The following is a 144,179-nucleotide window of genomic DNA, read 5'->3' as shown; positions in this document are numbered from 1 at the left end:
AGACATTCACACCTTCTTGCAGCTGAACACCTCCTCTCCCGCTTATGATCATGTGCAGTTTGATATTCGAAAATTTTCTTTCATGTTTTCTAGCAATTATTGATGGACATTCAGACCGTCTTGCAGCTGAACACCTCCGCTCCCACTTTTGATGGTGTATAGTCGGGCTTTCGAGCCTGTTCTTCCCTGGTTTTTACAAATTATGGTTGGACATTCAGACCTTCTTGCAGCCGAAAACCTCCACTCCCTCTTTTGATCATACATTGTCGGGCATTCGCACCTTTTCTTACCCGCTTTTTACAAACCATGGTCGGACTTTCACACCTTTTAGTAGCCGAACAACTCCGCTCCCGCTATTGATTGTGTACAGTCGGGTATTTTAACCTTTTCTTACCCGCTTTTTACCAACTATGGTTGGACATTCACACCTTCTTACAGCAGAACACCTCCGCTCCCTGTTTTGATTATGTATGGTTTGACATTCGCACCTTCTCTCACCCGCCTTTTACTATGGTCGGCCATTCACAGCTTCCTCTCCACCATACTTGTATGGTGGGATATTCACACCCACTTGCATCCGAAGACCTCCGCCCCCACTTTTGTTGATATTTAGTCGGTCATTCGCACCTTACCCGCTTTTGGCAAACTATGGCCTTCTTGCAGCCAAACACCTCTGATCTCGCTTTTGATGATGTAAGGTTGGGCATTCAGACCTTGCTTCACCTGCTTTTCACCAAATATAGTCGGACATTCACACCCACTTGCATCCGAAGACCTCCGCCCCAAATTTTGTTGATATTTAGTCGGACATTCGCACCTTACCCGCTTTTGGCAAACTATGGCCTTCTTGCAGCCAAACACCTCTGATCTCGCTTTTGATGATGTAAGGTTGGGCATTCAGACCTTGCTTCACCTGCTTTTCACCAAATATAGTCGGACATTCACACCTTCTTGCAGCCGAACACTTCCGCTCCACCTTTTAGTGTTCTATCACACCTTTTTTTCACCGCATTTTATACATTATGGTTGGAAATTTTCAACCACTCTCATCCGAAGACCTCTCCTCCCGCTTTTGTTAATATATTTGAACTTTAGTCGGACATTCAAACCTTCTTGCAGCTGAACCACCTCCGCTCCCTGTTTTGATCATATATGGTCTGGCAATACTACCTTTTCTTACCCGTTTGTGAGTAATTATGGCTGGACATTCACACCTACTTGCAGCCGAACACAACCTCTCTCGCATTTGATGATGTATGGACCGGCATTCTTACCTTTTCTAACACATTTTTCAGCAATTATGGTCGGAGATTCACACCTACTCACAGCCGAACAACTCCGCTCCCGCATTTGATGGTGTATAGTCGGGCATTCTTACCCTTTCTCATCAGCTTTTTGCAAATTATGATCTGACATTCACATCTACTTGCAGTCGAACAGCTCTGCTCCCGCTTTTGATTATGTATGGTTGGATATTCGAACCTTTTCTTAACTGCTTTTTACAAACTTTGGTTGGACGTTCACACCTTCTTGTAGCCGAACACATGCACTCCTTCTTTTGATGATGTATGGTTGGGCATTCGCACCTTTTTTTTACCCATTTTTCAGGTATTATGGGTGGACATTCACACCTTCTTGCAGCTGAACACCTCCTCTCCCACTTATGATCATGTGTGGTTTGATTTTCGAAAATTTTCTTTCATGTTTTCTAGCAATTATTGATGGACATTTAGACCTTCTTGCAGCTGAACACCACCTCTCCCGATTTTGATGATGTATGGACCGGCATTTTTACCTTTTCTAACACATTTTTCAGCAATTATGGTTGGAGATTCACACCTACTCACAGCCGAATAACTCCGCTACCGCATTTGATGGTGTATAGTCGGGCATTCTCACCCTTTCTCATCAGCTTTTTGCAAATTATGATCTGACATTCACACCTACTTCCAGTCGAACAGCTCTGCTCCCGCTTTTGATTATATTTGGTTAGATATTCGAACCTTTTCTTAACTGCTTTTTACAAACTTTGGTCGGACGTTCACAATATCTTGCAGCCGAACACCTCCGCTTCCGCTTTTGATGGTGTATATTCGGGCATACGAACCTTTTCTTACCCGCTTTTTACAAACCAAGGTCGGACTTTCACACCTTCTCTTAGCTGAACAACTCCGCTCCCTCTTTTGATTGTGTACAGTCGGGTAATTTAACCTTTTCTTACCCGCTTTTTACCATCTATGGTCGGACATTCACACCGTCTTACAGCGGAACACCTCCGCTCCCTCTTTTGATGATGTATGGTTAGACATTCGCACCTTTTCTTACCCATTTTTCAGTAATTATGGGTAGACATTCACACCTTCCAGCAGCTGAACACCTCCTCTCCCGCTTATGATCATGTGCAGTTTGATATTCGAAAATTTTCTTTCATGTTTTCTAGCAATTATTGATGGACATTCAGACCGTCTTGCAGCTGAACTCCTCCGCTCCCACTTTTGATGGTGTATAGTCGGGCTTTCGAGCCTTTTCTTCCCCGGTTTTTACAAATTATGGTTGGACATTCAGACCTTCTTGCAGCCGAAAACCTCCACTCCCTCTTTTGATCATACATTGTCGGGCATTCGCACCTTTTCTTACCCGCTTTTTACAAACCATGGTCGGACTTTCACACCTTTTAGTAGCCGAACAACTCCGCTCCCGCTATTGATTGTGTACAGTCGGGTATTTTAACCTTTTCTTACCCGCTTTTTACCAACTATGGTTGGACATTCACACCTTCTTACAGCAGAACACCTCCGCTCCCTGTTTTGATTATGTATGGTTTGACATTCGCACCTTCTCTCACCCGCCTTTTACTATGGTCGGCCATTCACAGCTTCCTCTCCACCATACTTGTATGGTGGGATATTCACACCCACTTGCATCCGAAGACCTCCGCCCCCACTTTTGTTGATATTTAGTCGGTCATTCGCACCTTACCCGCTTTTGGCAAACTATGGCCTTCTTGCTGCCAAACACCTCTGATCTCGCTTTTGATGATGTAAGGTTGGGCATTCAGACCTTGCTTCACCTGCTTTTCACCAAATATAGTCGGACATTCACACCTTCTTGCAGCCGAACACTTCCGCTTTTAGTGTTCTATGAGGCATTCACATATTTTTTTTCACCGTATTTTATAGATTATGGTTGGAAATTCTCACCCACTCTCATCCGAAGACCTCTCCTCCCGCTTTTGTTAATATATAGTCGGGCATTCGAACCTTTTCTTATCCGCTTTTTACAAATTATGGTCGAACATTCACACCTACTTGCAGCTGAATACTTCCGCTCCACCTTTTAGGTATGTATGGTTGGCATTTGCACCTCTTTTTATACTGATTGCTGAAGATTAAGTTGTTCTTTCTCAAACTACAAATTTTTTTTAATTGTTGAAACTTGATTTGAAGTGGATAAATAAGGAGGACAAACAGTTTTAAGTCAGGCTGATAGAAGGAATTAATTTTATAGCAAAATCTGTATTTCGTCATATGTCGAGAGATGCTTATTGCTGAAGAAGTTCTTTCTCATTCTACAAAGTACAACGTTGTTTATCGTTGAAACTTGATTAGACATGAATAAATATGAAGGACAAAGCAGTCTTAACTTGGTTTGAGTTAATGAATTCGTTTTATAGGAGAATCCGAATTCGTGCATAACTCATAAAATAGAGCTTATTTTCGGATTCCTGAAGAATGAGTCTGGTTATTTCTCATAATACAAAGTTTGTTGTTGAAACTTCATCAGAAGTGAAGAAATAAATGAATGCCTATCAACAAATGTGGGATCTAAACTCTAGTGCTTCCTCTAAAATAATTTCCTTTCTCAATTTAGAAATGTGTGTGTGTAAGTCACAACACCCGTGACACCAAAACGGCTTTCTTTTCTCTACACTCTGCACTATGAGCACACACACCAAATCAGAAAGGCTTTTTTCTCTCTTTTCTACATTATGAACTGTGGGGACACAAAACCGCTCTCTCTCTCTTTTTTTTTTTATCGTGTGCCAGGGCGTTGTCTCACGTATTAGATTATGCTTAAGATACGAATGGGTTTATCAGTCACATCAGAATCCATACATGCTGATCCTCCCGTAATAAAATGGTCGGATCTTATCAAACACACTTTGTTTCTTGTGACAATCAAGTCAGCGAAACAGCGTATACACGTCAAGACACTGAATCAAGTTTGCCACAAGAACTCATAAGTTTGGCAGTATTGCTCTGCCGTCAGCAATCATACACCCATTTTATTTTCGTGAGACATGTGCAAGCACCTGTTCATCTACTGTTCTATCACTATGAATTAGTGATCTATTATCAATAAGGATACTTCTACAACTACTATCAAAGTATGTCCGGACTTCTTATGTTGTCAGTTGCTATATATGAATAAGTGGGTAGCTACTGACAAGCATTAAGCATGTCACACAGCCCAAACATATAACATTTCAGGACACACCACACAGTTAACAACCACAGTGAAGCGTGTCAAAGCCCAAACATGTAACATTCAACAGGACACTTACACAACTCCCGGTAATATAATAGAAACAACTCATTAGTGCTGCTCTCCACGGAAGTCTTTAGTAAAAGGCGAAAGACTTGTATGTTATGAAGAGAAACCAGAGTACGATTATCCGTCACTGCGGGAGCAGGGCATCAGGCTAGTTGGTATAGCCACCTTCCCCATGGTGAGCTTTGCTTGGTTGAGACGCTTGCCCCCCCCCCCCCCTTGCTCCTCGGCTGACCAAGTAGGAACAATCGGGCCCTATTCGATGGCTGCCTTGTCTTTTACTCTATGCAAAAGACAAGGCAGCAACAAAAACACCACGAGAATCCCGTATTGAGGCTTTGTTCTGACCGCTCATTCGGTGTCGCGTTTCTTTCAAGCAATTCTCCCGGTTAGCCGACACTCGGCTCGCTCCCATAGCCGTGTTAAAGTCTACTTCGCATTCACTCTCTTTTCTCTGCAGACTCTTGGGATTTTATCTATAAAATGAATTCCTTCACTCAAACTATGTTAAAACTGCTTTGTCGTTCATATTTACCATGTCTAGAAAGATTTAAACAAAAAAAACAACGTTGTACTTTGCAGTAAAAGAAAGAGCAAATCTAAAGTTTCAGGAATCCGAGAATAAGCTTACTTTCATGAGTGCTTCACGATTTCGGATTTTGCTATAAAATGAATTCCTTCACTCAAACTAAATTAAAACTGCTAAACCGCTAATCTGTTACATGTAAGGCAGATGTCAAATTCACCGAAATAGGATCTAAGGGTATTCGGCCAATCGAGCTGTAGCAGCTTCGGTAAAAGAGTATAAGTTGAAGAGTTTGTGAATAAAGGTGTGCGCACACATAGTGAGCTGTAGGAAAATAGGCAGGGAGCAATGCCGGCTGGGGTATATGCTCTTGTATGTTGTCTGACTGTTTGATTTGAATGTGTTGTGTAAGTGTCCTGTTGAATGTTTGGGCTTTGACACTTCACTGTGGTTGTTAACTGTGTGGTGTGTCCTGAAATGTTATATGTTTGGGCTGTGTGACATGCTTAATGCTTGTCAGTAGCTACCCACTTATTCATATATAGCAACTGACAACATAAGAAGTCTGGACATACTTTGATAGTAGTTGTAGAAGTATCCTTATTGATAATAGATAAACTAATTCATAGTGATAGAACAGTAGATGAACAGGTGCCTGCACGTCTCACGAAAATAAAATGGGTGTATGATTGCTGACGGCAGAGCAATACTGCCAAACTTATGAGTTCTTGTGGCAAACTTGATTCAGTGTCTTGACGTGTATACGCTGTTTCGCTGACTTGATTGTCACAAGAAACAAAGTGTGTTTGATAAGATCCGACCATTTTATTACGGGAGGATCAGTATGTATGGATTCTGATGTGACTGATAAACCCATTCGTATCTTAAGCATAATCTAATACGTGAGACAACGCCCTGGCACACAATCAAAAAAAAAAAGAGAGAGCGGTTTTGTGTCCCCACAGTCCATAATGTAGAAAAGAGAGAAAAAAGCCTTTCTGATTTGGTGTGTGTGCTCATAGTGCAGAGTGTAGAGAAAAGAGAGAAAAGAAAGCCGTTTTGGTGTCACGGGTGTTGTGACTTACACACACACATTTCTGAATTGAGAAAAGAAATTATTTTAGAGGAAGCAGTAGAGTTTAGATCCCACATTTGTTGATAGGCATTCATTTATTTCTTCGCTTCTGATGAAGTTTCAACAATAAACAACAAACTTTGTATTATGAGAAAGAACCAGACTCATTCTTCAGGAATCCGAAAATAAGCACGAATTCGGATTCTCCTATAAAACGAATTAATTAACTCAAACCAAGTTAAGACTGCTTTGTCCTTCATATTTATTCATGTCTAATCAAGTTTCAACGATAAACAACGTTGTACTTTGTAGAATGTGAAAGAACTTCTTCAGCAATAAGCATCTCTCGACATATGACGAAATACAGATTTTGCTATAAAATTAATTTCTTCTATCAGCGTGACTTAAAACTGTTTGTCCTCCTTATTTATCCACTTCAAATCAAGTTTCAACAATTAAAAAAAAATTGTAGTTTGAGAAAGAACAACTTAATCTTCAGCAATCAGTATAAAAAGAGGGTAACAAAAGGTGCAAATGCCAACCATACATCATGTTGAGGTTAACCTGTACCTCTTTCCGAGTCCGTTGATGCAGTGAAGGAGGAAGACAGAGGAGACGATATAAGAATCATCACAGTTTTATTTACGCAGTTTGCAAAGTGCGGAGAGCAGTTCAGTACAATGCATGCGAACAGCACAAAGTACGGAAAAGCTCTGTCTTTGTCTAGGGGTGTGATGTTATATAGACTTGAGTTCAGTCTCCGCCTTATGAGATGTGTGTGCGTCAATATCTTATCTCTTCCTCTATGTGTGTGCGTGTGTGTACTGGTATAAGGCGTTACTTTCAGAAGACCGTTGTGGGTGCGGTCCTAGTTTTACAACCTGTTGTTCTCAGAGATATTTCCTTATCAGGCTGCTGTGCAAGCACAGAAATGAGCAAGTCAGTTATACAGGATATCACCTTATACAGCTATCCTCACTCACAATACCCCCTTTTGATCTCTATTAAGAGATCACACAAATGGCTGAGTAACAATACATGACTAAAAATAAATTGAAAAACTTCACGCCCCCTTTTGATCACTACAAGGTGATCACACAATCTCTGACATTCTGATGATATCATCTTCATCTGTATCAGGATCGGGAGGGTTCAGCAGTGGCATTACCAAAGGGGAGGGAGCCTTCCCCTCTATAGTGGTAGTTATAAGTCTAATGGCAAGTGAACGGATACATGGGATACAGCAACAACCACAAGTCACCAAAATAGCGACGAATATAGCAAGAGATACAAAAAGTGACATTATCAGAGTCTTCCATTTCCCAAACACCTTGGTCAGCCATTCATCCAGCGGATTGTCAATCCCCGAGTGTTCATGCATTGTTTTAGAGAGCGTGCGCAAACCTTGTAGGGCTTTCGATACCGAACCATCTGGAGCCGTATTATTGGGGATAAATGTGCAACACATATCACCAAACATGGCACAAACACCACCTTTTTCCGCTAACAACATGTCTAAGGCCATCCTATTTTGCACCGCCATGAGCGAGGTGGGAGCTGTCTGTTCTGCCAAACCTGCAACAGCATCCCTGGTCAAATTGGTCAGTCGCAACACGTTATAATGTACATAATTAATCCGATCCACATTTTTATTCGGAGTCACCGGAAAGAAGGCCGCTATAATAGGAATATTCTCGAATCCTGCCGCAACTTGATCCGCCAATTTAAATTCGTTAGGAACTCCACGTGGTACTCCTATAGCATCCATGTAGGTGGGGTTATCAACTGATAAATCAAAATTGTGTGTGCTGCGCCGTGTAAGAATATGGCGACGTCGTCGGCGAGTCAAAGCCGCACTGCTGTCCCGTTCCCCATGTAAATGTCTTAACCTATCTCCTAACAGGATAAGAGGAGTACGTAATCTGACCATCGCGCAAACCCCCCTGCTGTGAGGTGGGACCCTGACATGTAATTTAGGTTGACCACAATAGAAATACAATCCTGCTCTCGCCCACCCTCCTAATTCATTACCTGGCCTCATCCCCCGACACCATGAGGGATCTATAGCGCCTAACTGAACATCGGGTGATGGCTTGGTATGATTAACTCTGCATCGCGGGGTTGTAATGTTAAAGCACACATACGAACCATTACCCTTCTCTGGCGTAAATGGGCCAACTATAGTCTTGTTGCTAATTGGTGGGAAAAGACTGCCCAGAGTCTGGCAGTTTGTATCTCTGCCCCAAGTGAGATTCATCATACATTGATACCCTGATGTGTCATTAGTAATTAGAGGAGCTGGGACGGTAACCAGTTTAGGGCGCGCAGACGCACAGGCCACGCAATCTCCTTTACTATTTTCCTGAGCAGTTTGAGCTACCCAAGATAGCCATAAATTTTCCTCTGAGACGCCAGTGGCCATACGCACTATATCTGCGGGTTTCAGTTGAGCAAAGTCAATTACCTTAAACTTAGAATTGCTGTCTTGGATTACCGATTCGGCCAGTTTCTTATCCTGTCCAACTGGTGGGTTTACAGTTGTGTCTGGCGAAGGGGTGCTAGTTAAATTGACTGGTGGTGTGATGAAATTGACTTTTACAAAAGCCTGAGGGTCATTACCTGAGGTCTCCACCCCGAGAATGAAATACACTGTTTTGTCATGATTTTGCCCTTCCGGGTGAAATCCGCCTGTCATTTTATCAATTGATAACATGAGAGGGTTCAGACCTTGCTTATCATTAACCCATCCTTCTCTGGCTAAGGCGACTTTCGCAGCTTTGGTTGCATTCCCATACGTATAAGTGGGCGTCCATGGCCCTGTATAACCCACCGCCTGACCCCACGAGTGGCACAGACGCTTCCACCACGTGGAGCCACCTGGCGTTCGGCGCCTTGCGCAATCTTCACTTACAAAGGAGTCAGCACAGAGATAAACATCATATCCTCTCCAACCCGCTGCATTGCCTCCGCATTTAATAACGTCGCACAAATCGAATTGAAACGCTGTGGTGGAGCCTACTGTGTAATTCAACTCCAAGCCGCCATATTGATTCAAACAAAAATCTTGTTTTTGAGTTTGTCGTTTGGGTCGTTTGTGTGCAGGACTGGGTTCACATAACCAGAAGATCAGGGGGACAATCACGCACGTGATGGCTACACAACATGTGAGAATTTTCCAACTCCCAAACAATAACATTCTAATATGTTTCACTGTGTCTCAAGTATGATAAAAATAGCAAGCAAAACTTTCTTGGTAATTCAGACCTTATCTATCAGGGTGCTCTAGGCGGGGTTACCCCTAGAGGAGCTTTAAACCTTATAGTTTGTCAACATTACCCAACTCCTTAGCAAATAGCACACATTATTAAAAGATAACATAAGGGTGATACTGCAATGATTATAACTTGGTATGACCTGTAAGAGCAAGTTTAAGCAAAGCCCAAGCAAACACGATTATGAGTATAACAAATCCAAAAATAAAAGAATTCAACTGCGATGACGTCATCTGGTGCCGTTCTTCTGAGAAGCACAACTCCGGGTGCTCTTTAAGGAAAGTCAGTCGCTGGTAATATGAAGAAGGTGAGGGCTGACGTTTCCAGATGAGGGTTGAGTTGGAGCCCGGGTCTAACACCCTTCCTGCTCGTAAATGATGTCGTTGCAAGGAGGCAGAAGTGTACTACTTCTGCCTGCAAAATGCCACCAGGGGATTATTCTGCCCCTTGTTGGTTGGTGGTCTTTTCCTCTGTACCAGCCGGTACAGTGTGCAAATCTTTCAGCGCCTGGTGAGTCGCTGCTAGGGAGCGTTGAGGTTCCTCGGCTGCCGCACACTGGCTCCAATGGAACCACGTATCACCTTTCCCTTTGACTCGGACTGCGTGGGAGGTCCTCTCGGTCACCTGATAGGGCCCCGTCCACCTTGGCTCCGACCACTTTCGTTTGATGACCCTCAGCAATACCCACTCAGCCTCTGGAGCCGGCGCTGGTTGGCCCTCTCCTCTGCTACTCGCCACCTGCTTTGAAAATTCTGCAACGAGACTTTGGAGTTCATGGAAATACATTTTGTGGGTTAGGTGTTGTTCAATATGTCCTGTTCCTGGCAACTTAGATTGAGGTCCAGGAAAAGCTCTCCCTGTCTGGAGCTCATGTGGTGTAAACCTTGTGGACTGATTAACAGAGCTCCTGATGGACATTAATGCTAAGGGCAACGCATCTAGCCAATTCATTTTGGTCTGTGCACAGATTTTAGCCAATTTGCTCTTCACTGTCTGATTCATTCTCTCAACCTTACCCTGTGATTGTGGATGGTAGACAGTACCAAACTTGTGTTTTAGCCCTAGCATGGCCTCAACCTGTTGCAACTCTTGGTTTTTGAAGTGAGTGCCGTTGTCTGACCTGATCCTTTCTGGAAATCCATGCCTGGGGATATAATGGTTAATCAGAAATTTTATTACCGACTTACCATCCTCTTTCTTGGTAGGCCATGCTTCAGGCCATCCTGAATATGCGTCCACACACATCAGAATATACCTATACCCTTTCACCGGTGTGATCATGTCTGTGTAATCAATGATGATTTCTTTCCCTGGCTTTACCTCCAATGGATAACATCCAGGGTGTGGTTTCACTGTTGGTCTGACATTGTACTTTAGACACTCCTCGCATGACCCCACAAAATGTTTGGCCATGTCCTTTAGGTATGGATGCCACCAGTGCTCTAGATTTCTCATCATTTGAGCTACCCCCACATGTCCCACTCCATGTGCCTCCGCCAACGCTGTCTGTCTGATCCCTGGAGGTAGTATAGGTCGTCCATCTGGGCCCCTCCAGAGGCCGTGTACTTCTGTCGCCCCTCTCGCTTTCCATAATGTCTTTTCTTGTGGAGAGGCCGCAGCTTGCTCAGCTATCAGTGCGGTCATGTCTGTGTCTTTCTCTGTCTCAGCGTACATGAGGATCGCCTTCACCACATATCCTGCCGCGGTTTTAGCTGCCATATCTGCTGCGTCGTTTCCCTTTTTTGTAGGTGAGTCATTTTTCTCATGGCCCTTACATTTGATAACAGCTACTTTGCTCGGGAGTAGTAGGGCCTCCGCTAGCTCTTTCATTTCTGCCTCATGTCTGATGGGTTTATTTGTTGCGGTTAGAAATCCAGCCCTCAACCACTGTTTCAGTTCCACATGTACTGCTCCTGCTGCATAGGCTGAATCTGTGTAAATGTTTACTTCCTGCCCTTCCCCTAGCCTCAGTGCTGCTAATACTGCCAGTACTTCTGCTCTTTGTGCTGACTGCTGTCCTTCCAGTCTCTCTGTTTGTCGTGTGATCAGTTCCCCTTGCACGTCCTCTACAACTGCATATGCTGCTTTCAGTCCTTCTCGTTCATCCCTGAAGCAACAGCCGTCTGTGTATAGTTCTCTGGCCCCTGGTATCGGTTCTGTTTGTAGGTCCAGTCGTACTTTCTCCTCTTTCTGCACTCTGTCCGTACACTCATGTGGCTCACCTGTTCCTAGCTGATCTGCCATGTTTATGCCTTCATGAGTGAAAGTCAGGTTTGGTGCCTCGAGAATTTTGCTCAGTCGTCTTTGTCTCAGAGCAGTCAGCGTAAAAGTCTGTGAGTTCACATAGGCCACAACGCTATGTGTGGTCAGAATGTGCAGTTGATGTCCCATGACAATGTGTGCAGTTTTTTGAATGAGCTTTGCTATCCCTGCTGCCTGTTGTGTACACATAGGATGGCGCTTTTCCATATTGTCTAGCATCACACTGATATACATTAGTACTACTCTCTCACCCCCTTTTCTCTGGAACAGGACGCCATTAGTGCAAAGTTCTGTTCCAGAGACATCCAAGTAGAATGGTAAGCTATAATCGGGTATAGCTAGGTCTGCTGCTGTGGAGAGGGCCTGTTTTAGTGCAATAAAGGCTTCCTCCGCCTCCTGAGTCCAATTCAGGGTCGCTGACAGGTTGCGCATGCCTTGTTCTTTCACTAGGGCCCGCAGAGGTCTAGTTAAGCCGGTGTAATTGGCTATGTAAGTCCTACTATAGCCCGTCAACCCTAAGAAAGACAACATGTCCTTTACCTTCACTGGCTTAGAGTGATGGAGAATAGTAGACCTGTGCTGAGGGGAGAGCCCTGCTCCTTTTTGGGAAATTTGCCTGCCCAAAAACGCTACCTGCCGCCGTGCAACCTGAAGTTTGGCTTTGCTGACCTTGAACCCTGTTCTTGCAAGATGTAAAAGGACATTTTTAGTTGCTTCCAAACACAGAGCCGCAGTGGGCGCTGCCAACAACAAATCATCTACATACTGAACGAGAGTCACCTGCTCTGGTAGTGGGCAATCACTCAGGATATCTTTTAAAACCTGGTTAAAAATCCCTGGGGACAAAGCGAACCCTTGTGGCAGCCTGGTGTACTGTAGCTGCTTGTGCTGATACGAAAACGAGAAAATGTGCCTGCAGTCTTCCGCCAAGGGAAGACAAAAGAATGCATTAGCCAAGTCAATGCAGGTAAACCACTCATGTTTAGGATCCAAATTGGTTAGAGCCACATATGGATTCGGAACAGGAACTGTAGGAGTGAGGAGAATATCGTTGATTGCCCGTAGGTCATGTGCCATGCGATATTTACCTGTCCCTTTCTTTTCAATAGGTAAAATGGGTGTGTTCCACTCTGAGGACGAGGGTTCTAACACCCCCTTTTGTAACAGGCCATCAATAGTGTCCCTAAGTCCTTCTTCCGCCTGAGGTTTATGAGGATACTGCCTTATCCAAATAGGGGGACCCTCACGCACCTGGAATGTAATGGGCTTGTACTTAACTTGTCCAACATCTGTCGGACCCTGTGCCCATAGGTGTTCAGGGAGGCTGGCGAGTAGAGCTGCCGCCTCCACGTGATCTGTACGTTCACGGCCATGATGTCTAGAGATCTGTGCATGCTCTAATGTGACTGTATCTTCCCCTGAAACCTGAATGCGATATGTGCGAGCTTGCGCAGAATACTGAACTTGTGGAAGTTGTGTATTTACCCAATCGGATTGTAGGAGTGCCCGTTTAACAATACTCCCTAGCTCTTTTGCCTGATGCTGTGGGTGTAATGCCAATGATACATGTGGGGCCGCTTCTTCTGCCATCATATACCAGGGAAGTTGTGCAGAGGTCAGGGCAACACCTGCCGCCACGCCTTCAGGCGCCACATAAATATTATGTGTCTTAATTTGCCAATCTCGACCTTCAAGTTGGTCCTGAAAATTTTCCTGATACCAATCTGTCTGTAACCCATCATAGAATAGAGTAACATGGGGGGAATCTGGAGGTGAGACATAGGGTTCGAGTTGGGAAATCCAGGGTTTCCACTGGAGGTAAGCCGAGAGGATACCACGCCGCTCAGATGTTTCCGGCTGTAATAGACCCCAGTATATGTCCGCGTATTGTTCATTCACTGGCTGCACAAGATATTGACCAGTGATGTTCTCCATCGGTCCAGAGCACGGCAAATGAGATCCATCAGGCATGACAACAACCAGGCCATCGGCGCTGCAGAGTATCGTGGCCCCCAGTTTTATCAGGAGATCTCTTCCCAGCAAGTTCATCGGTACAGAAGGTGAATGTACAAATGGATGTGTCACAGTCTGTTTTCCCACCTGGGTGAGTAGCGGCTTAGTGAACGGCAGTGTCTTTTTCTCCCCAGAGAAGCCCATAAGCGTGATGGTATGCGATGACAGGGAACCAGCTGGTACAACTTTCAATGTGGAACATGTGGCTCCAGTGTCAACCAAGAAAGGCAGATCTTTTTTCTCAATCTGAACTGACAGCATCGGTTCTGCCGTAGTGATGCTGTCTGAGAGTCTCTGTGGGGTGTGTCAATACTGACCGGACTGGTCAGGGTTCTCCCCATTGTCCCACAATGGGAACTGACCAGCAGCAGCTGCTCCCCAAGGCTGTTGAGGATACATAGGTGCAGTAACAGGAGGTCCGGAGCCGCGACCCCTGCCTCTCCCAGGAGGACCACTATCCACACCTTTCTGTGCTCTTGGATTATGTGGGCAGCTTCTTATCCAATGATTAGGGTCTCCACAGAGATAACAACAACGAGTCTCCCCTGACTGTCCTCTTCCTGTACCGCCCCTTAGTCCCCGACCTCTTCCCCCAAAGCCTCCACCCCGCATTGGTCCTCCCCCATGTCTTCTCCCGCCTGATGGGGGCTGCGGTACCCATGGTGGGACCGGAAATAAATCAGGAACCTGTGGTGGCTCGGCAGCCAACATGACCTTCGCAGCTTCCCCTTTTTGTTTTTTATTTTTATCATTACATTTCTGTCTAGCTTCCGTTAACTGTAATTTTAACAGCTGAACCTGCAATTCTTTTAAGTCATCCTGTTCCTTCTGCGTATTATCTTGAGCACGGGTGAGGTGGAGTATTAAGTGTTTCTCCCAGACATGTGATTCAGCACCGAGCATGTCCGGGTTATTAACCATGGCTGTTTTGACATTCTCCGGCACTCCTTCCAGTATTGCCTGTCTAAACCACTCTCTCTGAGCTCCAGCTCTCCCTGGGTGGCATCCTGTGTGTTTCAACCATAAATCCTTGCTCTGATCCACATACTCCCTGGGATTTTGTTTGGGGTCCCATCTCATCTTTGGCATTACGGTGGCGTTAGGTAGTGGATATTTTTCTCTCATAGCTTTCCCTATTTCAGTGCTATGATGCGTGAAAGGGGTGTCATCTGTCACCCTGTCTGTATGAGCGATAGTCTCAATTTCTCTCATGTCCCCACCCGTCATGCATCGTCCTGCAATAGCTCTAAAGTCCCCCAATGCCAATTTCTGTCCTGCCGTCAGAGAATCCAATTTGCTGAGCCACAAATTTCCACCCTCGGCTACAGGTGGTAATTTCTCCACTATGGCCTGTATGTCCCCTATAGTAAATGGTCGGTACCGGTCACCTTGTCCTGGTACTGCTGTTAGTGGGTACATTGTGACCGGAAGGATTGTCCCACCACGTCGGCGCTGGCTAACTCTTCTGCCTATCGTATCTGTCAGTTCCTCTGCCATCTTCATTTCTTTCTCTACACTTCTCATCAGTCCGTCCCTTTTTTGACAGAGCTCTTCTATCTCTCTCCGACATAACTCATCTAGCTCTCTCTCTTTCCTGACGGCTGAATCTTCCTCCTCTTCCCTCCATGATCCTGCCAAGCTAAAACTTACTGGTACTTCTTGTCTTTCACCTTCCCACTGTCCCTTTCCTTGAAAAGAAGCTGTCCCTGCTGCTTCTGCTTCCTCCTCACAATCTGAAATCTCACTTCCCCTCATGACCTGCCTCCGTGGCTGTGGTGTGACTTTTCGTTTTACCGTGTGCTGTGGAGCCTGTTCTCTTGCCTGTCTCTGCGAGAATGGGTCTGGGGGCACCGAAAGGTTATCACCTGTGAAGGGGTTATAAGAGGATTTGGACGTCGTCCCTGTCCTTACTGAAGTCTCAGGGCTTGATGCTGTAGGAGTGGCTGCACCTGCTTCAGTCACCCTGTCACTTACAAGTGTCTCTTCTGAGGATCCAACCTGAAGTGTACCACTAGTCACATATAGTGTGGGATATAACCCTGGTGTCGGTGCAGCAGGCGGTGCATATGGAGGTGGCCATGTAGGAGTGTCAGGTGCAGTTACCATTTGTTTGCCTCCTGGTTTTCCTGCGTTCTCATGGAGATGTCTCACACTTTGCCAGAAGACCGCCAGCTCAGACCAGCCCCGTCGTCGCTCCTCCTGCTCTTTCGCCTCCTTTTTTAATTTCGAACGTTGCAGCACACCTGCCTTTTGTCCCTGCTCTGCCAGCTCTTCTTTCCTCACCTTACATTCTTTCTCCTTTTCCCACAACCAGGCCCCTAACGGACCGGGGTCTGACATTTTCTTGCCCTTATATCTCACCAATTGTTCCACTTGTCCCTTTATGTCGGCTAATTTCCTGTCCCTACCCTTTTTAGGTAACACTGCCCCTGCTGCTTTTAACGTATTCTCTAACTGCAGCTCGAGGGGCCTCCAGGCACCCGTACCTGGGCCCCATCCCCCATCATCTATTTCCCTGTCAAACTCTCCCTCCATTTTACTTCTCTTTTTCTAAATTCTGAGGCCAGCCGGTTTGTATGACGTACGTCCGAGCAACAGGCCTTGTAAGGTGATGATTTATTAACGGCCAGTCAGTTTGTATGGCATAACACCCGAGCAACTGACCCTTTTGACAAACCAAGCCACTTATGTTAGCACCGCTAGGTTTCGATGGCTCAGACAGATTACGTTATCACCGTTAGGTTTCCTCTGTCTGATTGTCGAGTTTGTCAAGACACCGTTTTATGTACCCATTCACCTTTAGACACCTCAGAATTTTATTTTTCCCACAGCCCGCTTCTCCTTATTTCTCTCAAACAAATACAAAAACACACAAAGCACGTTAAAATCTTCACAAACTTTTTCAAAATGCACTTATAGAAAAATACCTCAGGAACCCTGTTCCTGTACTCTAGTATAGGGGACTCTAGCCCCAAACAGACTTCAAGAATTTATGAGGAGTATAACCTCAAGGGACTCTAACCCAACTCCGTAGAGTATACTACTTTAGGGGACTCTAACCCCAAACAGACTTCAAGAATTTATGAGGAGTATAACCTCAAGGGACTCTAACCCAACTCCGTAGAGTATACTACTTTAGGGGACTCTAACCCCAGGGACTCAAACCCAGTAGAATTCGGGGTGTCTTCACCTCCCCGGGACTCTAACCCAGCAGCCTCTCAGGCTTCCGGTTCCTCGTCAGGCAACCGGTGGGGTCCGCCACGACCAAAGACAGTCTGTTTTATCCTCTTTTTATATTCACTTTTCTTTTATAGTTTTTTTTTTTTTTTTTTTTTTTTTTTTTTTTTTTTTTTTTTTTTTTTTTACGCAGTTCTCGACATTAATTCTTATCGTCTTTTGCTGATTCAACCACCAGTTTCAGGACAGGACACGTTGTTTTAAAATATTCAATGTGCAGAGTTTGATAAAACAGGTTCTGCTTACCTCTGTGTTAACGTGCCGGCTCGTGTCCCGTCTCTGTCACCGTGAAGGAATCTTTTATCCGAATGAACTCCGTCCTCTCCTCACCACATCCCGGACGAGCCCCCAAAATTGTTGAGGTTAACCTGTACCTCTTTCCGAGTCCGTTGATGCAGTGAAGGAGGAAGACAGAGGAGACGATATAAGAATCATCACAGTTTTATTTACGCAGTTTGCAAAGTGCGGAGAGCAGTTCAGTACAATGCATGCGAACAGCACAAAGTACGGAAAAGCTCTGTCTTTGTCTAGGGGTGTGATGTTATATAGACTTGAGTTCAGTCTCCGCCTTATGAGATGTGTGTGCGTCAATATCTTATCTCTTCCTCTATGTGTGTGCGTGTGTGTACTGGTATAAGGCGTTACTTTCAGAAGACCGTTGTGGGTGCGGTCCTAGTTTTACAACCTGTTGTTCTCAGAGATATTTCCTTATCAGGCTGCTGTGCAAGCACAGAAATGAGCAAGTCAGTTATACAGGATATCACCTTATACAGCTATCCTCACTCACAATCACTAAAAGGTGGAGCGGAAGTATTCAGCTGCAAGTAGGTGTGAATGTTCGACCATAATTTGTAAAAAGTGGGTAAGAAAAGGTTCGAATGCCCGACTAAATATTAACAAAAGCGGGAGGAGAGGTCTTCGGATGAGAGTGGGTGAGAATTTCCTACCATACAAGTATGGTGGAGAGGAAGCTGTGATTGGCCGACAATAGTAAAAAGCAGGTGAGAAAAGGTGCGAATGTCAAAACATACATGATCAAAACAGGGAGCGGAGGTGTTTGGCTGCGACAAGGTGTGAATGTCCACCCATAATTAATGAAAAACGGGCAAAAAGTAGGTTCGAATGCCCAACCATACATCATCAAAAGCAGGAGTGGATGTGTTCGGCTTCAAGAAGGTATGAATGTCCATCAATAATTGCTATAAAACATGAAAGAAAATTTTCGAATATCAAACCGCACATAATCATAAGCGGGAGAGGAGGTGTTCCGCTGCAAGAAGGTGTGAATATCCACCCATAATTACTGAAAAATGGGTAAGAAAAGGTGCGAATGCCCAACCATACATCATCAAAAGCAGGAGTGGATGTGTTCGGCTACAAGAAGGTTTGAATGTCCGACCATAGTTTGTAAAAAGCGGGTAAGAACAGGTTTGTATGCCCGACTGTACACCATCAAATGCGGGAGCGGAGGTGTTCGGCTGTGAGTAGGTGTGAATCTCCAACCATAATTGCTGAAAAATGTGTTAGAAAAGGTAAGAATGCCGGTCCATACATCATCAAAAGCAGGAGAGGTGGTGTTCGGCTGCAAGTAGGTGTGAATGTCCAGCCATAATTACTCACAAATGGGTAAGAAAAGGTAGTATTGCCAGACCATACATGATCAAAACAGGGAGCGGAGGTGGTTAAGCTGCAAGAAGGTGTTAATGTCCGACTAAAGTTCAAATATATTAACAAAAGCGGGAGGAGAGGTCTTCGGATGAGAGTGGTTGAAAATTTCCGACCATAATGTATAAAATGCGGTGAAAAAAAGGTGTGATAGAACACTAAAAGGTGGAGCGGAAGTGTTCGGCTGCAAGAAGGTGTGAATGTCCGACTATATTTGGTGAAAAGCAGGTGAAGCAAGGTCTGAATGCCCAACCTTACATCATCAAAAGCGAGATCAGAGGTGTTTGGCTGCAAGAAGGCCATAGTTTGCCAAAAGCGGGTAAGGTGCGAATGTCCGACTAAATATCAACAAAATTTGGGGCGGAGGTCTTCGGATGCAAGTGGGTGTGAATATCCCACCATACAAGTATGGTGGAGAGGAAGCTGTGAATAGCCGACCATAGTTTGGAAAAAGCGGGTAAGAAAAGGTTTGAATGCCCGAACATACACCATCAAAAGAGGGAGCGGAGGTGTTCCGCTGTACGAAGGTGTGAATGTCCGACCATACTTGGTAAAAAGCGGGTAAGAAAAGGTTAAAATACCCGACTGTACACAATCAATAGCGGGAGCGGATGTGTTCGGCTACAAGAAGATGTGACAGTCCGACCATGGTTTGTAAAAAGCGGGTAAGAAAAGGTGCGAATGTCCGACAATGTATGATCAAAAGAGAGAGCGGAGGTTTTCGGATACAAGAAGGTTTGAATGTCCCACCATAGTTTGTAAAAAGCGGGTAAGAAAAGGTTCGAATGCCCGACTATACACCATCAAAAGCGGGAGCAGAGGTGTTCCGCTGTAAGACGGTGTGAATGTCCGACCATAGTTGGTAAAAAGCGGGTAAGAAAAGGTTAAAATACCCGACTGTACACAATCAATAGCGGGAGCGGAGTTGTTCGGCTACAAGAAGGTGTGAAAGTCCCACCATGGTTTGTAAAAACCGGAAAGAAAAGGCTCGAAAGCCCGACTATACACCATCAAAAAGAAGGTTTGAATGTCCATCAATAATTGCTTTAAAACAAGAAAGTAAATTTTCGAATATCAAACCGCACATGATCATAAGCGGGAGAGGAGGTGTTCGGCTGCAAGAAGGTGTGAATGTCCACCCATAATTCATGAAAAATGGGTAAAAAAAAGGTGCGAATGCCTACCAATACATTATCAAAAGCAGGTGTGAATGTCAGATCATAATTTGTAAAAAGCTGATGAGATAGGGTGAGAATGCCCGACTATACACCATCAAATGCGGGAGCGGAGGTGTTCGGCTCTGAGTAGGTGTGAATGTCCGACCATAATTGCTGAAGAATGTGTTAGAAAAGGTAAGAATGCTGGACCATACATCATCAAAAGCGGGAGAGGTGGTGTTCGGCTGCAAAAAGGTGTGACTGTTCGACTAAAGTTTGTAAAAAGTGGGTAAGACAAGGTGCGAATGCCTGACAATGTATGATCAAAAGCGGGAGCGGAGGTGTTCAGCTGCAAGAAGGTCTACATGTCCATCAATAATTGCTAGAAAACATGAAAGAAACTTTTCGAAAATCAAACCGCACATGAGCATAAGTGGGATAGGAGGTGTTCAGCTGCAAGGTGTGAATGTCCACCCATAATTCCTGAAAAATGGGCAAAAAAAAGGTGTGAATGCCCAACCATACATCATCAAAAGCAGGAGCTGAAGTGTTCGGCTACAAGAAGGTGTGAACGTCCAACCAAAATATGTAAAAAGAAGTTAAGAAAAGGTTCGAATATCCAACCAAACATAATCAAAAGCGGGAGCAGAGCTGTTCGACTGCAAGTAGGTGTGAATGTCAGATCATAATTTGCAAAAAGCTGATGAGAAAGGGTGAGAATGCCCGACTATACATCATCAAATGCGAGAGAAATAAAAGGACACCTTTATTCAAACTCATTTTGACAGGTGACCTCTGACCTCTTATCGATCAATCAAATTAATATGACAGGTGACCTTTGTTTGACATCCGTTTGCTGACATCTGGGGATATGACTTTTGACCTCTTATCGATCGATCAAGCTATTTTGACGTGTGACCTCTGTTTGACATAGATTAGCCATCTGTTGAAGAGATCTAAGGAAGGAAGGGGGAGTTTATGGCTAGGGTTAAGAATGATTACAGCTAAAGTCAGGAGGTTGTGACAAATATATTAGTTGAATGTTTAAATAAGAGAAAGGGTTAGGGTTAATAGAAAAGGTTAAGTTGTAGAAGCGGTCAGCATTTTAACAGCTTCAAAGACCGGTCCCTGTAAGGTAAAGATGGGAAAATAATTAGATGTGTGGGGTGGGGTATTGTTCGACCCCCAGGTTTGAGGGCCAATGGGTGGACAGGGGAGGTGTTTCGAGTAAAGGATAAAAACCCTGAGACAGTCAGTGTGTAGAGAACGACTTTGGGGTGAAAGATAGCTGATTCAAGATGCCGAGGACAAGAAGCAGAGTGAGTGTAGAGGATAAATCTACGCAGGCCCCGGAGAGGACGTGTGCTCTGCGGTCTCTCATTTGTGAGACTCCGGTAACGATAATTGAAGATCAGCCCTTGGTACCTAATGCTCCCAAGAAAAGGATGGTGTTTCTGTGCAGAACGCAGCAACCGCCGCCCGTGTCTCTACGGGAAGAATGGTCACTGGAGCCTTATGGACTGCGGGGAAGATGGGGCTATGTGTTCATGTATGAAACAGGTGACCTCTGTCTGTATCAGCTTGACGAGGGTGGTGAGAAGCCGGGACCTCTGACCACTGTGGGTATGCTAACTTCCAACGACTGGGGAGTGTTGAAACTAGCGATACCGCGTCATAGAGAAGGAGGCATGGGCTCGGCTGAGGAGGTGTTAACAGTGAAAGAAGAACCCGAAGAAATCCCGGCAACGTCTGCAGCCAAACGGCCGAGACTGGAGAGTCCGAGACTGAGGAATCCTCTGGATGATGCTGAGCTGGCCAAAACAAGGATGGTTTTCACTGCTGTGTGGCAATCGAAAACAGGCGTTACAGGCCGTTGGTTCTTCCGTGCAAGCCACCGGAAATCTAATGAGAATGAAGACGGGGATCTTTTTGTTCTTGAGTGCTATAACTCTGACTGTGGTGTGTTTAGGACGCTGTTAGCAATACCTCATGCAGCCTGGGTGGAGAAGATGAATGATATAGCGGATCGAGTTTCCACGCTGTTCCGCAGTTGCCAGAACTGGGGTGAGATTCTAGCAGTCAAGAAAACCCTGGCTGTGTAGACCTCCCTCCGCTGAGAACCCTCCTCCTCAACCTCAATAACCACACCCCCTTCAGGTTTATAAGGACACACTCCAGCACAGGTCATACACCGATCAACACGAGGAACAGGATGAGAACTAGCGTCCAGAAGACATTGTGCGAGGAGATCGCTGACCGCGATCTGGAGAATGCTTCTCCGTCGCTATTGGTGCATACAGGGAGTCCTTCTTCAACATCCACATCACCGCAGTTTGGATCACCAGACAGCGACAGATACTACCTGGAGCCGTATCACCCTCCTTCACCAGCGACTTCGTCTGAGTCTTTCTTCTCCTCCAACTCCTCCTCTTCTCTCGAGATCGAGTTCTCAAACTCGGCGCCTGATGACCGCTGCTTAACGCTCTACCCGATAGGATCCACCGTGGCCGTAACAACGGAGGAAGCTAAATCTAACGAAATGGAGGACTCTCAGCTTCCACCAGGCCAGGGGTCCCCTGCACACACTCAGGATGCCGGAGGAGAGGGTGAGGACGAGTTTGATGGATGGGTCCCCTCAGGTTTCATCAAAGTTGTGAAAACTGCAGTGATACACCTCTTGAACGAGACCATCAAAAAATTTATGATTGAATCATGCTACGGGTGTAGTGTCGATCACCCTAGTTTACGCCAACATCAGTGCAAGGATGTCCTCGAGGACGACTTTTTTCATGACCATTACTACACTCTGATGCGGAGACTTTATAATCAACGATTCGTTGCTTCCATTCAACATCTTCTAACTGGGCGTAACATTTGTGAAGATGATGCCAGAGTCAGGGCTGTGGCAGAAGCTTACTTGTACAAACTAACTCTGGTGAAACAAATCAACACTTCTATACACGATATGTACGAGCAGTTGATTGGAGATGATGTAAAGAAATTGCAGCAGCTTCAAACCATGACAAAGTTCTGGGAGGGTTAAAAGAGGGGTGTTACATTCCTTCTTTCCATCAGCCGGATGTGTTTAGACTAATATTGTATTCGTGTGATGTTTTTATAACATTTAACTTTTCTTAAATCCTATATTACTAGCATTCCTGCTTTTTGTGATCATTTGTATGTGTGTGTGTGTGTGTGTGTATTATTACACATTAGAGAAAAAATAAAAGGTTGAAATATACTTGCGTTTTGTGTTTTCTGTCATTACAAGCCAGAGTTTGTATAAGGTGAGATGGCTGAAACGAGATTAATGAAAAAGGTTTTCTACGATCCTATCCACCCTGGTAGTTTTGGGGGAGTAGAGAGGTTGCGTAAAGCTGTACAGGACGAAACGGGTAAGAAAGTCGCGTGCGAAAAAGTGCAAGACTTCTTATCAGAGCAAGATGCATATACTCTACATAAACCTGCAAGAATACATTTTCCGAGAAACAGAGTTTTTGTCACCAGCCCCTTAAAACAATTCCAAGCAGATCTCTGCGACATGCAGGCCTTGGCTGAGTACAATGACGGGTATAATTATCTATTAACCGTCATTGACGTGTTTTCAAAAAAGGCTTACGTTCGCACTATGAAGAGAAAAACAGCCGCAGAGGTCGTAAAGGCTTTTGAATCTGTTTTTAGAGAAAGCGAGACCCCTAAAAAACTTCAAACTGATGCCGGGAAAGAATTTTTTAACAAAAAATTTAAGGCATTATTAGAGAACCACAGAGTTGTGCATTTTGCTACTCCGAGCGAGGTAAAGGCATCTGTGATTGAGAGGTTTAACCGCACGTTAAAAACCAGGATGTGGAGATATTTTACTGCTAATAACACACGTCGATACGTCGACGTCCTGCAGGATCTCGTGGAAAGTTACAACCACAGTTACCACACGAGCATCAAAATGAAGCCTGTAGAAGTGACTCTAGAAAACACCTTTAAAGTTTTTCAGAACCTGTACGGCTCTGCACGCGATCGATGCTGCAAGGACTCAAGGATAAAGTTTAAAAAAGGAGATCTTGTAAGAATATCTAAACTGCGAGGTGTGTTTGACAAGAAATATGAACAAAGTTTTACAGACGAAGTGTTTACAGTGACCGAGCAGCTTGCACGATCTCCCCCTGTGTACAAACTCAAAGATTTTGATGGAGAAGCTATTGAAGGTTCATTTTACGCGGAGGAGATTCAAAAAGTTAAACTGAATAAAGACAAGATGTATCAAGTGGAGAAGATATTAAAACGACGCAACATCAGGGGTGTAAAACAGGTTTTTGTCCTTTGGAAAAACTGGCCTGAGAAATTCAACAGCTGGGTCAGAGCCAGTGACCTTCACGAGGTATAAAGGGGGCCATCGCTACTCCTAGCCCGCTACATTACACCATGAACCGAACGGTGGAGGATGAGGGGTTTTATATCACCCTGCCCTCCAACGCTAGTCTCAACGTCTTTAAGAATAATACCAGTTCCAGTTTCCGCGTGGATTTAGCCCAGCATATCGATTTGGAAGGTTCGTGGCAGGTTGCCTTGACGGAGATTTCTTATCCGTACACATGGCATAACGCCCCCAAGGACCAGGCTTTTTTTGAATGGAGGAAAGCGGGGCTGGAAAATTTCTACCGCCACAATATAGGATGGGGACATTTCAAGGATTTGAATCAGCTCAAAGCCGAGATTGAGGGTCACCTTAGAAAAATAGGTTCTGATATTTATTTAGTCGTGAACACGGTGGAAAATAGACTCGTGTATCAGGCAGGTGGCCAGTACCACCTGCGTTTTTATCCACCACTGAGCTACATGCTAGGTGTGAAGCCTGGCAAATGGATCGTGTTTGATAAAAGGAGTGCCCCTTACCCGATGGATTTAAAAGCAGGTTTCTACCAGCTTTACTGTTACAGCGATGTGGTTGCTCCTCAGATAGTCGGCGATGCTTATGCCCCACTCTTGCGAACAGCTAGAGTAGAGGGTAAGTTTGGCGATATAATTACGCATACTTTTAACCCGGTCAACTATCTACCTGTAGCAAAGAGGCATATTGAAAACATCCACATAGAGATTAAAACGGATCAAAACACTCCGGTAAATTTTACTTATGGGAAAACCGTTGTGAGACTACACTTCCGACCCGTGATATCACAACGCGTAATGAAATGATGGTCATTCACTCTAATATCACAGAGAGAGTAAGAGGTAATATATATATATATATATGAAAACGGGTTGATCACAGACTCATTAGTCACTATCAAACAAACGTTCAGTCAGAGGTCACCTCAGTGTCTGTGTCTGTGTCAGGAGGAGGACGACAAAACAAAGCAACATGGTTCAGATAAACATGAGGGATGATCCTCACCGCTTTGTAAACTATTACCAGAACCAGGTCGGAGGTACCCTGCCTGGTTTTTATGGAGCACCTGTAATGTATGGTCGTGGAATAGGTTCTATATTTTCAAAATTATTTCGCTTCGTAGCCCCCCTTGTTAAAAAAGGTTTTGCTATAGCTAAGCCTCATCTGAAAACAGCAGCTACAAACATTGCCTCAGATGTCATAGGCAAAACCATGAGAAGGATCTCTGGTCCTGCAGAGACGGGAGGACAAGAAGGATCGGGTATCATGGTTCTGTCACGAAGACCAAGAAAGCGGCCGCCGGGTGAACGTGTGAGGAGGTCACAAATAGTGAGGCCGCTCAAAAGAAAGAAGTCAGTTGGAAGGATCAAGCCTAAAGGGAGGAAGTCTGCACGGAGCAGGGATATATTCCACTGAATCATAAATAGAGAGAGAAAGAGAGTGAAACATGGCTCTTTTGCATCACAAATCCCCTGAGTGCACCCTGGCAGAACTGGACTTATTTTCAGTCCCTATGACCCAGCTTTCTATCGAGGATAAGATCTACACGGAAATTATGCCTCTATCCGCTATTACTGAGAATGGTCCGATTGAGTTTTTTATACCGGGAGATTGTGAAAAGTATCTGGATCTCAACGATACCTTGTTACATCTACGCGTGAAGATCACCAATGCAGACGGCACAAACTTGGCGAACGACGCACCTGTGGGTCTCATCAATTATCCTCTCAATACACTATTCAGTCAATGCGATGTTACTCTGGGTGATAGATTAATTTCACAGTCTAGTGCCACCCACCCATATAGAGCTATGATCGAGACTCTGCTAAACTTTTCTGAAGACACGTTAAAGAGTCAGTTCAGCGCTGGTCTTTATTGTAAAGACACAGCCGGCGCCATAGACTCTATAGTAACCAATAATGGGCCAAACAGAGGGCTAAACCAGAGGGCTCTCTGTACAGCTAATTCCAGAGAAGTACACCTATTGGGCCCCCTCCATGGGGATATCTTTTTCTGCGAAAGGCTCCTGCTGAACTCTGTGGATATGAGAGTTAAACTAACCAGAGCCAGTGAGGCCTTCTATCTCATGGGAACCAGAGACTCGACTTACCGATTAATGATATTAGGAGCCTCTCTTTTTATCAAAAAAGTTTCCGTCTCCCCCGCTGTTCGTTTAGGCCACACATCGGCCTTAATGAGAGGAAACGCTCTCTACCCACTGTCACGAGTGAATGTAAAAACATACTCCATCCCTGAAAATTCGAGGATATGCAATCAGGAGAATCTCTTTTTGGGAGCGATGCCTAAATATATTGTTTTAGGTATGGTGCACCACGAGGCATTCACGGGAAGAAGGGACTTGTCACCCTTCAACTTTAAACATATGGATATAGAGTATCTAGCTCTTTGTCAGGATGGTAAACAAGTTCCCGCCAAGGCGTTCCAGCCTCAGTTCAACCAAGGCATTTCAGTCCGGGAATTTTACAATTTGTTCACAGCGACAGGTCGTCATTTAAAAGATCTCCCTCTGAGTATCACACGTGAAGAATTTAACAACGGTTACTCGCTGTTTATCTTTAATCTCAATCCTGGTGAGGATAGCGACGCCTTGTCACCTGTTTCTAATGGGAATTTAAGACTGGAGGCGAGGTTTAGAGTTCCGCTACCTCACACCACAACCCTCATTGTCTACGCATGTTACGATTCCATTTTGGAGATCAACTCAAGAAGACAGGTGCTGGTGGACTATTATTAAAAGAGTAAGCATGAATAACCACCAACTGGAGAGCCTGTTGCACCATCTACTGGGTGACCTATTTTGTGGCGTGTGGGCTAGTGACCAACTCCCCTTGCTCACACAAACGTTTACAAAGCCGGCTTACTTCATTGTGAACACACATCCTTCTCACATGCCTGGGGAGCATTGGCTAGCTCTGACTCTGGAGGAGAACGGTCAAGCCACCTTTTTCGACTCTTACGGGCTACCGCCAGATTTTTCTCACTACCCCTCAGACATTGTGTCATTTCTGAAAGACCGATCCCTGAAGATAACGTACCATAATCGCCAACTTCAGAACACCTTGTCCACCGTGTGCGGTCAGCAGTGCGTTTATTACCTCTGCCACCGGGCGTGCGGAATGTCTCTGCAGCAAGTATTATCCTCCTACAGTGACGATGTTCTTAAAAATGATGTGATGGTATCTAACTTTGTGAAAAAATATCAGAGATGCATCAGAAAGCACAGTGCTACCTCATTTCATCACGGAGCCTGTTCTTTACAGATGTTCAAAGAGTGCTATAAATTGTGAATGCATGAAAGTGATGACTCTGTAGACTCTGAAAATTGGAATCAATAAAAATTTTTTATTGAGAACAAATGACGGTATCATTTTATTCATTTCTTACAGAAATTTATGGTGAAAAGGTAACCCAGCGCGGAGGTTTTATCTTTTTATGCAGACTATGTTCATCTACAGCCTCGTCTCGCTCACCATGTCCAGATCTTAAAAAATGTGGGGAGAGGGTTATCTTCTTCTTCGGTTTTACAGATGGTATTTTCTCTATTCCGCTCGACTCTGTTTTGAGACGACGATATTGTTCACGGGCTTGCGGATTATTCACAGAGGATAAAGGTATGTTCAGTTCATTCAGAACATTGAGAAAACTTGTCCAGCCTGCTGGTTGCATGGTTTGGGCTTTTCTTTTAAAAGGGAGCAGAAGGTTTTTAAGTAAATCAACCAAATGTGATCCTCTCACAACCTGCCCCTGATAAACAAATTCTCCTCTGGTGGTCCAGCCATTTCTCTCAGATAATTTCCTCAAGATGTATTCACCATTTCTGCGATCGCGCTTTGGAAGGATTTTTAATACCTCACTCGCCGTTGCATCCAATTCTAGCTGATCGGGCTCGTGAACACGATCCGTCTCACGGGAATCTGATTCAGGTATTGGATCATTAAGATTGTTTCGCTGAAGAGTCACAGTCATCCGCGGCTCCTCCATCTGACCTTGCTTGATTAGGGTGAGGTATCTTTGCAGCAGGGCGTCGTATTTCTTAATTTTTTCATAAGAGGTCATTCCTGACTCGTCGAGTATCGCTCTCATTTTACTATCCAAATCATCCTCCGCCGTCTGTCTGATAGAAGTCTCTGACTGACTCAAGTGTTTGAACTGATGAGGTGAGAAGAGAAACATCTTTTGTGCTGTCCTGAGCGACATCTTATCTTCTAACGATTCCGGCCACTAGATCCCCAATTACGGGTGCAAGAGCCGTTAGGATGGGGAGAATAAACCCTCCTCCTTGACTTTTGAGAGCCAGCTGCTTACGTTTTAAACCGGTTCTCTTATCAGCCAGCAGTCTGATAACTTTCTTTTGCTTTTTCAAACTCCGATACTGGGGAGGGGATAGCTTAATGTTACCCTTTAAAATATTCAGAGCAATCTCACACAAAGCTTTAAGAAAGTCGGGTGAACAATGGCCGAGAATGTCCTTACGTTTCTGAGGTGTGGCGTGGTACAGAGCTCGGAGTAACGGAGCATTCCTTTTTATACGGGCTGACATGATAAATTACTATGCTTTCGGAACATAGACAACTGGCCACTGACTAGGAAGTAAACCCGTTCTCAGTCTGTATTGTTCTGGGCATGAGTGGGTCAGGTCGACGATTAAATACCCGTGCGGCTCTCTGGTGGCGTCCTCAAAGCTCTCCAGAAAAATAGCTTTCTCTGAGGGGAAGATTTGACGGGCTAGTATATTCACCTGCAATCTATCTCTGGGATTCTTAAACAGCACCAGGTAGTTACTGTTCAGGCTGATGGTGCGACTGTATTTCCCTTGATGAAATACATTTTGAGTCAACATCATGACACTCATATTTCTGTGATGTCTGTACTGAGTGAAAATTTTTACCACTTCAGGATGGTCTGAAGCCTGAAAAATGACATCGTCCAGAATAACCAAGTGCTTACGATCAGGAGGGAACAGATTTTCATCTTCAAAAGAATGAGGCAATCCTTCCACAAATTTGATGTTTTTATTCAACCGCTGCAGTTCAGCATACAGTGGTTGGAAAGAGGTATAAATCCAAACAATATTATCCGGTACAACATCCATCACATGGTTACACTTTTTTAAAACACTTTTAACAAAAAATGATTTTCCACATCCGCTGGGCCCCACAATCAGACATGAAAAAGGAGTCTTTAGTCTGGGGTCAAAATCAATCTCCTTCATATCAGAAAATTGCGGCATTTTTATTTATTTTTTTTTTCCCTCTCTTAACCACCTTAATACCTTAATAACCGAAAGGCAGAGTTGTACCGTCAGGAAAAAGGCGTCTCTTGTCATACACCACCCGGAACTTTTTCTGGAATGTCACATTTTTTAACAGAAACCCCTTTTTATCTCTTCTGATGGTACGCTGAGGGGTCTCGATCACTGTTTCTCTGGAGTCAGCCAAGTATCCCTCCACTAACTCTTTGACGCTGTCAAAGTTGACCTTCTCGCTGCATTCATGCGTCTTAGTGATGCCTTTAACGCGCATCGATACTTTTTTCTGATTTCTGGTCTGGTAGGCGTAACTCTTGGGTCCTGCTGCAACAAATTCCTGAATTGTGTCACCTCCCAGCTCGTCGGTCAAATCCCCCAGATAGTTTCCCAGTTTCAGTGGAGTCTCACCTTTTTTCACCACATAGATCAGACTGTCTGTGTCTATGTAGAGAATTTTGTCCTGCATTACTTCCAGACAGCTGTACAGTTTTAAACGTGCATATGCGGTGGTAAATGCTGCAATGAATACATTGTTTACCTTGTTGGGTGGAGCGATGCACCGTTTGTTGTAAGTCCACTGCAACATGCACATGTCAGGGTTTAGAAAGTGGAAGTAGGCTATCTTGTATTTACCCGAGAACATGAAATTAAAAAATTCATTCGGGTCTGTGACGATGGTGGTCTGATGGAGGTCGCTTCTCTGCGCAAATTTCCCCCAGAAACTGTTCAGACACAGTTTAGCCACCTGTCTTTTAGCAGGGTTCACCTCTATTTTGCTGGTATCCAACTGAATACCTTGATGGAGTTTGTAATCTCTGACGTACCTCTGCTTACTCTCCTCATCAACTGCGTCTGCGGGATATCCTGAAGCCTCTTGTTTACCCTTAAGAAATGTGTGTATGTAGTCTACAAAGATTGAGCTACTGGTCCTGTCAAAGTGCCACACCTCAGTGATTTTAGCAAGGCGATAACCAAGCTTTAACGCCTTGCTAAACTCCACACTCACCCACACACCTGTTAGTGCTCTCTCCTCATCGCTGTGGCTGCACGCACCTGCCTGGTTATTCATTTCAGCACAGGTGCGACAGAGAGTGAATACAAGTTTTCCGTGAGATGACTTGTAAGGTAAAACTGGGAAAAACAGCCCACGCGGAGGATAAACAACAGCTCTTATGAAACCAAAGTAGCTGTCAGGGTCATCAAAATCTCTGCAGATGATTCTGGGATGGCCGAGAGGGTAAGGAAAGCTGCAATTTACATAGGGGTAAAGAGATGTAAAGTCAGCGTAGTGCACAGTTTCATCTACCCCCGCACTGTACCTCAACCTGAGTGCGCAGGTCCGACCACCGTACAGTGCCTGTCTTGGAGAGAGAGGTTCAGGGGCGTTAAAGCTCTTGAGAAATTCAATCACCTCCGGATGGGACTTTTTCATCTCAGTCCACTCGTGCTCCCACATGATATGCAGACGAAGACCGTACACTGACTGAAGTTCTCTCTCTCTCTCATGGGTCTCTGCATAGAACTTTTCAAACGGCTCCTTCCTCAGCGGACATGTGTCTTGAGGCTGATAGCAGATGGGGCAGCCGTGAAAGAAACAGCCGTAAAACTCAAAAGCTACCCTCACACCGTCAATTTCCGCATACCCATCTACGTGATAAGGACCGATTCCTTTTTCCCCTGTGTTTAACGCATGGCTAATCTCAATCCCTCTGCTAAACGCTAACCACTCCAGCCACTGGATGGATGCGTTTGAGAAGATCTTACTCTGCTGACTGTAATCAACGGGTGAAGGTATGGCCAGGGTTTTAGGCTGCAGAAAGTTGGCGGTAAAAACCTTCATACAGGCCGACGCGATCGTGATGCATTTCAGGGGGTCCACGCGCGTCTCGTTAAAGAATTGCTCGCGGAATTTGACACACCCCTTGAACAGTATATCTACATCATTTTTGCAGTAAAGCATGCTCTGTTCACGAAAGTTAAAGGTGCCTTTACAAACTCCATCGTACCATCTGTAGAACTCTCCCTGCTCACTGGGGCTCATGAGTTCTACAGAGTAGTAACTCGGTGAAGGAAAAGGCCCCACATATTTCAAATTCTGCTCTGAAGAGAATCTGTGGGGAAAGAAACCTTTGGTATGATCACTGAAATATAACGCTTTCGGCATCATACTCAGTTTCATAGCCAGGAAGGACAGACTATCGATGAATCTCAAACCATAATCACAGTCTGTAAAACAGAGAATTTTACTCCCCTGTGTGATGAGAGAGGGCTTCATACCTAGTTGCACCATGACGTTAAGGATTAGATAACTATCATAACCTCGTCCGTTGTGAGCAATAAACGTGTATCCACGGTAGCGTGGTCTCCTGAAACGGAGGAGGAATTTCTTGACACAATCCAACCCGTAGGCAGACCACTCCACACCTTTCAGCGTTTTTGCACAGACCAGAAAGGGGACATGCACATCGTTCTGACCGACTAAGGATTCAAAATCATAAAAGATCAGTTTTTCGTCAAGCCGTTCGTCGGTGCTGGTAGGCTGAATGTAACACTGATATCCACCGAGAGTTGGTGTAGAACCGAGGGTCAGTTTCTCACCACAGATTTTACATTTTAAACCTTCACACACGTGGGGGGTTTTTACCTTAGTCATCGCAACGCGATAAAATCTCTTACACGTCGGACACCTTTTAATCAGATCACAATGACTCACTTGCATTCTGGCTTGGGGTCTCTCACGAGGTTCTTTGTGTCTGTTGAAGCACGACGAGTTACGACAGCTTCTGTTGCAATCGCCACAAAATACAGGACTGAGCTCTTGATTTGTACATGACGAGTCGCAACACACAGGACAGTAACCAGGACAGTAGTGTGAGTGTGGCTCATTGTAACTGGTGTAGCAGTGCTCGCAAATGTACTTCGACCCTAAAAATCCTTTGAGGTTTTTTATTCCATAGTAATGGTTTTGGAGTAATAACAGAAAGAGAGGGCTTGATCGATCTCTGAAATCAGTCTCAAATTTACACAGAGCTCGATCACCCTTGGTTCTGTGAAACACCACAATTTTTCTGTTTAGGATTTTTTCGAATTTTCCAACATCACCGAAAGACACAGGCGTCTGATCAGTCAGCCCTGCCTGACGCTGCCACTCTCTCGCCTGGGCCGAAGCCTGACTATCGGTAAATTTAGAACCGGAGACGTGCGCGAGACTGATGGCGAAACAGAGCTGATTGTCACAGTTATCTGTAATGTACAAGTGACGTTTTTTCTTATGGATTAATTCGCATTCTAAGGTTTTTGAAGCCTTCCGTTTGGCGCCCCCTGTAGGGTTTCTTACTACCTGGAGGACTAACTCCATGTTAGTATCAGAGGCAATCTCTGCGTTCGATTGAGTTAACTCGTCTAAAAAGTCCAGAAAGGCTTTCAGGATTACATCAGACTCATTTGTGACAGAAACGGTAATATGTTGAGAAATACTCTCACCTACTAATTCTAGCTGGACGACATCATTACATCTGGCGTGTGATCGCGCTGTTTCTGCCACTTCAATAAGATTGCTCATAACAGCTGAAGTGAACTCAGCGATGTTGGGCATTCTATCAGGGCACGGACGCGGTATTGTGACGGGACGTCTTATTTCAAGACAATTGTAGCGTTCCCGCTCAATCGGTTGAGGTGTAGCTCTCCGACTCGTTTCAGGGACGGCTACGTTCTCCTGATTCACCCCCCTACCATGCTGCAGAGTTTGTTCTGCTGCAGCTGGAGAAGGTAAAGAATTCAGATTTGATGAGGCTGTGTCTGATGCTGAAGATTGAGAAGCACTAATCGCTGAGGCTGTCTCTAGTGATGTGACACAAGGAGCTGGATTTGATGACTCATTTTGTAAACTCGGGCCGGGTGGCGGAGGCCCGTTTAAATTCAGGACTGACGATTCTAATTCAGGGACGGCTACGTTCTCCTGATTCACCCCCTCTACCATGCTGCAGAGTTTGCTCTGCTGCAGCTGGAGAAGGTAAAGAATTCAGATTTGATGAGGCTGTGTCTGATGCTGAAGATTGAGAAGCACTAATCGCTGAGGCTGTCTCTAGTGATGTGACACAAGGAGCTGGTTTTGATGACTCATTTTGTAAACTCGGGCCGGGTGGCGGAGGCCCGTTTAAATTCAGGACTGATGATTCTAATTCATGTAACACATCAATTTGACCATTTTCATCTTCTTCAATATTCATAGGAGATGATTGATAATCGATATTAAGGAGCGCATACTCCAGTGGTGTAAAGTAATCCCACACATGAACCGGTATGTGTATGTTTTCCAAATTTCCCACAGCCTCGGATATTACAGCCGGCACAGCTCTGCCTGCTTGATTATCCATCTTTACACAGAATTGAGAATGGCTAAGAGGGGTTAAGATATCTACTTATATATATATACACACATTTACTTTACTTCGAAATCACGGCCAAGTCACGGTTAATTCTCTGTATAAGAATCTCGCTACTTCTCATGAATGCCCGAGCTCTTGATCTTTCACGTCGGATGGTAGCGTTTCTTTTCCTCCACAGACGAGGGTCGGGCCGGCTTGGAGGATTTATCCGTTCTATTGACAGATCGGCCTCTGTGGTTGAAGGAGAAATAACCATAAAAGTATTTTGAATATACCTGGTTCAGTGATTGTGAATTTAAAAAAAATAAATAAATAAAAAAATAAATAAAAAAAAATTAAGAATTAAAAATTTAAATTAAAGTTTAAAAAAAAAAAAATTTAAATTAAAAATTAAAAATTTAAATTAAAATAAATGAAAAAAATTAAAGAAATTATATATAAAAAAATTTTAAAAAAAAATTAATAATAATAATTTAAAATAATAATAATAATAATAATAATAATAATAATAATAATAATAATAATAATAATAGGCTGTACCTTTCATTAGCCCTTCGACAAGCGACAGTCTGTTGCGCACTCTATTGCACCGCCGATTCTACACCACGGACCTCACGGGAGCTATAACATCAGATTCTGTCAAATTGAAACACAGTTTAATAGCGTAAAATAGATAAATAAATAAATTAAAAAAAAAAAAACCTTGCTTAAGTATACACTATGTGAAATTTGCATAGATGTTACCATGTAATGCTCCCGTTGAATGCAGCACGGATAAGTGGACAGAGCAGTAATAATATATCAACTGGCTTGTTTTACAGGCACCAGACATGAGTTCTACTGGAAAAAAAAAGGCTGCGCTCTTTTAACCCCTCTCACCCTTCACGCTCTCCCTATGCGTCACATCCGTGTTGATGACGTATGACGCTTACGCGCTCACGTGAGAAAACAAAAACAATGAGTGATGAGTTTTTTTTAAAAACTTACGCCGCTGATCAGGCTGTTTAGCGAGGGGTCCCTCCTCCCCGCGAGCAACGCTTGGCGCCTCTAATAGCTGCGCCGTTATGCAGCCTAGTAAACCGACAGCCCCTTCAGCCCCTGCAGCCGTGTCGGTATGGTAGCCGCTCACAGGCGACTCGGGTCGTTGGGTTTCTCGTGGGCTGTAAGGTATACTCGGTGGTGTGTGTAGAACAGATGTTTCCTGCCGTCCGTCCTCTGTACTAACACTCGGACACTCAGTTGAAAACTGGTTGTGTTGTACAGGGAGCAGTCTTCGTCGTAGCCGGGATTTATTCAGGGAAAGTCCGTTTCCCCCTCCCGGCGCGTTTAAAGTCAATTCACCTTCGAACACGGCTGGGTTCTTCTTTTTTCGGCCTTGCTCCACACTGTTTAGTAAATCTGTGAACAATTACATCTGTTGTTATTTCATTGAAACATTTCACTTGTTAAAGGTTATTAAAGTTAAAGTAACATTACCATAATCGGCTTGCGTCAATATGAAGTCATCCAAATCCTCTGCGTCCAACTCTGGAAATTAACACTCTGTCATGGTGTGGTAATATAATTATACACGCATTCATATGTTTATCATCAGATCTTTTTTACTTACCGTTGAATACTCCTAAGAGTGCCAAAGAACCGCCGGTTGGCTGTGTATGGATGTCAGCTCTTGTTTTCCGTCCTAAAAAAGTTGTTTGTTGTTGGTTTTTTTTTTTTTGTTTTTTTTTTGTTGTTTTTTTTTTTTTTTAAAGTTTTAAGGAGACTTTTTGCGTACCTGTGTCCATGGTTCCTATCCTGTCGGTTGAGCCCCTGACGTAAATGCCTGAACCATTTTATATAGTCTTACCCCCCTCCATAGAAATAAGGGAGTGTTTTAAAAATTTCTTGAAGTGCTAATTTCAACCCATTTGCTCTTCACACTTAGTTTATATCCACCCTACGGTTAGTAACAGATTGATTCTGTTTACTTGTGAAGTAAGACGTTGTCTCATTCCCACACAGCATGGTGCATCCTAGTGAACATCATATATGTTCATTTGTTTACTTGCGAACTAAGACAACGACATATACTGTTTACCACACTGTACTTTGCATTCTTAATGAACCCATTTGTCCTTACTGTTCAGTGCCACAGCATGATGCATTCTTACGACCCCCTGCAGTTGGCTCTCATAGTATCAGTCAGAGCGAGAACTACATGTAAACTTTATGGGCAACCTGTTCTATTAGTGAATTCTCTGTAGATTAGCCCATGATACCATATACAACATGTATGCAAACTAAGAGGGAAACCTTTTTCATGTAATTTAAACCTACCTCTATTTGCTATAAACAACCCATCCTCCGTTCAGTGTCACAGTATGGTGCAGCCAGAGACAACCAGATGTCTGTTAACACCCCCCCCCCACCCCACCCCACCCAAATCCATGCAGTGCTAGCAACACCTGGTAAAAGGAGGACTTTCCGGCACCCTGAGCCTTGCTCGTACGAGACTTAAAATGTTATCTCATTCCCACACAGCATGGTGCATCCTTGTGAACATCATATATGTTCATTTGTTTACTTGCGAACTAAGACAAGGACACATACTGTTTACCACACTGTACTTTGCATTCTTATTGACCCGGGCCATTTGCCCCCTACAGCCCAGTGCCACAGCATGATGCATTCTTACGACCCCCTGCAGTTGGCTCTCATAGTATCAGTCAGAGCGAGAACTAGATGTAAACTTTATGGGCAACCTGTTCTATTAGTGAATTCTCTGTAGATTAGCCCATGATACCATATACAACATGTATGCAAACTAAGAGGGAAACCTTTTTCATGTAATTTAAACCTACCTCTATTTGCTATAAACAACCCATCCTCCGTTCAGTGTCACAGTATGGTGCAGCCAGAGACAACCAGATGTCTGTTAACAGACCCCACCCCACACATCTAATTATTTTCCCATCTTTACCTTACAGGGACCGGTCTTTGAAGCTGTTAAAATGCTGACCGCTTCTACAACTTAACCTTTTCTATTAACCCTAACCCTTTCTCTTATTTAAACATTCAACTAATATATTTCTCACAACCTCCTGACTTTAGCTGTAATAATTCTTAACCCTAGCCATAAACTCCCCCTTCCTTCCTTAGATCTCTTCAACAGATGGCTAATCTATGTCAAACAGAGGTCACACGTCAAAATAGCTTGATCGATCGATAAGAGGTCAAAAGTCATATCCCCAGATGTCAGCAAACGGATGTCAAACAAAGGTCACCTGTCATATTAATTTGATTGATCGATAAGAGGTCAGAGGTCACCTGTCAAAATGAGTTTGAATAAAGGTGTCCTTTTATTTCTCTAATGCGGGAGCGGAGTTGTTCGGCTGTGAGTAGGTGTGAATCTCCGACCATAATTGCTGAAAAATGTGTTAGAAAAGGTAAAAATGCCGGTCCATACATCATCAAAGGCGAGAGAGGTTGTGTTCGGCTGCAAGTAGGTGTGAATGTCCAGCCATAATTAATCACAAACGGGTAAGAAAAGGTAGTAGCCAGACCATATATGATCAAAACAGGGAGCGGAGGTGGTTCAGCTGCAAGAAGGTTTGAATGTCAAACTAAAGTTCAAATATATTAACAAAAGTGGGAGGAGAGGTCTTCGGATGAGAGTGGTTGAAAATTTCCAACCATAATGTATAAAATGCGGTGAAAAAAAAGGTGTGATAGAACACTAAAAGGTGGAGCGGAAGTGTTCGGCTGCAAGAAGGTGTGAATGTCCGACTATATTTGGTGAAAAGCAGGTGAAGCAAGGTCTGAATGCCCAACCTTACATCATCAAAAGCAAGATCAGAGTTGTTTGGCTGCAAGAAGGCCATAGTTTGCCAAAAGCGGGTAAGGTGCGAATGTCCGACTAAATATCAACAAAATTTGGGGCGGAGGTCTTCGGATGCAAGTGGGTGTGAATATCCCACCATACAAGTATGGTGGAGAGGAAGCTGTGAATAGCCGACCATAGTTTGGAAAAAGCGGGTAAGAAAAGGTTGGAATGCCCGAACATACACCATCAAAAGAGGGAGCGGAGGTGTTCCGCTGTACGAAGGTGTGAATGTCCAACCATACTTGGTAAAAAGCGGGTAAGAAAAGGTAAATATACCCGACTGTACACAATCAATAGCGGGAGCGGATGTGTTCGGCTACAAGAAGGTGTGACAGTCCGACCATGGTTTGTAAAAAGCGGGTAAGAAAAGGTGCGAATGTCCGACAATGTATGATCAAAAGAGAGAGCGGAGGTTTTCGGATACACGAAAGTTTGAATGTCCTACCATAGTTTGTAAATAGCGGGTAAGAAAAGGTTCGAATGCCCGACTATACACCATAAAAAGCGGGAGCGGAGGTGTTCCGCTGTAAGACGGTGTGAATGTCCGACCATAGTTGGTAAAAAGCGGGTAAGAAAAGGTTAAAATACCCGACTGTACAAAATCAATAGCGGGAGTGGAGTTGTTCGGCTACAAGGTCTGAAAGTCCGACCATGGTTTGTAAAAAGCAATTAAGAAAAGGTTCGAATATCCAACCAAACATAATCAAAAGCGGGAGCAGAGCTGTTCCACTGCAAGTAGGTGTGAATGTCCAGCCATAATTACTCACAAACGGGGGAAGAAAAGGTAGTATTGCCAGACCATACATGATCAAAACAGGGAGCGGAGGTTCAGCTGCAAGGTGTGAATGTCTGACTATAGTTTGTAAAAAGCGGGTAAGACAAGGTGCGAATGCCCGACAATGTATGATCAAAAGAGAGAGCGGAGGTGTTCGGCTGCAAGGTCTGAATGTCCAACCATAATTTGTAAAAACCGGGTAAGAAAAGGCTCGAAAGCCCGACTATACATCATCAAAAGCGGGAGCGGAGGTGTTCAGCTGCAAGAAGGTGTGAATGTTCGACTAAAGTTTGTAAAAAGCTGTTAAGACAAGGAGCGATGTCCCGACATTGTATGATCAAAAGCGGGAGCGGAGGTGTCCAGCTGTGAGTAGGTGTGAATGTCCGACCATAATTGCTGAAAAATGTGTTAGAAAAGGTAAGAATACTGGACCATACATCATCAAAAGCGGGACAGGTGGTGTTCAGCTGCAAGAAGGTGTGAAAGTCCGACAATGGTTTGTAAAAAGCGGGTAATAAAAGGTTCGAATGCCCGAATATACATCATCAAAAGCGGAAGCGGAGGTGTTCGGATGCAAGAAGGTGTGAACGTCCAACAAAAATATGTAAAAAGAAGTTAAGAAAAGGTTCGAATATCCAACCAAACATAATCAAAAGCGGGAGCAGAGCTGTTCGACTGCAAGTAGGTGTGAATGTCAGATCATAATTTGCAAAAAGCTGATGAGAAAGGGTGAGAATGCCCGACTATACATCATTAAATGCGGGAGCGGAGTTGTTCGGCTGTGAGTAGGTGTGAATCTCCGACCATAATTGCTGAAAAATTTGTTAGAAAAGGTAAAAATGCCGGTCCATACATCATCAAAAGCGAGAGAGGTAGTGTTCGGCTGCAAGTAGGTGTGAATGTCCAGCCATAATTACTCACAAACGGGTAAGAAAAGGTAGTATTGCCAGACCATATATGATCAAAACAGGGAGCGGAGGTGGTTCAGCTGCAAGAAGGTTTGAATGTCAAACTAAAGTTCAAATATATTAACAAAAGCGGGAGGAGAGGTCTTCGGATGAAAGTGGTTGAAAATTTCCAACCATAATGTATAAAATGCGGTGAAAAAAAAGGTGTGATAGAACACTAAAAGGTGGAAGAAGACCATAGTTTGCCAAAAGCGGGTAAGGTGCGAATGTCCGACTAAATATCAACAAAATTTGGGGCGGAGGTTTTCGGATGCAATTGGGTGTGAATATCCCACCATACAAGTATGGTGGAGAGGAAGCTGTGAATAGCCGACCATAGTTTGGAAAAAGCGGGTAAGAAAAGGTTTGAATGCCCGAACATACACCATCAAAAGAGGGAGCGGAGGTGTTCCGCTGTACGAAGGTGTGAATGTCCAACCATACTTGGTAAAAAGCGGGTAAGAAAAGGTTAAAATACCCGACTGTACACAATCAATAGCGGGAGCGGATGTGTTCGGCTACAAGAAGATGTGACAGTCCGACCATGGTTTGTAAAAAGCGGGTAAGAAAAGGTGCGAATGTCCGACAATGTATGATCAAAAGAGAGAGCGGAGGTTTTCGGATACAAGAAGGTTTGAATGTCCCACCATAGTTTGTAAAAAGCGGGTAAGAAAAGGTTCGAATGCCCGACTATACACCATCAAAAGCGGAAGCAGAGGTGTTCCGCTGTAAGACGGTGTGAATGTCCGACCATAGTTGGTAAAAAGCGGGTAAGAAAAGGTTAAAATACCCGACTGTACACAATCAATAGCGGGAGCGGAGTTGTTCGGCTACAAGAAGGTGTGAAAGTCCGACCATGGTTTGTAAAAACCGGAAAGAAAAGGCTCGAAAGCCCGACTATACACCATCAAAAAGAAGGTTTGAATGTCCATCAATAATTGCTTTAAAACAAGAAAGTAAATTTTCGAATATCAAACCGCACATGATCATAAGCGGGAGAGGAGGTGTTCGGCTGCAAGAAGGTGTGAATGTCCACCCATAATTCATGAAAAATGGGTAAAAAAAAAGGTGCGAATGCCTACCAATACATTATCAAAAGCAGGTGTGAATGTCAGATCATAATTTGTAAAAAGCTGATGAGATAGGGTGAGAATGCCCGACTATACACCATCAAATGCGGGAGCGGAGGTGTTCGGCTCTGAGTAGGTGTGAATGTCCGACCATAATTGCTGAAGAATGTGTTAGAAAAGGTAAGAATGCTGGACCATACATCATCAAAAGCGGGAGAGGTGGTGTTCGGCTGCAAAAAGGTGTGACTGTTCGACTAAAGTTTGTAAAAAGTGGGTAAGACAAGGTGCGAATGCCTGACAATGTATGATCAAAAGCGGGAGCGGAGGTGTTCAGCTGCAAGAAGGTCTACATGTCCATCAATAATTGCTAGAAAATATGAAAGAAACTTTTCGAAAATCAAACCGCACATGAGCATAAGTGGGATAGGAGGTGTTCAGCTGCAAGGTGTGAATGTCCACCCATAATTCCTGAAAAATGGGCAAAAAAAAGGTGTGAATGCCCAACCATACATCATCAAAAGCAGGAGCTGAAGTGTTCGGCTACAAGAAGGTGTGAACGTCCAACCAAAATATGTAAAAAGAAGTTAAGAAAAGGTTCGAATATCCAACCAAACATAATCAAAAGCGGGAGCAGAGCTGTTCGACTGCAAGTAGGTGTGAATGTCAGATCATAATTTGCAAAAAGCTGATGAGAAAGGGTGAGAATGCCCGACTATACATCATCAAATGCGGGAGCGGAGTTGTTCGGCTGTGAGTAGGTGTGAATCTCCGACCATAATTGCTGAAAAATGTGTTAGAAAAGGTAAAAATGCCGGTCCATACATCATCAAAGGCGAGAGAGGTTGTGTTCGGCTGCAAGTAGGTGTGAATGTCCAGCCATAATTACTCACAAACGGGTAAGAAAAGGTAGTAGCCAGACCATATATGATCAAAACAGGGAGCGGAGGTGGTTCAGCTGCAAGAAGGTTTGAATGTCAAACTAAAGTTCAAATATATTAACAAGAGTGGCAGGAGAGGTCTTCGGATGAGAGTGGTTGAAAATTTCCAACCATAATGTATAAAATGCGGTGAAAAAAAGGTTTGATAGAACACTAAAAGGTGGAGCGGAAGTGTTCGGCTGCAAGAAGGTGTGAATGTCCGACAATATTTGGTGAAAAGCAGGTGAAGCAAGGTCTGAATGCCCAACCTTACATCATCAAAAGCAAGATCAGAGTTGTTTGGCTGCAAGAAGGCCATAGTTTGCCAAAAGCGGGTAAGGTGCGAATGTCCGACTAAATATCAACAAAATTTGGGGCGGAGGTCTTCGGATGCAAGTGGGTGTGAATATCCCACCATACAAGTATGGTGGAGAGGAAGCTGTGAATAGCCGACCATAGTTTGGAAAAAGTGGGTAAGAAAAGGTTGGAATGCCCGAACATACACCATCAAAAGAGGGAGCGGAGGTGTTCCGCTGTACGAAGGTGTGAATGTCCAACCATACTTGGTAAAAAGCGGGTAAGAAAAGGTTAATATACCCGACTGTACACAATCAATAGCGGGAGCGGATGTGTTCGGCTACAAGAAGGTGTGACAGTCCGACCATGGTTTGTAAAAAGCGGGTAAGAAAAGGTGCGAATGTCCGACAATGTATGATCAAAAGAGAGAGCGGAGGTTTTCGGATACACGAAAGTTTGAATGTCCTACCATAGTTTGTAAATAGCGGGTAAGAAAAGGTTCGAATGCCCGACTATACACCATAAAAAGCGGGAGCGGAGGTGTTCCGCTGTAAGACGGTGTGAATGTCCAACCATAGTTGGTAAAAAGCGGGTAAGAAAAGGTTAAAATACCCGACTGTACAAAATCAATAGCGGGAGCGGAGTTGTTCGGCTACAAGGTCTGAAAGTCCGACCATGGTTTGTAAAAAGCAATTAAGAAAAGGTTCGAATATCCAACCAAACATAATCAAAAGCGGGAGCAGAGCTGTTCCACTGCAAGTAGGTGTGAATGTCCAGCCATAATTACTCACAAACGGGGGAAGAAAAGGTAGTATTGCCAGACCATACATGATCAAAACAGGGAGCGGAGGTTCAGCTGCAAGGTGTGAATGTCTGACTATAGTTTGTAAAAAGCGGGTAAGACAAGGTGCGAATGCCCGACAATGTATGATCAAAAGAGAGAGCGGAGGTGTTCGGCTGCAATGTCTGAATGTCCAACCATAATTTGTAAAAACCGGGTAAGAAAAGGCTCGAAAGCCCGACTATACATCATCAAAAGCGGGAGCGGAGGTGTTCAGCTGCAAGAAGGTGTGAATGTTCGACTAAAGTTTGTAAAAAGCTGTTAAGACAAGGAGCGATGTCCCGACATTGTATGATCAAAAGCGGGAGCGGAGGTGTCCAGCTGTGAGTAGGTGTGAATGTCCGACCATAATTGCTGAAAAATGTGTTAGAAAAGGTAAGAATACTGGACCATACATCATCAAAAGCGGGACAGGAGGTGTTCAGCTGCAAGAAGGTGTGAAAGTCCGACAATGGTTTGTAAAAAGCGGGTAATAAAAGGTTTGAATGCCCGAATATACATCATCAAAAGCGGAAGCGGAGGTGTTCGGATGCAAGAAGGTGTGAACGTCCAACAAAAATATGTAAAAAGAAGTTAAGAAAAGGTTCGAATATCCAACCAAACATAATCAAAAGCGGGAGCAGAGCTGTTCGACTGCAAGTAGGTGTGAATGTCAGATCATAATTTGCAAAAAGCTGATGAGAAAGGGTGAGAATGCCCGACTATACATCATTAAATATGGGAGCGGAGTTGTTCGGCTGTGAGTAGGTGTGAATCTCCGACCATAATTGCTGAAAAATGTGTTAGAAAAGGTAAAAATGCCGGTCCATACATCATCAAAAGCGAGAGAGGTTGTGTTCGGCTGCAAGAAGGTGTGAATGTCCAGCCATAATTACTCACAAACGGGTAAGAAAAGGTAGTATTGCCAGACCATATATGATCAAAACAGGGAGCGGAGGTGTTCGGATGCAAGAAGGTGTGAACGTCCAACCAAAGTTTGTAAAAAGCAGTGAAAAGCGAGAAAAAGCATTTCGTGAGTTCCGCATGATTTGGGATTTTGCTTATAAAATGCATTACTTCACTCAAACTATGTTAAAACTGATTTGTCCTTCATATTTACCATGTCTAGACATATTTAAACAAAAAAACAACGTTGTACTTTGCAGTAAAAGAAAGAGCAAATCTTAAGTTTCAGGAATCCGAGTATAAGCCTGCTTTCATGAGTTCTGCACGATTTCGGATTTTGCTATAAAACGAATTGCTTTGCTCAAACCAAGTTAAAACTGCTTTGTCCTTCCATTTTCATCAATGTCTAGATCGACTTCAACAAAGAAAAACATTGGACTTTGCAGTAGAAGAAGTTGAAATCCATCTACACATTGATAAATATGAAGGACAAAGCAGTTCCCACTTGCCCATAAGAAAATAAGCTTATTCTCGGATTCCTGATCCTTCAGTGTTGCTCTTTCTTCTACTGCAAAATACAATGTTGTTCTTTGTTGAAGTCGATCTAGACATTGATAAATATGAAGGAAAAAGCAGTTTTAACTTGGTTTGAGTGAATGAATTCATTTTATACATAAAATCCGAAATCGTGCAGAACTCATGAAAATAAGCTTATTCTCGGATTCCTAAAACTTTTGATTGGCTCTTTCTTTTACTGCAAAGTACAACGTTGTTTTTTGTTTAAATCTATCGAGACATTGATAAATATGAAGGTAAAAGCCGTTTTAACATAGTTTGAGTGAAGGAATTGATTTTATAGATAAAATCCCAAATCATGCAGAACTCCTCAAAAGGGGCGTATGGCTTAATCACAAGTGTGGTTCTTTCTCATTCGGGGTAGTATGAGGAAGTTTATGCTTGAAATATATGTAGAAATGGGTACATATGAAGGACAAAGCAGTGTTAACTTAGTTTGAGTGAAGGAATTCATTTTATACATAAAATCCCAAATCATGCAGAACGTATGAAAAGAAGCTTATTCTCGGATTCCTGATCCTTCAGTTTTGCTCTTTCTTCTACTGCAAAATACAATGTTGTTCTTTGTTGAAGTCGATCTAGACATTGATAAATATGAAGGAAAAAGCAGTTTTAACTTGGTTTGAGTGAATGAATTCATTTTATACATAAAATCCGAAATCGTGCAGAACTCATGAAAATAAGCTTATTCTCGGATTCCTAAAACTTTTGATTTGCTCTTTCTTTTATTGCAAAGTACAACGTTGTTTTTTTGTTTAAATCTATCGAGACATTGATAAATATGAAGGTAAAAGCCGTTTTAACATAGTTTGAGTGAAGGAATTCATTTTATAGATAAAATCCCAAATCATGCAGAACTCCTCAAAAGGGAGGTATGGCTTAATCACAAGTGTGGCTCTTTCTCATTCAGGGTAATATGAGGAAGTTTATGCTTGAAATATATGTAGAAATGGGTACATATGAAGGACAAAGCAGTGTTAACTTAGTTTGCGTGAAGAAATTCATTTTATACATAAAATCCGAAATCGTGCAGAACTCATGAAAATAAGCTTATTCTCGGATTCCTAAAACTTTTGATTTGCACTTTCTTTTACTGCAAAGTACAACGTTGTTTTTTGTTGAAATCTATCTAGACATTGATAAATACCAGCCAAAACTCTGCTGCCGCTTTTGATAATTTATGGTTGGGCATTCTTACCTTTTCTTACCCGCTTTTTACAAATTATGATCTTACATTCACACCTACTTGCAGTCGAACACCTTCTCATCCACTTATGATCATGTGCGGTTGGGCTTTCGCACCTTTTCTTACCCATTTTTCAGAAATTATGGGTGGACATTCAGACCTTCTTGCAGCCGAAAACCTCCGCTCCTCTTTTGATCATACATTGTCGGGCATTCACACCTTGTCTTACCCGCTTTTTACAAACTTTAGTCGGACATTCAAACCTTCTTGCAGCTGAACCACCTCCGCTCCCTGTTTTGATCATATATGGTCTGGCAATAGTACCTTTTCTTACCCGTTTGTGAGTAATTATGGCTGGAAATTCACACCTTCTTGCAGCTGAACACCTCCTCTCCTGCTAATGATCATGTATGGTTTGATATTCGAAAATTTTATTTCATGTTTTAAAGCAATTATTAATGGACATTCACACCTACTTGCAGCCGAACACCACCTCTCCCGCTTTTGATGATGTATGGACAGGCATTCTTACCTTTTCTAACACATTTTTCAGCAATTATGGTTGGAGAATCACACCTACTCACAGCCGAACAACTCCGCTACCGCATTTGATGGTGTATAGTCGGGATTTCTCACCCTTTCTCATCAGCTTTTTGCAAATTATGATCTGACATTCACACCTACTTGCAGTCGAACACCTTATCATCCGCTTTTGATTATGTTTGGTTAGATATTCGCACCTTTTCTTAACTGCTTTTTTACAAACTTTGGTCGGACGTTCACACCTTCTTGCAGCCGAACACCTACGCTTCCGGTTTTGATAGTGTATATTCGGGCATACGAACCTTTTCTTACCCGCTTTTTACAAACCATGGTCGGACTTTCACACCTTCTCTTAGCTGAACAACTCCGCTCCCTCTTTTGATTGTGTACAGTCGGGTATTTTAACCTTTTCTTACCCGCTTTTTACCAACTATGATCGGACATTCACACCGTCTTACAGCCGAACACCTCCGCTCCCTCTTTTGATGGTGTATGTTCGGGCATTCGAACCTTTTCTTACCCGCTTTTTACAAACCAGGATCGGACTTTCACACCTTTTAGTAGCCGAAAAACTCCGCTCCCACTATTGATTGTGTACAGTCGGGTATTTTAACCTTTTCTTACCCGCTTTTTACCAACTATTGTCGGACATTCACACCGTCTTAGAGCGGAACACCTCCTCTCCCGCTTATGATCATGTACGGTTTGATGTTCGAAAATTTACTTTCTTGTTTTAAAGCAATTATTGATGGACATTCAAACCTTCTTTTTGATGGTGTATAGTCGGGCTTTCGAGCCTTTTCTTCCCGGTTTTTACAAACCATGGTCGGACTTTCACACCTTCTTGTAGCCGAACAACTCCGCTCCCGCTATTGATTGTGTACAGTCGGGTATTTTAACCTTTTCTTACCCGCTTTTTACCAACTATGGTCGGACATTCACACCGTCTTACAGCGGAACACCTCTGCTCCCGCTTTTGATGGTGTATAGTCGGGCATTCGAACCTTTTCTTACCCGCTTTTTACAAACTATGGTGGGACATTCAAACCTTCTTATATCCGAAAACCTCCGCTCTCTCTTTTGATCATACATTGTCGGACATTCGCACCTTTTCTTACCCGCTTTTTACAAACCATGGTCGGACTTTCACACCTTCTTGTAGCCGAACACATCCGCTCCCGCTATTGATTGTGTACAGTCGGGTATTTTAACCTTTTCTTACCCGCTTCTTACCAACTATGGTCGGACATTCACACCTTCGTACAGCGGAACACCTCCGCTCCCTCTTTTGATGGTGTATGTTCGGGTATTCAAACCTTTTCTTACCCGCTTTTTCCAAACTATGGTCGGCTATTCACAGCTTCCTCTCCACCATACTTGTATGGTTGGATATTCACACCCACTTGCATCCGAAGACCTCTGCCCCAAATTTTGTTGATATTTAGTATGACATTCGCACCTTATCCGCTTTTGGCAAACTATGGCCTTCTTGCAGCCAAACACCTCTGATCTCGCTTTTGATGATGTAAGGTTGGGCATTCAGACCTTGCTTCACCTGCTTTTCACCAAATATAGTCGGACATTCACACCTTCTTGCAGCCGAACACTTCCGCTCCACCTTTTAGTGTTCTATCACACCTTTTTTTCACCGCATTTTATACATTATGGTTGGAAATTTTCAACCACTCTCATCCGAAGACCTCTCCTCCCGCTTTCGTTAATATATTTGAACTTTAGTCGGACATTCAAACCTTCTTGCAGCTGAACCACCTCCGCTCCCTGTTTTGATCATATATGGTCTGGCAATACTACCTTTTCTTACCCGTTTGTGAGTAATTATGGCTGGACATTCACACCTACTTGCAGCCGAACACAACCTCTCTCACTTTTGATGATGTATGGACCGGCATTTTTACCTTTTCTAACACATTTTTCAGCAATTATGGTCGGAGATTCACACCTACTCACAGCCGAACAACTCCGCTCCCGCATTTGATGATGTATAGTCGGGCATTCTCACCCTTTCTCATCAGCTTTTTGCAAATTATGATCTGACATTCACACCTACTTGCAGTCGAAAAGCTCTGCTCCCGCTTTTGATTATGTATGGTTGGATATTCGAACCTTTTCTTAACTGCTTTTTACAAACTTTGGTTGGACGTTCACACCTTCTTGTAGCCGAACACTTCCACTCCTGCTTTTGATGATGTATGGTTGGGCATTCACACCTTTTTTTTGCCCATTTTTCAGGAATTATGGGTGGACATTCACACCTTGCAGCTGAACACCTCCTATCCCACTTATGATCATGTGTGGTTTGATTTTCGAAAAGTTTCTTTCATGTTTTCTAGCAATTATTGATGGACATGTAGACCTTCTTGCAGCTGAACACCTCCGCTCCCGCTTTTGATCATACATTGTCAGGCATTCGCACCTTGTCTTACCCACTTTTTACAAACTTTAGTCGAACAGTCACACCTACTTGCAGCCGAACACAACCTCTCTCGCTCAATGATGATGTATGGACCGGCATTCTTACCTTTTCTAACACATTTTTCAGCAATTATGGTCGGAGATTCACACCTACTCACAGCCGAACAACTCCGCTCCCGCATTTGATGGTGTATAGTCGGGCAATTCTCACCCTTTCTCATCAGCTTTTTGCAAATTATGATCTGACATTCACACCTACTTGCAGTCGAAAAGCTCTGCTCCAGCTTTTGATTATGTTTGGTTGGATATTCGAACCTTTTCTTAACTGCTTTTTTCAAACTTTGGTTGGACGTTCACACCTTCTTGTAGCCGAACACATGCACTCCTGCTTTTGATGATGTATGGTTGGGCATTCGCACCTTTTTTTTACCCATTTTTCAGGTATTATGGGTGGACATTCACACCTTCTTGCAGCTGAACACCTCCTCTCCCACTTATGATCATGTGTGGTTTGATTTTCGAAAATTTTCTTTCATGTTTTCTAGCAATTATTGATGGACATTTAGACCTTCTTGCAGCTGAACACCACCTCTCCCGATTTTGATGATGTATGGACCGGCATTTTTACCTTTTCTAACACATTTTTCAGCAATTATGGTTGGAGATTCACACCTACTCACAGCCAAATAACTCCGCTACCGCATTTGATGGTGTATAGTCGGGCATTCTCACCCTTTCTCATCAGCTTTTTGCAAATTATGATCTGACATTCACACCTACTTCCAGTCGAACAGCTCTGCTCCCGCTTTTGATTATGTATGGTTGGATATTCGAACCTTTTCTTAACTGCTTTTTACAAACTATGGTGGGACATTCAAACCTTCTTATATCCGAAAACCTCCGCTCTCTCTTTTGATCATACATTGTCGGACATTCGCACCTTTTCTTACCCGCTTTTTACAAACCAAGGTCGGACTTTCACACCTTCTCTTAGCTGAACAACTCCGCTCCCTCTTTTGATTGTGTACAGTCGGGTAATTTAACCTTTTCTTACCCACTTTTTACCATCTATGGTCGGACATTCACACCGTCTTACAGCGGAACACCTCCGCTCCCTCTTTTGATGATGTATGGTTAGGCATTCGCACCTTTTCTTACCCATTTTTCAGTAATTATGGGTAGACATTCACACCTTCTTGCAGCTGAACACCTCCTCTCCCGCTTATGATCATGTGCAGTTTGATATTCGAAAATTTTCTTTCATGTTTTCTAGCAATTATTGATGGACATTCAGACCGTCTTGCAGCTGAACACCTCCGCTCCCACTTTTGATGGTGTATAGTCGGGCTTTCGAGCCTTTTCCTCCCCGGTTTTTACAAATTATGGTTGGACATTCAGACCTTCTTGCAGCCGAAAACCTCCACTCCCTCTTTTGATCATACATTGTCGGACATTCGCACCTTTTCTTACCCGCTTTTTACAAACCATGGGTGGACTTTCACACCTTTTAGTAGCCGAACTAATCCGCTCCCGCTATTGATTGTGTACAGTCGGGTATTTTAACCTTTTCTTATCCGCTTTTTACCAACTATGGTTGGACATTCACACCTTCTTACAGCAGAACACCTCCGCTCCCTGTTTTGATTATGTAAGGTTTGACATTCGCACCTTCTCTCACTCGCCTTTTACTATGGTCGGCCATTCACAGCTTCCTCTCCACCATACTTGTATGGTGGGATATTCACACCCACCTGCATCCGAAGACCTCCGCCCCCACTTTTGTTGATATTTAGTCGGTCATTCGCACCTTACCTGCTTTTGGCAAACTATGGCCTTCTTGCAGCCAAACACCTCTGATCTCGCTTTTGATGATGTAAGGTTGGGCATTCAGACCTTGCTTCACCTGCTTTTCACCAAATATAGTCGGACATTCACACCTTCTTGCAGCCGAACACTTCCGCTCCACCTTTTAGTGTTCTATCACACCTTTTTTTCACCGCATTTTATACATTATGGTTGGAAATTTTCAACCACTCTCATCCGAAGACCTCTCCTCCCGCTTTTGTTAATATATTTGAACTTTAGTCGGACATTCAAACCTTCTTGCAGCTGAACCACCTCTGCTCCCTGTTTTGATCATATATGGTCTGGCAATACTACCTTTTCTTACCCGTTTGTGAGTAATTATGGCTGGACATTCACACCTACTTGCAGCCGAACACAACCTCTCTCGCTTTTTATGATGTATGGACCGGCATTCTTACCTTTTCTAACACATTTTTCAGCAATTATGGTCGGAGATTCACACCTACTCAAAGCCGAACAACTCCGCTCCCGCATTTGATGGTGTATAGTCGGGCATTCTCACCCTTTCTCATCAGCTTTTTCCAAATTATGATCTGACATTCACCCCTATTTGCAGTCGAACAGCTCTGCTCCCGCTTTTGATTATGTATGGTTGGATATTCGAACCTTTTCTTAACTGCTTTTTACAAACTTTGGTTGGACGTTCACACCTTCTTGTAGCCGAACACATGCACTCCTGCTTTTGATGATGTATGGTTGGGCATTGGCACCTTTTTTTTACCCATTTTCCAGGTATTATGGGTGGACATTCACACCTTCTTGCAGCTGAACACCTCCTCTCCCACTTATGATCATGTGTGGTTTGATTTTCGAAAATTTTCTTTCATGTTTTCTAGCAATTATTGATGGACATTTAGACCTTGCAGCTGAACACCACCTCTCCCGATTTTGATTATGTATGGACCGGCATTTTTACCTTTTCTAACACATTTTTCAGCAATTATGGTTGGAGATTCACACCTACTCACAGCCGAACAACTCCGCTACCGCATTTGATGGTGTATAGTCGGGCATTCTCACCCTTTCTCATCAGCTTTTTGCAAATTATGATCTGACATCCACACCTACTTGCAGTCGAACAGCTCTGCTCCCGCTTTTGATTATGTATGGTTGGATATTCGAACCTTTTCTTAACTGCTTTTTACAAACTTTGGTTGGACGTTCACACCTTCTTGTAGCCGAACACATGCACTCCTGCTTTTGATGATGTATGGTTGGGCATTCGCACCTTTTTTTTACCCATTTTTCAGGTATTATGGGTGGACATTCACACCTTCTTGCAGCTGAACACCTCCTCTCCCACTTATGATCATGTGTGGTTTGATTTTCGAAAATTTTCTTTCATGTTTTCTAGCAATTATTGATGGACATTTAGACCTTCTTGCAGCTGAACACCACCTCTCCCGATTTTGATTATGTATGGACCGGCATTTTTACCTTTTCTAACACATTTTTCAGCAATTATGGTTGGAGATTCACACCTACTCACAGCCGAACAACTCCGCTACCGCATTTGATGGTGTATAGTTGGGCATTCTCACCCTTTCTCATCAGCTTTTTGCAAATTATGATCTGACATTCACACCTACTTCCAGTCGAACAGCTCTGCTCCCGCTTTTGATTATGTTTGGTTAGATATTCGAACCTTTTCTTAACTGCTTTTTACAAACTTTGGTCGGACGTTCACAATATCTTGCAGCCGAACACCTCCGCTTCCGCTCTTGATGGTGTATATTCGGGCATTCGCACCTTTTCTTACCCGCTTTTTACAAACCATGGTCGGACATTCACACCTTCTTACAGCAGAACACCTCCGCTCCCTGTTTTGATTATGTATGGTTTGACATTCGCACCTTCTCTCACCCGCCTTTTACTATGGTCGGCCATTCACAGCTTCCTCTCCACCATACTTGTATGGTGGGATATTCACACCCACATGCATCCGAAGACCTCCGCCCCCACTTTTGTTGATATTTAGTCGGTCATTCGCACCTTACCCGCTTTTGGCAAACTATGGCCTTCTTGCAGCCAAACACCTCTGATCTCGCTTTTGATGATGTAAGGTTGGGCATTCAGACCTTGCTTCACCTGCTTTTCACCAAATATAGTCGGACATTCACACCTTCTTGCAGCCAAACGCTTCCGCTTTTAGTGTTCTATGAGGCATTCACATATTTTTTTTCACCGTATTTTATAGATTATGGTTGGAAATTCTCACCCACTCTCATCCGAAGACCTCTCCTCCCGCTTTTGTTAATATATAGTCGGGCATTCGAACCTTTTCTTACCCGCTTTTTACAAATTATGGTCGAACATTCACTCCTACTTGCAGCTGAATACTTCCGCTCCACCTTTTAGGTATGTATGGTTGGCATTTGCACCTCTTTTTATACTGATTGCTGAAGATTAAGTTGTTCTTTCTCAAACTACAATTTTTTTTTAATTGTTGAAACTTGATTTGAAGTGGATAAATAAGGAGGACAAACAGTTTTAAGTCAGGCTGATAGAAGGAATTAATTTTATAGCAAAATCTGTATTTCGTCATATGTCGAGAGATGCTTATTGCTGAAGAAGTTCTTTCTCATTCTACAAAGTACAACGTTGTTTATCGTTGAAACTTGATTAGACATGAATAAATATGAAGGACAAAGCAGTCTTAACTTGGTTTGAGTTAATGAATTCGTTTTATAGGAGAATCCGAATTCGTGCATAACTCATAAAATAGAGCTTATTTTCGGATTCCTGAAGAATGAGTCTGGTTCTTTCTCATAATACAAAGTTTGTTGTTTATTGTTGAAACTTCATCAGAAGTGAAGAAATAAATGAATGCCTATCAATAAATGTGGGATCTAAACTCTAGTGCTTCCTCTAAAATAATTTCCTTTCTCAATTTAGAAATGTGTGTGTGTAAGTCACAACACCCGTGACACCAAAACGGCTTTCTTTTCTCTACACTCTGCACTATGAGCACACACACCAAATCAGAAAGGCTTTTTTCTCTCTTTTCTACATTATGGACTGTGGGGACACAAAACCGCTCTCTCTCTTTTTTTTTTTTATCGTGTGCCAGGGCGTTGTCTCACGTATTAGATTATGCTTAAGATACGAATGGGTTTATCAGTCACATCAGAATCCATACATACTGATCCTCCCGTAATAAAATGGTCGGATCTTATCAAACACACTTTGTTTCTTGTGACAATCAAGTCAGCAAAACAGCGTATACACGTCAAGACACTGAATCAAGTTTGCCACAAGAACTCATAAGTTTGGCAGTATTGCTCTGCCGTCAGCAATCATACACCCATTTTATTTTCGTGAGACATGTGCAAGCACCTGTTCATCTACTGTTCTATCACTATGAATTAGTGATCTATTATCAATAAGGATACTTCTACAACTACTATCAAAGTATGTCCAGACTTCTTATGTTGTCAGTTGCTATATATGAATAAGTGGGTAGCTACTGACAAGCATTAAGCATGTCACACAGCCCAAACATATAACATTTCAGGACACACCACACAGTTAACAACCACAGTGAAGCGTGTCAAAGCCCAAACATGTAACATTCAACAGGACACTTACACAACACATTCAAATCAAACAGGCAGACAACATACAAGAACATATACCCCAGCCGGCATTGCTCCCTGCCTATTTTCGTACAGCACACTATGTGTGCGCACACCTTTATTCACAAACTCTTCAACTTATACTCTTTTACCGAAGCTGCTACAACTCGATTGGCCGAATACCCTTTGATCCTATTTCGGTGAATTTGACATCTGCCTTACATATAACAGATTAAAGGTTTAGCAGTTTTAATTTAGTTTGAGTGAAGGAATTCATTTTATAGCAAAATCCGAAATCGTGAAGAACTCATGAAAGTAAGTTTATTCTCGGATTCCTGAAACTTTAGATTTGCTCTTTCTTTTACTGCAAAGTACAACGTTGTTTTTTTTGTTTAAATCTTTCTAGACATGGTAAATATTAAGGACAAAGCAGTTTTCACATAGTTTGAGTGAAGGAATTCATTTTATAGATAAAATCCCAAGAGTCTGCTGAGAAAAGAGAGTGAATGCGAAGTAGACTTTAACACGGCTATGGGAGCGAGCCGAGTGTGGGCTAACCGGGAGAATTGCTTGAAAGAAACGCGACACCGAATGAGCGGTCAGATCAAAGCCTCAATACGGGATTCTCGTGGTGTTTTTGTTGCTGCCTTGTCTTTTGCATAGAGTAAAAGACACCAAGGGGGGGGGGGGGGGGGGGGGGGCAAGCGTCTCAACCAAGCAAAGCTCACCATGGGGAAGGTGGCTATACCAACTAGCCTGATGCCCTGCTCCCGCAGTGACGGATAATCGTACTCTGGTTTCTCTTCATAACATACAAGTCTTTCGCCTTTTACTAAAGACTTCCGTGGAGAGCAGCACTAATGAGTTGTTTCTATTATTGGCAGGCTTTACCTTTGCGGGTGAAGCCCTTTCTGTCTGTGCAAAAGAAATCTTGCTACTTTGCAGAGTGACTTCTCTGAGTAGAGTCGCCTTACTTGTTGCGACTGTGCCGATGTTCGAAGCTGGAGTGCAAAGTTGTTGCTTGAATGGTGCTTGCTGGAGCATGCGGGAGTGCAAAGTTATACCATTTAAAAGGGCTGAAGAGTGCTCAGTGCAGCGGGTGGGCGGAGGTGCAACGTGACACTCTGGCCACCTATGGCCATAAAAAGAACATTGCTACAAGTGCGCATTGTGCCAGCAAGGGCCCTCGGACCTGAAACAGTGGACAGTTATCGCTTCTCGGCCTTTTGGCTAAGATCAAGTGTAGTATCTGTTCTTATCAGTTTAATATGTCCTCTATACGAGGACAACATATTAAATGGATTTTTAAGAATAGGAGTTGAAAAAGAAGCTTGCTCCGTTCACTCCAAGCCTCGACCCGGTACTGCAGTGCCGCTGGGAACGGTGCGCTCTCCTCTGCTCTTGTGAAAAAGCAAACAGCGGTGCAGGATGGAAGTTTCAGGGAGCCCAAGATGAAACTTTCTTTTAATCTGCTGAGAAAAGAGAGTGAATGCGAAGTAGACTTTAACACGGCTCTGGGAGCGAGCCGAGTGCGGGCTAACCGGGAGAATTGCTTGAAAGAAACGCGACACCGAATGAGTGGTCAGAACAAAGCCTCAATACGGTGTTCCCGTGGTGTTTGTGGCTGCCTTGTCTTTTGCACAGAGTAAAAGACAAGGCAGCCATCGAATAGATTGTTTCTACTTGGTCAGCCGAGGAGCAGGGGGGGGGGGGGGGGGGGGGGGGCAAGCGTCTCAACCAAGCAAAGCTCACCAAGTAGGAACAATCGGGCCCTTTTCGATGGCTGCAACACCTGAAAGAGATATTGATGCGAGACCCGATCAAATGCTTTTTCAAAGTCTAAATTTAAGATGACAAGCCGGGTGTTTCTGTCTCTAGCGTAATCAATGATGTCTCGAATCAGTACGAGGCTGTCGGTGAGTTGTCTCCCTGAGATGGCACAAGTTTGGTCTGGGTGAATTACCTCCTCTAAAACAGAGGACATCCGTGTCGCTAAAACCTTGCTAAAAAGTTTACAGTCAAAGTTTAAAAGTGTGATGGGCCTCCAATTCTTTAGGTCAGTCTTATCATTTTTTTTATAAAGTAGAGTCACTATTCCCACTCTAAAACTGTCAGGCAGTCGGTCAAGTTTTTCAAAATCTTTAAAAACATCTAAAATGTCTGATGATAAAAGGTCCCAATAGGTCAGATAGAATTCTGCAGGAAGCCCGTCTAAACCCGGAGCTCGACTTCTCTTAAAACCTGTTAGGCATTTTTTTAACTCTAAAGCAGTAAAATTCTGTGTCAAGTGTGCATTCTCTTTTACGGTTTTGTCAACGAATTTTAAGATTTCTGCCGATGTTTCCAAGTGCACTGGTTTCTCTTTGTACATGTTACTATAAAAGGTATGTACAGTTTCAATCATCTCTTGTGTGGATTTTGTTAAAAACCCATCTTCTCTTTTTAGATTTTGAATACACTCCTTTTTATTTATAACTTTCTTTATTTTTCACCTTCCTCAATTTCCTGCTCCCTGCTTCTTACAAAAATTCCTTTACTCTTTATTTCTGCTGAAACTGACATTTCCTTTTTGACATCTTTGATTTCTTCTTTAAAGTCTATGCCACACTGATTTAGTTTAAAGTAGCGCTGTAAGCGTTTATGTAGTCCCATCATACATCTATTCTCTTTCCTTTTTTTACGTTTACCTTGCTGTTTAAAAAAAGTCTGGGTCGTTTCCTTCACCATTTCCCACCATTGTGCATGTGTTTCGTAGAGGTCTTGAAGGGTCTGCCACTCTTTATAACATTCCCTGTACTGACTGACTATGATTTCATCCTCCAACAGGGAACAGTTGAGTTTCCACAGACCACTTCCTACCGTCACACCAGAAGGGGGTGAAAGGGTGCAGGAGAGCATAAGGTGGTCTGAAAAGAAAACAGGGGTTAATCTAACATCAGTGGGTGGGCAATCTCTAGTAAAGAAATAATCAATGCGAGAGGCTCTGGTGCCATCATGACTAAACCAGGTGAAGCCCTCCTCTCTGGGATGCATGGTTTTAAAACAGTCAGTAAGCTTAAAATCCCTGCATATGCCCTGAAGTAAAATCGAAGTCTTATCCACTTTAAAATCTACCCCTGCTCTTTTTCTATCTTTCCTGCTCAAGATACAGTTAAAATCCCCTCCTACAACTAAAGGTACTTGCCCTAGCATGTAAAGCTGTATATCTTCTAAAAGGTCATACCTTTCATTTTTTCCATTGAAACCATAAATATTTAAGAGGTTAAAGTCTTGCCCCATAAAATTCAAGTGTGCTAAAAGTGCCCGTCCGTCTCTCACCACTGTGCTACCTTTCACCATAACATGCGGATTTTTAATTAGAATGGCCACACCATCATTTTTATTTTGATTTGAGCCACTCCATATCGATAAATGGGGCCACATTTCCTCCCATTGTCTATGGTTTTTTAAAAAAGGTAGTCCACATTCTTGTATTAAAAACACATCTGATTTTATGGAGTCTAAGAAGGATAAAATACTCTGGGCTCTTGTCTTTGATTTCACACTTCTCACATTTAGTGTTGAGAAGGTGAGAACCATTAAAAGCATAAAGGAAAGTAGGTATGTCATTTTCGTTTTTCTAAGTTATCAAAACAAATTACACACAGGTTATTTCTTGGGAAACTGGCTCTTCCTTCATTTCTTTAGGTGAAAAGTGAGTAGGGTGATCTATATTTCCTTTTCGGACTCTCGGTGTTGGCCTCTGACGCAATGTTGCATTTAACTTTGAGTCCCTGGGGGTTGATTGCAGAGCTGAAGTTAAAAAGGAGACCTCATTTGGTGAGTCGGAGGGGAAGACTCTAGGTTCTTCCACTGAAGAACTGTCTGAAAGGGACCTAACCCTTCCCCTCTTCTCTGATACAACTGGGGAATCAGAGGCTCAGATGCCGTCCTCTTTGGCTGTTGACCTTCGGGGAGGTGAGTATCTTCACTAGACTCACCTGTCTGCTCTTCCTCCTCATTTAGCGTAGCTCCACCCTCTGCCTGTGAATTCTCACAGACTTCAACACTGAGTGGTGAGGCCTCTACAGACCCCTCCCCTTTTTGCTCCTCACTTCCAATCCAAGCTTTTGGCGGGAAGTTTGAATTTATTGGGTCAACCTCTTCACTTTGTTCACCAACTGCCACCTTTGGTCCTTCTCTTTGTTGGCTTGACTGTGGCTTTACCGTCTTTAATTTGTTGGCAAAAGATTTAGGGCAATCTCTGAAGAGGTGATTTAATTCTCCACAGAGATTACATTTCCTGCCATTTGGACACTCTCCAAAAGTTTGCCCAATTTCTCTGCTCTTCCCACATAACACCTTGGTACAAGCCTCAACCAGGTGCCCATGCTCACCACACTTGCGGCAGAACTTGGGCTGCCCCTGGTAGTGGATGTAACCTCGGTTTTCAAGGTGGCCAGAGTGTCGCCCACCCGCTGCACTGAGCACTCTTCAGCCCTTTTAAATGGTATAACTTTGCACTCCCGCACGCTCCAGCAAGCACCATTCAAGCAACAACTTTGCACTCCAGCTTCGAACATCGGCACAGTCGCAACAAGTAAGGCGACTCTACTCAGAGAAGTCACTCTGCACAGTAAGAAGATTTCTTTTGCACAGACAGAAAGGGCTTCACCCGCAAAGGTAAAGCCTGCCAAAAATAGAAACAACTCATTAGTGCTGCTCTCCACAGAAATCTTTAGTAAAAGGCGAAAGACTTGTACGTTATGAAGAGAAACCAGAGTACGATTATCCGTCACTGCGGGAGCAGGGCATCAGGCTAGTTGGCATAGCCACCTTCCCCATGGTGAGCTTTGCTTGGTTGAGACGCTTGCTCCCCCCCCCCCTTGCTCCTCGGCTGACCAACTAGGAACAATCGGGCCCTATTCGATGGCTGCCTTGTCTTTTACTCTATGCAAAAGACAAGGCAGCAACAAAAACACCACGAGAATCCCGTATTGAGGCTTTGTTCTGATCGCTCATTCGGTGTCGCGTTTCTTTCAAGCAATTCTCCCGGTTAGCCCACACTCGGCTCGCTCCCATAGCCGTGTTAAAGTCTACTTCGCATTCACTCTCTTTTCTCAGCAGACTCTTGGGATTTTATCTATAAAATTAATTCCTTCACTCAAACTATGTGAAAACTGCTTTGTCCTTAATATTTACCATGTCTAGAAAGATTTAAACAAAAAAAACAACGTTGTACTTTGCAGTAAAAGAAAGAGCAAATCTAAAGTTTCAGGAATCCGAGAATAAGCTTACTTTCATGAGTTCTTCACGATTTCGGATTTTGCTATAAAATGAATTCCTTCACTCAAACTAAATTAAAACTGCTAAACCGCTAATCTGTTATATGTAAGGCAGATGTCAAATTCACCGAAATAGGATCAAAGGGTATTCGGCCAATCGAGCTGTAGCAGCTTCGGTAAAAGAGTATAAGTTGAAGAGTTTGTGAATAAAGGTGTGCGCACACATAGTGTGCTGTACGAAAATAGGCAGGGAGCAATGCCGGCTGGGGTATATGTTCTTGTATGTTGTCTGACTGTTTGATTTGAATGTGTTGTGTAAGTGTCCTGTTGAATGTTACATGTTTGGGCTTTGACACGCTTCACTGTGGTTGTTAACTGTGTGGTGTGTCCTGAAATGTTATATGTTTGGGCTGTGTGACATGCTTAATGCTTGTCAGTAGCTACCCACTTATTCATATATAGCAACTGACAACATAAGAAGTCTGGACATACTTTGATAGTAGTTGTAGAAGTATCCTTATTGATAATAGATCACTAATTCATAGTGATAGAACAGTAGATGAACAGGTGCTTGCACATGTCTCACGAAAATAAAATGGGTGTATGATTGCTGACGGCAGAGCAATACTGCCAAACTTATGAGTTCTTGTGGCAAACTTGATTCAGTGTCTTGACGTGTATACGCTGTTTCGCTGACTTGATTGTCACAAGAAACAAAGTGTGTTTGATAAGATCCGACCATTTTATTACGGGAGGATCAGTATGTATGGATTCTGATGTGACTGATAAACCCATTCGTATCTTAAGCATAATCTAATACGTGAGACAACGCCCTGGCACACGATAAAAAAAAAAAAGAGAGAGAGCGGTTTTGTGTCCCCACAGTCCATAATGTAGAAAAGAGAGAAAAAAGCCTTTCTGATTTGGTGTGTGTGCTCATAGTGCAGAGTGTAGAGAAAAGAAAGCCGTTTTGGTGTCACGGGTGTTGTGACTTACACACACACATTTCTAAATTGAGAAAGGAAATTATTTTAGAGGAAGCACTAGAGTTTAGATCCCACATTTGTTGATAGGCATTCATTTATTTCTTCACTTCTGATGAAGTTTCAACAATAAACAACAAACTTTGTATTATGAGAAAGAACCAGACTCATTCTTCAGGAATCCGAAAATAAGCTCTATTTTATGAGTTATGCACGAATTCGGATTCTCCTATGAAACGAATTCATTAACTCAAACCAAGTTAAGACTGCTTTGTCCTTCATATTTATTCATGTCTAATCAAGTTTCAACGATAAACAACGTTGTACTTTGTAGAATGAGAAAGAACTTCTTCAGCAATAAGCATCTCTCGACATATGACGAAATACAGATTTTGCTATAAAATTAATTCCTTCTATCAGCCTGACTTAAAACTGTTTGTCCTCCTTATTTATCCACTTCAAATCAAGTTTCAACAATTAAAAAAAATTTGTAGTTTGAGAAAGAACAACTTAATCTTCAGCAATCAGTATAAAAAGAGGTGCAAATGCCAACCATACATACCTAAAAGGTGGAGCGGAAGTATTCAGCTGCAAGTAGGAGTGAATGTTCGACCATAATTTGTAAAAAGCGGGTAAGAAAAGGTTCGAATGCCCGACTATATATTAACAAAAGCGGGAGGAGAGGTCTTCGGATGAGAGTGGGTGAGAATTTCCAACCATAATCTATAAAATACGGTGAAAAAAAATATGTGAATGCCTCATAGAACACTAAAAGCGGAAGCGTTTGGCTGCAAGAAGGTGTGAATGTCCGACTATATTTGGTGAAAAGCAGGTGAAGCAAGTTCTGAATGCCCAACCTTACATCATCAAAAGCGAGATCAGAGGTGTTCGGCTGCAAGAAGGCCATAGTTTGCCAAAAGCGGGTAAGGTGCGAATGACCGACTAAATATCAACAAAAGTGGGGGCGGAGGTCTTCGGATGGAAGTGGGTGTGAATATCCCACCATACAAGTATGGTGGAGAGGAAGCTGTGAATGGCCGACCATAGTAAAAGGCGGGTGAGAGAAGGTGCGAATGTCAAACCATACATAATCAAAACAGGGAGCGGAGGTGTTCTGCTGTAAGAAGGTGTGAATGTCCAACCATAGTTGGTAAAAAGCGGGTAAGAAAAGGTTAAAATACCCGACTGTACACAATCAATAGCGGGAGCGGAGTTGTTCGGCTACAAGAAGGTGTGAAAGTCCGACCATGGTTTGTAAAAACCGGGAAGAAAAGGCTCGAAAGCCCGACTATACACCATCAAAAAGAAGGTTTGAATGTCCATCAATAATTGCTTTAAAACAAGAAAGTAAATTTTCGAACATCAAACCGTACATGATCATAAGCGGGAGAGGAGGTGTTCCGCTCTAAGACGGTGTGAATGTCCGACAATAGTTGGTAAAAAGCGGGTAAGAAAAGGTTAAAATACCCGACTCTACACAATCAATAGCGGGAGCGGAGGTTTTCGGCTACTAAAAGGTGTGAAAGTCCGATCCTGGTTTGTAAAAAGCGGGTAAGAAAAGGTTCGAATGCCCAAACATACACCATCAAAAGAGGGAGCGGAGGTGTTCGGCTGTAAGACGGTGTGAATGTCCGATCATAGTTGGTAAAAAGCGGGTAAGAAAAGGTTAAAATACCCGACTGTACACAATCAAAAGAGGGAGCGGAGTTGTTCAGCTAAGAGAAGGTGTGAAAGTCCGACCATGGTTTGTAAAAAGCGGGTAAGAAAAGGTTCGTATGCCCGAATATACACTATCAAAACCGGAAGCGTAGGTGTTCGGCTGCAAGAAGGTGTGAACGTCCGACCAAAGTTTGTAAAAAAGCAGTTAAGAAAAGGTTCGAATATCTAACCAAACATAATCAAAAGCGGATGAGAAGGTGTTCGACTGCAAGTAGGTGTGAATGTCAGAGAATAATTTGCAAAAAGCTGATGAGAAAGGGTGAGAATGCCCGACTATACACCATCAAATGCGGTAGCGGAGTTGTTCGGCCGTGAGTAGGTGTGATTCTCCAACCATAATTGCTGAAAAATGTGTTAGAAAAGGTAAGAATGCCTGTCCATACATAATCAAAATCGGGAGAGGTGGTGTTCAGCTGCAAGAAGGTCTAAATGTCCATCAATAATTGCTAGAAAACATGAAAGAAAATTTTCGAAAATCAAACCACACATGATCATAAGTGGGAGAGGAGGTGTTCAGCTGCAAGAAGGTGTGAATGTCCACCCATAATACCTGAAAAATGGGTAAAAAAAAGGTGCGAATGCCCAACCATACATCATCAAAAGCAGGAGTGCATGTGTTCGGCTACAAGAAGGTGTGAACGTCCAACCAAAGTTTGTAAAAAGCAGTTAAGAAAAGGTTCGAATATCCAACCAAACATAATCAAAAGCGGGAGCAGAGCTTTTCGACGGCAAGTAGGTGTGAATGTCAGATCATAATTTGCAAAAAGCTGATGAGATAGGGTGAGAATGCCCGACTATACACCATCAAATGCGGGAGCGGAGTTGTTCGGCTGTGAGTAGGTGTGAATCTCCGACCATAATTGCTGAAAAATGTGTTAGAAAAGGTAAGAATGCCGGTCCATACATCATCATTGAGCGAGAGAGGTTGTGTTCGGCTGCAAGTAGGTGTGACTGTTCGACTAAAGTTTGTAAAAAGTGGGTAAGACAAGGTGCGAATGCCTGACAATGTATGATCATAAGCGGGAGCGGAGGTGTTCAGCTGCAAGAAGGTCTACATGTCCATCAATAATTGCTAGAAAACATGAAAGAAACTTTTCGAAAATCAAACCACACATGATCATAAGTGGGATAGGAGGTGTTCAGCTGCAAGGTGTGAATGTCCACCCATAATTCCTGAAAAATGGGCAAAAAAAAGGTGTGAATGCCCAACCATACATCATCAAAAGCAGGAGTGGAAGTGTTCGGCTACAAGAAGGTGTGAACGTCCAACCAAAATATGTAAAAAGCAGTTAAGAAAAGGTTCGAATATCCAACCATACATAATCAAAAGCGGGAGCAGAGCTTTTCGACTGCAAGTAGGTGTGAATGTCAGATCATAATTTGCAAAAAGCTGATGAGAAAGGGTGAGAATGCCCAACTATACACCATCAAATGCGGGAGCGGAGTTGTTCGGCTGTGAGTAGGTGTGAATCTCCGACCATAATTGCTGAAAAATGTGTTAGAAAATAAAAAATATATCTATAAAATTAATTCCTTCACTCAAACTATGTTAAAACGGCTTTTACCTTCATATTTATCAATGTCTCGATAGATTTAAACAAAAAAACAACGTTGTACTTTGCAATAAAAGAAAGAGCAAATCAAAAGTTTTAGGAATCCGAGAATAAGCTTATTTTCATGAGTTCTGCACGATTTCGGATTTTATGTATAAAATGAATTAATTCACTCAAACCAAGTTAAAACTGCTTTTTCCTTCATATTTATCAATGTCTAGATCGACTTCAACAAAGAACAACATTGTATTTTGCAGTAGAAGAAAGAGCAACACTGAAGGATCAGGAATCCGAGAATAAGCTTATTTTCTTATGGGCAAGTGGGAACTGCTTTGTCCTTCATATTTATCAATGTGTAGATGGATTTCAACTTCTTCTACTGCAAAGTCCAATGTTTTTCTTTGTTGAAGTCGATCTAGACATTGATGAATATGGAAGGACAAAGCAGTTTTAACTTGGTTTGAGCAAAGCAATTCATTTTATAGCAAAATCCGAAATCGTGCAGAACTCATGAAAGCAGGCTTATACTCGGATTCCTGAAACTTAAGATTTGCTCTTTCTTTTACTGCAAAGTACAACGTTGTTTTTTTGTTTAAATATGTCTAGACATGGTAAATATGAAGGACAAATCAGTTTTAACATAGTTTGAGTGAAGTAATGCATTTTATAAGCAAAATCCCAAATCATGCGGAACTCACGAAATGCTTTTTCTCGCTTTTCACTGCTTTTTACAAACTTTGGTTGGACGTTCACACCTTCTTGCATCCGAACACCTCCGCTTCCGCTTTTGATGATGTATATTCGGGCATTCGAACCTTTTATTACCCGCTTTTTACAAACCATTGTCGGACTTTCACACCTTCTTGCAGCCGAACACCACCTCTCCCGCTTTTGATGATGTATGGTCCAGTATTCTTACCTTTTCTAACACATTTTTCAGCAATTATGGTCGGACAATCACACCTACTCACAGCTGGACACCTCCGCTCCCGCTTTTGATCATACAATGTCGGGACATCGCTCCTTGTCTTACCAGCTTTTTACAAACTTTAGTCGAACATTCACACCTTCTTGCAGCTGAACACCTCCGCTCCCGCTTTTGATGATGGATAGTCGGGCTTTCGAGCCTTTTCTTACCCGGTTTTTACAAATTATGGTTGGACATTCAGACCTTGCAGCCGAACACCTCCGCTCTCTCTTTTGATCATACATTGTTGGGCATTCGCACCTTGTCTTACCCGCTTTTTACAAACTATAGTCAGACATTCACACCTTGCAGCTGAACCTCCGCTCCCTGTTTTGATCATGTATGGTCTGGCAATACTACCTTTACTTCCCCCGTTTGTGAGTAATTATGGCTGGACATTCACACCTACTTGCAGTCGAACTGCTCTGCTACCGCTTTTGATTATGTTTGGTTTGGATATTCAAACCTTTTCTTAACTGCTTTTTACAAACCATGGTCGGACTTTCACACCTTCTTGTAGCCGAACAACTCCGCTCCCGCTATTGATTGTGTACAGTCGGGTAATTTAACCTTTTCTTACCCGCTTTTTACCAACTATGGTCGGACATTCACACCGTCTTACAGCGGAACACCTCCACTCCCGCTTTTTATGGTGTATAGTCGGGCATTCGAACCTTTTCTTACCCGCTATTTACAAACTATGGTACGACATTCAAACCTTCGTGTATCCGAAAACTCCGCTCTCTCTTTTGATCATACATTGTCGGACATTCGCACCTTTTCTTACCCGCTTTTTACAAACCATGGTCGGACTGTCACACCTTCTTGTAGCCGAACACATCCGCTCCCTCTTTTGATTGTGTACAGTCGGGTATTTTAACCTTTTCTTACCCGCTTTTTACCAAGTATGGTCGGACATTCACACCTTCGTACAGCGGAACACCTCCGCTCCCTCTTTTGATGGTGTATGTTCGGGCATTCAAACCTTTTCTTACCCGCTTTTTACAAACCATGGTCGGACTTTCACACCTTCTTGTAGCCGAACAACTCCGCTCCCGCTATTGATTGTGTACAGTCGGGTATTTTAACTTTTCTTACCCGCTTTTTACCAACTATGGTTGGACATTCACACCGTCTTACAGCGGAACACCTCCGCTCCCGCTTTTTATGGTGTATAGTCGGGCATTCGAACCTTTTCTTACCCGCTATTTACAAACTATGGTAGGATATTCAAACCTTCGTGTATCCGAAAACCTCCGCTCTCTCTTTTGATCATACATTGTCGGACATTCGCACCTTTTCTTACCCGCTTTTTACAAACCATGGTCGGACTGTCACACCTTCTTGTAGCCGAACACATCCGCTCCCGCTATTGATTGTGTACAGTCGGGTATTTTAACCTTTTCTTACCCGCTTTTTACCAAGTATGGTCGGACATTCACACCTTCGTACAGCGGAACACCTCCGCTCCACCTTTTAGTGTTCTATCACACCTTTTTTTTCACCGCATTTTATACATTATGGTTGGAAATTTTCAACCACTTTCATCCGAAGACCTCTCCTCCCGCTTTTGTTAATATATTTGAACTTTAGTTTGACATTCAAACCTTCTTGCAGCTGAACCACCTCCGCTCCCTGTTTTGATCATATATGGTCTGGCAATACTACCTTTTCTTACCCGTTTGTGAGTAATTATGGCTGGACATTCACACCTACTTGCAGCCGAACACAACCTCTCTCGCTTTTGATGATGTATGGACCGGCATTCTTACCTTTTCTAACACATTTTTCAGCAATTATGGTCGGAGATTCACACCTACTCACAGCCGAACAACTCCGCTCCCGCATTTGATGGTGTATAGTCGGGCAATTCTCACCCTTTCTCATCAGCTTTTTGCAAATTATGATCTGACATTCACAACTACTTGCAGTCGAACAGCTCTGCTCCCGCTTTTGATTATGTATGGTTGGATATTCGAACCTTTTCTTAACTGCTTTTTACAAACTTTGGTTGGACGTTCACACCTTCTTGTAGCCGAACACATGCACTCCTGCTTTTGATGATGTATGGTTGGGAATTCGCACCTTTTTTTTTACCCATTTTTCAGGTATTATGGGTGGACATTCACACCTTCTTGCAGCTGAACACCTCCTCTCCCACTTATGATCATGTGTGGTTTGATTTTCGAAAATTTTCTTTCATGTTTTCTAGCAATTATTGATGGACATGTAGACCTTCTTGCAGCTGAACACCACCTCTCCCGATTTTGATGATGTATGGACCGGCATTTTTACCTTTTCTAACACATTTTTCAGCAATTATGGTTGGAGATTCACACCTACTCACAGCCGAACAACTCCGCTACCGCATTTGATGGTGTATAGTCGGGCATTCTCACCCTTTCTCATCAGCTTTTTGCAAATTATGATCTGACATTCACACCTACTTCCAGTCGAACAGCTCTGCTCCCGCTTTTGATTATGTTTGGTTAGATATTCGAACCTTTTCTTAACTGCTTTTTACAAACTTTGGTCGGACGTTCACAATATCTTGCAGCCGAACACCTCCGCTTCCGCTTTTGATGGTGTATATTCGGGCATACGAACCTTTTCTTACCCGCTTTTTACAAACCAAGGTCGGACTTTCACACCTTCTCTTAGCTGAACAACTCCGCTCCCTCTTTTGATTGTGTACAGTCGGGTAATTTAACCTTTTCTTACCCGCTTTTTACCATCTATGGTCGGACATTCACACCGTCTTACAGCGGAACACCTCCGCTCCCTCTTTTGATGATGTATGGTTAGGCATTCGCACCTTTTCTTACCCATTTTTCAGTAATTATGGGTAGACATTCACACCTTCTTGCAGCTGAACACCTCCTCTCCCGCTTATGATCATGTGCAGTTTGATATTCGAAAATTTTCTTTCATGTTTTCTAGCAATTATTGATGGACATTCAGACCGTCTTGCAGCTGAACACCTCCGCTCCCACTTTTGATGGTGTATAGTCGGGCTTTCGAGCCTTTTCTTCCCCGGTTTTTACAAATTATGGTTGGACATTCAGACCTTCTTGCAGCCGAAAACCTCCACTCCCTCTTTTGATCATACATTGTCGGGCATTCGCACCTTTTCTTACCCGCTTTTTACAAACCATGGTCGGACTTTCACACCTTTTAGTAGCCGAACAACTCCGCTCCCGCTATTGATTGTGTACAGTCGGGTATTTTAACCTTTTCTTACCCGCTTTTTACCAACTATGGTTGGACATTCACACCTTCTTACAGCAGAACACCTCCGCTCCCTGTTTTGATTATGTATGGTTTGACATTCGCACCTTCTCTCACCCGCCTTTTACTATGGTCGGCCATTCACAGCTTCCTCTCCACCATACTTGTATGGTGGGATATTCACACCCACTTGCATCCGAAGACCTCCGCCCCCACTTTTGTTGATATTTAGTCGGTCATTCGCACCTTACCCGCTTTTGGCAAACTATGGCCTTCTTGCAGCCAAACACCTCTGATCTCGCTTTTGATGATGTAAGGTTGGGCATTCAGACCTTGCTTCACCTGCTTTTCACCAAATATAGTCGGACATTCACACCCACTTGCATCCGAAGACCTCCGGCCCAAATTTTGTTGATATTTAGTCGGACATTCGCACCTTACCCGCTTTTGGCAAACTATGGCCTTCTTGCAGCCAAACACCTCTGATCTCGCTTTTGATGATGTAAGGTTGGGCATTCAGACCTTGCTTCACCTGCTTTTCACCAAATATAGTCGGACATTCACACCTTCTTGCAGCCGAACACTTCCGCTCCACCTTTTAGTGTTCTATCACACCTTTTTTTCACCGCATTTTATACATTATGGTTGGAAATTTTCAACCACTCTCATCCGAAGACCTCTCCTCCCGCTTTTGTTAATATATTTGAACTTTAGTCGGACATTCAAACCTTCTTGCAGCTGAACCACCTCCGCTCCCTGTTTTGATCATATATGGTCTGGCAATACTACCTTTTCTTACCCGTTTGTGAGTAATTATGGCTGGACATTCACACCTACTTGCAGCCGAACACAACCTCTCTCGCTTTTGATGATGTATGGACCGGCATTCTTACCTTTTCTAACACATTTTTCAGCAATTATGGTTGGAGATTCACACCTACTCACAGCCGAACAACTCCGCTCCCGCATTTGATGGTGTATAGTCGGGCATTCTCACCCTTTCTCATCAGCTTTTTGCAAATTATGATCTGACATTCACACCTACTTGCAGTCGAACAGCTCTGCTCCCGATTTTGATTATGTATGGTTGGATATTCGAACCTTTTCTTAACTGCTTTTTACAAACTTTGGTTGGACGTTCACACCTTCTTGTAGCCGAACACATGCACTCCTTCTTTTGATGATGTATGGTTGGGCATTCGCACCTTTTTTTTACCCATTTTTCAGGTATTATGGGTGGACATTCACACCTTCTTGCAGCTGAACACCTCCTCTCCCACTTATGATCATGTGTGGTTTGATTTTCGAAAATTTTCTTTAATGTTTTCTAGCAATTATTGATGGACATGTAGACCTTCTTGCAGCTGAACACCACCTCTCCCGATTTTGATGATGTATGGACCGGCATTTTTACCTTTTCTAACACATTTTTCAGCAATTATGGTTGGAGATTCACACCTACTCACAGCCGAACCACTCCGCTCCCGCATTTGATGGTGTATAGTCGGGCATTCTCACCCTTTCTCATCAGCTTTTTGCAAATTATGATCTGACATTCACACCTACTTCCAGTCGAACAGCTCTGCTCCCGCTTTTGATTATGTTTGGTTAGATATTCGAACCTTTTCTTTACTGCTTTTTACAAACTTTGGTCGGACGTTCACAATATCTTGCAGCCGAACACCTCCGCTTCCGCTTTTGATGGTGTACAGTCGGGAATTTTAACCTTTTCTTACCCGCTTTTTACCAAGTATGGTCGGACATTCACACCTTCGTACAGCGGAACACCTCCGCTCCCTCTATTGATGGTGTATGTTCGGGCATTCAAACCTTTTCTTACCCGCTTTTTCCAAACTATGGTCGGCTATTCACAGCTTCCTCTCCACCATACTTGTATGGTGGGATATTCACACCCACTTGCATCCGAAAACCTCCGCCCCAAATTTTGTTGATATTTAGTCGGACATTCGCACCTTACCCGCATTTTGCAAACTATGGCCTTCTTGCAGCCAAACAACTCTGATCTTAATTTTGATGATGTAAGGTTGGGCATTCAGACCTTGCTTCACCTGCTTTTCACCAAATATAGTCGGACATTCACACCTTCTTGCAGCCGAACACTTCCGCTCCACCTTTTAGTGTTCTATCACACCTTTTTTTTCACCGCATTTTATACATTATGGTTGGAAATTTTCAACCACTTTCATCCGAAGACCTCTCCTCCCGCTTTTGTTAATATATTTGAACTTTAGTTTGACATTCAAACCTTCTTGCAGCTGAACCTCCTCCGCTCCCTGTTTTGATCATATATGGTCTGGCAATACTACCTTTTCTTACCCGTTTGTGAGTAATTATGGCTGGACATTCACACCTACTTGCAGCCGAACACAACCTCTCTCGCTTTTGATGATGTATGGACCGGCATTTTTACCTTTTCTAACACATTTTTCAGCAATTATGGTCGGAGATTCACACCTACTCACAGCCGAACAACTCCGCTCCCGCATTTGATGATGTATAGTCGGGCATTCTCACCCTTTCTCATCAGCTTTTTGCAAATTATGATCTGACATTCACACCTACTTGCAGTCGAACAGCTCTGCTCCCGCTTTTGATTATGTTTGGTTGGATATTCGAACCTTTTCTTAACTTCTTTTTACATATTTTGGTTGGACGTTCACACCTTCTTGTAGCCGAACACTTCCACTCCTGCTTTTGATGATGTATGGTTGGGCATTCGAACCTTTTTTTTGCCCATTTTTCAGGAATTATGGGTGGACATTCACACCTTGCAGCTGAACACCTCCTATCCCACTTATGATCATGTGCGGTTTGATTTTCGAAAAGTTTCTTTCATGTTTTCTAGCAATTATTGATGGACATGTAGACCTTCTTGCAGCTGAACACCTCCGCTCCCGCTTTTGATCATACATTGTCAGGCATTCGCACCTTGTCTTACCCACTTTTTACAAACTTTAGTCGAACAATCACACCTTTTTGCAGCCGAACACCACCTCTACCGCTTTTGATGATGTATGGTCCAGCATTCTTACCTTTTCTAACACATTCTTCAGCAATTATGGTCGGACATTCACACCTACTCAGAGCCGAACACTTCCGCTCCCGCATTTGATGGTCTATAGTCGGGCATTCTAAAGCGGAAAAGACTCATTCTTATGTTTGGTTAGATATTCGAACCTTTTCTTAACTGCTTTTTACAAACTTTGGTCGGACGTTCACAATATCTCTCAGCCGAACACCTCCGCTTCCGCTTTTGATGGTGTATATTCGGGCATACGAACCTTTTCTTACCCGCTTTTTACAAACCAAGGTCGGACTTTCACACCTTCTCTTTGCTGAACAACTCCGCTCCCTCTTTTGATTGTGTACAGTCTGGTAATTTAACCTTTTCTTACCCGCTTTTTACCATCTATGGTCGGACATTCACACCGTCTTACAGCGGAACACCTCCGCTCCCTCTTTTGATGATGTATGGTTAGGCATTCGCACCTTTTCTTACCCATTTTTCAGTAATTATGGGTAGACATTCACACCTTCTTGCAGCTGAACACCTCCTCTCCTGCTTAAGATCATGTGCAGTTTGATATTCGAAAATTTTCTTTCATGTTTTCTAGCAATTATTGATGGACATTCAGACCGTCTTGCAGCTGAACACCTCCGCTCCCACTTTTGATGGTGTATAGTCGGGCTTTCGAGCCTTTTCTTCCCCGGTTTTTACAAATTATGGTTGGACATTCAGACCTTCTTGCAGCCGAAAACCTCCACTCCCTCTTTTGATCATACATTGTCGGGCATTCGCACCTTTTCTTACCCGCTTTTTACAAACCATGGTCGGACTTTCACACCTTCTTACAGCAGAACACCTCCGCTCCCTGTTTTGATTATGTATGGTTTGACATTCGCACCTTCTCTCACCCGCCTTTTACTATGGTCGGCCATTCACAGCTTCCTCTCCACCATACTTGTATGGTGGGATATTCACACCCACTTGCATCCGAAGACCTCCGCCCCCACTTTTGTTGATATTTAGTCGGTCATTCGCACCTTACCCGCTTTTGGCAAACTATGGCCTTCTTGCAGCCAAACACCTCTGATCTCGCTTTTGATGATGTAAGGTTGGGCATTCAGACCTTGCTTCACCTGCTTTTCACCAAATATAGTCGGACATTCACACCTTCTTGCAGCCGAACACTTCCGCTTTTAGTGTTCTATGAGGCATTCACATATTTTTTTTCACCGTATTTTATAGATTATGGTTGGAAATTCTCACCCACTCTCATCCGAAGACCTCTCCTCCCGCTTTTGTTAATATATAGTCGGGCATTCGAACCTTTTCTTACCCGCTTTTTACAAATTATGGTCGAACATTCACACCTACTTGCAGCTGAATACTTCCGCTCCACCTTTTAGGTATGTATGGTTGGCATTTGCACCTCTTTTTATACTGATTGCTGAAGATTAAGTTGTTCTTTCTCAAACTACAAATTTTTTTTAATTGTTGAAACTTGATTTGAAGTGGATAAATAAGGAGGACAAACAGTTTTAAGTCAGGCTGATAGAAGGAATTCATTTTATAGCAAAATCTGTATTTCGTCATATGTCGAGAGATGCTTATTGCTGAAGAAGTTCTTTCTCATCTTTCTCACAAAGCAGTCTTAACTTGGTTTGAGTTAATGAATTCGTTTTATAGGAGAATCCGAATTCGTGCATAACTCATAAAATAGAGCTTATTTTCGGATTCCTGAAGAATGAGTCTGGTTCTTTCTCATAATACAAAGTTTGTTGTTTATTGTTGAAACTTCATCAGAAGTGAAGAAATAAATGAATGCCTATCAACAAGTGTGGGATCTAAACTCTAGTGCTTCCTCTAAAATAATTTCCTTTCTCAATTTAGAAATGTGTGTGTGTAAGTCACAACACCCGTGACACCAAAACGGCTTTCTTTTCTCTACACTCTGCACTATGAGCACACACACCAAATCAGAAAGGCTTTTTTCTCTCTTTTCTACATTATGGACTGTGGGGACACAAAACCGCTCTCTCTCTTTTTTTTTTTTTATCGTGTGCCAGGGCGTTGTCTCACGTATTAGATTATGCTTAAGATACGAATGGGTTTATCAGTCACATCAGAATCCATACATACTGATCCTCCTGTAATAAAATGGTCGGATCTTATCAAACACACTTTGTTTCTTGTGACAATCAAGTCAGCGAAACAGCGTATACACGTCAAGACACTGAATCAAGTTTGCCACAAGAACTCATAAGTTTGGCAGTATTGCTCTGCCGTCAGCAATCATACACCCATTTTATTTTCGTGAGACATGTGCAAGCACCTGTTCATCTACTGTTCTATCACTATGAATTAGTGATCTATTATCAATAAGGATACTTCTACAAGGACTTCTTATGTTGTCAGTTGCTATATATGAATAAGTGGGTAGCTACTGACAAGCATTAAGCATGTCACACAGCCCAAACATATAACATTTCAGGACACACCACACAGTTAACAACCACAGTGAAGCGTGTCAAAGCCCAAACATGTAACATTCAAGAGGACACTTACACAACACATTCAAATCAAACAGGCAGACAACATACAAGAACATATACCCCAGCCGGCATTGCTCCCTGCCTATTTTCGTACAGCACACTATGTGTGCGCACACCTTTATTCACAAACTCTTCAACTTATACTCTTTTACCGAAGCTGCTACAGCTCGATTGGCCGAATACCCTTTGATCCTATTTCAGTGAATTTGACATCTGCCTTACATATAACAGATTAGCGGTTTAGCAGTTTTAATTTAGTTTGAGTGAAGGAATTCATTTTATAGCAAAATCCGAAATCGTGAAGAACTCATGAAAGTAAGCTTATTCTCGGATTCCTGAAACTTTAGATTTGCTCTTTCTTTTACTGCAAAGTACAACGTTGTTTTTTTTGTTTAAATCTTTCTAGACATGGTAAATATTAAGGACAAAGCAGTTTTCACATAGTTTGAGTGAAGGAATTCATTTTATAGATAAAATCCCAAGAGTCTGCTGAGAAAAGAGAGTGAATGCGAAGTAGACTTTAACACGGCTATGGGAGCGAGCCGAGTGTGGGCTAACCGGGAGAATTGCTTGAAAGAAACGCGACACCGAATGAGCGGTCAGAACAAAGCCTCAATACGGGATTCTCGTGGTGTTTTTGTTGCTGCCTTGTCTTTTGCATAGAGTAAAAGACAAGGCAGCCATCGAATAGGGCCCGATTGTTCCTACTTGGTCAGCCGAGGAGCAAGGGGGGGGGGGGGGGGGGGGGGGGGGGGGGGGGCAAGCGTCTCAACCAAGCAAAGCTCACCATGGGGAAGGTGGCTATACCAACTAGCCTGATGCCCTGCTCCCGCAGTGACGGATAATTGTACTCTGGTTTCTCTTCATAACATACAAGTCTTTCGCCTTTTACTAAAGACTTCCGTGGAGAGCAGCACTAATGAGTTGTTTCTATTATTGGCAGGCTTTACCTTTGCGGGTGAAGCCCTTTCTGTCTGTGCAAAAGAAATCTTGCTACTTTGCAGAGTGACTTCTCTGAGTAGAGTCGCCTTACTTGTTGCGACTGTGCCGATGTTCGAAGCTGGAGTGCAAAGTTGTTGCTTGAATGGTGCTTGCTGGAGCATGCGGGAGTGCAAAGTTATACCATTTAAAAGGGCTGAAGAGTGCTCAGTGCAGCGGGTGGGCGGAGGTGCAACGTGACACTCTGGCCACCTATGGCCATAAAAAGAACATTGCTACAAGTGCGCATTGTGCCAGCAAGGGCCCTCGGACCTGAAACAGTGGACAGTTATCGCTTCTCGGCCTTTTGGCTAAGATCAAGTGTAGTATCTGTTCTTATCAGTTTAATATGTCCTCTATACGAGGACAACATATTAAATGGATTTTTAAGAATAGGAGTTGAAAAAGAAGCTTGCTCCGTTCACTCCAAGCCTCGACCCGGTACTGCAGTGCCGCTGGGAACGGTGCGCTCTCCTCTGCTCTTGTGAAAAAGCAAACAGCGGTGCAGGATGGAAGTTTCAGGGAGCCCAAGATGAAACTTTCTTTTAATCTGCTGAGAAAAGAGAGTGAATGCGAAGTGGACTTTAACACGGCTCTGGGAGCCGTCTCAACCAAGCAAAGCTCACCAAGTAGGAACAATCGGGCCCTTTTCGATGGCTGCAACACCTGAAAGAGATATTGATGCGAGACCCGATCAAATGCTTTTTCAAAGTCTAAATTTAAGATGACAAGCCGGGTGTTTCTGTCTCTAGCGTAATCAATGATGTCTCGAATCAGTACGAGGCTGTCGGTGAGTTGTCTCCCTGAGATGGCACAAGTTTGGTCTGGGTGAATTACCTCCTCTAAAACAGAGGACATCCGTGTCGCTAAAACCTTGCTAAAAAGTTTACAGTCAAAGTTTAAAAGTGTGATGGGCCTCCAATTCTTTAGGTCAGTCTTATCATTTTTTTTATAAAGTAGAGTCACTATTCCCACTCTAAAACTGTCAGGCAGTCGGTCGAGTTTTTCAAAATCTTTAAAAACATCTAAAATGTCTGATGATAAAAGGTCCCAATAGGTCAGATAGAATTCTGCAGGAAGCCCGTCTAAACCCGGAGCTCGACTTCTCTTAAAACCTGTTAGGCATTTTTTTAACTCTAAAGCAGTAAAATTCTGTGTCAAGTGTGCATTCTCTTTTACGGTTTTGTCAACGAATTTTAAGATTTCTGCCGATGTTTCCAAGTGCACTGGTTTCTCTTTGTACATGTTACTATAAAAGGTATGTACAGTTTCAATCATCTCTTGTGTGGATTTTGTTAAAAACCCATCTTCTCTTTTTAGATTTTGAATACACTCCTTTTTATTTATAACTTTCTTTATTTTTCACCTTCCTCAATTTCCTGCTCCCTGCTTCTTACAAAAATTCCTTTACTCTTTATTTCTGCTGAAACTGACATTTCCTTTTTGACATCTTTGATTTCTTCTTTAAAGTCTATGCCACACTGATTTAGTTTAAAGTAGCGCTGTAAGCGTTTATGTAGTCCCATCATACATCTATTCTCTTTCCTTTTTTTACGTTTACCTTGCTGTTTAAAAAAAGTCTGGGTCGTTTCCTTCACCATTTCCCACCATTGTGCATGTGTTTCGTAGAGGTCTTGAAGGGTCTGCCACTCTTTATAACATTCCCTGTACTGACTGACTATGATTTCATCCTCCAACAGGGAACAGTTGAGTTTCCACAGACCACTTCCTACCGTCACACCAGAAGGGGGTGAAAGGGTGCAGGAGAGCATAAGGTGGTCTGAAAAGAAAACAGGGGTTAATCTAACATCAGTGGGTGGGCAATCTCTAGTAAAGAAATAATCAATGCGAGAGGCTCTGGTGCCATCATGACTAAACCAGGTGAAGCCCTCCTCTCTGGGATGCATGGTTTTAAAACAGTCAGTAAGCTTAAAATCCCTGCATATGCCCTGAAGTAAAATCGAAGTCTTATCCACTTTAAAATCTACCCCTGCTCTTTTTCTATCTTTCCTGCTCAAGATACAGTTAAAACCCCCTCCTACAACTAAAGGTACTTGCCCTAGCATGTAAAGCTGTATATCTTCTAAAAGGTCATACCTTTCATTTTTTCCATTGAAACCATAAATATTTAAGAGGTTAAAGTCTTGCCCCATAAAATTCAAGTGTGCTAAAAGTGCCCGTCCGTCTCTCACCACTGTGCTACCTTTCACCAGAACATGCAGATTTTTAATTAGAATGGCCACACCATCATTTTTATTTTGATTTGAGCCACTCCATATCGATAAATGGGGCCACATTTCCTCCCATTGTCTATGGTTTTTTAAAAAAGGTAGTCCACATTCTTGTATTAAAAACACATCTGATTTTATGGAGTCTAAGAAGGATAAAATACTCTGGGCTCTTGTCTTTGATTTCACACTTCTCACATTTAGTGTTGAGAAGGTGAGAACCATTAAAAGCATAAAGGAAAGTAGGTATGTCATTTTCGTTTTTCTAAGTTATCAAAACAAATTACACACAGGTTATTTCTTGGGAAACTAGCTCTTCCTTCATTTCTTTAGGTGAAAAGTGAGTAGGGTGATCTATATTTCCTTTTCGGACTCTCGGTGTTGGCCTCTGACGCAATGTTGCATTTAACTTTGAGTCCCTGGGGGTTGATTGCAGAGCTGAAGTTAAAAAGGAGACCTCATTTGGTGAGTCGGAGGGGAAGACTCTAGGTTCTTCCACTGAAGAACTGTCTGAAAGGGACCTAACCCTTCCCCTCTTCTCTGATACCACTGGGGAATCAGAGGCTCAGATGCCGTCCTCTTCGGCTGTTGACCTTCAGGGAGGTGAGTATCTTCACTAGACTCACCTGTCTGCTCTTCCTCCTCATTTAGCGTAGCTCCACCCTCTGCCTGTGAATTCTCACAGACTTCAACAGTGAGTGGTGAGGCCTCTACAGACCCCTCCCCTTTTTGCTCCTCACTTCCAATCCAAGCTTTTGGCGGGAAGTTTGAATTTATTGGGTCAACCTCTTCACTTTGTTCACCAACTGCCACCTTTGGTCCTTCTCTTTGTTGGCTTGACTGTGGCTTTACCGTCTTTAATTTGTTGGCAAAAGATTTAGGGCAATCTCTGAAGAGGTGATTTAATTCTCCACAGAGATTACATTTCCTGCCATTTGGACACTCTCCAAAAGTTTGCCCAATTTCTCTGCTCTTCCCACATAACACCTTGGTACAAGCCTCAACCAGGTGCCCATGCTCACCACACTTGCGGCAGAACTTGGGCTGCCCCTGGTAGTGGATGTAACCTCGGTTTTCAAGGTGGCCAGAGTGTCGCCCACCCGCTGCACTGAGCACTCTTCAGCCCTTTTAAATGGTATAACTTTGCACTCCCGCACGCTCCAGCAAGCACCATTCAAGCAACAACTTTGCATTCCAGCTTCGAACATCGGCACAGTCGCAACAAGTAAGGCGACTCTACTCAGAGAAGTCACTCTGCACAGTAAGAAGATTTCTTTTGCACAGACAGAAAGGGCTTCACCCGCAAAGGTAAAGCCTGCCAAAAATAGAAACAACTCATTAGTGCTGCTCTCCACAGAAATCTTTAGTAAAAGGCGAAAGACTTGTACGTTATGAAGAGAAACCAGAGTACGATTATCCGTCACTGCGGGAGCAGGGCATCAGGCTAGTTGGCATAGCCACCTTCCCCATGGTGAGCTTTGCTTGGTTGAGACGCTTGCTCCCCCCCCCCCCCCCCCCCTTGCTCCTCGGCTGACCAACCAGGAACAATCGGGCCCTATTCGATGGCTGCCTTGTCTTTTACTCTGTGCAAAAGACAAGGCAGCAACAAAAACACCACGAGAATCCCGTATTGAGGCTTTGTTCTCATCGCTCATTCGGTGTCGCGTTTCTTTCAAGCAATTCTCCCGGTTAGCCCACACTCGGCTCGCTCCCATAGCCGTGTTAAAGTCTACTTCGCATTCACTCTCTTTTCTCAGCAGACTCTTGGGATTTTATCTATAAAATGAATTCCTTCACTCAAACTATGTGAAAACTGCTTTGTCCTTAATATTTACCATGTCTAGAAAGATTTAAACAAAAAAAACAACGTTGTACTTTGCAGTAAAAGAAAGAGAAAATCTAAAGTTTCAGGAATCCGAGAATAAGCTTACTTTCATGAGTTCTTCACGATTTCGGATTTTGCTATAAAATGAATTCCTTCACTCAAACTAAATTAAAACTGCTAAACCGCTAATCTGTTATATGTAAGGCAGATGTCAAATTCACCGAAATAGGATCAAAGGGTATTCGGCCAATCGAGCTGTAGCAGCTTCGGTAAAAGAGTATAAGTTGAAGAGTTTGTGAATAAAGGTGTGCGCACACATAGTGTGCTGTACGAAAATAGGCAGGGAGCAATGCCGGCTGGGGTATATGTTCTTGTATGTTGTCTGACTGTTTGATTTGAATGTGTTGTGTAAGTGTCCTGTTGAATGTTACATGTTTGGGCTTTGACACGCTTCACTGTGGTTGTTAACTGTGTGGTGTGTCCTGAAATGTTATATGTTAGGGTTGTGAAATGCTTGTCAGTAGCTACCCACTTATTCATATATAGCAACTGACAACATAAGAAGTCTGGACATACTTTGATAGTAGTTGTAGAAGTATCCTTATTGATAATAGATCACTAATTCATAGTGATAGAACAGTAGATGAACAGGTGCTTGCACATGTCTCACGAAAATAAAATGGGTGTATGATTGCTGACGGCAGAGCAATACTGCCAAACTTATGAGTTCTTGTGGCAAACTTGATTCAGTGTCTTGACGTGTATACGCTGTTTCGCTGACTTGATTGTCACACGAAACAAAGTGTGTTTGATAAGATCCGACCATTTTATTACGGGAGGATCAGTATGTATGGATTCTGATGTGACTGATAAACCCATTCGTATCTTAAGCATAATCTAATACGTGAGACAACGCCCTGGCACACGATAAAAAAAAAAAAGAGAGAGAGCGGTTTTGTGTCCCCACAGTCCATAATGTAGAAAAGAGAGAAAAAAGCCTTTCTGATTTGGTGTGTGTGCTCATAGTGCAGAGTGTAGAGAAAAGAAAGCCGTTTTGGTGTCACGGGTGTTGTGACTTACACACACACATTTCTAAATTGAGAAAGGAAATTATTTTAGAGGAAGCACTAGAGTTTAGATCCCACATTTGTTGATAGGCATTCATTTATTTCTTCACTTCTGATGAAGTTTCAACAATAAACAACAAACTTTGTATTATGAGAAAGAACCAGACTCATTCTTCAGGAATCCGAAAATAAGCTCTATTTTATGAGTTATGCACGAATTCGGATTCTCCTATAAAACGAATTCATTAACTCAAACCAAGTTAAGACTGCTTTGTCCTTCATATTTATTCATGTCTAATCAAGTTTCAACGATAAACAACGTTGTACTTTGTAGAATGAGAAAGAACTTCTTCAGCAATAAGCATCTCTCGACATATGACGAAATACAGATTTTGCTATAAAATTAATTCCTTCTATCAGCCTGACTTAAAACTGTTTGTCCTCCTTATTTATCCACTTCAAATCAAGTTTCAACAATTAAAAAAAATTTGTAGTTTGAGAAAGAACAACTTAATCTTCAGCAATCAGTATAAAAAGAGGTGCAAATGCCAACCATACATACCTAAAAGGTGGAGCGGAAGTATTCAGCTGCAAGTAGGAGTGAATGTTCGACCATAATTTGTAAAAAGCGGGTAAGAAAAGGTTCGAATGCCCGACTATATATTAACAAAAGCGGGAGGAGAGGTCTTCGGATGAGAGTGGGTGAGAATTTCCAACCATAATCTATAAAATACGGTGAAAAAAAATATGTGAATGCCTCATAGAACACTAAAAGCGGAAGCGTTTGGCTGCAAGAAGGTGTGAATGTCCGACTATATTTGGTGAAAAGCAGGTGAAGCAAGGTCTGAATGCCCAACCTTACATCATCAAAAGCGAGATCAGAGGTGTTCGGCTGCAAGAAGGCCATAGTTTGCCAAAAGCGGGTAAGGTGCGAATGACCGACTAAATATCAACAAAAGTGGGGGCGGAGGTCTTCGGATGGAAGTGGGTGTGAATATCCCACCATACAAGTATGGTGGAGAGGAAGCTGTGAATGGCCGACCATAGTAAAAGGCGGGTGAGAGAAGGTGCGAATGTCAAACCATACATAATCAAAACAGGGAGCGGAGGTGTTCTGCTGTAAGAAGGTGTGAATGTCCAACCATAGTTGGTAAAAAGCGGGTAAGAAAAGGTTAAAATACCCGACTGTACACAATCAATAGCGGGAGCGGAGTTGTTCGGCTACTAAAAGGTGTGAAAGTCCGACCATGGTTTGTAAAAAGCGGGTAAGAAAAGGTGCGAATGCCCGACAATGTATGATCAAAAGAGGGAGTGGAGGTTTTCGGCTGCAAGAAGGTCTGAATGTCCAACCATAATTTGTAAAAACCGGGGAAGAAAAGGCTCGAAAGCCCGACTATACACCATCAAAAGTGGGAGCGGAGGTGTTCAGCTGCAAGACGGTCGGAATGTCCATCAATAATTGCTAGAAAACATGAAAGAAAATCTTCGAATATCAAACTGCACATGATCATAAGCGGGAGAGGAGGTGTTCAGCTGCAAGAAGGTGTGAATGTCTACCCATAATTACTGAAAAATGGGTAAGAAAAGGTGCGAATGCCTAACCATACATCATCAAAAGAGGGAGCGGAGGTGTTCCGCTGTAAGACGGTGTGAATGTCCGACCATAGATGGTAAAAAGCGGGTAAGAAAAGGTTAAATTACCCGACTGTACACAATCAAAAGAGGGAGCGGAGTTGTTCAGCTAAGAGAAGGTGTGAAAGTCCGACCTTGGTTTGTAAAAAGCGGGTAAGAAAAGGTTCGTATGCCCGAATATACACCATCAAAAGCGGAAGCGGAGGTGTTCGGCTGCAAGCAAGATATTGTGAACGTCCGACCAAAGTTTGTAAAAAGCAGTTAAGAAAAGGTTCGAATATCTAACCAAACATAATCAAAAGCGGGAGCAGAGCTGTTCGACTGGAAGTAGGTGTGAATGTCAGATCATAATTTGCAAAAAGCTGATGAGAAAGGGTGAGAATGCCCGACTATACACCATCAAATACGGTAGCGGAGTTGTTCGGCTGTGAGTAGGTGTGAATCTCCAACCATAATTGCTGAAAAATGTGTTAGAAAAGGTAAAAATGCCGGTCCATACATAATCAAAATCGGGAGAGGTGGTGTTCAGCTGCAAGAAGGTCTAAATGTCCATCAATAATTGCTAGAAAACATGAAAGAAAATTTTCGAAAATCAAACCACACATGATCATAAGTGGGAGAGGAGGTGTTCAGCTGCAAGAAGGTGTGAATGTCCACCCATAATACCTGAAAAATGGGTAAAAAAAAGGTGCGAATGCCCAACCATACATCATCAAAAGCAGGAGTGCATGTGTTCGGCTACAAGAAGGTGTGAACGTCCAACCAAAGTTTGTAAAAAGCAGTTAAGAAAAGGTTCGAATATCCAACCATACATAATCAAAAGTGGGAGCAGAGCTGTTCGACTGCAAATAGGGGTGAATGTCAGATCATAATTTGGAAAAAGCTGATGAGAAAGGGTGAGAATGCCCGACTATACACCATCAAATGCGGGAGCGGAGTTGTTCGGCTGTGAGTAGGTGTGAATCTCCGACCATAATTGCTGAAAAATGTGTTAGAAAAGGTAAGAATGCCGGTCCATACATCATCAAAAGCGAGAGAGGTTGTGTTCGGCTGCAAGTAGGTGTGAATGTCCAGCCATAATTACTCACAAACGGGTAAGAAAAGGTAGTATTGCCAGACCATATATGATCAAAACAGGGAGCGGAGGTGGTTCAGCTGCAAGAAGGTTTGAATGTCCGACTAAAGTTCAAATATATTAACAAAAGCGGGAGGAGAGGTCTTCGGATGAGAGTGGTTGAAAATTTCCAACCATAATGTATAAAATGCGGTGAAAAAAAGGTGTGATAGAACACTAAAAGGTGGAGCGGAAGTGTTCGGCTGCAAGAAGGTGTGAATGTCCGACTATATTTGGTGAAAAGCAGGTGAAGCAAGGTCTGAATGCCCAACCTTACATCATCAAAAGCGAGATCAGAGGTGTTTGGCTGCAAGAAGGCCATAGTTTGCCAAAAGCGGGTAAGGTGCGAATGTCCGACTAAATATCAACAAAATTTGGGGCGGAGGTCTTCGGATGCAAGTGGGTGTGAATGTCCGACTATATTTGGTGAAAAGCAGGTGAAGCAAGGTCTGAATGCCCAACCTTACATAATCAAAAGCGAGATCAGAGGTGTTTGGCTGCAAGAAGGCCATAGTTTGCCAAAAGCGGGTAAGGTGCGAATGACCGACTAAATATCAACAAAAGTGGGGGCGGAGGTCTTCGGATGCAGGTGGGTGTGAATATCCCACCATACAAGTATGGTGGAGAGGAAGCTGTGAATGGCCGACCATAGTAAAAGGCGAGTGAGAGAAGGTGCGAATGTCAAACCTTACATAATCAAAACAGGGAGCGGAGGTGTTCTGCTGTAAGAAGGTGTGAATGTCCAACCATAGTTGGTAAAAAGCGGGTAAGAAAAGGTTAAAATACCCGACTGTACACAATCAATAGCGGGAGCGGATTAGTTCGGCTACTAAAAGGTGTGAAAGTCCGACCATGGTTTGTAAAAAGCGGGTAAGAAAAGGTGCGAATGCCCGACAATGTATGATCAAAAGAGGGAGTGGAGGTTTTCGGCTGCAAGAAGGTCTGAATGTCCAACCATAATTTGTAAAAACCGGGGAGGAAAAGGCTCGAAAGCCCGACTATACACAATCAAAAGTGGGAGCGGAGGTGTTCAGCTGCAAGACGGTCTGAATGTCCATCAATAATTGCTAGAAAACATGAAAGAAAATTTTTGAATATCAAACTGCACATGATCATAAGCGGGAGAGGAGGTGTTCAGCTGCAAGAAGGTGTGAATGTCTACCCATAATTACTGAAAAATGGGTAAGAAAAGGTGCGAATGCCTAACCATACATCATCAAAAGAGGGAGCGGAGGTGTTCCGCTGTAAGACGGTGTGAATGTCCGACCATAGATGGTAAAAAGCGGGTAAGAAAAGGTTAAATTACCCGACTGTACACAATCAAAAGAGGGAGCGGAGTTGTTCAGCAAAGAGAAGGTGTGAAAGTCCGACCTTGGTTTGTAAAAAGCGGGTAAGAAAAGGTTCGTATGCCCGAATATACACCATCAAAAGCGGAAGCGGAGGTGTTCGGCTGCAAGATATTGTGAACGTCCGACCAAAGTTTGTAAAAAGCAGTTAAGAAAAGGTTCAAATATCTAACCAAACATAATCAAAAGCGGGAGCAGAGCAGTTCGACTGGAAGTAGGTGTGAATGTCAGATCATAATTTGCAAAAAGCTGATGAGAAAGGGTGAGAATGCCCGACTATACACCATCAAATGCGGTAGCGGAGTTATTTGGCTGTGAGTAGGTGTGAATCTCCAACCATAATTGCTGAAAAATGTGTTAGAAAAGGTAAAAATGCCGGTCCATACATCATCAAAATCGGGAGAGGTGGTGTTCAGCTGCAAGAAGGTCTAAATGTCCATCAATAATTGCTAGAAAACATGAAAGAAAATTTTCGAAAATCAAACCACACATGATCATAAGTGGGAGAGGAGGTGTTCAGCTGCAAGAAGGTGTGAATGTCCACCCATAATACCTGAAAAATGGGTAAAAAAAAGGTGCGAATGCCCAACCATACATCATCAAAAGCAGGAGTGCATGTGTTCGGCTACAAGGTGTGAACGTCCAACCAAAGTTTGTAAAAAGCAGTTAAGAAAAGGTTCGAATATCCAACCAAACATAATCAAAAGCGGGAGCAGAGCTTTTCGACGGCAAGTAGGTGTGAATGTCAGATCATAATTTGCAAAAAGCTGATGAGATAGGGTGAGAATGCCCGACTATACACCATCAAATGCGGGAGCGGAGTTGTTCGGCTGTGAGTAGGTGTGAATCTCCGACCATAATTGCTGAAAAATGTGTTAGAAAAGGTAAGAATGCCGGTCCATACATCATCATTGAGCGAGAGAGGTTGTGTTCGGCTGCAAGTAGGTGTGACTGTTCGACTAAAGTTTGTAAAAAGTGGGTAAGACAAGGTGCGAATGCCTGACAATGTATGATCATAAGCGGGAGCGGAGGTGTTCAGCTGCAAGAAGGTCTACATGTCCATCAATAATTGCTAGAAAACATGAAAGAAACTTTTCGAAAATCAAACCACACATGATCATAAGTGGGATAGGAGGTGTTCAGCTGCAAGGTGTGAATGTCCACCCATAATTCCTGAAAAATGGGCAAAAAAAAGGTGTGAATGCCCAACCATACATCATCAAAAGCAGGAGTGGAAGTGTTCGGCTACAAGAAGGTGTGAACGTCCAACCAAAATATGTAAAAAGCAGTTAAGAAAAGGTTCGAATATCCAACCATACATAATCAAAAGCGGGAGCAGAGCTTTTCGACTGCAAGTAGGTGTGAATGTCAGATCATAATTTGCAAAAAGCTGATGAGAAAGGGTGAGAATGCCCGACTATACATCATCAAAGGCGGGAGCGGAGTTGTTCGGCTGTGATTAGGTGTGAATCTCCGACCATAATTGCTGAAAAATGTGTTAGAAAAGGTAAAAATGCCGGTCCATACATCATCAAAAGTGAGAGAGGTTGTGTTCGGCTGCAAGTAGGTGTGAATGTCCAGCCATAATTACTCACAAACGGGTAAGAAAAGGTAGTATTGCCAGACCATATATGATCAAAACAGGGAGCGGAGGTGGTTCAGCTGCAAGAAGGTTTGAATGTCCGACTAAAGTTAAAATATATTAAAGAAAGCGGGAGGAGAGGTCTTCGGATGAGAGTGGTTGAAAATTTCCGACCATAATGTATAAAATGCGGTGAAAAAAAGGTGTGATAGAACACTAAAAGGTGGAGCGGAAGTGTTCGGCTGCAAGAAGGTGTGAATGTCCGACTATATTTGGTGAAAAGCAGGTGAAGCAAGGTCTGAATGCCCAACCTTACATCATCAAAAGCGAGATCAGAGGTGTTTGGCTGCAAGAAGGCCATAGTTTGCCAAAAGCGGGTAAGGTGCGAATGTCATACTAAATATCAACAAAATTTGGGGCAGAGGTCTTCGGATGCAAGTGGGTGTGAATATCCAACCATACAAGTATGGTGGAGAGGAAGCTGTGAATAGCCGACCATAGTTTGGAAAAAGCGGGTAAGAAAAGGTTTGAATACCCGAACATACACCATCAAAAGAGGGAGCGGAGGTGTTCCGCTGTACGAAGGTGTGAATGTCCGACCATAGTTGGTAAGAAGCGGGTAAGAAAAGGTTAAAATACCCGACTGTACACAATCAATAGCGGGAGCGGATGTGTTCGGCTACAAGAAGGTGTGACAGTCCGACCATGGTTTGTAAAAAGCGGGTAAGAAAAGGTGCGAATGTCCGACAATGTATGATCAAAAGAGAGAGCGGAGGTTTTCGGATATAAGAAGGTTTGAATATCCTACCATAGTTTGTAAAAAGCGGGTAAGAAAAGGTTCGAATGCCCGACTATACACCATCAAAAGCGGGAGCAGAGGTGTTCCGCTGTAAGACGGTGTGAATGTCCGACCATAGTTGGTAAAAAGCGGGTAAGAAAAGGTTAAAATACCCGACTTTACACAATCAATAGCGGGAGCGGAGTTGTTCGGCTACAAGAAGGTGTGAAAGTCCGACCATGGTTTGTAAAAACCGGGAAGAAAAGGCTTGAAAGCCCGACTATACACCATCAAAAAGAAGGTTTGAATGTCCATCAATAATTGCTTTAAAACAAGAAAGTAAATTTTCGAACATCAAACCGTACATGATCATAAGCGGGAGAGGAGGTGTTCCGCTCTAAGACGGTGTGAATGTCCGACAATAGTTGGTAAAAAGCGGTAAGAAAAGGTTAAAATACCCGACTGTACACAATCAATAGCGGGAGCGGAGTTTTTCGGCTACTAAAAGGTGTGAAAGTCCGATCCTGGTTTGTAAAAAGCGGGTAAGAAAAGGTTCGAATGCCCGAACATACACCATCAAAAGAGGGAGCGGAGGTGTTCGGCTGTAAGACGGTGTGAATGTCCGATCATAGTTGGTAAAAAGCGGGTAAGAAAAGGTTAAAATACCCGACTGTACACAATCAAAAGAGGGAGCGGAGTTGTTCAGCTAAGAGAAGGTGTGAAAGTCCGACCATGGTTTGTAAAAAGCGGGTAAGAAAAGGTTCGTATGCCCGAAAATACACTATCAAAACCGGAAGCGTAGGTGTTCGGCTGCAAGAAGGTGTGAACGTCCGACCAAAGTTTGTAAAAAAGCAGTTAAGAAAAGGTTCGAATATCTAACCAAACATAATCAAAAGCGGATGAGAAGGTGTTCGACTGCAAGTAGGTGTGAATGTCAGAGAATAATTTGCAAAAAGCTGATGAGAAAGGGTGAGAAATCCCGACTATACACCATCAAATGCGGTAGCGGAGTTGTTCTGCTGTGAGTAGGTGTGATTCTCCAACCATAATTGCTGAAAAATGTGTTAGAAAAGGTAAGAATGCCTGTCCATACATCATCAAAAGCGGGAGAGGTGGTGTTCGGCTGCAAGTAGGTGTGAATGTCCATTAATAATTGCTTTAAAACATGAAAGAAAATTTTCGAATATCAAACCTTACATGATCATTAGCAGGAGAGGAGGTGTTCAGCTGCAAGAAGGTGTGAATGTCCAGCCATAATTACTCACAAATGGGTAAGAAAAGGTACTATTGCCAGACCATATATGATCAAAACAGGGAGCGGAGGTGGTTCAGCTGCAAGAAGGTTTGAATGTCCGACTAAAGTTTGTAAAAAGCGGGTAAGACAAGGTGTGAATGCCCAACAATGTATGATCAAAAGAGGAGCGGAGGTTTTCGGCTGCAAGAAGGTCTGAATGCCCACCCATAATTACTGAAAAATGGGTAAGAAAAGGTGCGAAAGCCCAACCGCACATGATCATAAGTGGATGAGAAGGTGTTCGACTGCAAGTAGGTGTGAATGTAAGATCATAATTTGTAAAAAGCGGGTAAGAAAAGGTAAGAATGCCCAACCATAAATTATCAAAAGCGGCAGCAGAGTTTTGGCTGGTATTTATCAATGTCTAGATAGATTTCAACAAAAAACAACGTTGTACTTTGCAGTAAAAGAAAGTGCAAATCAAAAGTTTTAGGAATCCGAGAATAAGCTTATTTTCATGAGTTCTGCACGATTTCGGATTTTATGTATAAAATGAATTTCTTCACGCAAACTAAGTTAACACTGCTTTGTCCTTCATATGTACCCATTTCTACATATATTTCAAGCATAAACTTCCTCATATTACCCTGAATGAGAAAGAGCCACACTTGTGATTAAGCCATACCTCCCTTTTGAGGAGTTCTGCATGATTTGGGATTTTATCTATAAAATTAATTCCTTCACTCAAACTATGTTAAAACGGCTTTTACCTTCATATTTATCAATGTCTCGATAGATTTAAACAAAAAAACAACGTTGTACTTTGCAATAAAAGAAAGAGCAAATCAAAAGTTTTAGGAATCCGAGAATAAGCTTATTTTCATGAGTTCTGCACGATTTCGGATTTTATGTATAAAATGAATTCATTCACTCAAACCAAGTTAAAACTGCTTTTTCCTTCATATTTATCAATGTCTAGATCGACTTCAACAAAGAACAACATTGTATTTTGCAGTAGAAGAAAGAGCAAAACTGAAGGATCAGGAATCCGAGAATAAGCTTCTTTTCATACGTTCTGCATGATTTGGGATTTTATGTATAAAATGAATTCCTTCACTCTAAGTTAACACTGCTTTGTCCTTCATATGTACCCATTTCTACATATATTTCAAGCATAAACTTCCTCATACTACCCTGAATGAGAAAGAACCACACTTGTGATTAAGCCATACGCCCCTTTTGAGGAGTTCTGCATGATTTGGGATTTTATCTATAAAATCAATTCCTTCACTCAAACTATGTTAAAACGGCTTTTACCTTCATATTTATCAATGTCTCGAAAGATTTAAACAAAAAAACAACGTTGTACTTTGCAGTAAAAGAAAGAGCCAATCAAAAGTTTTAGGAATCCGAGAATAAGCTTATTTTCATGAGTTCTGCACGATTTCGGATTTTATGTATAAAATGAATTCATTCACTCAAACCAAGTTAAAACTGCTTTTTCCTTGATATTTATCAATGTCTAGATCGACTTCAACAAAGAACAACATTGTATTTTGCAGTAGAAGAAAGAGCGAAGGATCAGGAATCAGGATCAGGAATCCGAGAATAAGCTTATTTTCTTATGGGCAAGTGGGAACTGCTTTGTCCTTCATATTTATCAATGTGTAGATGGATTTCAACTTCTTCTACTGCAAAGTCCAATGTTTTTCTTTGTTGAAGTCGATCTAGACATTGATGAATATGGAAGGACAAAGCAGTTTTAACTTGGTTTGAGCAAAGCAATTCATTTTATAGCAAAATCCGAAATCGTGCAGAACTCATGAAAGCAGGCTTATACTCGGATTCCTGAAACTTAAGATTTGCTCTTTCTTTTACTGCAAAGTACAACGTTGTTTTTTTGTTTAAATATGTGTAGACATGGTAAATATGAAGGACAAATCAGTTTTAACATAGTTTGAGTGAAGTAATGCATTTTATAAGCAAAATCCCAAATCATGCGGAACTCACGAAATGCTTTTTCTCGCTTTTCACTGCTTTTTACAAACTTTGGTTGGACGTTCACACCTTCTTGCATCCGAACACCTCCGCTTCCGCTTTTGATGATGTATATTCGGTTATTCGAATCTTTTATTACCCGCTTTTTACAAACCATTGTCGGACTTTCACACCTTCTTGCAGCTGAACACCACCTCTCCCGCTTTTGATGATGTATGGTCCAGTATTCTTACCTTTTCTAACACATTTTTCAGCAATTATGGTCGGACATTCACACCTACTCACAGCTGGACACCTCCGCTCCCGCTTTTGATCATACAATGTCGGGACATCGCTCCTTGTCTTACCAGCTTTTTACAAACTTTAGTCGAACATTCACACCTTCTTGCAGCTGAACACCTCCGCTCCCGCTTTTGATGATGTATAGTCGGGCTTTCGAGCCTTTTCTTACCCGCTTTTTACAAACTATAGTCAGACATTCACACCTTGCAGCTGAACCTCCGCTCCCTGTTTTGATCATGTATGGTCTGGCAATACTACCTTTTCTTCCCCGTTTGTGAGTAATTATGGCTGGACATTCACACCTACTTGCAGTCGAACTGCTCTGCTACCGCTTTTGATTATGTTTGGTTTGGATATTCGAACCTTTTCTTAACTGCTTTTTACAAACCATGGTCGGACTTTCACACCTTCTTGTAGCCGAACAACTCCGCTCCCGCTTTTGATTGTGTACAGTCGGGTATTTTAACCTTTTCTTACCCGCTTTTTACCAACTATGGTCGGACATTCACACCGTCTTACAGCGGAACACCTCCACTCCCGCTTTTTATGGTGTATAGTCGGGCATTCGAACCTTTTCTTACCCGCTATTTACAAACTATGGTACGACATTCAAACCTTCGTGTATCCAAAAACTCCGCTCTCTCTTTTGATCATACATTGTCGGACATTCGCACCTTTTCTTACCCGCTTTTTACAAACCATGGTCGGACTGTCACACCTTCTTGTAACCGAACACATCCGCTCCCGCTATTGATTGTGTACAGTCGGGAATTTTAACCTTTTCTTACCCGCTTTTTACCAAGTATGGTCGGACATTCACACCTTCGTACAGCGGAACACCTCCGCTCCCTCTTTTGATGGTGTATGTTCGGGCATTCATACCTTTTCTTACCCGCTTTTTACAAACCATGGTTGGACTTTCACACCTTCTTGTAGCCGAACAACTCCGCTCCCGCTATTGATTGTGTACAGTCGGGTATTTTAACTTTTCTTACCCGCTTTTTACCAACTATGGTCGGACATTCACACCGTCTTACAGCGGAACACCTCCGCTCCCGCTTTTTATGGTGTATAGTCGGGCATTCGAACCTTTTCTTACCCGCTATTTACAAACTATGGTAGGACATTCAAACCTTCGTGTATCCGAAAACCTCCGCTCTCTCTTTTGATCATACATTGTCGGACATTCGCACCTTTTCTTACCCGCTTTTTACAAACCATGGTCGGACTGTCACACCTTCTTGTAGCCGAACACATCCACTCCCGCTATTGATTGTGTACAGTCGGGTATTTTAACCTTTTCTTACCCGCTTTTTACCAAGTATGGTCGGACATTCACACCTTCGTACAGCGGAACACCTCCGCTCCCTCTTTTGATGGTGTATGTTCGGGCATTCAAACCTTTTCTTACCCGCTTTTTCCAAACTATGGTCGGCTATTCACAGCTTCCTCTCCACCATACTTGTATGGTGGGATATTCACACCCACTTGCATCCGAAAACCTCCGCCCCAAATTTTGTTGATATTTAGTCGGACATTCGCACCTTACCCGCTTTTGGCAAACTATGGCCTTCTTGCAGCCAAACAACTCTGATCTTGCTTTTGATGATGTAAGGTTGGGTATTCAGACCTTGCTTCACCTGCTTTTCACCAAATATAGTCGGACATTCACACCTTCTTGCAGCCGAACACTTCCGCTCCACCTTTTAGTGTTCTATCACACCTTTTTTTTCACCGCATTTTATACATTATGGTTGGAAATTTTCAACCACTTTCATCCGAAGACCTCTCCTCCCGCTTTTGTTAATATATTTGAACTTTAGTTTGACATTCAAACCTTCTTGCAGCTGAACCACCTCCGCTCCCTGTTTTGATCATATATGGTCTGGCAATACTACCTTTTCTTACCCGTTTGTGAGTAATTATGGCTGGACATTCACACCTACTTGCAGCCGAACACAACCTCTCTCGCTTTTGATGATGTATGGACCGGCATTTTTACCTTTTCTAACACATTTTTCAGCAATTATGGTCGGAGATTCACACCTACTCACAGCCGAACAACTCCGCTCCCGCATTTAATGATGTATAGTCGGGCATTCTCACCCTTTCTCATCAGCTTTTTGCAAATTATTATCTGACATTCACACCTACTTGCAGTCGAAGAGCTCTGCTCCCGCTTTTGATTATGTTTGGTTGGATATTCGAACCTTTTCTTAACTTCTTTTTACATATTTTGGTTGGACGTTCACACCTTCTCACATCCGAACACCTCCGCTTCCGCTTTTGATGATGTATATTCGGGCATTCGAACCTTTTATTACCCGCTTTTTACAAACCATTGTCGGACTTTCACACCCTCTTGCAGCTGAACACCACCTCTCCCGCTTTTGATGATGTATGGTCCAGTATTCTTACCTTTTCTAACACATTTTTCAGCAATTATGGTCGGACATTCACACCTACTCACAGCTGGACACCTCCGCTCCCGCTTTTGATCATACAATGTCGGGACATCGCTCCTTGTCTTACCAGCTTTTTACAAACTTTAGTCGAACATTCACACCTTCTTGCAGCTGAACACCTCCGCTCCCGCTTTTGATGATGTATAGTCGGGCTTTCGAGCCTTTTCTTACCCGGTTATTACAAATGATGGTTGGACATTCAGACCTTGCAGCCGAACACCTCCGCTCTCTCTTTTGATCATACATTGTCGGGCATTCGCACCTTGTCTTACCCGCTTTTTACAAACTATAGTCAGACATTCACACCTTGCAGCTGAACCTCCGCTCCCTGTTTTGATCATGTATGGTCTGGCAATACTACCCTTTCTTCCCCCGTTTGTGAGTAATTATGGCTGGACATTCACACCTACTTGCAGTCGAACAGCTCTGCTCCCGCTTTTGAATATGTTTGGTTGGATATTCGAACCTTTTCTTAATTGCTTTTTACAAACCATGGTCGGACTTTCAGACCTTCTTGTAGCCGAACAACTCCGCTCCCGCTATTGATTTTGTTCAGTCGGGTATTTTAACCTTTTCTTACCCGCTTTTTACCAACTATGGTCGGACATTCACACCGTCTTACAGCGGAACACCTCCACTCCCGCTTTTTATGGTGTATAGTCGGGCATTCGAACCTTTTCTTACCCGCTATTTACAAACTATGGTAGGACATTCAAACTTTCGTGTATCCGAAAACCTCTGCTCTCTCTTTTGATCATACATTGTCGGACATTCGCACCTTTTCTTACCCGCTTTTTACAAACCATGGTCGGACTGTCACACCTTCTTGTAGCCGAACACATCCGCTCCCGCTCTTGATTGTGTACAGTCGGGTATATTAACCTTTTCTTACTCGCTTTTTACCAAGTATGGTTGGACATTCACACCTTCGTACAGCGGAACACCTCCGCTCCCTCTTTTGATGGTGTATGTTCGGGCATTCCAACCTTTTCTTACCCGCTTTTTCCAAACTATGGTCAGCTATTCACAGCTTCCTCTCCACCATACTTGTATGGTGGGATATTCACACCCACTTGCATCCGAAGACCTCCGCCCCAAATTTTGTTGATATTTAGTCGGACATTCGCACCTTACCCGCTTTTGGCAAACTATGGCCTTCTTGCAGCCAAACAACTCTGATCTTGCTTTTGATGATGTAAGGTTGGGCATTCAGACCTTGCTTCACCTGCTTTTCACCAAATATAGTCGGACATTCACACCTTCTTGCAGCCGAACACTTCCGCTCCACCTTTTAGTGTTCTATCACACCTTTTTTTTCACCGCATTTTATACATTATGGTTGGAAATTTTCAACCACTCTCATCCGAAGACCTCTCCTCCCACTTTTGTTAATATATTTGAACTTTAGTTTGACATTCAAACCTTCTTGCAGCTGAACCACCTCCGCTCCCTGTTTTGATCATATATGGTCTGGCTACTACCTTTTCTTACCCGTTTGTGAGTAATTATGGCTGGACATTCACACCTACTTGCAGCCGAACACAACCTCTCTCGCCTTTGATGATGTATGGACCGGCATTTTTACCTTTTCTAACACATTTTTCAGCAATTATGGTCGGAGATTCACACCTATTCACAGCCGAACAACTCCGCTCCCGCATTTGATGATGTATAGTCGGGCATTCTCACCCTTTCTCATCAGCTTTTTGCAAATTATGATCTGACATTCACACCTACTTGCAGTCGAACAGCTCTGCTCCCGCTTTTGATTATGTTTGGTTGGATATTCTAACCTTTTCTTAACTTCTTTTTACATATTTTGGTTGGACGTTCACACCTTCTTGTAGCCGAACACTTCCACTCCTGCTTTTGATGATGTATGGTTGGGCATTCACACCTTTTTTTTGCCCATTTTTCAGGAATTATGGGTGGACATTCACACCTTGCAGCTGAACACCTCCTATCCCACTTATGCTCATGTGCGGTTTGATTTTCGAAAAGTTTCTTTCATGTTTTCTAGCAATTATTGATGGACATGTAGACCTTCTTGCAGCTGAACACCTCCGCTCCCGCTTTTGATCATACATTGTCAGGCATTCGCACCTTGTCTTACCCACTTTTTACAAACTTTAGTCGAACAGTCACACCTTTTTGCAGCCGAACACCACCTCTCCCGCTTTTGATGATGTATGGTCCAGCATTCTTACCTTTTCTAACACATTCTTCAGCAATTATGGTCGGACTTTCACACCTTCTTGTAGCCGAACAACTCCGCTCCCGCTATTGATTGTGTACAGTCGGGTATTTTAACCTTCTCTTACCCGCTTTTTACCAACTATGGTCGGACATTCACACCGTCTTACAGCGGAACACCTCTGCTCCCGCTTTTTACAAACCATGGTCGGACTGTCACATCTTCTTGTAGCCGAACACATCCGCTCCCGCTATTGATTGTGTACAGTCGGGTATTTTAACCTTTTCTTACCCGCTTTTTACCAAGTGTGGTCGGCCATTCACACCTTCGTACAGCGGAACACCTCCGCTCCCTCTTTTGATGGTGTATGTTCGGGCATTCAAACCTTTTCTTACCCGCTTTTTCCAAACTATGGTCGGCTATTCACAGCTTCCTCTCCACCATACTTGTATGGTGGGATATTCACACCCACTTGCATCCGAAGACCTCCGCCCCAAATTTTGTTGATATTTAGTCGGACATTCGCACCTTACCCGCTTTTGGCAAACTATGGCCTTCTTGCAGCCAAACACCTCTGATCTCGCTTTTGATGATGTAAGGTTGGGCATTCAGACCTTGCTTCACCTGCTTTTCACCAAATATAGTCGGACATTCACACCTTCTTGCAGCCGAACACTTCCGCTCCACCTTTTAGTGTTCTATCACACCTTTTTTTCACCGCATTTTATACATTATGGTCGGAAATTTTCAACCACTCTCATCCGAAGACCTCTCCTCCCGCTTTTGTTAATATATTTGAACTTTAGTCGGACATTAACACCTTCTTGCAGCTTAACCACCTCCGCTCCCTGTTTTGATCATGTATGGTCTGGCAATACTACCTTTTCTTACCCATTTGTGAGTAATTATGGCTGGACATTCACACCTACTTGCAGCCGAACACCACCTCTCCTGCTTTTGATGATGTATGGACCGGCATTTTTACCTTTTCTAACACATTTTTCAGCAATTATGGTTGGAGATTCACACCTACTCACAGCCGAACACCTCCGCTCCCGCATTTGATGGTGTACAGTCGGGCATACAAACCTGTTCTTACCCGCTTTTTACAAACTATTGTCGGACATTCAAACCTTCTTGTAGCCGAACACATCCACTCCAGCTTTTGATGATGTATGGTTGGGCATTCGCACCTTTTCTTACCCATTTTTCAGTAATTATGGGTGGATATTCACACCTTCTTGCAGCGGAACACCTCCTCTCCCGCTTATGATTATGTGCGGTTTGATATTCGAAAATTTTCTTTCATGTTTTATAGCAATTATTGATGGACATTCATACCTTCTTGAAGCCGAACACATCCACTCCTGCTTTTGATGATGTATGGTTGGGCATTCGAACCTACTTGTTGCCCGTTTTTCATTAATTATGGGTGGACATTCACACCTTGTCGCAGCCAAACACCTCCGCTCCCTGTTTTGATCATGTATGTTTTGACATTCGCACCTTTTCTCACCTGCTTTTTACTATTGTCGGCCAATCACAGCTTCCTCTCCACCATACTTGTATGGTAGGAAATTCTCACCCACTCTCATCCGAAGACCTCTCCTCCCGCTTTTGTTAATATTTAGTCGGGCATTCGAACCTTTTCTTACCCACTTTTTACAAATTATGGTCGAACATTCACACCTACTTGCAGCTGAATACTTCCGCTCCACCTTTTAGTGATGTATAGTTGGCATTTGCACCTTTTGTTACCCTCTTTTTATACTGATTGCTGAAGATTAAGTTGTTCTTTCTCAAACTACAATTTTTTTTTAATTGTTGAAACTTGATTTGAAGTGGATAAATAAGGAGGACAAACAGTTTTAAGTCACGCTGATAGAAGAAATTAATTTTATAACAAAATCTGTATTTCGTCATATGTCGAGAGATGCTTATTGCTGAAGAAGTTCTTTCACATTCTACAAAGTACGTTGTTTATCGTTGAAACTTGATTAGACATGAATAAATATGAAGGACAAAGCAGTCTTAACTTGGTTTGAGTTAATTAATTCGTTTTATAGGAGAATCCGAATTCGTGCTTATTTTCGGATTCCTGAAGAATGAGTCTGGTTCTTTCTCATAATACAAAGTTTGTTGTTTATTGTTGAAACTTCATCAGAAGCGAAGAAATAAATGAATGCCTATCAACAAATGTGGGATCTAAACTCTACTGCTTCCTCTAAAATAATTTCTTTTCTCAATTCAGAAATGTGTGTGTGTAAGTCACAACACCCGTGACACCAAAACGGCTTTCTTTTCTCTCTTTTCTCTACACTCTGCACTATGAGCACACACACCAAATCAGAAAGGCTTTTTTCTCTCTTTTCTACATTATGGACTGTGGGGACACAAAACCGCTCTCTCTTTTTTTTTTTGATTGTGTGCCAGGGCGTTGTCTCACGTATTAGATTATGCTTAAGATACGAATGGGTTTATCAGTCACATCAGAATCCATACATACTGATCCTCCCGTAATAAAATGGTCGGATCTTATCAAACACACTTTGTTTCTTGTGACAATCAAGTCAGCGAAACAGCGTATACACGTCAAGACACTGAATCAAGTTTGCCACAAGAACTCATAAGTTTGGCAGTATTGCTCTGCCGTCAGCAATCATACACCCATTTTATTTTCGTGAGACGTGCAGGCACCTGTTCATCTACTGTTCTATCACTATGAATTAGTTTATCTATTATCAATAAGGATACTTCTACAACTACTATCAAAGTATGTCCAGACTTCTTATGTTGTCAGTTGCTATATATGAATAAGTGGATAGCTACTGACAAGCATTAAGCATGTCACACAGCCCAAACATATAACATTTCAGGACACACCACACAGTTAACAACCACAGTGAAGTGTCAAAGCCCAAACATTCAACAGGACACTTACACAACACATTCAAATCAAACAGTCAGACAACATACAAGAACATATACCCCAGCCGGCATTGCTCCCTGCCTATTTTCCTACAGCTCACTATGTGTGCGCACACCTTTATTCACAAACTCTTCAACTTATACTCTTTTACCAAAGCTGCTACAGCTCGATTGGCCGAATACCCTTAGATCCTATTTCGGTGAATTTGACATCTGCCTTACATGTAACAGATTAGCGGTTTAGCAGTTTTAATTTAGTTCGAGTGAAGGAATTCATTTTATCGCAAAATCCGAAATTGTGAAGAACTCATGAAAGTAAGCTTATTCTCGGATTCCTGAAACTTTAGATTTGCTCTTTCTTTTACTGCAAAGTACAACGTTGTTTTTTTTTTGATTAAATCTTTCTAGACATGGTAAATATGAACGACAAAGCAGTTTTGACATAGTCTGAGTGAAGGAATTCATTTTATAGATAAAATCCCAAGAGTCTGCAGAGAAAAGAGAGTGAATGCGAAGTAGACTTTAACACGGCTATGGGAGCGGGCCGAGTGTCGGCTAACCGGGAGAATTGCTTGAAAGAAACGCGACACCGAATGAGCGGTCAGAACAAAGCCTCAATACGGGATTCTCGTGGTGTTTTTGTTGCTGCCTTGTCTTTTGCATAGAGTAAAAGAAAAGGCAGCCATCGAATAGGGCCCGATTGTTCCTACTTGGTCAGCCGAGGAGCAAGGGGGGGGGGGGCAAGCGTCTCAACCAAGCAAAGCTCACCATGGGGAAGGTGGCTATACCAACTAGCCTGATGCCCTGCTCCCGCAGTGACGGATAATCGTACTCTGGTTTCTCTTCATAACATACAAGTCTTTCGCCTTTTACTAAAGACTTCCGTGGAGAGCAGCACTAATGAGTTGTTTCTATTATATTACCGGGAGTTGTGTAAGTGTCCTGTTGAATGTTACATGTTTGGGCTTTGACACGCTTCACTGTGGTTGTTAACTGTGTGGTGTGTCCTGAAATGTTATATGTTTGGGCTGTGTGACATGCTTAATGCTTGTCAGTAGCTACCCACTTATTCATATATAGCAACTGACTACGTAAGAAGTCCGGACATACTTTGATAGAGTAGTTGTAGAAGTATCCTTATTGATAATAGATAAACTAATTCATAGTGATAGAACAGTAGATGAACAGGTGCCTGCACATGTCTCACGAAAATAAAATGGATGTATGATTGCTGACGGCAGAGCAATACTGCCAAACTTATGAGTTCTTTTGGCAAACTTGATTCAGTGTCTTGACGTGTATACGCTGTTTCGCTGACTTGATTGTCACAAGAAACAAAGTGTGTTTGATAAGATCCGACCATTTTATTACGGGATGATCAGTATGTATGGATTCTGATGTGACTGATAAACCCATTCGTATCTTAAGCACAATCTAATACGTGAGACAACGCCCTGGCACACGATAAAAAAAAAAAGAGAGAGCGGTTTTGTGTCCCCACAGTCCATAATGTAGAAAAGAGAGAAAAAAGCCTTTCTGATTTGGTGTGTGTGCTCATAGTGCAGAGTGTAGAGAAAAGAAAGCCGTTTTGGTGTCACGGGTGTTGTGACTTACACACACACATTTCTAAATTGAGAAAGGAAATTATTTTAGAGGAAGCACTAGAGTTTAGATCCCACATTTGTTGATAGGCATTCATTTATTTCTTCACTTCTGATAAAAATGATAAGACTGACCTAAAGAATTGGAGGCCCATCACACTTTTAAACTTTGACTGTAAACTTTTTAGCAAGGTTTTAACGACACGGATGTCCTCTGTTTTAGAGGAGGTAATTCACCCAGACCAGGCTTGTGTCATCTCAGAGAGACAACTCACCGACAGCCTCGTACTGATTCGAGACATCATTGATTACGCTAGAGACAGAAACACCCGGCTTGTCATCTTAAATTTAGACTTTGAAAAAGCTTTTGATCGGGTCTCGCATCAATATCTCTTTCAGGTGTTGCAGCCATCGAATAGGGCCCGATTGTTCCTACTTGGTGAGATTTGCTTGGTTGAGACGCTTGCTCCCCCCCCCTTGCTCCTCGGCTGACCAAGTAGGAACAATCGGGCCCTATTCGATGGCTGCCTTGTCTTTTACTCTGTGCAAAAGACAAGGCAGCCACAAACACCACGGGAACACCGTATTGAGGCTTTGTTCTGACCACTCATTCGGTGTCGCGTTTCTTTCAAGCAATTCTCCCGGTTAGCCCACACTCAGCTCGCTCCCAGAGCTGTGTTAAAGTCTACTTCGCATTCACTCTCTTTTCTCAGCAGATTAAAAGAAAGTTTCATCTTGGGCTCCCTGAAACTTCCATCCTGCATCGCTGTTTGCTTTTTCACAAGAGCAGAGAAGAGCGCACCGTTCCCAGCGGCACTGCAGTACTGGGTCGATGCTTGGAGTGAACGGAGCAAGCTTCTTTTTCAACTCCTATTCTTAAAAATCTATTTAATATGTAGTCCTCGTATAGAGGACATATTAAACTGATAAGAACAGATACTACACTTGATCTTAGCCAAAAGGCCGAGAAGCGATAACTGTCCACTGTTTCAGGTCCGAGGGCCCTTGCTGGCACAATGCGCACTTGTAGCAGTGTTCTTTTTATGGCCATAGGTGGCCAGAGTGTCACGTTGCACCTCCGCCCACCCGCTGCACTGAGCACTCTTCAGCCCTTTTAAATGGTATAACTTTGCACTCCCGCATGCTCCAGCAAGCACCATTCAAGCAACAACTTTGCACTCCAGCTTCGAACATCGGCACAATCGCAACAAGTAAGGCGACTCTACTCAGAGAAGTAACTCTGCACAGTAACAAAATTTATTTTGCACAGACAGAAAGGGCTTCACCCGCAAAGGTAAAGCCTGCCAAAAATAGAAACAACTCATTAGTGCTGCTCTCCACGAAAGTCTTTAGTAAAAGGCGAAAGACTTGTATGTTATGAAGAGAAACCAGAGTACGATTATCCGTCACTGCGGGAGCAGGGCATCAGGCTAGTTGCCATAGCCACCTTCCCCATGGTGAGCGTTGCTTGGTTGAAACGCTTGCCCCTGTGCAATCGACAAGGCAGCAACAAAAACACCACGGGAACACCGTATTGAGGCTTTGTTCTGACCGCTCATTCGGTGTCGCGTTTCTTTCAAGCAATTCTCCCGGTTAGCCCACACTCGGCTCGCTCCCAGAGCCGTGTTAAAGTCTACTTCGCATTCACTCTCTTTTCTCAGCAGACTCTTGGGATTTTATCTATAAAATGAATTCCTTCACTCAAACTATGTTAAAACTGCTTTGTCCTTCATATTTACCATGTCTAGAAAGATTTAATCAAAAAAAAAACAACGTTGTACTTTGCAGTAAAAGAAAGAGCAAATCTAAAGTTTCAGGAATCCGAGAATAAGCTTACTTTCATGAGTTCTTCACAATTTCGGATTTTGCGATAAAATGAATTCCTTCACTCGAACTAAATTAAAACTGCTAAACCGCTAATCTGTTACATGTAAGGCAGATGTCAAATTCACCGAAATAGGATCTAAGGGTATTCGGCCAATCGAGCTGTAGCAGCTTTGGTAAAAGAGTATAAGTTGAAGAGTTTGTGAATAAAGGTGTGCGCACACATAGTGAGCTGTAGGAAAATAGGCAGGGAGCAATGCCGGCTGGGGTATATGTTCTTGTATGTTGTCTGACTGTTTGATTTGAATGTGTTGTGTAAGTGTCCTGTTGAATGTTACATGTTTGGGCTTTGACACTTCACTGTGGTTGTTAACTGTGTGGTGTGTCCTGAAATGTTATATGTTTGGGCTGTGTTACATGCTTAATGCTTGTCAGTAGCTACCCACTTATTCATATATATAACAACTGACAACATAAGAAGTCTGGACATACTTTGATAGTAGTTGTAGAAGTATCCTTATTGATAATAGATAAACTAATTCATAGTGATAGAACAGTAGATGAACAGGTGCCTGCACATGTCTCACGAAAATAAAATGGGTGTATGATTGCTGACGGCAGAGCAATACTGCCAAACTTATGAGTTCTTGTGGCAAACTTGATTCAGTGTCTTGACGTGTATACGCTGTTTCGCTGACTTGATTGTCACAAGAAACAAAGTGTGTTTGATAAGATCCGACCATTTTATTACGGGAGGATCAGTATGTATGGATTCTGATGTGACTGATAAACCCATTCGTATCGTAAGCATAATCTAATACGTGAGACAACGCCCTGGCACACAATCAAAAAAAAAAAGAGAGAGCGGTTTTGTGTCCCCACAGTCCATAATGTAGAAAAGAGAGAAAAAAGCCTTTCTGATTTGGTGTGTGTGCTCACAGTGCAGAGTGTAGAGAAAAGAGAGAAAAGAAAGCCATTTTGGTGTCACGGGTGTTGTGACTTACACACACACATTTCTGAATTGAGAAAGGAAATTATTTTAGAGGAAGCACTAGAGTTTAGATCCCACATTTGTTGATAGGCATTCATTTATTTCTTCACTTCTGATGAAGTTTCAACAATAAACAACAAACTTTGTATTATGAGAAAGAACCAGACTCATTCTTCAGGAATCCGAAAATAAGCTCTATTTTACGAGTTATGCACGAATTCGGATTCTCCTATAAAACGAATTCCTTAACTCTAACCAAGTTAAGACTGCTTTGTCCTTCATATTTATTCATGTCTAATCAAGTTTCAACGATAAACAACGTTGTACTTTGTAGAATGAGAAAGAACTTCTTCAGCAATAAGCATCTCTCGACATATGACGAAATACAGATTTTGCTATAAAATTAATTCCTTCTATCAGCCTGACTTAAAACTGTTTGTCCTCCTTATTTATCCACTTCAAATCAAGTTTCAACAATTAAAAAAATGTTGTAGTTTGAGAAAAAACAACTTAATCTTAAGCAATCAGTAGGGTAAGAAAGGGTAAGAAAAGGTGCCAAATGCCAACCATACATCACTAAAAGGTGGAGCGGAAGTATTCGGCTGCAAGTAGGTGCGAATGCCTGACAATGTATGATCAAAAGAGGGAGCGGAGGTTTTCGGCTGCAAGGTCTGAATGTCCAACCATAATTTGTAAAAACCGGGGAAGAAAAGGCTCGAAAGCCCGACTATACACCATCAAAAGCGGGAGCGGAGGTGTTCGGCTGCAAGTAGGTGTGAATGTTCGACCACAATTTGTAAAAAGCGGGTAAGAAAAGGTTCGAATGCCCGACTATATATTAACCAAAGCAGGAGGAGAGGTCTTCGGATAAGAGTGGGTGAGAATTTACAACCATAATCTATAAAATGCGGTGAAAAAAAAGGTGTGAATACCCCATAGAACACTAAAAGGTAGAGCGGAAGTGTTCGGCTGCAAGAAGGTGTGAATGTCTGACCATAGTTTGTAAAAAGCGGGTAAGAAAAGGTTCGAATGCCCGAACATACACCATCAAAGGAGGGAGCGGAGGTGTTCCGCTGTAAGAAGGTGTGAATGTCCGACCATAGTTGGCAAAAAGCAGGTAAGAAAAGGTTAAAATACCCGATTGTACACAATCAATAGCGGGAGCAGAGTTGTTCCGCTACTAAAAGGTGTGAAAGTCCGACCATGGTTTGTAAAAAGCGGGTAAGAAAAGGTGCGAATGCCCGACAATGTATGATCAAAAGAGGGAGCGGAGGTTTTCGGCTGAAACAAGGTCTGAATGTCCATCCATATTTTGTAAAAATCTGGGAAGAAAAGGCTGGAAAGCCCGACTATACACCATCAACAGCTGGAGCGGATGTGTTCAACTGCAAGAAGGTCTGAATGTCCATCAATAATTGCTAGAAAACATGGAAGAGAATTTTCGAATATCAAACCGCACATGATCATAAGCGGGAGAGGAGGTGTTCAAATGCAAGAAGGTGTGAATGTCCACCCATAATTACTGCAAAATGGGTAAGAAAAGGTACGAATGCCCAACCATACATGATCCTAACAGGGAGCGGAGGTGTTTGGCTGCGACAAGGTGTGTATGTCCACCCATAATTAATGAAAAGCGGGCAACAAGTAGGTTTGAATAACCATCATCAAAAGCAGGAGTGGATGTGTTCGGCTACAAGAAGGTTTGAATGTCTGACCATAGTTTGTAAAAAGCGGGTAAGAAAAGGTTCGAATGCCCGAACATACACCATCAAAGGAGGGAGCGGAGGTGTTCCGCTGTAAGAAGGTGTGAATGTCCAACCATAATTGGCAAAAAGCAGGTAAGAAAAGGTTAAAATACCCTATTGTACACAATCAATAGCGGGAGCAGAGTTGTTCCGCTACTAAAAGGTGTGAAAGTCCGACCATGAATTGTAAAAAGCGGGTAAGAAAAGGTGCGAATGCCCGACAATGTATGATCAAAAGAGGGAGCGGAGGTTTTCGGCTGAAAGAAGGTCTGAATGTCCATCCATAATTTGTAAAAATCGGGGAAGAAAAGGCTCGAAAGCCCGACTATACACCATCAACAGCTGGAGCGGAGGTGTTCAGCTGCAAGAAGGTCTGAATGTCCATCAATAATTGCTAGAAAACATGGAAGAGAATTTTCGAATATCAAACCGCACATGATCATAAGCGGGAGAGGAGGTGTTAAAATGCAAAAAGGTGTGAATGTCCACCCATAATTACTGCAAAATGGGTAAGAAAAGGTACGAATGCCCAACCATACATCATCAAAAGCAGGAGTGGATGTGTTCGGCTACAAGAAGGTTTTAATGTCCGACCATAGTTTGTAAAAAGCGGGTAAGAAAAGGTTCGAAAGCCCGAACATACACCATCAAAAGAGGGAGCGGAGGTGTTCCACTGTAAGAAGGTGTGAATGTCTGACCATAGTTGGTAAAAAGCGGGTAAGAAAAGGTGAAAATACCCGACTGTACACAATCAATAGCGGGAGCGGAGTTGTTCGGCTACTAAAAGGTGTGAAAGTCCGACCCTGGTTTGTAAAAAGCGGGTAAGAGAAGGTGCGAATGCCCGACAATGTATGATCAAAAGAGGGAGCGGAGGTTTTCGGCTGCAAGAAGGTCTGAATGTCCAACCATAATTTTGTAAAAACCGGGGAAGAAAAGGCTCGAAAGCCCGACTATACATCATCAAAAGCGGGAGCGGAGGTGTTCAGCTGCAAGGAGGTCTGAATGTCCATCAATAATTGCTAGAAAACATGAAAGAAAATTTTCGAATATCAAACTGCACATGATCATAAGCGGGAGAGGAGGTGTTCAGCTGCAAGAAGGTGTGAATGTCTACCCATAATTACTGAAAAATGGGTAAGAAAAGGTTCGAATGCCCGAATATACATCATCAAAAGCGGAAGCGGAGGTGTTCGGCTGCAAGAAGGTGTGAACGTCCGACCAAAGTTTGTAAAAAGCAGTGAAGAAAAGTTTCGAATATCCAACCAAACATAATCAAAAGCGGGAGCAGAGCTGTTCGACTGCAAGTAGGTGTGAATGTCAGATCATAATTTGCAAAAAGCTGATGAGAAAAGGTTCGAATGCCCGAACATACACCATCAAAGGAGGGAGCGGAGGTGTTCCGCTGTAAGAAGGTGTGAATGTCCAACCATAATTGGCAAAAAGCAGGTAAGAAAAGGTTAAAATACCCTATTGTACACAATCAATAGCGGGAGCAGAGTTGTTCCGCTACTAAAAGGTGTGAAAGTCCGACCATGAATTGTAAAAAGCGGGTAAGAAAAGGTGCGAATGCCCGACAATGTATGATCAAAAGAGGGAGCGGAGGTTTTCGGCTGAAAGAAGGTCTGAATGTCCATCCATAATTTGTAAAAATCGGGGAAGAAAAGGCTCGAAAGCCCGACTATACACCATCAACAGCTGGAGCGGAGGTGTTCAGCTGCAAGAAGGTCTGAATGTCCATCAATAATTGCTAGAAAACATGGAAGAGAATTTTCGAATATCAAACCGCACATGATCATAAGCGGGAGAGGAGGTGTTAAAATGCAAAAAGGTGTGAATGTCCACCCATAATTACTGCAAAATGGGTAAGAAAAGGTACGAATGCCCAACCATACATCATCAAAAGCAGGAGTGGATGTGTTCGGCTACAAGAAGGTTTTAATGTCCGACCATAGTTTGTAAAAAGCGGGTAAGAAAAGGTTCGAAAGCCCGAACATACACCATCAAAAGAGGGAGCGGAGGTGTTCCACTGTAAGAAGGTGTGAATGTCTGACCATAGTTGGTAAAAAGCGGGTAAGAAAAGGTGAAAATACCCGACTGTACACAATCAATAGCGGGAGCGGAGTTGTTCGGCTACTAAAAGGTGTGAAAGTCCGACCCTGGTTTGTAAAAAGCGGGTAAGAGAAGGTGCGAATGCCCGACAATGTATGATCAAAAGAGGGAGCGGAGGTTTTCGGCTGCAAGAAGGTCTGAATGTCCAACCATAATTTTGTAAAAACCGGGGAAGAAAAGGCTCGAAAGCCCGACTATACATCATCAAAAGCGGGAGCGGAGGTGTTCAGCTGCAAGGAGGTCTGAATGTCCATCAATAATTGCTAGAAAACATGAAAGAAAATTTTCGAATATCAAACTGCACATGATCATAAGCGGGAGAGGAGGTGTTCAGCTGCAAGAAGGTGTGAATGTCTACCCATAATTACTGAAAAATGGGTAAGAAAAGGTTCGAATGCCCGAATATACATCATCAAAAGCGGAAGCGGAGGTGTTCGGCTGCAAGAAGGTGTGAACGTCCGACCAAAGTTTGTAAAAAGCAGTGAAGAAAAGTTTCGAATATCCAACCAAACATAATCAAAAGCGGGAGCAGAGCTGTTCGACTGCAAGTAGGTGTGAATGTCAGATCATAATTTGCAAAAAGCTGATGAGAAAGGGTGAGAATGCCCGACTATACACCATCAAATGCGGGAGCGGAAGTGTTCGGCTGTGAGTAGGTCTGAATGTCAAACCATAATTGCTGAAAAATGTGTTAGAAAAGACTAGAATGCCGGACTATACATCATCAAAAGTGAGAGAGGTTGTGTTCGGCTGCAAGTAGGTGTGAATGTCCAGCCATAATTACTCACAAACCGGTAAGAAAAGGTAGTATTGCCAGACCATACATTATCAAAACAGGGAGCGGAGGTGGTTCAGCTGCAAGGTTTGAATGTCTGACTAAAGTTTATAAAAAGCGGATAAGACAAGGTGCGAATGCCTGACAATGTATGATCAAATGAGGGAGCGGAGGTTTTCGGCTGCAAGGTCTGAATGTACAACCATAATTTGTAAAAAGCGGGTAAGAAAAGGTTTGAATGCCCGACTATATATTAACAAAAGCAGGAGGAGAGGTCTTCGGATGAGTGGGTGAGAATTTCCAACCATAATCAATAAAATGCGGTGAAAAAAAAGGTGTGAATACCCCATAGAACACTAAAAGGTGGAGCAGAAGTGTTCGGCTGCAAGAAGGTGTGACTGTTCGACTATATTTGGTGAAAAGCAGGTGAAGCAAGGTCTGAATGCCCAACCTTACATCATCAAAAACGAGATCAGAGGTGTTTGGCTGCAAGAAGGCCATAGTTTGCCAAAAGCGGGTAAGCTGCGAATGACCGACTAAATATCAAAAAAAGTGGGGGCGGAGGTTTTCGGATGCAAGTGGGTGTGAATATCCCACCATACAAGTATGGTGGTGAGGAAGCTGTGAATGGCCGACCATAGTTTGGAAAAAGCGGGTAAGAAAAGGTTTGAATGCCCGAACATACACCATCAAAAGAGGGAGCGGAGGTGTTCCGCTGTACGAAGGTGTGAATGTCCGACCATACTTGGTAAAAAGCGGGTAAGAAAAGGTTAAAATACCCGACTGTACACAATCAATAGCGGGAGCGGATGTGTTCGGCTACAAGAAGGTGTGACAGTCCGACCATGGTTTGTAAAAAGCGGGTAAGAAAAGGTGCGAATGTCCGACAATGTATGATCAAAAGAGAGAGCGGAGGTTTTCGGATACACGAAGGTTTGAATGTCCTACCATAGTTTGTAAATAGCGGGTAAGAAAAGGTTCGAATGCCCGACTATACACCATAAAAAGCGGGAGCGGAGGTGTTCCGCTGTAAGACGGTGTGAATGTCCGACCATAGTTGGTAAAAAGCGGGTAAGAAAAGGTTAAAATACCCGACTGTACACAATCAATAGCGGGAGCGGAGTTGTTCGGCTACAAGAAGGTGTGAAAGTCCGACCATGGTTTGTAAAAAGCAGTTAAGAAAAGGTTCGAATATACAACCAAACATAATCAAAAGCGGGAGCAGAGCTGTTCGACTGCAAGTATGTGTGATTGTCCAGCCATAATTACTCACAAACGGGGGAAGAAAAGGTAGTATTGCCAGACCATACATGATCAAAACAGGGAGCGGAGGTTCAGCTGCAAGGTGTGAATGTCTGACTATAGTTTGTAAAAAGCTGGTAAGACAAGGAGCGATGTCCCGACATTGTATGATCAAAAGCGGGAGCGGAGGTGTCCAGCTGTGAGTAGGTGTGAATGTCCGACCATAATTGCTGAAAAATGTGTTAGAAAAGGTAAGAATACTGGACCATACATCATCAAAAGCGGGAGAGGTGGTGTTCGGCTGCAAGAAGGTGTGAAAGTCCAACAATGGTTTGTAAAAAGCGGGTAAAAAAAGGTTCGAATGCCCGAATATACATCATCAAAAGCGGAAGCGGAGGTGTTCGGATGCAAGAAGGTGTGAACGTCCGACCAAAGTTTGTAAAAAGCAGTGAAAAGCGAGAAAAAGCATTTCGTGAGTTCTGCATGATTTGGGATTTTGCTTATAAAATGCATTACTTCACTCAAACTATGTTAAAACTGATTTGTCCTTCATATTTACCATGTCTAGAAATATTTTAAAAAAAAACAACAACGTTGTACTTTGCAGTAAAAGAAAGATCAAATCTAAAGTTTCAGGAATCCGAGTATAAGCCTGCTTTCATGAGTTCTGCACGATTTCGGATTTTGCTATAAAATGAATTGCTTTGCTCAAACCAAGTTAGAACTGCTTTGTCCTTCCATATTCATCAATGTCTAGATCGACTTCAACAAAGAAAAACATTGGACTTTGAAGTAGAAGAAGTTGAAATCCATCTACACATTGATAAATATGAAGGACAAAGCAGTTCCCACTTGCCCATAAGAAAAGAAGCTTATTCTCGGATTCCTGATCCTTCAGTGTTGCTCTTTCTTCTACTGCAAAATACAATGTTGTTCTTTGTTGAAGTCGATCTAGACATTGATAAATATGAAGGAAAAAGCAGTTTTAACTTGGTTTGAGTGAATGAATTCATTTTATACATAAAATCCGAAATCGTGCAGAACTCATGAAAATAAGCTTATTCTCGGATTCCTAAAACTTTTGATTTGCTCTCTTTTATTGCAAAGTACAACGTTGTTTTTTTGTTTAAATCTATCGAGACATTGATAAATATGAAGGTAAAAGCCGTTTTAACATAGTTTGAGTGAAGGAATTGATTTTATAGATAAAATCCCAAATCATGCAGAACTCCTCAAAAGGGAGGTATGGCTTAATCACAAGTGTGGCTCTTTCTCATTCAGGGTAATATGAGGAAGTTTATGCTTGAAATATATGTAGAAATGGGTACATATGAAGGACAAAGCAGTGTTAACTTAGTTTGAGTGAAGGAATTCATTTTATACATAAAATCCCAAATCATGCAGAACGTATGAAAAGAAGCTTATTCTCGGATTCCTGATCCTTCAGTTTTGCTCTTTCTTCTACTGCAAAATACAATGTTGTTCTTTGTTGAAGTTGATCTAGACATTGATAAATATGAAGGAAAAAGCAGTTTTAACTTGGTTTGAGTGAATGAATTCATTTTATACATAAAATCCGAAATCATGCAGAACTCATGAAAATAAGCTTATTCTCGGATTCCTAAAACTTTTGATTTGCTCTTTCTTTTATTGCAAAGTACAACGTTGTTTTTTTGTTTAAATCTATCAAGACATTGATAAATATGAAGGTAAAAGCCGTTTTAACATAGTTTGAGTGAAGGAATTAATTTTATAGATAAAATCCCAAATCATGCAGAACTCCTCAAAAGGGAGGTATGGCTTAATCACAAGTGTGGCTCTTTCTCATTCAGGGTAATATGAGGAAGTTTATGCTTGAAATATATGTAGAAATGGGTACATATGAAGGACAAAGCAGTGTTAACTTAGTTTGCGTGAAGAAATTCATTTTATACATAAAATCCAAAATCGTGCAGTACTCATGAAAATAAGCTTATTCTCGGATTCCTAAAACTTTTGATTTGCACTTTCTTTTACTGCAAAGTACAACGTTGTTTTTTGTTGAAATCTATCTAGACATTGATAAATACCAGCCGAAACTCTGCTGCCGCTTTTGATAATTTATGGTTGGGCATTCTTACCTTTTCTTACCCGCTTTTTACAAATTATGATCTTACATTCACACCTACTTGCAGTCGAACATCTTCTCATCCACTTATGATCATGTGCGGTTGGGCTTTCGCACCTTTTCTTACCCATTTTTCAGTAATTATGGGTGGACATTCAGACCTTCTTGCAGCCGAAAACCTCCGCTCCTCTTTTGATCATACATTGTCGGGCATTCACACCTTGTCTTACCCGCTTTTTACAAACTTTAGTCGGACATTCAAACCTTCTTGCAGCTGAACCACCTCCGCTCCCTGTTTTGATCATATATGGTCTGGCAATAGTACCTTTTCTTACCCGTTTGTGAGTAATTATGGCTGGACATTCACACCTTCTTGCAGCCGAACACAACCTCTACCGCTTTTGATGATATATGGTCCGGCATTCTTACCTTTTCTAACACATTTTTCAGCAATTATGGTCGGAGATTCACACCTACTCACAGACGAACACCTCCGCTCCCACATTTGATAGTGTATAGTCGGGCATTCTCACCCTTTCTCATCAGCTTTTTGCAAATTATGATCTGATATTCACACCTACTTGCAGTCGAACATCTCTGCTCCCGCTTTTGATTATGTTTGGTTGGATATTCGAACATTTTCTTAATGCTTTTTACAAACTTTGGTCGGACGTTCACACCTTCTTGTAGCCGAACACATGCACTCCTTCTTTTGATGATGTATGGTTGGGCATTCGCACCTTTTTTTTACCCATTTTTCAGGTATTATGGGTGGACATTCACACCTTCTTGCAGCTGAACACCTCCTCTCCCACTTATGATCATGTGTGGTTTGATTTTCGAAAATTTTCTTTCATGTTTTCTAGCAATTATTGATGGACATTTAGACCTTCTTGCAGCTGAACACCACCTCTCCCGATTTTGATGATGTATGGACCGGCATTTTTACCTTTTCTAACACATTTTTCAGCAATTATGGTTGGAGATTCACACCTACTCACAGCCGAATAACTCCGCTACCGCATTTGATGGTGTATAGTCGGGCATTCTCACCCTTTCTCATCAGCTTTTTGCAAATTATGATCTGACATTCACACCTACTTCCAGTCGAACAGCTCTGCTCCCGCTTTTGATTATATTTGGTTAGATATTCGAACCTTTTCTTAACTGCTTTTTACAAACTTTGGTCGGACGTTCACAATATCTTGCAGCCGAACACCTCCGCTTCCGCTTTTGATGGTGTATATTCGGGCATACGAACCTTTTCTTACCCGCTTTTTACAAACCAAGGTCGGACTTTCACACCTTCTCTTAGCTGAACAACTCCGCTCCCTCTTTTGATTGTGTACAGTCGGGTAATTTAACCTTTTCTTACCCGCTTTTTACCATCTATGGTCGGACATTCACACCGTCTTACAGCGGAACACCTCCGCTCCCTCTTTTGATGATGTATGGTTAGACATTCGCACCTTTTCTTACCCATTTTTCAGTAATTATGGGTAGACATTCACACCTTCCAGCAGCTGAACACCTCCTCTCCCGCTTATGATCATGTGCAGTTTGATATTCGAAAATTTTCTTTCATGTTTTCTAGCAATTATTGATGGACATTCAGACCGTCTTGCAGCTGAACTCCTCCGCTCCCACTTTTGATGGTGTATAGTCGGGCTTTCGAGCCTTTTCTTCCCCGGTTTTTACAAATTATGGTTGGACATTCAGACCTTCTTGCAGCCGAAAACCTCCACTCCCTCTTTTGATCATACATTGTCGGGCATTCGCACCTTTTCTTACCCGCTTTTTACAAACCATGGTCGGACTTTCACACCTTTTAGTAGCCGAACAACTCCGCTCCCGCTATTGATTGTGTACAGTCGGGTATTTTAACCTTTTCTTACCCGCTTTTTACCAACTATGGTTGGACATTCACACCTTCTTACAGCAGAACACCTCCGCTCCCTGTTTTGATTATGTATGGTTTGACATTCGCACCTTCTCTCACCCGCCTTTTACTATGGTCGGCCATTCACAGCTTCCTCTCCACCATACTTGTATGGTGGGATATTCACACCCACTTGCATCCGAAGACCTCCGCCCCCACTTTTGTTGATATTTAGTCGGTCATTCGCACCTTACCCGCTTTTGGCAAACTATGGCCTTCTTGCTGCCAAACACCTCTGATCTCGCTTTTGATGATGTAAGGTTGGGCATTCAGACCTTGCTTCACCTGCTTTTCACCAAATATAGTCGGACATTCACACCTTCTTGCAGCCGAACACTTCCGCTTTTAGTGTTCTATGAGGCATTCACATATTTTTTTTCACCGTATTTTATAGATTATGGTTGGAAATTCTCACCCACTCTCATCCGAAGACCTCTCCTCCCGCTTTTGTTAATATATAGTCGGGCATTCGAACCTTTTCTTATCCGCTTTTTACAAATTATGGTCGAACATTCACACCTACTTGCAGCTGAATACTTCCGCTCCACCTTTTAGGTATGTATGGTTGGCATTTGCACCTCTTTTTATACTGATTGCTGAAGATTAAGTTGTTCTTTCTCAAACTACAAATTTTTTTTAATTGTTGAAACTTGATTTGAAGTGGATAAATAAGGAGGACAAACAGTTTTAAGTCAGGCTGATAGAAGGAATTAATTTTATAGCAAAATCTGTATTTCGTCATATGTCGAGAGATGCTTATTGCTGAAGAAGTTCTTTCTCATTCTACAAAGTACAACGTTGTTTATCGTTGAAACTTGATTAGACATGAATAAATATGAAGGACAAAGCAGTCTTAACTTGGTTTGAGTTAATGAATTCGTTTTATAGGAGAATCCGAATTCGTGCATAACTCATAAAATAGAGCTTATTTTCGGATTCCTGAAGAATGAGTCTGGTTATTTCTCATAATACAAAGTTTGTTGTTGAAACTTCATCAGAAGTGAAGAAATAAATGAATGCCTATCAACAAATGTGGGATCTAAACTCTAGTGCTTCCTCTAAAATAATTTCCTTTCTCAATTTAGAAATGTGTGTGTGTAAGTCACAACACCCGTGACACCAAAACGGCTTTCTTTTCTCTACACTCTGCACTATGAGCACACACACCAAATCAGAAAGGCTTTTTTCTCTCTTTTCTACATTATGGACTGTGGGGACACAAAACCGCTCTCTCTCTTTTTTTTTTTTTATCGTGTGCCAGGGCGTTGTCTCACGTATTAGATTATGCTTAAGATACGAATGGGTTTATCAGTCACATCAGAATCCATACATGCTGATCCTCCCGTAATAAAATGGTCGGATCTTATCAAACACACTTTGTTTCTTGTGACAATCAAGTCAGCGAAACAGCGTATACACGTCAAGACACTGAATCAAGTTTGCCACAAGAACTCATAAGTTTGGCAGTATTGCTCTGCCGTCAGCAATCATACACCCATTTTATTTTCGTGAGACATGTGCAAGCACCTGTTCATCTACTGTTCTATCACTATGAATTAGTGATCTATTATCAATAAGGATACTTCTACAACTACTATCAAAGTATGTCCGGACTTCTTATGTTGTCAGTTGCTATATATGAATAAGTGGGTAGCTACTGACAAGCATTAAGCATGTCACACAGCCCAAACATATAACATTTCAGGACACACCACACAGTTAACAACCACAGTGAAGCGTGTCAAAGCCCAAACATGTAACATTCAACAGGACACTTACACAACTCCCGGTAATATAATAGAAACAACTCATTAGTGCTGCTCTCCACGGAAGTCTTTAGTAAAAGGCGAAAGACTTGTATGTTATGAAGAGAAACCAGAGTACGATTATCCGTCACTGCGGGAGCAGGGCATCAGGCTAGTTGGTATAGCCACCTTCCCCATGGTGAGCTTTGCTTGGTTGAGACGCTTGCCCCCCCCCCCCCCTTGCTCCTCGGCTGACCAAGTAGGAACAATCGGGCCCTATTCGATGGCTGCCTTGTCTTTTACTCTATGCAAAAGACAAGGCAGCAACAAAAACACCACGAGAATCCCGTATTGAGGCTTTGTTCTGACCGCTCATTCGGTGTCGCGTTTCTTTCAAGCAATTCTCCCGGTTAGCCGACACTCGGCTCGCTCCCATAGCCGTGTTAAAGTCTACTTCGCATTCACTCTCTTTTCTCTGCAGACTCTTGGGATTTTATCTATAAAATGAATTCCTTCACTCAAACTATGTTAAAACTGCTTTGTCGTTCATATTTACCATGTCTAGAAAGATTTAAACAAAAAAAACAACGTTGTACTTTGCAGTAAAAGAAAGAGCAAATCTAAAGTTTCAGGAATCCGAGAATAAGCTTACTTTCATGAGTGCTTCACGATTTCGGATTTTGCTATAAAATGAATTCCTTCACTCAAACTAAATTAAAACTGCTAAACCGCTAATCTGTTACATGTAAGGCAGATGTCAAATTCACCGAAATAGGATCTAAGGGTATTCGGCCAATCGAGCTGTAGCAGCTTCGGTAAAAGAGTATAAGTTGAAGAGTTTGTGAATAAAGGTGTGCGCACACATAGTGAGCTGTAGGAAAATAGGCAGGGAGCAATGCCGGCTGGGGTATATGCTCTTGTATGTTGTCTGACTGTTTGATTTGAATGTGTTGTGTAAGTGTCCTGTTGAATGTTTGGGCTTTGACACTTCACTGTGGTTGTTAACTGTGTGGTGTGTCCTGAAATGTTATATGTTTGGGCTGTGTGACATGCTTAATGCTTGTCAGTAGCTACCCACTTATTCATATATAGCAACTGACAACATAAGAAGTCTGGACATACTTTGATAGTAGTTGTAGAAGTATCCTTATTGATAATAGATAAACTAATTCATAGTGATAGAACAGTAGATGAACAGGTGCCTGCACGTCTCACGAAAATAAAATGGGTGTATGATTGCTGACGGCAGAGCAATACTGCCAAACTTATGAGTTCTTGTGGCAAACTTGATTCAGTGTCTTGACGTGTATACGCTGTTTCGCTGACTTGATTGTCACAAGAAACAAAGTGTGTTTGATAAGATCCGACCATTTTATTACGGGAGGATCAGTATGTATGGATTCTGATGTGACTGATAAACCCATTCGTATCTTAAGCATAATCTAATACGTGAGACAACGCCCTGGCACACAATCAAAAAAAAAAAGAGAGAGCGGTTTTGTGTCCCCACAGTCCATAATGTAGAAAAGAGAGAAAAAAGCCTTTCTGATTTGGTGTGTGTGCTCATAGTGCAGAGTGTAGAGAAAAGAGAGAAAAGAAAGCCGTTTTGGTGTCACGGGTGTTGTGACTTACACACACACATTTCTGAATTGAGAAAAGAAATTATTTTAGAGGAAGCAGTAGAGTTTAGATCCCACATTTGTTGATAGGCATTCATTTATTTCTTCGCTTCTGATGAAGTTTCAACAATAAACAACAAACTTTGTATTATGAGAAAGAACCAGACTCATTCTTCAGGAATCCGAAAATAAGCACGAATTCGGATTCTCCTATAAAACGAATTAATTAACTCAAACCAAGTTAAGACTGCTTTGTCCTTCATATTTATTCATGTCTAATCAAGTTTCAACGATAAACAACGTTGTACTTTGTAGAATGTGAAAGAACTTCTTCAGCAATAAGCATCTCTCGACATATGACGAAATACAGATTTTGCTATAAAATTAATTTCTTCTATCAGCGTGACTTAAAACTGTTTGTCCTCCTTATTTATCCACTTCAAATCAAGTTTCAACAATTAAAAAAAAATTGTAGTTTGAGAAAGAACAACTTAATCTTCAGCAATCAGTATAAAAAGAGGGTAACAAAAGGTGCAAATGCCAACCATACATCATGTTGAGGTTAACCTGTACCTCTTTCCGAGTCCGTTGATGCAGTGAAGGAGGAAGACAGAGGAGACGATATAAGAATCATCACAGTTTTATTTACGCAGTTTGCAAAGTGCGGAGAGCAGTTCAGTACAATGCATGCGAACAGCACAAAGTACGGAAAAGCTCTGTCTTTGTCTAGGGGTGTGATGTTATATAGACTTGAGTTCAGTCTCCGCCTTATGAGATGTGTGTGCGTCAATATCTTATCTCTTCCTCTATGTGTGTGCGTGTGTGTACTGGTATAAGGCGTTACTTTCAGAAGACCGTTGTGGGTGCGGTCCTAGTTTTACAACCTGTTGTTCTCAGAGATATTTCCTTATCAGGCTGCTGTGCAAGCACAGAAATGAGCAAGTCAGTTATACAGGATATCACCTTATACAGCTATCCTCACTCACAATACCCCCTTTTGATCTCTATTAAGAGATCACACAAATGGCTGAGTAACAATACATGACTAAAAATAAATTGAAAAACTTCACGCCCCCTTTTGATCACTACAAGGTGATCACACAATCTCTGACATTCTGATGATATCATCTTCATCTGTATCAGGATCGGGAGGGTTCAGCAGTGGCATTACCAAAGGGGAGGGAGCCTTCCCCTCTATAGTGGTAGTTATAAGTCTAATGGCAAGTGAACGGATACATGGGATACAGCAACAACCACAAGTCACCAAAATAGCGACGAATATAGCAAGAGATACAAAAAGTGACATTATCAGAGTCTTCCATTTCCCAAACACCTTGGTCAGCCATTCATCCAGCGGATTGTCAATCCCCGAGTGTTCATGCATTGTTTTAGAGAGCGTGCGCAAACCTTGTAGGGCTTTCGATACCGAACCATCTGCAGCCGTATTATTGGGGATAAATGTGCAACACATATCACCAAACATGGCACAAACACCACCTTTTTCCGCTAACAACATGTCTAAGGCCATCCTATTTTGCACCGCCATGAGCGAGGTGGGAGCTGTCTGTTCTGCCAAACCTGCAACAGCATCCCTGGTCAAATTGGTCAGTCGCAACACGTTATAATGTACATAATTAATCCGATCCACATTTTTATTCGGAGTCACCGGAAAGAAGGCCGCTATAATAGGAATATTCTCGAATCCTGCCGCAACTTGATCCGCCAATTTAAATTCGTTAGGAACTCCACGTGGTACTCCTATAGCATCCATGTAGGTGGGGTTATCAACTGATAAATCAAAATTGTGTGTGCTGCGCCGTGTAAGAATATGGCGACGTCGTCGGCGAGTCAAAGCCGCACTGCTGTCCCGTTCCCCATGTAAATGTCTTAACCTATCTCCTAACAGGATAAGAGGAGTACGTAATCTGACCATCGCGCAAACCCCCCTGCTGTGAGGTGGGACCCTGACATGTAATTTAGGTTGACCACAATAGAAATACAATCCTGCTCTCGCCCACCCTCCTAATTCATTACCTGGCCTCATCCCCCGACACCATGAGGGATCTATAGCGCCTAACTGAACATCGGGTGATGGCTTGGTATGATTAACTCTGCATCGCGGGGTTGTAATGTTAAAGCACACATACGAACCATTACCCTTCTCTGGCGTAAATGGGCCAACTATAGTCTTGTTGCTAATTGGTGGGAAAAGACTGCCCAGAGTCTGGCAGTTTGTATCTCTGCCCCAAGTGAGATTCATCATACATTGATACCCTGATGTGTCATTAGTAATTAGAGGAGCTGGGACGGTAACCAGTTTAGGGCGCGCAGACGCACAGGCCACGCAATCTCCTTTACTATTTTCCTGAGCAGTTTGAGCTACCCAAGATAGCCATAAATTTTCCTCTGAGACGCCAGTGGCCATACGCACTATATCTGCGGGTTTCAGTTGAGCAAAGTCAATTACCTTAAACTTAGAATTGCTGTCTTGGATTACCGATTCGGCCAGTTTCTTATCCTGTCCAACTGGTGGGTTTACAGTTGTGTCTGGCGAAGGGGTGCTAGTTAAATTGACTGGTGGTGTGATGAAATTGACTTTTACAAAAGCCTGAGGGTCATTACCTGAGGTCTCCACCCCGAGAATGAAATACACTGTTTTGTCATGATTTTGCCCTTCCGGGTGAAATCCGCCTGTCATTTTATCAATTGATAACATGAGAGGGTTCAGACCTTGCTTATCATTAACCCATCCTTCTCTGGCTAAGGCGACTTTCGCAGCTTTGGTTGCATTCCCATACGTATAAGTGGGCGTCCATGGCCCTGTATAACCCACCGCCTGACCCCACGAGTGGCACAGACGCTTCCACCACGTGGAGCCACCTGGCGTTCGGCGCCTTGCGCAATCTTCACTTACAAAGGAGTCAGCACAGAGATAAACATCATATCCTCTCCAACCCGCTGCATTGCCTCCGCATTTAATAACGTCGCACAAATCGAATTGAAACGCTGTGGTGGAGCCTACTGTGTAATTCAACTCCAAGCCGCCATATTGATTCAAACAAAAATCTTGTTTTTGAGTTTGTCGTTTGGGTCGTTTGTGTGCAGGACTGGGTTCACATAACCAGAAGATCAGGGGGACAATCACGCACGTGATGGCTACACAACATGTGAGAATTTTCCAACTCCCAAACAATAACATTCTAATATGTTTCACTGTGTCTCAAGTATGATAAAAATAGCAAGCAAAACTTTCTTGGTAATTCAGACCTTATCTATCAGGGTGCTCTAGGCGGGGTTACCCCTAGAGGAGCTTTAAACCTTATAGTTTGTCAACATTACCCAACTCCTTAGCAAATAGCACACATTATTAAAAGATAACATAAGGGTGATACTGCAATGATTATAACTTGGTATGACCTGTAAGAGCAAGTTTAAGCAAAGCCCAAGCAAACACGATTATGAGTATAACAAATCCAAAAATAAAAGAATTCAACTGCGATGACGTCATCTGGTGCCGTTCTTCTGAGAAGCACAACTCCGGGTGCTCTTTAAGGAAAGTCAGTCGCTGGTAATATGAAGAAGGTGAGGGCTGACGTTTCCAGATGAGGGTTGAGTTGGAGCCCGGGTCTAACACCCTTCCTGCTCGTAAATGATGTCGTTGCAAGGAGGCAGAAGTGTACTACTTCTGCCTGCAAAATGCCACCAGGGGATTATTCTGCCCCTTGTTGGTTGGTGGTCTTTTCCTCTGTACCAGCCGGTACAGTGTGCAAATCTTTCAGCGCCTGGTGAGTCGCTGCTAGGGAGCGTTGAGGTTCCTCGGCTGCCGCACACTGGCTCCAATGGAACCACGTATCACCTTTCCCTTTGACTCGGACTGCGTGGGAGGTCCTCTCGGTCACCTGATAGGGCCCCGTCCACCTTGGCTCCGACCACTTTCGTTTGATGACCCTCAGCAATACCCACTCAGCCTCTGGAGCCGGCGCTGGTTGGCCCTCTCCTCTGCTACTCGCCACCTGCTTTGAAAATTCTGCAACGAGACTTTGGAGTTCATGGAAATACATTTTGTGGGTTAGGTGTTGTTCAATATGTCCTGTTCCTGGCAACTTAGATTGAGGTCCAGGAAAAGCTCTCCCTGTCTGGAGCTCATGTGGTGTAAACCTTGTGGACTGATTAACAGAGCTCCTGATGGACATTAATGCTAAGGGCAACGCATCTAGCCAATTCATTTTGGTCTGTGCACAGATTTTAGCCAATTTGCTCTTCACTGTCTGATTCATTCTCTCAACCTTACCCTGTGATTGTGGATGGTAGACAGTACCAAACTTGTGTTTTAGCCCTAGCATGGCCTCAACCTGTTGCAACTCTTGGTTTTTGAAGTGAGTGCCGTTGTCTGACCTGATCCTTTCTGGAAATCCATGCCTGGGGATATAATGGTTAATCAGAAATTTTATTACCGACTTACCATCCTCTTTCTTGGTAGGCCATGCTTCAGGCCATCCTGAATATGCGTCCACACACATCAGAATATACCTATACCCTTTCACCGGTGTGATCATGTCTGTGTAATCAATGATGATTTCTTTCCCTGGCTTTACCTCCAATGGATAACATCCAGGGTGTGGTTTCACTGTTGGTCTGACATTGTACTTTAGACACTCCTCGCATGACCCCACAAAATGTTTGGCCATGTCCTTTAGGTATGGATGCCACCAGTGCTCTAGATTTCTCATCATTTGAGCTACCCCCACATGTCCCACTCCATGTGCCTCCGCCAACGCTGTCTGTCTGATCCCTGGAGGTAGTATAGGTCGTCCATCTGGGCCCCTCCAGAGGCCGTGTACTTCTGTCGCCCCTCTCGCTTTCCATAATGTCTTTTCTTGTGGAGAGGCCGCAGCTTGCTCAGCTATCAGTGCGGTCATGTCTGTGTCTTTCTCTGTCTCAGCGTACATGAGGATCGCCTTCACCACATATCCTGCCGCGGTTTTAGCTGCCATATCTGCTGCGTCGTTTCCCTTTTTTGTAGGTGAGTCATTTTTCTCATGGCCCTTACATTTGATAACAGCTACTTTGCTCGGGAGTAGTAGGGCCTCCGCTAGCTCTTTCATTTCTGCCTCATGTCTGATGGGTTTATTTGTTGCGGTTAGAAATCCAGCCCTCAACCACTGTTTCAGTTCCACATGTACTGCTCCTGCTGCATAGGCTGAATCTGTGTAAATGTTTACTTCCTGCCCTTCCCCTAGCCTCAGTGCTGCTATTACTGCCAGTACTTCTGCTCTTTGTGCTGACTGCTGTCCTTCCAGTCTCTCTGTTTGTCGTGTGATCAGTTCCCCTTGCACGTCCTCTACAACTGCATATGCTGCTTTCAGTCCTTCTCGTTCATCCCTGAAGCAACAGCCGTCTGTGTATAGTTCTCTGGCCCCTGGTATCGGTTCTGTTTGTAGGTCCAGTCGTACTTTCTCCTCTTTCTGCACTCTGTCCGTACACTCATGTGGCTCACCTGTTCCTAGCTGATCTGCCATGTTTATGCCTTCATGAGTGAAAGTCAGGTTTGGTGCCTCGAGAATTTTGCTCAGTCGTCTTTGTCTCAGAGCAGTCAGCGTAAAAGTCTGTGAGTTCACATAGGCCACAACGCTATGTGTGGTCAGAATGTGCAGTTGATGTCCCATGACAATGTGTGCAGTTTTTTGAATGAGCTTTGCTATCCCTGCTGCCTGTTGTGTACACATAGGATGGCGCTTTTCCATATTGTCTAGCATCACACTGATATACATTAGTACTACTCTCTCACCCCCTTTTCTCTGGAACAGGACGCCATTAGTGCAAAGTTCTGTTCCAGAGACATCCAAGTAGAATGGTAAGCTATAATCGGGTATAGCTAGGTCTGCTGCTGTGGAGAGGGCCTGTTTTAGTGCAATAAAGGCTTCCTCCGCCTCCTGAGTCCAATTCAGGGTCGCTGACAGGTTGCGCATGCCTTGTTCTTTCACTAGGGCCCGCAGAGGTCTAGTTAAGCCGGTGTAATTGGCTATGTAAGTCCTACTATAGCCCGTCAACCCTAAGAAAGACAACATGTCCTTTACCTTCACTGGCTTAGAGTGATGGAGAATAGTAGACCTGTGCTGAGGGGAGAGCCCTGCTCCTTTTTGGGAAATTTGCCTGCCCAAAAACGCTACCTGCCGCCGTGCAACCTGAAGTTTGGCTTTGCTGACCTTGAACCCTGTTCTTGCAAGATGTAAAAGGACATTTTTAGTTGCTTCCAAACACAGAGCCGCAGTGGGCGCTGCCAACAACAAATCATCTACATACTGAACGAGAGTCACCTGCTCTGGTAGTGGGCAATCACTCAGGATATCTTTTAAAACCTGGTTAAAAATCCCTGGGGACAAAGCGAACCCTTGTGGCAGCCTGGTGTACTGTAGCTGCTTGTGCTGATACGAAAACGAGAAAATGTGCCTGCAGTCTTCCGCCAAGGGAAGACAAAAGAATGCATTAGCCAAGTCAATGCAGGTAAACCACTCATGTTTAGGATCCAAATTGGTTAGAGCCACATATGGATTCGGAACAGGAACTGTAGGAGTGAGGAGAATATCGTTGATTGCCCGTAGGTCATGTGCCATGCGATATTTACCTGTCCCTTTCTTTTCAATAGGTAAAATGGGTGTGTTCCACTCTGAGGACGAGGGTTCTAACACCCCCTTTTGTAACAGGCCATCAATAGTGTCCCTAAGTCCTTCTTCCGCCTGAGGTTTATGAGGATACTGCCTTATCCAAATAGGGGGACCCTCACGCACCTGGAATGTAATGGGCTTGTACTTAACTTGTCCAACATCTGTCGGACCCTGTGCCCATAGGTGTTCAGGGAGGCTGGCGAGTAGAGCTGCCGCCTCCACGTGATCTGTACGTTCACGGCCATGATGTCTAGAGATCTGTGCATGCTCTAATGTGACTGTATCTTCCCCTGAAACCTGAATGCGATATGTGCGAGCTTGCGCAGAATACTGAACTTGTGGAAGTTGTGTATTTACCCAATCGGATTGTAGGAGTGCCCGTTTAACAATACTCCCTAGCTCTTTTGCCTGATGCTGTGGGTGTAATGCCAATGATACATGTGGGGCCGCTTCTTCTGCCATCATATACCAGGGAAGTTGTGCAGAGGTCAGGGCAACACCTGCCGCCACGCCTTCAGGCGCCACATAAATATTATGTGTCTTAATTTGCCAATCTCGACCTTCAAGTTGGTCCTGAAAATTTTCCTGATACCAATCTGTCTGTAACCCATCATAGAATAGAGTAACATGGGGGGAATCTGGAGGTGAGACATAGGGTTCGAGTTGGGAAATCCAGGGTTTCCACTGGAGGTAAGCCGAGAGGATACCACGCCGCTCAGATGTTTCCGGCTGTAATAGACCCCAGTATATGTCCGCGTATTGTTCATTCACTGGCTGCACAAGATATTGACCAGTGATGTTCTCCATCGGTCCAGAGCACGGCAAATGAGATCCATCAGGCATGACAACAACCAGGCCATCGGCGCTGCAGAGTATCGTGGCCCCCAGTTTTATCAGGAGATCTCTTCCCAGCAAGTTCATCGGTACAGAAGGTGAATGTACAAATGGATGTGTCACAGTCTGTTTTCCCACCTGGGTGAGTAGCGGCTTAGTGAACGGCAGTGTCTTTTTCTCCCCAGAGAAGCCCATAAGCGTGATGGTATGCGATGACAGGGAACCAGCTGGTACAACTTTCAATGTGGAACATGTGGCTCCAGTGTCAACCAAGAAAGGCAGATCTTTTTTCTCAATCTGAACTGACAGCATCGGTTCTGCCGTAGTGATGCTGTCTGAGAGTCTCTGTGGGGTGTGTCAATACTGACCGGACTGGTCAGGGTTCTCCCCATTGTCCCACAATGGGAACTGACCAGCAGCAGCTGCTCCCCAAGGCTGTTGAGGATACATAGGTGCAGTAACAGGAGGTCCGGAGCCGCGACCCCTGCCTCTCCCAGGAGGACCACTATCCACACCTTTCTGTGCTCTTGGATTATGTGGGCAGCTTCTTATCCAATGATTAGGGTCTCCACAGAGATAACAACAACGAGTCTCCCCTGACTGTCCTCTTCCTGTACCGCCCCTTAGTCCCCGACCTCTTCCCCCAAAGCCTCCACCCCGCATTGGTCCTCCCCCATGTCTTCTCCCGCCTGATGGGGGCTGCGGTACCCATGGTGGGACCGGAAATAAATCAGGAACCTGTGGTGGCTCGGCAGCCAACATGACCTTCGCAGCTTCCCCTTTTTGTTTTTTATTTTTATCATTACATTTCTGTCTAGCTTCCGTTAACTGTAATTTTAACAGCTGAACCTGCAATTCTTTTAAGTCATCCTGTTCCTTCTGCGTATTATCTTGAGCACGGGTGAGGTGGAGTATTAAGTGTTTCTCCCAGACATGTGATTCAGCACCGAGCATGTCCGGGTTATTAACCATGGCTGTTTTGACATTCTCCGGCACTCCTTCCAGTATTGCCTGTCTAAACCACTCTCTCTGAGCTCCAGCTCTCCCTGGGTGGCATCCTGTGTGTTTCAACCATAAATCCTTGCTCTGATCCACATACTCCCTGGGATTTTGTTTGGGGTCCCATCTCATCTTTGGCATTACGGTGGCGTTAGGTAGTGGATATTTTTCTCTCATAGCTTTCCCTATTTCAGTGCTATGATGCGTGAAAGGGGTGTCATCTGTCACCCTGTCTGTATGAGCGATAGTCTCAATTTCTCTCATGTCCCCACCCGTCATGCATCGTCCTGCAATAGCTCTAAAGTCCCCCAATGCCAATTTCTGTCCTGCCGTCAGAGAATCCAATTTGCTGAGCCACAAATTTCCACCCTCGGCTACAGGTGGTAATTTCTCCACTATGGCCTGTATGTCCCCTATAGTAAATGGTCGGTACCGGTCACCTTGTCCTGGTACTGCTGTTAGTGGGTACATTGTGACCGGAAGGATTGTCCCACCACGTCGGCGCTGGCTAACTCTTCTGCCTATCGTATCTGTCAGTTCCTCTGCCATCTTCATTTCTTTCTCTACACTTCTCATCAGTCCGTCCCTTTTTTGACAGAGCTCTTCTATCTCTCTCCGACATAACTCATCTAGCTCTCTCTCTTTCCTGACGGCTGAATCTTCCTCCTCTTCCCTCCATGATCCTGCCAAGCTAAAACTTACTGGTACTTCTTGTCTTTCACCTTCCCACTGTCCCTTTCCTTGAAAAGAAGCTGTCCCTGCTGCTTCTGCTTCCTCCTCACAATCTGAAATCTCACTTCCCCTCATGACCTGCCTCCGTGGCTGTGGTGTGACTTTTCGTTTTACCGTGTGCTGTGGAGCCTGTTCTCTTGCCTGTCTCTGCGAGAATGGGTCTGGGGGCACCGAAAGGTTATCACCTGTGAAGGGGTTATAAGAGGATTTGGACGTCGTCCCTGTCCTTACTGAAGTCTCAGGGCTTGATGCTGTAGGAGTGGCTGCACCTGCTTCAGTCACCCTGTCACTTACAAGTGTCTCTTCTGAGGATCCAACCTGAAGTGTACCACTAGTCACATATAGTGTGGGATATAACCCTGGTGTCGGTGCAGCAGGCGGTGCATATGGAGGTGGCCATGTAGGAGTGTCAGGTGCAGTTACCATTTGTTTGCCTCCTGGTTTTCCTGCGTTCTCATGGAGATGTCTCACACTTTGCCAGAAGACCGCCAGCTCAGACCAGCCCCGTCGTCGCTCCTCCTGCTCTTTCGCCTCCTTTTTTAATTTCGAACGTTGCAGCACACCTGCCTTTTGTCCCTGCTCTGCCAGCTCTTCTTTCCTCACCTTACATTCTTTCTCCTTTTCCCACAACCAGGCCCCTAACGGACCGGGGTCTGACATTTTCTTGCCCTTATATCTCACCAATTGTTCCACTTGTCCCTTTATGTCGGCTAATTTCCTGTCCCTACCCTTTTTAGGTAACACTGCCCCTGCTGCTTTTAACGTATTCTCTAACTGCAGCTCGAGGGGCCTCCAGGCACCCGTACCTGGGCCCCATCCCCCATCATCTATTTCCCTGTCAAACTCTCCCTCCATTTTACTTCTCTTTTTCTAAATTCTGAGGCCAGCCGGTTTGTATGACGTACGTCCGAGCAACAGGCCTTGTAAGGTGATGATTTATTAACGGCCAGTCAGTTTGTATGGCATAACACCCGAGCAACTGACCCTTTTGACAAACCAAGCCACTTATGTTAGCACCGCTAGGTTTCGATGGCTCAGACAGATTACGTTATCACCGTTAGGTTTCCTCTGTCTGATTGTCGAGTTTGTCAAGACACCGTTTTATGTACCCATTCACCTTTAGACACCTCAGAATTTTATTTTTCCCACAGCCCGCTTCTCCTTATTTCTCTCAAACAAATACAAAAACACACAAAGCACGTTAAAATCTTCACAAACTTTTTCAAAATGCACTTATAGAAAAATACCTCAGGAACCCTGTTCCTGTACTCTAGTATAGGGGACTCTAGCCCCAAACAGACTTCAAGAATTTATGAGGAGTATAACCTCAAGGGACTCTAACCCAACTCCGTAGAGTATACTACTTTAGGGGACTCTAACCCCAAACAGACTTCAAGAATTTATGAGGAGTATAACCTCAAGGGACTCTAACCCAACTCCGTAGAGTATACTACTTTAGGGGACTCTAACCCCAGGGACTCAAACCCAGTAGAATTCGGGGTGTCTTCACCTCCCCGGGACTCTAACCCAGCAGCCTCTCAGGCTTCCGGTTCCTCGTCAGGCAACCGGTGGGGTCCGCCACGACCAAAGACAGTCTGTTTTATCCTCTTTTTATATTCACTTTTCTTTTATAGTTTTTTTTTTTTTTTTTTTTTTTTTTTTTTTTTTTTTTTTTTTTTTTACGCAGTTCTCGACATTAATTCTTATCGTCTTTTGCTGATTCAACCACCAGTTTCAGGACAGGACACGTTGTTTTAAAATATTCAATGTGCAGAGTTTGATAAAACAGGTTCTGCTTACCTCTGTGTTAACGTGCCGGCTCGTGTCCCGTCTCTGTCACCGTGAAGGAATCTTTTATCCGAATGAACTCCGTCCTCTCCTCACCACATCCCGGACGAGCCCCCAAAATTGTTGAGGTTAACCTGTACCTCTTTCCGAGTCCGTTGATGCAGTGAAGGAGGAAGACAGAGGAGACGATATAAGAATCATCACAGTTTTATTTACGCAGTTTGCAAAGTGCGGAGAGCAGTTCAGTACAATGCATGCGAACAGCACAAAGTACGGAAAAGCTCTGTCTTTGTCTAGGGGTGTGATGTTATATAGACTTGAGTTCAGTCTCCGCCTTATGAGATGTGTGTGCGTCAATATCTTATCTCTTCCTCTATGTGTGTGCGTGTGTGTACTGGTATAAGGCGTTACTTTCAGAAGACCGTTGTGGGTGCGGTCCTAGTTTTACAACCTGTTGTTCTCAGAGATATTTCCTTATCAGGCTGCTGTGCAAGCACAGAAATGAGCAAGTCAGTTATACAGGATATCACCTTATACAGCTATCCTCACTCACAATCACTAAAAGGTGGAGCGGAAGTATTCAGCTGCAAGTAGGTGTGAATGTTCGACCATAATTTGTAAAAAGTGGGTAAGAAAAGGTTCGAATGCCCGACTAAATATTAACAAAAGCGGGAGGAGAGGTCTTCGGATGAGAGTGGGTGAGAATTTCCTACCATACAAGTATGGTGGAGAGGAAGCTGTGATTGGCCGACAATAGTAAAAAGCAGGTGAGAAAAGGTGCGAATGTCAAAACATACATGATCAAAACAGGGAGCGGAGGTGTTTGGCTGCGACAAGGTGTGAATGTCCACCCATAATTAATGAAAAACGGGCAAAAAGTAGGTTCGAATGCCCAACCATACATCATCAAAAGCAGGAGTGGATGTGTTCGGCTTCAAGAAGGTATGAATGTCCATCAATAATTGCTATAAAACATGAAAGAAAATTTTCGAATATCAAACCGCACATAATCATAAGCGGGAGAGGAGGTGTTCCGCTGCAAGAAGGTGTGAATATCCACCCATAATTACTGAAAAATGGGTAAGAAAAGGTGCGAATGCCCAACCATACATCATCAAAAGCAGGAGTGGATGTGTTCGGCTACAAGAAGGTTTGAATGTCCGACCATAGTTTGTAAAAAGCGGGTAAGAACAGGTTTGTATGCCCGACTGTACACCATCAAATGCGGGAGCGGAGGTGTTCGGCTGTGAGTAGGTGTGAATCTCCAACCATAATTGCTGAAAAATGTGTTAGAAAAGGTAAGAATGCCGGTCCATACATCATCAAAAGCAGGAGAGGTGGTGTTCGGCTGCAAGTAGGTGTGAATGTCCAGCCATAATTACTCACAAATGGGTAAGAAAAGGTAGTATTGCCAGACCATACATGATCAAAACAGGGAGCGGAGGTGGTTAAGCTGCAAGAAGGTGTTAATGTCCGACTAAAGTTCAAATATATTAACAAAAGCGGGAGGAGAGGTCTTCGGATGAGAGTGGTTGAAAATTTCCGACCATAATGTATAAAATGCGGTGAAAAAAAGGTGTGATAGAACACTAAAAGGTGGAGCGGAAGTGTTCGGCTGCAAGAAGGTGTGAATGTCCGACTATATTTGGTGAAAAGCAGGTGAAGCAAGGTCTGAATGCCCAACCTTACATCATCAAAAGCGAGATCAGAGGTGTTTGGCTGCAAGAAGGCCATAGTTTGCCAAAAGCGGGTAAGGTGCGAATGTCCGACTAAATATCAACAAAATTTGGGGCGGAGGTCTTCGGATGCAAGTGGGTGTGAATATCCCACCATACAAGTATGGTGGAGAGGAAGCTGTGAATAGCCGACCATAGTTTGGAAAAAGCGGGTAAGAAAAGGTTTGAATGCCCGAACATACACCATCAAAAGAGGGAGCGGAGGTGTTCCGCTGTACGAAGGTGTGAATGTCCGACCATACTTGGTAAAAAGCGGGTAAGAAAAGGTTAAAATACCCGACTGTACACAATCAATAGCGGGAGCGGATGTGTTCGGCTACAAGAAGATGTGACAGTCCGACCATGGTTTGTAAAAAGCGGGTAAGAAAAGGTGCGAATGTCCGACAATGTATGATCAAAAGAGAGAGCGGAGGTTTTCGGATACAAGAAGGTTTGAATGTCCCACCATAGTTTGTAAAAAGCGGGTAAGAAAAGGTTCGAATGCCCGACTATACACCATCAAAAGCGGGAGCAGAGGTGTTCCGCTGTAAGACGGTGTGAATGTCCGACCATAGTTGGTAAAAAGCGGGTAAGAAAAGGTTAAAATACCCGACTGTACACAATCAATAGCGGGAGCGGAGTTGTTCGGCTACAAGAAGGTGTGAAAGTCCCACCATGGTTTGTAAAAACCGGAAAGAAAAGGCTCGAAAGCCCGACTATACACCATCAAAAAGAAGGTTTGAATGTCCATCAATAATTGCTTTAAAACAAGAAAGTAAATTTTCGAATATCAAACCGCACATGATCATAAGCGGGAGAGGAGGTGTTCGGCTGCAAGAAGGTGTGAATGTCCACCCATAATTCATGAAAAATGGGTAAAAAAAAGGTGCGAATGCCTACCAATACATTATCAAAAGCAGGTGTGAATGTCAGATCATAATTTGTAAAAAGCTGATGAGATAGGGTGAGAATGCCCGACTATACACCATCAAATGCGGGAGCGGAGGTGTTCGGCTCTGAGTAGGTGTGAATGTCCGACCATAATTGCTGAAGAATGTGTTAGAAAAGGTAAGAATGCTGGACCATACATCATCAAAAGCGGGAGAGGTGGTGTTCGGCTGCAAAAAGGTGTGACTGTTCGACTAAAGTTTGTAAAAAGTGGGTAAGACAAGGTGCGAATGCCTGACAATGTATGATCAAAAGCGGGAGCGGAGGTGTTCAGCTGCAAGAAGGTCTACATGTCCATCAATAATTGCTAGAAAACATGAAAGAAACTTTTCGAAAATCAAACCGCACATGAGCATAAGTGGGATAGGAGGTGTTCAGCTGCAAGGTGTGAATGTCCACCCATAATTCCTGAAAAATGGGCAAAAAAAAGGTGTGAATGCCCAACCATACATCATCAAAAGCAGGAGCTGAAGTGTTCGGCTACAAGAAGGTGTGAACGTCCAACCAAAATATGTAAAAAGAAGTTAAGAAAAGGTTCGAATATCCAACCAAACATAATCAAAAGCGGGAGCAGAGCTGTTCGACTGCAAGTAGGTGTGAATGTCAGATCATAATTTGCAAAAAGCTGATGAGAAAGGGTGAGAATGCCCGACTATACATCATCAAATGCGAGAGAAATAAAAGGACACCTTTATTCAAACTCATTTTGACAGGTGACCTCTGACCTCTTATCGATCAATCAAATTAATATGACAGGTGACCTTTGTTTGACATCCGTTTGCTGACATCTGGGGATATGACTTTTGACCTCTTATCGATCGATCAAGCTATTTTGACGTGTGACCTCTGTTTGACATAGATTAGCCATCTGTTGAAGAGATCTAAGGAAGGAAGGGGGAGTTTATGGCTAGGGTTAAGAATGATTACAGCTAAAGTCAGGAGGTTGTGAGAAATATATTAGTTGAATGTTTAAATAAGAGAAAGGGTTAGGGTTAATAGAAAAGGTTAAGTTGTAGAAGCGGTCAGCATTTTAACAGCTTCAAAGACCGGTCCCTGTAAGGTAAAGATGGGAAAATAATTAGATGTGTGGGGTGGGGTATTGTTCGACCCCCAGGTTTGAGGGCCAATGGGTGGACAGGGGAGGTGTTTCGAGTAAAGGATAAAAACCCTGAGACAGTCAGTGTGTAGAGAACGACTTTGGGGTGAAAGATAGCTGATTCAAGATGCCGAGGACAAGAAGCAGAGTGAGTGTAGAGGATAAATCTACGCAGGCCCCGGAGAGGACGTGTGCTCTGCGGTCTCTCATTTGTGAGACTCCGGTAACGATAATTGAAGATCAGCCCTTGGTACCTAATGCTCCCAAGAAAAGGATGGTGTTTCTGTGCAGAACGCAGCAACCGCCGCCCGTGTCTCTACGGGAAGAATGGTCACTGGAGCCTTATGGACTGCGGGGAAGATGGGGCTATGTGTTCATGTATGAAACAGGTGACCTCTGTCTGTATCAGCTTGACGAGGGTGGTGAGAAGCCGGGACCTCTGACCACTGTGGGTATGCTAACTTCCAACGACTGGGGAGTGTTGAAACTAGCGATACCGCGTCATAGAGAAGGAGGCATGGGCTCGGCTGAGGAGGTGTTAACAGTGAAAGAAGAACCCGAAGAAATCCCGGCAACGTCTGCAGCCAAACGGCCGAGACTGGAGAGTCCGAGACTGAGGAATCCTCTGGATGATGCTGAGCTGGCCAAAACAAGGATGGTTTTCACTGCTGTGTGGCAATCGAAAACAGGCGTTACAGGCCGTTGGTTCTTCCGTGCAAGCCACCGGAAATCTAATGAGAATGAAGACGGGGATCTTTTTGTTCTTGAGTGCTATAACTCTGACTGTGGTGTGTTTAGGACGCTGTTAGCAATACCTCATGCAGCCTGGGTGGAGAAGATGAATGATATAGCGGATCGAGTTTCCACGCTGTTCCGCAGTTGCCAGAACTGGGGTGAGATTCTAGCAGTCAAGAAAACCCTGGCTGTGTAGACCTCCCTCCGCTGAGAACCCTCCTCCTCAACCTCAATAACCACACCCCCTTCAGGTTTATAAGGACACACTCCAGCACAGGTCATACACCGATCAACACGAGGAACAGGATGAGAACTAGCGTCCAGAAGACATTGTGCGAGGAGATCGCTGACCGCGATCTGGAGAATGCTTCTCCGTCGCTATTGGTGCATACAGGGAGTCCTTCTTCAACATCCACATCACCGCAGTTTGGATCACCAGACAGCGACAGATACTACCTGGAGCCGTATCACCCTCCTTCACCAGCGACTTCGTCTGAGTCTTTCTTCTCCTCCAACTCCTCCTCTTCTCTCGAGATCGAGTTCTCAAACTCGGCGCCTGATGACCGCTGCTTAACGCTCTACCCGATAGGATCCACCGTGGCCGTAACAACGGAGGAAGCTAAATCTAACGAAATGGAGGACTCTCAGCTTCCACCAGGCCAGGGGTCCCCTGCACACACTCAGGATGCCGGAGGAGAGGGTGAGGACGAGTTTGATGGATGGGTCCCCTCAGGTTTCATCAAAGTTGTGAAAACTGCAGTGATACACCTCTTGAACGAGACCATCAAAAAATTTATGATTGAATCATGCTACGGGTGTAGTGTCGATCACCCTAGTTTACGCCAACATCAGTGCAAGGATGTCCTCGAGGACGACTTTTTTCATGACCATTACTACACTCTGATGCGGAGACTTTATAATCAACGATTCGTTGCTTCCATTCAACATCTTCTAACTGGGCGTAACATTTGTGAAGATGATGCCAGAGTCAGGGCTGTGGCAGAAGCTTACTTGTACAAACTAACTCTGGTGAAACAAATCAACACTTCTATACACGATATGTACGAGCAGTTGATTGGAGATGATGTAAAGAAATTGCAGCAGCTTCAAACCATGACAAAGTTCTGGGAGGGTTAAAAGAGGGGTGTTACATTCCTTCTTTCCATCAGCCGGATGTGTTTAGACTAATATTGTATTCGTGTGATGTTTTTATAACATTTAACTTTTCTTAAATCCTATATTACTAGCATTCCTGCTTTTTGTGATCATTTGTATGTGTGTGTGTGTGTGTGTGTATTATTACACATTAGAGAAAAAATAAAAGGTTGAAATATACTTGCGTTTTGTGTTTTCTGTCATTACAAGCCAGAGTTTGTATAAGGTGAGATGGCTGAAACGAGATTAATGAAAAAGGTTTTCTACGATCCTATCCACCCTGGTAGTTTTGGGGGAGTAGAGAGGTTGCGTAAAGCTGTACAGGACGAAACGGGTAAGAAAGTCGCGTGCGAAAAAGTGCAAGACTTCTTATCAGAGCAAGATGCATATACTCTACATAAACCTGCAAGAATACATTTTCCGAGAAACAGAGTTTTTGTCACCAGCCCCTTAAAACAATTCCAAGCAGATCTCTGCGACATGCAGGCCTTGGCTGAGTACAATGACGGGTATAATTATCTATTAACCGTCATTGACGTGTTTTCAAAAAAGGCTTACGTTCGCACTATGAAGAGAAAAACAGCCGCAGAGGTCGTAAAGGCTTTTGAATCTGTTTTTAGAGAAAGCGAGACCCCTAAAAAACTTCAAACTGATGCCGGGAAAGAATTTTTTAACAAAAAATTTAAGGCATTATTAGAGAACCACAGAGTTGTGCATTTTGCTACTCCGAGCGAGGTAAAGGCATCTGTGATTGAGAGGTTTAACCGCACGTTAAAAACCAGGATGTGGAGATATTTTACTGCTAATAACACACGTCGATACGTCGACGTCCTGCAGGATCTCGTGGAAAGTTACAACCACAGTTACCACACGAGCATCAAAATGAAGCCTGTAGAAGTGACTCTAGAAAACACCTTTAAAGTTTTTCAGAACCTGTACGGCTCTGCACGCGATCGATGCTGCAAGGACTCAAGGATAAAGTTTAAAAAAGGAGATCTTGTAAGAATATCTAAACTGCGAGGTGTGTTTGACAAGAAATATGAACAAAGTTTTACAGACGAAGTGTTTACAGTGACCGAGCAGCTTGCACGATCTCCCCCTGTGTACAAACTCAAAGATTTTGATGGAGAAGCTATTGAAGGTTCATTTTACGCGGAGGAGATTCAAAAAGTTAAACTGAATAAAGACAAGATGTATCAAGTGGAGAAGATATTAAAACGACGCAACATCAGGGGTGTAAAACAGGTTTTTGTCCTTTGGAAAAACTGGCCTGAGAAATTCAACAGCTGGGTCAGAGCCAGTGACCTTCACGAGGTATAAAGGGGGCCATCGCTACTCCTAGCCCGCTACATTACACCATGAACCGAACGGTGGAGGATGAGGGGTTTTATATCACCCTGCCCTCCAACGCTAGTCTCAACGTCTTTAAGAATAATACCAGTTCCAGTTTCCGCGTGGATTTAGCCCAGCATATCGATTTGGAAGGTTCGTGGCAGGTTGCCTTGACGGAGATTTCTTATCCGTACACATGGCATAACGCCCCCAAGGACCAGGCTTTTTTTGAATGGAGGAAAGCGGGGCTGGAAAATTTCTACCGCCACAATATAGGATGGGGACATTTCAAGGATTTGAATCAGCTCAAAGCCGAGATTGAGGGTCACCTTAGAAAAATAGGTTCTGATATTTATTTAGTCGTGAACACGGTGGAAAATAGACTCGTGTATCAGGCAGGTGGCCAGTACCACCTGCGTTTTTATCCACCACTGAGCTACATGCTAGGTGTGAAGCCTGGCAAATGGATCGTGTTTGATAAAAGGAGTGCCCCTTACCCGATGGATTTAAAAGCAGGTTTCTACCAGCTTTACTGTTACAGCGATGTGGTTGCTCCTCAGATAGTCGGCGATGCTTATGCCCCACTCTTGCGAACAGCTAGAGTAGAGGGTAAGTTTGGCGATATAATTACGCATACTTTTAACCCGGTCAACTATCTACCTGTAGCAAAGAGGCATATTGAAAACATCCACATAGAGATTAAAACGGATCAAAACACTCCGGTAAATTTTACTTATGGGAAAACCGTTGTGAGACTACACTTCCGACCCGTGATATCACAACGCGTAATGAAATGATGGTCATTCACTCTAATATCACAGAGAGAGTAAGAGGTAATATATATATATATATATGAAAACGGGTTGATCACAGACTCATTAGTCACTATCAAACAAACGTTCAGTCAGAGGTCACCTCAGTGTCTGTGTCTGTGTCAGGAGGAGGACGACAAAACAAAGCAACATGGTTCAGATAAACATGAGGGATGATCCTCACCGCTTTGTAAACTATTACCAGAACCAGGTCGGAGGTACCCTGCCTGGTTTTTATGGAGCACCTGTAATGTATGGTCGTGGAATAGGTTCTATATTTTCAAAATTATTTCGCTTCGTAGCCCCCCTTGTTAAAAAAGGTTTTGCTATAGCTAAGCCTCATCTGAAAACAGCAGCTACAAACATTGCCTCAGATGTCATAGGCAAAACCATGAGAAGGATCTCTGGTCCTGCAGAGACGGGAGGACAAGAAGGATCGGGTATCATGGTTCTGTCACGAAGACCAAGAAAGCGGCCGCCGGGTGAACGTGTGAGGAGGTCACAAATAGTGAGGCCGCTCAAAAGAAAGAAGTCAGTTGGAAGGATCAAGCCTAAAGGGAGGAAGTCTGCACGGAGCAGGAATATATTCCACTGAATCATAAATAGAGAGAGAAAGAGAGTGAAACATGGCTCTTTTGCATCACAAATCCCCTGAGTGCACCCTGGCAGAACTGGACTTATTTTCAGTCCCTATGACCCAGCTTTCTATCGAGGATAAGATCTACACGGAAATTATGCCTCTATCCGCTATTACTGAGAATGGTCCGATTGAGTTTTTTATACCGGGAGATTGTGAACAGTATCTGGATCTCAACGATACCTTGTTACATCTACGCGTGAAGATCACCAATGCAGACGGCACAAACTTGGCGAACGACGCACCTGTGGGTCTCATCAATTATCCTCTCAATACACTATTCAGTCAATGCGATGTTACTCTGGGTGATAGATTAATTTCACAGTCTAGTGCCACCCACCCATATAGAGCTATGATCGAGACTCTGCTAAACTTTTCTGAAGACACGTTAAAGAGTCAGTTCAGCGCTGGTCTTTATTGTAAAGACACAGCCGGCGCCATAGACTCTATAGTAACCAATAATGGGCCAAACAGAGGGCTAAACCAGAGGGCTCTCTGTACAGCTAATTCCAGAGAAGTACACCTATTGGGCCCCCTCCATGGGGATATCTTTTTCTGCGAAAGGCTCCTGCTGAACTCTGTGGATATGAGAGTTAAACTAACCAGAGCCAGTGAGGCCTTCTATCTCATGGGAACCAGAGACTCGACTTACCGATTAATGATATTAGGAGCCTCTCTTTTTATCAAAAAAGTTTCCGTCTCCCCCGCTGTTCGTTTAGGCCACACATCGGCCTTAATGAGAGGAAACGCTCTCTACCCACTGTCACGAGTGAATGTAAAAACATACTCCATCCCTGAAAATTCGAGGATATGCAATCAGGAGAATCTCTTTTTGGGAGCGATGCCTAAATATATTGTTTTAGGTATGGTGCACCACGAGGCATTCACGGGAAGAAGGGACTTGTCACCCTTCAACTTTAAACATATGGATATAGAGTATCTAGCTCTTTGTCAGGATGGTAAACAAGTTCCCGCCAAGGCGTTCCAGCCTCAGTTCAACCAAGGCATTTCAGTCCGGGAATTTTACAATTTGTTCACAGCGACAGGTCGTCATTTAAAAGATCTCCCTCTGAGTATCACACGTGAAGAATTTAACAACGGTTACTCGCTGTTTATCTTTAATCTCAATCCTGGTGAGGATAGCGACGCCTTGTCACCTGTTTCTAATGGGAATTTAAGACTGGAGGCGAGGTTTAGAGTTCCGCTACCTCACACCACAACCCTCATTGTCTACGCATGTTACGATTCCATTTTGGAGATCAACTCAAGAAGACAGGTGCTGGTGGACTATTATTAAAAGAGTAAGCATGAATAACCACCAACTGGAGAGCCTGTTGCACCATCTACTGGGTGACCTATTTTGTGGCGTGTGGGCTAGTGACCAACTCCCCTTGCTCACACAAACGTTTACAAAGCCGGCTTACTTCATTGTGAACACACATCCTTCTCACATGCCTGGGGAGCATTGGCTAGCTCTGACTCTGGAGGAGAACGGTCAAGCCACCTTTTTCGACTCTTACGGGCTACCGCCAGATTTTTCTCACTACCCCTCAGACATTGTGTCATTTCTGAAAGACCGATCCCTGAAGATAACGTACCATAATCGCCAACTTCAGAACACCTTGTCCACCGTGTGCGGTCAGCAGTGCGTTTATTACCTCTGCCACCGGGCGTGCGGAATGTCTCTGCAGCAAGTATTATCCTCCTACAGTGACGATGTTCTTAAAAATGATGTGATGGTATCTAACTTTGTGAAAAAATATCAGAGATGCATCAGAAAGCACAGTGCTACCTCATTTCATCACGGAGCCTGTTCTTTACAGATGTTCAAAGAGTGCTATAAATTGTGAATGCATGAAAGTGATGACTCTGTAGACTCTGAAAATTGGAATCAATAAAAATTTTTTATTGAGAACAAATGACGGTATCATTTTATTCATTTCTTACAGAAATTTATGGTGAAAAGGTAACCCAGCGCGGAGGTTTTATCTTTTTATGCAGACTATGTTCATCTACAGCCTCGTCTCGCTCACCATGTCCAGATCTTAAAAAATGTGGGGAGAGGGTTATCTTCTTCTTCGGTTTTACAGATGGTATTTTCTCTATTCCGCTCGACTCTGTTTTGAGACGACGATATTGTTCACGGGCTTGCGGATTATTCACAGAGGATAAAGGTATGTTCAGTTCATTCAGAACATTGAGAAAACTTGTCCAGCCTGCTGGTTGCATGGTTTGGGCTTTTCTTTTAAAAGGGAGCAGAAGGTTTTTAAGTAAATCAACCAAATGTGATCCTCTCACAACCTGCCCCTGATAAACAAATTCTCCTCTGGTGGTCCAGCCATTTCTCTCAGATAATTTCCTCAAGATGTATTCACCATTTCTGCGATCGCGCTTTGGAAGGATTTTTAATACCTCACTCGCCGTTGCATCCAATTCTAGCTGATCGGGCTCGTGAACACGATCCGTCTCACGGGAATCTGATTCAGGTATTGGATCATTAAGATTGTTTCGCTGAAGAGTCACAGTCATCCGCGGCTCCTCCATCTGACCTTGCTTGATTAGGGTGAGGTATCTTTGCAGCAGGGCGTCGTATTTCTTAATTTTTTCATAAGAGGTCATTCCTGACTCGTCGAGTATCGCTCTCATTTTACTATCCAAATCATCCTCCGCCGTCTGTCTGATAGAAGTCTCTGACTGACTCAAGTGTTTGAACTGATGAGGTGAGATGAGAAACATCTTTTGTGCTGTCCTGAGCGACATCTTATCTTCTAACGATTCCGGCCACTAGATCCCCAATTACGGGTGCAAGAGCCGTTAGGATGGGGAGAATAAACCCTCCTCCTTGACTTTTGAGAGCCAGCTGCTTACGTTTTAAACCGGTTCTCTTATCAGCCAGCAGTCTGATAACTTTCTTTTGCTTTTTCAAACTCCGATACTGGGGAGGGGATAGCTTAATGTTACCCTTTAAAATATTCAGAGCAATCTCACACAAAGCTTTAAGAAAGTCGGGTGAACAATGGCCGAGAATGTCCTTACGTTTCTGAGGTGTGGCGTGGTACAGAGCTCGGAGTAACGGAGCATTCCTTTTTATACGGGCTGACATGATAAATTACTATGCTTTCGGAACATAGACAACTGGCCACTGACTAGGAAGTAAACCCGTTCTCAGTCTGTATTGTTCTGGGCATGAGTGGGTCAGGTCGACGATTAAATACCCGTGCGGCTCTCTGGTGGCGTCCTCAAAGCTCTCCAGAAAAATAGCTTTCTCTGAGGGGAAGATTTGACGGGCTAGTATATTCACCTGCAATCTATCTCTGGGATTCTTAAACAGCACCAGGTAGTTACTGTTCAGGCTGATGGTGCGACTGTATTTCCCTTGATGAAATACATTTTGAGTCAACATCATGACACTCATATTTCTGTGATGTCTGTACTGAGTGAAAATTTTTACCACTTCAGGATGGTCTGAAGCCTGAAAAATGACATCGTCCAGAATAACCAAGTGCTTACGATCAGGAGGGAACAGATTTTCATCTTCAAAAGAATGAGGCAATCCTTCCACAAATTTGATGTTTTTATTCAACCACTGCAGTTCAGCATACAGTGGTTGGAAAGAGGTATAAATCCAAACAATATTATCCGGTACAACATCCATCACATGGTTACACTTTTTTAAAACACTTTTAACAAAAAATGATTTTCCACATCCGCTGGGCCCCACAATCAGACATGAAAAAGGAGTCTTTAGTCTGGGGTCAAAATCAATCTCCTTCATATCAGAAAATTGCGGCATTTTTATTTATTTTTTTTTCCCTCTCTTAACCACCTTAATACCTTAATAACCGAAAGGCAGAGTTGTACCGTCAGGAAAAAGGCGTCTCTTGTCATACACCACCCGGAACTTTTTCTGGAATGTCACATTTTTTAACAGAAACCCCTTTTTATCTCTTCTGATGGTACGCTGAGGGGTCTCGATCACTGTTTCTCTGGAGTCAGCCAAGTATCCCTCCACTAACTCTTTGACGCTGTCAAAGTTGACCTTCTCGCTGCATTCATGCGTCTTAGTGATGCCTTTAACGCGCATCGATACTTTTTTCTGATTTCTGGTCTGGTAGGCGTAACTCTTGGGTCCTGCTGCAACAAATTCCTGAATTGTGTCACCTCCCAGCTCGTCGGTCAAATCCCCCAGATAGTTTCCCAGTTTCAGTGGAGTCTCACCTTTTTTCACCACATAGATCAGACTGTCTGTGTCTATGTAGAGAATTTTGTCCTGCATTACTTCCAGACAGCTGTACAGTTTTAAACGTGCATATGCGGTGGTAAATGCTGCAATGAATACATTGTTTACCTTGTTGGGTGGAGCGATGCACCGTTTGTTGTAAGTCCACTGCAACATGCACATGTCAGGGTTTAGAAAGTGGAAGTAGGCTATCTTGTATTTACCCGAGAACATGAAATTAAAAAATTCATTCGGGTCTGTGACGATGGTGGTCTGATGGAGGTCGCTTCTCTGCGCAAATTTCCCCCAGAAACTGTTCAGACACAGTTTAGCCACCTGTCTTTTAGCAGGGTTCACCTCTATTTTGCTGGTATCCAACTGAATACCTTGATGGAGTTTGTAATCTCTGACGTACCTCTGCTTACTCTCCTCATCAACTGCGTCTGCGGGATATCCTGAAGCCTCTTGTTTACCCTTAAGAAATGTGTGTATGTAGTCTACAAAGATTGAGCTACTGGTCCTGTCAAAGTGCCACACCTCAGTGATTTTAGCAAGGCGATAACCAAACTTTAACGCCTTGCTAAACTCCACACTCACCCACACACCTGTTAGTGCTCTCTCCTCATCGCTGTGGCTGCACGCACCTGCCTGGTTATTCATTTCAGCACAGGTGCGACAGAGAGTGAATACAAGTTTTCCGTGAGATGACTTGTAAGGTAAAACTGGGAAAAACAGCCCACGCGGAGGATAAACAACAGCTCTTATGAAACCAAAGTAGCTGTCAGGGTCATCAAAATCTCTGCAGATGATTCTGGGATGGCCGAGAGGGTAAGGAAAGCTGCAATTTACATAGGGGTAAAGAGATGTAAAGTCAGCGTAGTGCACAGTTTCATCTACCCCCGCACTGTACCTCAACCTGAGTGCGCAGGTCCGACCACCGTACAGTGCCTGTCTTGGAGAGAGAGGTTCAGGGGCGTTAAAGCTCTTGAGAAATTCAATCACCTCCGGATGGGACTTTTTCATCTCAGTCCACTCGTGCTCCCACATGATATGCAGACGAAGACCGTACACTGACTGAAGTTCTCTCTCTCTCTCATGGGTCTCTGCATAGAACTTTTCAAACGGCTCCTTCCTCAGCGGACATGTGTCTTGAGGCTGATAGCAGATGGGGCAGCCGTGAAAGAAACAGCCGTAAAACTCAAAAGCTACCCTCACACCGTCAATTTCCGCATACCCATCTACGTGATAAGGACCGATTCCTTTTTCCCCTGTGTTTAACGCATGGCTAATCTCAATCCCTCTGCTAAACGCTAACCACTCCAGCCACTGGATGGATGCGTTTGAGAAGGTCTTACTCTGCTGACTGTAATCAACGGGTGAAGGTATGGCCAGGGTTTTAGGCTGCAGAAAGTTGGCGGTAAAAACCTTCATACAGGCCGACGCGATCGTGATGCATTTCAGGGGGTCCACGCGCGTCTCGTTAAAGAATTGCTCGCGGAATTTGACACACCCCTTGAACAGTATATCTACATCATTTTTGCAGTAAAGCATGCTCTGTTCACGAAAGTTAAAGGTGCCTTTACAAACTCCATCGTACCATCTGTAGAACTCTCCCTGCTCACTGGGGCTCATGAGTTCTACAGAGTAGTAACTCGGTGAAGGAAAAGGCCCCACATATTTCAAATTCTGCTCTGAAGAGAATCTGTGGGGAAAGAAACCTTTGGTATGATCACTGAAACCTAACGCTTTCGGCATCATACTCAGTTTCATAGCCAGGAAGGACAGACTATCGATGAATCTCAAACCATAATCACAGTCTGTAAAACAGAGAATTTTACTCCCCTGTGTGATGAGAGAGGGCTTCATACCTAGTTGCACCATGACGTTAAGGATTAGATAACTATCATAACCTCGTCCGTTGTGAGCAATAAACGTGTATCCACGGTAGCGTGGTCTCCTGAAACGGAGGAGGAATTTCTTGACACAATCCAACCCGTAGGCAGACCACTCCACACCTTTCAGCGTTTTTGCACAGACCAGAAAGGGGACATGCACATCGTTCTGACCGACTAAGGATTCAAAATCATAAAAGATCAGTTTTTCGTCAAGCCGTTCGTCGGTGCTGGTAGGCTGAATGTAACACTGATATCCACCGAGAGTTGGTGTAGAACCGAGGGTCAGTTTCTCACCACAGATTTTACATTTTAAACCTTCACACACGTGGGGGGTTTTTACCTTAGTCATCGCAACGCGATAAAATCTCTTACACGTCGGACACCTTTTAATCAGATCACAATGACTCACTTGCATTCTGGCTTGGGGTCTCTCACGAGGTTCTTTGTGTCTGTTGAAGCACGACGAGTTACGACAGCTTCTGTTGCAATCGCCACAAAATACAGGACTGAGCTCTTGATTTGTACATGACGAGTCGCAACACACAGGACAGTAACCAGGACAGTAGTGTGAGTGTGGCTCATTGTAACTGGTGTAGCAGTGCTCGCAAATGTACTTCGACCCTAAAAATCCTTTGAGGTTTTTTATTCCATAGTAATGGTTTTGGAGTAATAACAGAAAGAGAGGGCTTGATCGATCTCTGAAATCAGTCTCAAATTTACACAGAGCTCGATCACCCTTGGTTCTGTGAAACACCACAATTTTTCTGTTTAGGATTTTTTCGAATTTTCCAACATCACCGAAAGACACAGGCGTCTGATCAGTCAGCCCTGCCTGACGCTGCCACTCTCTCGCCTGGGCCGAAGCCTGACTATCGGTAAATTTAGAACCGGAGATGTGCGCGAGACTGATGGCGAAACAGAGCTGATTGTCACAGTTATCTGTAATGTACAAGTGACGTTTTTTCTTATGGATTAATTCGCATTCTAAGGTTTTTGAAACCTTCCGTTTGGCGCCCCCTGTAGGGTTTCTTACTACCTGGAGGACTAACTCCATGTTAGTATCAGAGGCAATCTCTGCGTTCGATTGAGTTAACTCGTCTAAAAAGTCCAGAAAGGCTTTCAGGATTACATCAGACTCATTTGTGACAGAAACGGTAATATGTTGAGAAATACTCTCACCTACTAATTCTAGCTGGACGACATCATTACATCTGGCGTGTGATCGCGCTGTTTCTGCCACTTCAATAAGATTGCTCATAACAGCTGAAGTGAACTCAGCGATGTTGGGCATTCTATCAGGGCACGGACGCGGTATTGTGACGGGACGTCTTATTTCAAGACAATTGTAGCGTTCCCGCTCAATCGGTTGAGGTGTAGCTCTCCGACTCGTTTCAGGGACGGCTACGTTCTCCTGATTCACCCCCCTACCATGCTGCAGAGTTTGTTCTGCTGCAGCTGGAGAAGGTAAAGAATTCAGATTTGATGAGGCTGTGTCTGATGCTGAAGATTGAGAAGCACTAATCGCTGAGGCTGTCACTAGTGATGTGACACAAGGAGCTGGATTTGATGACTCATTTTGTAAACTCGGGCCGGGTGGCGGAGGCCCGTTTAAATTCAGGACTGACGATTCTAATTCAGGGACGGCTACGTTCTCCTGATTCACCCCCCTACCATGCTGCAGAGTTTGCTCTGCTGCAGCTGGAGAAGGTAAAGAATTCAGATTTGATGAGGCTGTGTCTGATGCTGAAGATTGAGAAGCACTAATCGCTGAGGCTGTCTCTAGTGATGTGACACAAGGAGCTGGTTTTGATGACTCATTTTGTAAACTCGGGCCGGGTGGCGGAGGCCCGTTTAAATTCAGGACTGATGATTCTAATTCATGTAACACATCAATTTGACCATTTTCATCTTCTTCAATATTCATAGGAGATGATTGATAATCGATATTAAGGAGCGCATACTCCAGTGGTGTAAAGTAATCCCACACATGAACCGGTATGGGTATGTTTTCCAAATTTCCCACAGCCTCGGATATTACAGCCGGCACAGCTCTGCCTGCTTGATTATCCATCTTTACACAGAATTGAGAATGGCTAAGAGGGGTTAAGATATCTACTTATATATATATACACACATTTACTTTACTTCGAAATCACGGCCAAGTCACGGTTAATTCTCTGTATAAGAATCTCGCTACTTCTCATGAATGCCCGAGCTCTTGATCTTTCACGTCGGATGGTAGCGTTTCTTTTCCTCCACAGACGAGGGTCGGGCCGGTTTGGAGGATTTATCCGTTCTATTGACAGATCGGCCTCTGTGGTTGAAGGAGAAATAACCATAAAAGTATTTTGAATATACCTGGTTCAGTGATTGTGAATTTAAAAAAAATAAATAAATAAAAAAAATAAATAAATAAAAAAAAATTAAGAATTAAAAATTTTAATTAAAGTTTAAAAAAAAAAAAAATTTTAATTAAAAATTAAAAATTTAAATTAAAATAAATGAAAAAAATTAAAGAAATTATATATAAAAAAATTAAAAAAAAAATTAATAATAATAATTTAAAATAATAATAATAATAATAATAATAATAATAATAATAATAATAGGCTGTACCTTTCATTAGCCCTTCGACAAGCGACAGTCTGTTGCGCACTCTATTGCACCGCCGATTCTACACCACGGACCTCACGGGAGCTATAACATCAGATTCTGTCAAATTGAAACACAGTTTAATAGCGTAAAATAGATAAATAAATAAATTTAAAAAAAAAAAAACCTTGCTTAAGTATACACTATGTGAAATTTGCATAGATGTTACCATGTAATGCTCCCGTTGAATGCAGCACGGATAAGTGGACAGAGCAGTAATAATATATCAACTGGCTTGTTTTACAGGCACCAGACATGAGTTCTACTGGAAAAAAAAAGGCTGCGCTCTTTTAACCCCTCTCACCCTTCACGCTCTCCCTATGCGTCACATCCGTGTTGATGACGTATGACGCTTACGCGCTCACGTGAGAAAACAAAAACAATGAGTGATGAGTTTTTTTTAAAAACTTACCCCGCTGATCAGGCTGTTTAGCGAGGGATCCCTCCTCCCCGCGAGCAACGCTTGGCGCCTCTAATAGCTGCGCCGTTATGCAGCCTAGTAAACCGACAGCCCCTTCAGCCCCTGCAGCCGTGTCGGTATGGTAGCCGCTCACAGGCGACTCGGGTCGTTGGGTTTCTCGTGGGCTGTAAGGTATACTCGGTGGTGTGTGTAGAACAGATGTTTCCTGCCGTCCGTCCTCTGTACTAACACTCGGACACTCAGTTGAAAACTGGTTGTGTTGTACAGGGAGCAGTCTTCGTCGTAGCCGGGATTTATTCAGGGAAAGTCCGTTTCCCCCTCCCGGCGCGTTTAAAGTCAATTCACCTTCGAACACGGCTGGGTTCTTCTTTTTTCGGCCTTGCTCCACACTGTTTAGTAAATCTGTGAACAATTACATCTGTTGTTATTTCATTGAAACATTTCACTTGTTAAAGGTTATTAAAGTTAAAGTAACATTACCATAATCGGCTTGCGTCAATATGAAGTCATCCAAATCCTCTGCGTCCAACTCTGGAAATTAACACTCTGTCATGGTGTGGTAATATAATTATACACGCATTCATATGTTTATCATCAGATCTTTTTTACTTACCGTTGAATACTCCTAAGAGTGCCAAAGAACCGCCGGTTGGCTGTGTATGGATGTCAGCTCTTGTTTTCCGTCCTAAAAAAGTTTGTTGTTGGTTTTTTTTTTTTTGTTGTTTTTTTTTTTTTTTAAAGTTTTAAGGAGACTTTTTGCGTACCTGTGTCCATGGTTCCTATCCTGTCGGTTGAGCCCCTGACGTAAATGCCTGAACCATTTTATATAGTCTTACCCCCCTCCATAGAAATAAGGGAGTGTTTTAAAAATTTCTTGAAGTGCTAATTTCAACCCATTTGCTCTTCACACTTAGTTTATATCCACCCTACGGTTAGTAACAGATTGATTCTGTTTACTTGTGAAGTAAGACGTTGTCTCATTCCCACACAGCATGGTGCATCCTAGTGAACATCATATATGTTCATTTGTTTACTTGCGAACTAAGACAACGACATATACTGTTTACCACACTGTACTTTGCATTCTTAATGAACCCATTTGTCCTTACTGTTCAGTGCCACAGCATGATGCATTCTTACGACCCCCTGCAGTTGGCTCTCATAGTATCAGTCAGAGCGAGAACTACATGTAAACTTTATGGGCAACCTGTTCTATTAGTGAATTCTCTGTAGATTAGCCCATGATACCATATACAACATGTATGCAAACTAAGAGGGAAACCTTTTTCATGTAATTTAAACCTACCTCTATTTGCTATAAACAACCCATCCT

General features: G+C 43.1%; 11 non-coding genes across 11 annotated transcripts; 5 read left to right on the top strand and 6 right to left on the bottom strand.

Annotated features, from left to right (window-relative positions):
• Positions 1-4,553: 4,553 nt before the first annotated feature.
• On the bottom strand, positions 4,554-4,669 carry LOC140310826 (U5 spliceosomal RNA). Its single transcript, XR_011916860.1, has one exon. It is a non-coding gene; the product is annotated as a U5 spliceosomal RNA (small nuclear RNA).
• Positions 4,670-54,360: 49,691 nt separating this feature from the next.
• LOC140310580 (U5 spliceosomal RNA) lies at positions 54,361-54,474 on the top strand. The gene has a single exon (XR_011916636.1). It is a non-coding gene; the product is annotated as a U5 spliceosomal RNA (small nuclear RNA).
• A 308-nt stretch (positions 54,475-54,782) lies between these two features.
• On the top strand, positions 54,783-54,966 carry LOC140310443 (U2 spliceosomal RNA). The gene has a single exon (XR_011916513.1). It is a non-coding gene; the product is annotated as a U2 spliceosomal RNA (small nuclear RNA).
• A 3,257-nt stretch (positions 54,967-58,223) lies between these two features.
• LOC140310673 (U5 spliceosomal RNA) lies at positions 58,224-58,337 on the bottom strand. The gene has a single exon (XR_011916721.1). It is a non-coding gene; the product is annotated as a U5 spliceosomal RNA (small nuclear RNA).
• A 15,373-nt stretch (positions 58,338-73,710) lies between these two features.
• LOC140310579 (U5 spliceosomal RNA) lies at positions 73,711-73,824 on the top strand. Its single transcript, XR_011916635.1, has one exon. It is a non-coding gene; the product is annotated as a U5 spliceosomal RNA (small nuclear RNA).
• Positions 73,825-74,132: 308 nt separating this feature from the next.
• On the top strand, positions 74,133-74,316 carry LOC140310442 (U2 spliceosomal RNA). Its single transcript, XR_011916512.1, has one exon. It is a non-coding gene; the product is annotated as a U2 spliceosomal RNA (small nuclear RNA).
• Positions 74,317-77,366: 3,050 nt separating this feature from the next.
• Positions 77,367-77,480, bottom strand: LOC140310672 (U5 spliceosomal RNA). The gene has a single exon (XR_011916720.1). It is a non-coding gene; the product is annotated as a U5 spliceosomal RNA (small nuclear RNA).
• A 19,862-nt stretch (positions 77,481-97,342) lies between these two features.
• On the top strand, positions 97,343-97,458 carry LOC140310824 (U5 spliceosomal RNA). The gene has a single exon (XR_011916859.1). It is a non-coding gene; the product is annotated as a U5 spliceosomal RNA (small nuclear RNA).
• A 1,448-nt stretch (positions 97,459-98,906) lies between these two features.
• LOC140310738 (U2 spliceosomal RNA) lies at positions 98,907-99,090 on the bottom strand. Its single transcript, XR_011916781.1, has one exon. It is a non-coding gene; the product is annotated as a U2 spliceosomal RNA (small nuclear RNA).
• Positions 99,091-99,398: 308 nt separating this feature from the next.
• On the bottom strand, positions 99,399-99,512 carry LOC140310742 (U5 spliceosomal RNA). The gene has a single exon (XR_011916785.1). It is a non-coding gene; the product is annotated as a U5 spliceosomal RNA (small nuclear RNA).
• Positions 99,513-112,615: 13,103 nt separating this feature from the next.
• LOC140310823 (U5 spliceosomal RNA) lies at positions 112,616-112,731 on the bottom strand. Its single transcript, XR_011916858.1, has one exon. It is a non-coding gene; the product is annotated as a U5 spliceosomal RNA (small nuclear RNA).
• Between the last annotated feature and the right edge of the window lie 31,448 nt (positions 112,732-144,179).

The sequence above is a fragment of the Leuresthes tenuis genome, unplaced genomic scaffold (genome assembly GCF_036924035.1).
Source record: "Leuresthes tenuis unplaced genomic scaffold, fLeuTen1.0.hap1 SCAF_6, whole genome shotgun sequence".
Classification (NCBI taxonomy): domain Eukaryota; kingdom Metazoa; phylum Chordata; class Actinopteri; order Atheriniformes; family Atherinopsidae; genus Leuresthes; species Leuresthes tenuis.
This window is presented reverse-complemented; position numbering and strand designations above follow the sequence as displayed.